Source organism: Homalodisca vitripennis, chromosome 2 (assembly GCF_021130785.1).
Source record: "Homalodisca vitripennis isolate AUS2020 chromosome 2, UT_GWSS_2.1, whole genome shotgun sequence".
NCBI classification, from domain to species: domain Eukaryota; kingdom Metazoa; phylum Arthropoda; class Insecta; order Hemiptera; family Cicadellidae; genus Homalodisca; species Homalodisca vitripennis.
The window spans coordinates 9,853,753-9,997,931 of NC_060208.1; the positions used below are offsets into that span (position 1 = coordinate 9,853,753).

At 34.8% G+C, this 144,179-nt stretch overlaps 1 protein-coding gene and 1 long non-coding RNA gene across 2 annotated transcripts; one reads left to right on the plus strand and one right to left on the minus strand.

The window, feature by feature from the left end:
• Positions 1-6,378: 6,378 nt before the first annotated feature.
• Positions 6,379-79,678, minus strand: LOC124353529. The gene is made up of 4 exons (XM_046803408.1): positions 79,540-79,678; positions 15,681-17,715; positions 14,127-14,353; positions 6,379-9,392 (listed from the first exon to the last, which is right to left on the minus strand). The coding sequence occupies exons 1-4, from the start codon at positions 79,566-79,568 to the stop codon at positions 9,125-9,127; spliced, it is 2,559 nt and encodes an 852-aa protein (XP_046659364.1). The 5' UTR covers positions 79,569-79,678; the 3' UTR covers positions 6,379-9,124.
• A 23,542-nt stretch (positions 79,679-103,220) lies between these two features.
• On the plus strand, positions 103,221-131,959 carry LOC124353531. The gene is made up of 3 exons (XR_006921606.1): positions 103,221-103,859; positions 126,990-127,183; positions 130,505-131,959. It is a non-coding gene; the product is annotated as an uncharacterized LOC124353531 (long non-coding RNA).
• Positions 131,960-144,179: the final 12,220 nt, after the last annotated feature.

A 144,179-nucleotide genomic window follows, 5' to 3' on the forward strand; every position in this document is an offset into this window, starting at 1 on the left:
AAAGCTCTAGTCGCCAGCGCATGATTTTGTCGTTTTTAATTCTGCTAGAATGTTTTTGGTCAAAAATAAATGACAAAGCTTTTTGATCAGTTAAGAGAATAAATTGTCTCCCTAACAAAAAATGTCTCCATTTCTTAATAGATTCTACGATGGCCTGTGCTTCTCTTTCTACTGTTGAGTGTTGTTTTTCACTTCCAGACAAAGTCCTAGAAAAGAAGGCAACAGGACGTCCATTTTGGCTTAGTGTAGCAGCTATTGCAACTCCTGAAGCATCAGTTTCGACTATCAATTGATTTTCCGGTTCAACAGTCACAAGAAATGATCTTTCTATATCCTTCTTAATGTTTTGAAAATCACTAGCGGCAATGGAGGTTGGTTCAATAGGAAAATTCTTACAGCTTACCAAACTTCTAATTTTGTCAGAAAACCTTGGTATCCATTTGGAGTAGTATGATAACAATCCAAGTGTTCGTTTAAGAGAAGCAGCATCATGAGGCAGAGGCATGTCCAAAAGTGGTTGTAATCTCTCTGGGTCGGGACGTATAGTTCTATTTTTGATTTGATAACCAAGGATAGATATAGTATCTTGAGCAAATTTACATTTCTTCAGGTTCAATGTTAGATTGTATTTCTTAGCCACAGCCATAAACTTTTCTAAATTTTTATCATGATCTTGTTTACCCATTCCTCCTATTGTAACATCATCAATATATGCGAAAGTACCTTCGAGTCCTTCTTCTGAAATAATCTTATTTATAGTCCTTTGGAAAGCGGACACGCCGTTGGTTACTCCAAAAGGAATGCGTTTGAACTGATACAATTGCCCATTAGCTTCAAAAGCGGTAAGTTGTTTTTCATGCTCTGGAATTGGTATCTGATGATAAGCACTAGACAAATCCAATGAACTGAAAGTATCAAATTTAGCAATTTTTAACACAAGTGATTCGATATCGGGCAAAGGATAAGCATCCAATAATGTAAATTTATTTACTGTCTGAGAATAATCTATTACAAGTCGTTTCTTGTGGTTTTCATTTTTGGTAATGAGCACTTGAGCTCGCCATGGAGAAACACTTTCCTCGATAACACCATCTTTCAGAAGAGACTGTATTTCACATTGTATAAATTTTTCATCTTCCCCAAAAAACCGCCTTGTCTTAGTCACAACAGGTCGACAATCTTTAGTCATGTGCTGAAATAATGATGGTGGTTCCACATTAGCACAGGCAACGTTACAAACAGAGAAAGATGATCTTGGTCCCCCAAAGTCTACAGTAACATTTGTATGTAGTTTCATGATATCATGTCCTATCAGTACATCAGTACATAACCTTTCAATTACAAGCATTTTGATTTGTTTGTAAGCATTGTCTTGTACATACAGATCTACCCTAACATACCCTTTAATTGGTGAAACGAGTGACGTAGATGCCATCGACACCTGTTTGACTTCTGGAAATGTTTTTAAGGTTGTTAGCCTTTACAAAACTACTATCAATAAAACTATCAGAACTTCCAGTATCAACTAAAAACTTAGCAGAAATTCCGTTTACATTTCCGGATACAATTGCTTTAGATAATACTTTGGGTGTTACTGCTGAAGTTATTATGGGACATGTTGTTAAAGAGGCTGAATTTATCTTACCATTTTTAAGATTCTTAGATAAACAAACTCTGAGAAAATGACCAGTTTTCGAGCAACCTTTACAAATAGCATCTTTTGCAGGGCAGTCATCTCTTGAAATATGTCTTGCTCTTCCACAAAAATAACATTTCTGTCGGAGTCTGTGTGCTGATACAGCAGCAGCAGTAGAATAGTCTTCCTGAGTTTTTAGTTTGTCTGAAGGAATCTTTAAATTACTACTCGTATCAACGTAGTGACAATATGATTGAGGTACACCTGAAGTCATGGAATAAGCGTCCGCATGTTTCTGAGCTGACTCTAAGGAACGAGCTATTTCTTCAACTTTTTCCAAGGTTAAAACGTTATGTTCCAGAATACGTTGTCTGATTCGAGAAGAATTTAAACCACTAATAAAGGCATCTCTGATAGACTCATCACTATAGGTTTTAGCATCGACATTTACGAAATCACACTCCTTACTAAGAGATTTAAGCGTTTGCAAATAGTGATTTATTGATTCTCCTTCTTGTTGTTTATGATTAGCAAGCAAGTGTCTAGCAAAAAGTACATTTTTCTTAGGTATGAATAATGTTTCTAAAGTTTGTATAGCATTGTTGTAATCTTTACACTCACTGATAAATTCATAGTTTTCATAGGTTAGAAAGTTCACTAGTACTCCAAGTTTCTTATCTTCTTTAACTTCAGCATTTTCTATGAATGTATTGAACGTTTGAAACCAATGTTTCCATTGTTTAGAAGCATTTGTTGTTTCAGGGCTGCATGCAAATTTCTCAGGTTTCAGTAGTTTTTCCATTACAGAGTATTGAAGTTAGTATAGCAAAAATGTTGATTAAATTGTAATGAAACTAAGAAAACCTTTTTACAAACTAAGGCTTTAATCAACAAAATTCAACTAGATAACCTTAAATATTCAATGTATAAACTCAATCAGAATGTATAACAATTACTTAATATCTTCTTTAAATTAACATGTGATCTAGTTATGTTTACATGGAGTAAATTATATAACAGTGTGATTAACAGTGTCAAAAGCTTTGGAATAGTCAAACTGTACTAGCACAGTGCACTGCCTTTGGTCCATGGTTTCAGTGCAGAAACTATAGGGAGAACCCTGGTGAATTCCTTTCCAACAAACCATTTGAGATGGCACAGAACCGTTATATTTAACCTTAATAGCCCTTGTAATAATCAACAAGGTTACAGAGTTGGTAATGTTAGGATGGATTCAAATATGATGTAATCTTTTCATCAATACGTTTAAAATTATATTGTCATTTCTGTATGTTGATAAAACCTTCTGTTATGACTTTGATTGAATAAAAGAGATTTAGATATCAGTTTCAAATAATAAAGGTAAATATCTAAACATTATTCTTTTCGGAATCCAAATAGAGTTGAAGGAAAGAAGTTATTTTCATCCCACCACCATTTTAATCTGTAAACATTATTTCAAAAGCGTTCTATACTTGATAATAAGACTATTGGTTGATGAGAATCTGTTGCAAAGGAGTCTGTTTTGTTTCAGATTTCAGACAATAATTATGTATCCTCTCAAGCATTAGGAATTAATAATGTCGGAGAAAAAAATAATCAAGAATAATACATTAAGTAGGAAAGCAATGGGTTAGTGTTATAATTCGATTATGAGCTTTATGAAAATCTACATAAAACTTATTGTTTTATGATTGTTTTTTGAATAGTTATACAATCATGAACCTTTACTAGGAGGTATATTTCGTGTAATGAGATTACTGATTTCAAAACTTCTTCTATTTTAAATGGATTATTTAAAAATTTGTACTTGTCGTTCGGGGTGACAATAGAATAAAATAATCTGTATTCTCTTGCTCTGTATTAAGTGGGTAAAAGAGGAGCAACTTCTTATACAAAATCCTAATAACACTTTAAACAATTGTTCAAATTAGAACATTTACTTTGAAATTTAAAACTGTAATTATTTTTGTCTTGACTTGGGACCATAATTGACGAAGCCCAACTCGAGGGGTTGGAGACTTTTGTTTTGTATCTGTCTGTCTACACGAAGTCTCGAGAACAAACAGGCCTAAAATCTTGAAATTTTGCGTAAAATTCATTACAATACTATACGAGGAGCATTGAGTTCGATGATGGTGCATAACCCTACTTGAAGATTGGCTGACTGTTAGTAAACATTCTTACATTGGTAACCATGATTGCAACGAGAAAATCTTAGAATAAATAGTATGAACTTTTAACACGTGATATTTCATAGATTGGTTGGTAAGACAAAAGTCTTACCATACAAATACAAATGTAGCAAAAGCTACATTCTATCAGGTACATCGATATCCATTGATATAAGTTTATATTAATAATATACAACATAGGTTCGATGATAGTACATACATGTCTCTTCATGTGATTTGGCTAGGCGTTAGCAAATCCTATAACTAGGATATGTCTAGAGAAAGACATACTTCTTCTTGTATTCTGTGTAGAGAAGTTATTACAAAAAATCAGTTGCTTTGTTTACAGTTGTGTTTATGCCTTTTAGTGGTGAAAAATGTTTTATTGTAGTTAAATGATAATAATGTATGGTTTAAAGATTCCCGTATTACAAGAATAAGGGTTATTTATCCGCAATTTGCTTGGAGCATGAAGATGGAAATACTGAATTTTGAGCAGCAGAGGAAAGTATAGTATCATTGGATGCTTTGATAAGTAGTTGTTATGGTAATGTTAGGGATCACTTACTATCTTAAACTAATCTAATAGACCATACACGTTTTTTGAGAATAAATCCCAATTTGCTTTCGTGAATAATCATCAAGGCTGACTTCGTTTGTAATTACAATATGAAAATTATAATTAAAAAAAAAAAAAAAAAAAAAAACAAGTACATGGTGTGCATAAATATATAAAGTCGTCAATAATACGTTAATTTTGCCGTAGAATAATTATTGTTTTAATACAATGTATTAGATATATTCAATATCTTTATACGCCTGACCAAAAACAGTGATCGTTTCTTAAATCTTCCAATTATTGACTTTAAGTACTACATTTGTTAAAATCGACGTAATTCAACAGCCTCATCTGAGTAGCAGACTGAAAGCTACAGGCAGAGTGATCAGCTCCTAGAGAAGCATACAGGTAACAGTGTTTATCACAAACATCTCACCTTTATCTTACTTACACTCATTAGTTTAGAAGGCATCCTAGTTGAGAGATTAGTTACTGTTTGGCGAAGATTAGGAGCGCAGTTTTTGGACGCCTCCAGTTAATGGAATCTTTTTTCACAACCGGAAATTAGGGTTTCCTAGCAAATTGAGTCAGAGTGTCGGGAGTATAACACTTTATCCTGGATAAGACCCACATAAATTTCTTTGATCATTTGGGAGCTCATCCTGTAGGAAAGACTATAATAGTGGTTGCCTTGTCGCGCTCGAGGAGAGTGGTGACGTAATCGGTACTTTGGGATTATACCGACCACACCCAGACATGAATCGTTATTTGACATTTTGCTTCTACTGATTACTAGATTAGCGTAAAACAATATTTCGTCAATATAAAACAGGAATTGCCTTATCGCAAACCCCTCCCCATCCTCAGATAGAGGTCAAAGTCGAGCGGTCTAGTAGATAACGCCAAACACAAAAATTCAACAAAAACAAACATTACCAAACTAAAACTAAACTCTTTATTGAAAAAACACTCAAAACTTGTTTTTATTCTTGATCACATTCCGCCACCCAAAATGCGAGTGCCTCCGGCCATCAGCGCGGGCTTCGGCAGGTGCTGCCCCGCGCTGATGTCAACGAAAGAAAAACATCACTCGAGATAGTACCTATCAGTAAAATATCAAATTCTAGAGGGGCTGATCAGGAATATAAATTGAATTGTAATGGAAAGGGAATTATGTACCGTGCAAATCATGTGATGCCGCGCGGCCTGCCGTAATCGGGATTCTCGAGAAAGATAAGATAACAGCGACAACAATACCGATCACAATACCTGGAAATACTTGTAAGTTTGTAATTTTGTAATTGCAGAGTTGTTTTTTCGTGCTATCATGTTTGTTTCTATAAATTTATATTTTTGTGTTCTTCATACTGGTGTGGTCGGTATAATCCCAAAGTACCACGTAATCATCTCATTGGGATCAGTTGACAGCCTGCTTGATATTCCTCCAATGATGATCGAGTCAACCGGTGATGGTTGAAATGAATACTGACAGTTCCCTGGGCCCAACTTAGGATACACGGATGCCGTGTGAGGCTGAGGTCTGGGTCTCTTTTTGCTCCGCGTGTACTGCAAGACTGATCAGGTTGTTGGTGATCGAGCGTGTTCCTTATTAATGAGTTCACCAAATCAACGAAGCTCAAGTCACCTACATTCTATCATTAAGGTTTTCCTGTTCAAAACGTATTGAAAATTGTCAACACAGTTAAAATCTTCGAAGACTTGAATTCTGTTACAAATATTTAACACGTTTGAACAGGAGCTTTGATGACGGTAATGGCACTACCGGCGTAAACGGTAAAGGATGTCTCATTTTACCAAGCGAAGTTAGGGCTTAGAAACCCTCTCTAACATTTAACCTGGGATATCAACGGCTTAAAAACTTCCGAACCATAACCAATGGCCGGGAAGGTGGAAATGCCTCAGAGTTCAGATCTTTTATAGTCGTCATAGTGGACGATCCAGTTAATAGGCTAGGAATTTACAGGAGTTGAATGATTATTAGAGACGTATAATAATAAAAGCTATATTTTAACAACAATATTAGAAACAGAAACATGATCGTCTAAAGTTTGCACAACACATTTTGGTGTCTAAACAGGCAGTGAGCTCGGCGAACAAGGATTAGCCCATTTTATTAAACATTATGTTAATGGGAGACATTGATAAAATTATAATCTATGGAATGACTTGATAGTGAATAGTATCATCACCATTGTACATTCTGGGGAAGTTGTCAAAACTAAAGATTTCCTTGAGAAGAAGTCAAGAAGCACTTTGATGGGAGTGTCCACATGTTTTGTTCAAATTTCTGATCAAAACTCCATTTATGCCACTGCTATCCCTATTTATACTTAAAGACTCACAGTTAGACAATTTTGCTTGCGTATGAGGTACACTACAAAAAGTACGAGGCAAGACATATATTTTAAAGAAAAGTCTATGTTTTGTTGTACGCTGTAAAAGAAAACAAACCAGACAGAAACTTGGCTCTCTATCGCTTCGTATTCTGTGAAACGAGTTTGAGATTTGACTGTATTTTTAAGAGTAGAAATATGTTGGAATTGTTTGTTCACTGGAATCTGACATTTTCTTTAATTAAAAATAAAATTTAAAGAAAGATTTGTGTTTTTGAACAGGTTGTGTAAGTTTGTGGTTATTCTGCTTTTTGCATGTGACGGTTTGAACTGACCGTATCTTATCTATTTCGCCAAAGGAGCAAAATTATTAAAGTTTATTTCAACTTCATATTTCGTACTTTTTGATCTCACAACATTTTTAAACACATTATAGTTAGACAATAAGTGTCTGTAAGAATATTTATCAATTTAATTAAGAGTAAAATATTTGACAATAGATGTTTTAGCACGAATTGTACCCATATATATTGTTCTAACATGCGACTACTGTTGGTTTTTTTTATAAAGATTGCACCTCTGCATGACCTTAGTGTTTTACTGCATGCGCTCGCCAGATAGCATGCTACCACCTGTATCACATAAATAAATGTGGACAGAGCGATAGCAAAATTGCATTCCTTTTCTCTTTGTAAATATTAGTCTAATAATATTCAAATCTGATTTATAATCTCAACATAATTTAGTTTACGATAAAATTATACCATTTCATACAAATAAGGCTTACTACGAGAACAGTATCTAAATTACCAATAAATAAACAACCTATAATTAATAAACATTACAAATTTTCAACATTCCTTAAAAGTAAATTGATATTCTAACAAGATTTTAAACTTATAACAATATTATGATAACAGCTAGTGATTATGATAACTTCAGACATAGACACAAACAAAAGCCTCAACATTAAATATTCTATTTTCACATTGCTCTATATCTACACTTTACAATCTAGTATTGTCTACTTTGCTAACTGAGAAGTACATCAGTTTAAGAGGCTACAATAGAAAGCTACTTATAAAATTCATCCATTACGTATAAATGCGTTCAGCAAACCAGCGAGCAAAGCTGTTAATATTTTTGGTCCACAGTTCCAAAACTACGTCGAACCGCAGCAAAAAATCGTTGTGGAATGACTTTTAATGTCTTTTTTAAGAAACTTTTTATAAAGTGGACAAAAAGTGGATGAGAGAGGAAACAAAAACAGCGTTCAGTCGTGGTGAAGGGGTTAATGATTAGGATTTTTGGTAAATATATAACTCATCATACATCGTGTTTAATATTACTTTAGAAGCACTGAAGGAAGACTTCTTCCATACTAGGAATATAGTTAGCCATTCGAGAATTCTGAGTAGTCGTTTATTATGTATTGATTTCTTTTACTTTCTTTATCAAAAGATGTCCTTAAAAAATGGACGTCATACTCTTTCCAGCTTCGTCGAGCCCCGTTCCATATCAATATATACATCGAGGTTTCTTTAATATTACTTTATAAAAGTTAAAAATAATAATTTCAAGTTAGTAGCTTCAGATTGTTGGATAATGAAAGAGATATCGCTTCCATTATCAGTTGTCTCTGTCCATCCTCAGACACCGCGGGCTTATCTTATTAAAAAGATATGAGGAAGGATTAGTAAAGAACTGTATTGTGTAAAATACAGGACATAATTCCGAAAAGCCTTCGGATCTCTAAAAGGCAAGTCCAACCTTGTGCTACAAGATTTATAGAAATCTCGTTTTAGAGAGAGAGAGAGAGAGAGTTTGAACAGTTCAAAGTTTTCTGAAGGACGAGGAGCTCTTCTTATTGGAAACATCAATTTTCTATTATTTACACCTGATGATGGCATCTTCGATGTCGAAAGGCCTCGTGTTAAAATATAAACAATTATTCGAGAATTGTGAGTTTTCTTTTGTAAAATAACAGAAAACATTTGATATTTTAAAAAATTAATCAGATATACTTTATTTGGAATGTTTTTAGATCAGGATTTTTTTGACTTTTTATGTTGTTATCGGACCATATTGGGCAAAACTGACGCAGCCATCAATAATTGCCCAATAATTGTTGTAATTCTTGGTTTGCTGTGAGTTTAATCGACAATCATAGCTGTATGTTAGATTCAAATCGTGTCCATTACAAAAATTAGTATTTTGTTACCAAACAAAGTTTATAGGCATTTTAAGAATGGTTTAAATCAATTCCTTTTGTTAATATTGTGCCCACTTGAAAAGTGAAAAGTCTTGCACTTGAGCAAGGGTTAATTTTACAATATTAGGTTGTGACTTGGAAAGACTAGACCGATGCAGGCTGAATCCTCTATAGGGCTCGGCCGAATGACTACTTGTGTGCCTTGGCGTTGTCAGCCCATGAAGGTACCCACTTCTCGGCTGCTTGGCTGTTTTCGGCCCTTGCCATCCACCGACTCTGAGTAAGAGGATCGGCCGAGGATGTCGTGTTGTTGTTAGGGTCCTTCAAAACCACGAAGGCCCGGTTATCGTCCACATTTTCCACAGTGAGACGGTAAGGAGGCGCTTGGGTAGAGGATTCTGTCGTCGATGTTTCGCTCGTAGTGTCCTCTGCTTTGGCTCGACGCGTTGCCGCCGATCTGCAAAGTAATCAGCGAATTAGTTCATGTTACAGGTCACCAGTTGGGTGAAAGATTTATTCGAGCCGAAAAGAAATCTTGCGGCTGTTGCAGAAGCGATAAGTCCGGAGGCCACTGAACGATCAGATCTAGGCCATGATTTTTATCTTATCGATTGAACGTAAGATAAGATGAGATAAGATTAGATAAGATGAGATGGGATAAGATAAGATATTTATTGACCATTAAGACATTACCAAAATTACAATAGGTGTCATCAACAATTATAAAAATACTAATCCTACAAACAGAAGTGGTAAACAGTTCATAAAATCCAAAAAAGAAGCAGACAACAAAATTAACAGTGTTTTGGCCCCTTGGAAATCCTCATTGTTCAAGTAATGTTATAAAATGTTAAACTACAATATAAAGTAACAACAAAATTTCAAATAACAATAACCAATAAGACAATAACAAATATAAAATTTTGAAAGTTATAACAAAGAAACAATTTAAATTAACAAGAATAGAGGCTTTAGATAAAAAAAAACAAATTTGGTAAGAAAGAGCAGATAGCAAATAACTAAAACGAAGTGTTAAAATTAGAAACACGCTTATTAAATTAAAACACCAATTTCTCATTCAAGACATTCGCTTTAGCATGGCGACGGTTACGTAAATACCTTTCTACAATGATTCATATCGTGGCAAGATTAACTGATACGTTATCAACGCAGAATGGTAAACATCGTGATATAGTCGATTTGTTTGCAGTAGTTCCAGAAGTGTGATAACTTACACATTTCTTAGCTTTCAGTAATTTCCATGTATGACAGTTTCCAGTCTGAAAAAAGCCGAGAAATTACTATATTATGCACTAGCAGTTACTCGCTGCTTCGCACCCAATTTCGTAACTGTTGCACCTGTATGTGCATTTCTGGATCGAGTGAATTATATTTCCTACGGCAATGTTGAGTTTGCCTTCTTGAAGAAAATGTGTTACAAACTGTACATTTATGGTCGTTGTAATTTACTCCGACCTTTGTATTTTTTGTTTCATAATTTATTTCTATTTGTTTCCCGATCAAGAAAATATATATCACAGATCAGAGAAGCCTAATTCTATCAAAAGACAACTAAGATGGGTTTTATATCAGTCTTTAATTTATGGTGAAAGTTTTTTTAAAATATTTTAGAACATTTAGAGCTGGAGAGGTACATTAGTTCAAAAGAATAGTGCAGTGAAATTTAATCTAGCATAGCTCTCGCCGACTGCTTCAAAGGGAGTCTTCGGAGTCAAATTCTGACTATGCTTTAGAATATTTTCTAAGGTGGATTAGTACTCACCTGAAATATATAAATCGGTTTAAAAAATTATGGTTACTCTTTGACAATTTACAAATTTAAGTGAATTGAAAATAATAAATAAGTTTACATAGAACAGTTGATTACATTTTAAGGACTCGTTAAATTAATATTACACAACTTTAGAGACCAAGATGGGATTCTTCGTTGTTTTAAAGACGAGTGGGGCGTATTCTGAAGGAATTTTAGAAATAAGGCGGGCCTATATTCATCCCAGGAACCGCAAGCATGTCCATGTAAAATATTCAGTACTATCGGTTGAGTAGTTTTCACGTGAAAACAAAACAAACAGACAAAGACACCTTCGCATTTATAATATTATTAGGATAATTGCTAAGCCAACCCTTAGAGGTAATGAAGGTTGCCTCGAGCCAACCCTTAGAGGTAATGAAGGTTGCCTCGAGCCAACCCTTAGAGGTAATGAAGGTTGCCTCGAGCCAACCCTTAGAGGTAATGAAGGTTGCCTCGACCCTAAAAATAAAAAAGACAATCTATCAATTACAGTATTGTTATTACTTTATTCTTAAATGCATACGAGTATGCACTCTAAGTTGTTTTTTGTTATTTTTTAACTTCTATCTTGTTAATTGTCATTTAATACCGCATTCATATCTAAATCAGAATTTTTATTTAGTTTCTTACTGAAATATTCAAATAGGCTCGTCAATTTTATCACGTCTAAGAATACATAAATATTGTCTTTTGTTATACTATACCATTTCTGTTTTCCAATGTATTCTGCACGCTCACTATACTGAGCCAACATGCGAATATTAAGTTTAGCTGTATTTCACCTTCCACTTAGTGCAGCATCTGAAATGTTACAAATTGTACAGGTGATGAGACAATGAGAACATCTCTTCTTCTAGATTACACTGGAAGGCTGTTGGGTAAACCAGACAAAATTCCTTTGTAGCCTAGGCGTCTCTGATATTTAAAACGATGTTCTAAGATTTCGTTTTGAACATTTTCGTCGTCGAATGTTTTGGATCTTTCCAGACGGACGTGAACTCTAGATTCCAAGAGTTAAGATTGTATCAGTGTCAGTTGTTGCACTAAGCAGAAGGTAAAATGGAGCTAGAGCCAATATTCGCATTGAATCATCCATTTTTACTATAGCTAGGTTATGTACTTTGTTTGAAGTTTATTTTTGACGATAGAAGGATTGTGAAGGAAACAGGACTATTCCAGATATTTGCCATAGTTCAGTGAAACAAAAAAAAAATCAGTAACACTACGTTTCTAGATGTGCAATCTGGTCTCTTCTTCAGGTAAATAACTAACCTAAAACATAATTTCAGAAGATTAAAATAAACAAATCATACCAGACCGTTGTGACAAGCCTAAGTCAGGAATTACAACCACCTGTTGTGTTTCATTTTCACTAACTCTAAAACATGCACTTAATAAAAAAATAAACACAACACTAATCATTAAAACTAAATTACAGGATACAGGTCACAATACGTCTGCATTCGTCGACCAACCACCTACGACTGACCCGATGCCAATGGCAATTGGCGATCGTCACGGCAGAAACAAGATGGCGGCAATAGATTACCTATCTATATACACTGGATGGTGAATCGCCTTCATGAACGATACCGTTACTAATGAATTCCCTATAAATATAAACTTCATTCTCCAATTTTTCTATAGGTGCTCAAAGGATTTCCAGGGTCCTTTTCGGTTCAATATTCCTACAGAACTTGACAGAAGATATTAATTCCAACTTTTTTCATTAATTAAAAAATGTTTAAGCGTTTAATAACACTTAATCCTATTTACACTTTCAGAAAAACATATTTTAGAGCACATAATATATTTATAAAAGAAGCGAGCAATCAAGTATCGACTCTGTGGAAGACCTCGAAACAATCAATGGACAAGGCGACAGACGTTGCGTGTCGAATGAAACGATAAGTTACAATTTGATTTGATAATTTATAAGGCTTTTATTTTTATAACAAGCTTTCGACGTTCTTAACAACCGTTAATTGTGCACAAGTTACGCCCACACTAATTTGTCGATTGTGTTTCCTTAGATATGTCAGTATACACAGTGCCTTAACTGAACCACCATTAGTATGTCAAAACGACTTAATTTACTGGAAGATTGATTGAGATAGCTCTCTAGTGTACATTTTTCAGTAAATATTACAAGTTTGTAATTGGCATTATTTTATAGTTTTAAAACTTTGCCACTATTTATGAATATGGATGATCAATACCATATTTATTACGCTTTTTACGGAATACTTTATTGTCTTGCAAATTAAAACAGTTTTCTTATTGAAAGTTTTTGCTCAAATTACTCGTTTAGGGGAGTGTAATAGAATTTAAAATTTCCTACACAATGTTGCTAAAATATGTCCTAATCTAGGAGTTTTAAAAACGTTACTAGGCTATATAAGAACATATCAAGAGTAATAACCCTTAAAAATATTTTATATTCGAAATTGCAATATAATTTTGAAATTATAAATTCATATATTTAATGTTTACTGAAATGGAGGCGAAGACGCTCTTTAAACCTGCCTGTAAATTTAGTCGTTTTTCTCGTAGAAATAGTGTTCAATTAAAATGTACACTCTTTTCCAAAATTACTATCTTTTTTACAGATAATTTTATTTAAATGTATATTTACATTAATCAAATTTGTATACATGGCAATAGGCTAATTTTACTTTTCAATAATCATTCAATCACACAAATTACTTGCTCCGCCGGGACTCTAACCCAGATCTCTCACTTGACGGGTGAGTGTGCTACTACTACACCACAGAGCCCTTACTTTTTTCCAATCAATTATTTTGTATTTGGCCGTATCTGTCACACATGCATTTAAATTACCAAACTAACATATGATCGGAAGACCAAATACCTGTCAAACGACTTTAATATACATGGTCTTCCGATCTCCCTCTCTCCTTTCTCAGCAATAAATTATTTTCATGAAGTTAATCGCGAGAAATACATATTTTATAGTATTTTTACACATTCTAAATAAGTTAACTGGAATTTCTTTGCGACGGATCCTTCAGTTGATTCCTTCAAGTCTACAGCTCTTCCTGTACTGGGCAGGTTCTTGGTGATCAGCACAGACCTCGATCTGACCACCAAGAAGAGGGGGATAGAGCCTGATGGAGGGGGTAGTTTCTAAAAAAACTATTAGAAATTAAATGCCAAAGAAATATACCTACTCAGTATATTTGATCTATTTCCTGACCACGGACTTTTTGTAATTTCTTATATAGCGTTACGGTCTTAATAATGTACTGCCTCCTCGATTCTTGAATTTGAATCACAACATGTAATATACCAACATGGGAAAGATTTCCTTAAACTAATTTGAACCATTACAAGACTATGCTACCAAATCTACACCACCTTTTAGTCTTGGACTCGCCGAAGGTGACAGTCTTTCCCGGGGGAGGCGGTGAAGTTCCTGAGGTGACAGTCAGGACTCGGAAGGCCTGGCCAGGATCGGCGAACCTGGCACGGTACTCGGGCTCTGCCTTCATCTCGCCTTCCATCCGCAGGTTGGTAGGAGGTCGGCGAGAAGCGGCAGGGCGGGAACCGTCGTGCCGCACGAACTGCTCGTGCATCTCGCTGGCCTGAACAGAAGAGGGCGAGGCCACATCAGCATGTGAACTGGTCAGGGGCTGGCTTCAGCAAACGTGTTAGTCAAGGAGAAGAATTCATCAGCGTGTGAACCACGCGAAGAAGGTTTGCTTGGAGAGGCGGATAGTTAGAAACATGAGGGAGAGAGGACAACAGCGCTGAATAACAGTTGTTTGATGGGTAATAGTTTGGATGCTGAATGACAGCACATAAACGAGCATCAAACTTAAAACCATTAAATAAACGAAACTCATTGACAATTTGCACCCTTATAGTATCAGGACTGAGGAGACTCTGGAGACTATTATACAACTGTATGCTGTAAAACTGTATGTATAAGATATGGCCATTCAAAAATCTCGGAAATTACTTAGGAATTACTGAATGCTGTTGAAACACTTGCGCATGGGGTGGAGTGGCTATTTAAACACCTAGTACATGGGTTGAAATGCTATTGGAACACTTAAGGAATGGGTTACAATGTTATTGAAACACTTGAGCATGGGGTGGAGTAACTATTGAAACAAGATCAATAAAATCGAGTCCTGAAGTTGAAGGCTATAATTGATTCTTCTATAATATTCTATAATTGACAGCCCAGAGGATATCCAAAAACACTTTGTTGGTATTTAAGAGATTCCATTTATCTTATCATTTTGACTAAATTGAATGTAGTTTGTAATATTGTCCTCACGTTATTTGTTTTGACAAAAAACAAACTCAAGTATGAAAAAAATGTTTAGTAAACTTTTTGCCAATATTAAGGACTAAATTGGTTTTAAAAGTTTACTTCAACTGTTCAATTAAATTAATTGTTGACTTCAAAGTGTATTTTGAGTATTCAAATACATCGATACGAGTATAATGCCACATTTGTAACATTCTCGGGTTTCGATATTATTACTATGACTTCAACATTAACAGCTCATTTCCCTTAAGTGGATTCGCTAATAGCCGTAAACCTACAAACTATGAATAGTATAATTACAATTACATGCTCTTGGTACACTCTATCGATATTGATTGTAAAATAATTGTTACCTAAGTCCAAAAGGACTAGGAGACTACTAAATACGCCAATTCTTTAAAAATAAGGTTCAATGATATAAAAATTATCCAAGCGAGTAAAAAAAGAATGCATCTCCTAATAAATAATAATAAATTATATTTTAAAAGTTCTTGAAAGTATATTACGAATATAAGGGTTAAAACAATTGTACATGTGTGTGAAAATTGAATTATGAGTACAAATCTTGACATATTTGTCATATGAAATGAACTTAAAGTTACTTGTGAAAACTTTAAAAGAAGCAACCTCACCTTGGACATTTTGCCATCTGGGCGGTCCAGTTGTTCTCTTGGCTTATTCAGTACAGGACGTTCTCGTGGATAGTTGAGATATGAAGAACGATACTCAGGGTCAGAGTCTATTCTGCCCTCAAACCTCTTGATGACATCCTCAGGTCTCTGGATCACAGGTCGTGGGGTGTTCTCATTTTGGAAGTATTGAGAGCTCTCAGTGGTCGTTTCAATATTTCCTTCTGGCTTGAGATTCGTATTGGTTCTCTGGAGGACAGGGCGATCTCTCGGGAAGTCTTTATACTCAATACTCTTTTCAGTGGCTTTCTCCATTTCCCCTTCCGGTTTCAGGTGAGAATCGGTCCGGTATAAGTGGGGCCTTTCTCTCGGAAAGTTCGAATACTCAGCGCTCTCCGTCCTCGTCTCTATCTCTCCTTCAGGTCGCAAGTGAGCTTCTTGCTTCTTCACCCTAGGCCGTTCCCGAGGGAAGTCTACATATTCAGATCGCAACTCAGTTGTTTTTTCCATTTCTCCTTCAGGTCTAAGGTGTGCCTCCTGTCTCTTAACTACAGGACGTTCTCTAGGAAAATCCACGTATTCCGATCTCAGTTCAGTGGTTTTTGCAAAATCTCCTTCTTGCTTTAGGGTAGCCTTTTGCCTTTTCACTATCGGTCGCTCCCTTGGAAAATCCACAAACTCGGATTTCAGTTCTGTCGAATCCTGAAATTCACCTTCAGGCTTCAAGTGGGCGTCTTGTCTTTTAGCAATATGCCTTTCCCTGGGAAAATCTATGTATTCAGATTTTATTTCCGTGGCGTCTAAGAAATCGCCTTCAGGCTTTAAATGCGCGTCTTGTCGTTTGGCTATATGCCTCTCCCGAGGGAAATCCACAAATTCAGACTTAATTTCAGTCGCATCTAAGAAATCTCCTTCTGGCTTCAAATGAGCGTCGTGTCTCTTAGCTATATGTCTTTCTCTAGGGAAATCCACATATTCAGACTTCAACTCGGTCTTGTCAGAAAACTCTCCTTCAGGTTTCAAATGGGCTTCTTGTCTTTTTACCACTGGTCTTTCTCTAGGGAAGTCCACAAATTCAGACCGAAGCTCGGTAGTTTTACCAATTTCTCCTTCAGGTTTTAAATGTGCCTCTTGCCTTTTCGCTACGTACCGTTCCCTTGGATATTCAATGTACTTCTCCTTATACTCAGGTGAATACTCGTGATCTCCCTCCATATTGAGGTTACTAGGAGGTTTCGTCGGCTCTTGTCGGTGAGCATTTGCATACTTCACGTATTGGGAAGACTTCTCCGTAATGAGATCCATATCACCCTCGTGGACGATGAGATTTGCCTGTCTCCTGATGAGGTCGGTCCTGATACCGGCCGGTCTGACGACGTAGGACTCATTATTCTCCGTCGTCTTGTTGAAGTCTCCCTCCATATGAAGGCTGGTGGGTCTCCTCAACAGTTCTGGCCTCCTTCCTTCTTTTGGCACAAATTGTTCTTTTTGCTCTGAAAGCTTCACTAAAAACTCGCCCTCGGGATGAAGGTGCGTATCGGCCCTCAGTAGTTCTGCCCTTCGCGCCTCTAAGTACCTCACGTATTGGGCGTGGATCTCAGATATTCTTTGTATGTCGTCATCCCCCAGAACAGGAAATTGTCCCAGAGGTCGCTTCACCCTTGGCCGAGTTCTGGGGTAGTCGACGTACTTTTCCTTATACTCCGGGTTGAAGGCGAAGTCTCCCTCGAAGCGAAAGTAGTCCTGCCTCCTCTTGGCACGTTTGATACAACCCTCTAGTTCTGCCAACAGTTTCTCCCCTCGATGGTTCTTGAAGGCCCTCTTGTACTCGGTCTTGAGCACGGAGAAGGAGCCCGGCTCAGGGTGGAGGTTGTCGCAAGGTTTGGTGAAGTGTCGTCGCCTGAACTGCGCGAGCTGGTCGACCGTGAGACCTGGAGGGTAGTGAAGCCTCCAGTAGTGCTGCCTGTCCGGGATGGCTGAGGTCTTCCTCTGGCGAGGGCTCGGGCGGGGGGTGGTCTTCAGGCGGTACGGACCCCGGCTGGAACAGAGGATGGCAGGATGAAGATCTCTCTTTACTTACTGACACATTATAATAACATAGTTGTAAATCAATACGAAGCTAAAGACCACTTTTCGTTGACCTAAGCTTCAGCCTCAATTCTTTTTTAATTTCTTCTAAACTTTTAACTGATTCAAGTTTACTTGTATGATGCTAACAGAACAGGAGGAATAAAATTACTTCAGCATAGATGTACTTTAAAATATAGTAAAATATTAAACGAGGTGTAGAAAGTCTCTTTTTCAACCCCATATAAATTATTACCAGACGTTGCTTGATTTCCAAAATAACGAAATTTGTATTAACTATTCAAACTACAACTATAGTGCATACTACGTGTATTTATTAACAAACTTGTATTATTATACGGTGTGTTTAATAAGTATAAAATATATGATTAATCATCCTTTTATTCTTGGTACAAATTGTATAAGCCGTTATTCAATCATTTATATCTGTTAAGTATGTATTTTTCCACGGAGAAGGTTTATATGCTATGCCCATTGATGTAACTCTACACCTGGTGGCGCTGCAAGATATAAAAGTTTTCAAAGCGCCTGCATATTATACGCCAAACACCATTTGAAGGCGCTAAGTTATGATGTATATATTGTTTAAATATCTGGTTGAACTTGATGTTTGAGTGTTAGACCACTTTATAATAAAGTACATGTACGTGTACAATATATAGATTTTCCTGATCGTGACATCAAGGCAAACTCTACATCGGCGTTGGAAATATAATTCACTTGAACCAAAAGTACTCATACACGGGCAAAGCTTACGAAAAGCGTGTGAAGGCGCCGGACACAGCTAGTATTTTATAATACATCTAATAAACACATATACTGTACTTTATTTGGTTGGGGTCCCCTATGCGTAGAACCCAAACAGCCTAAGGTTAACCCTTGAACGTTATGAAAATTATTTATAAACTAAAATAAATGTATCTCACTGACTTGTTAATGAGCTTGTGTATATTTTTACATTTAAGTACTTAAATAATAAATGTGCAATATTTAACGAGTGTACATTTAAGAACTAGATTACAAAATATAGGTGAAGAGGTATTCTCATTATCTCATCATGTGCACAATTGAGTGCACTACGATGTTTTAGACACGATCTGTAAGCACGGTGAAGCAACCGAGTTTTTTTTTAAACATTGATTTAACGAGTGTTCTCTTTTAAGGACAAGAAACCGTGTTCAATGTTAATAGTGAAAGGAAACGAAAAACCTCCGAATTTGATACTAAGATTATTTTAAAAAATACTATACAATCTTTTATAACCTTATCGACAAAACTGATGACTACAGAAGAGTGACTAATTTTCAAGTATTCGTTAAGACCACAACAGAGCTGGCTACCAGTCGAAGGTGTTTTAAATGAAAGTGAGAGCGAAAAGAAAGTAGGCAGAAGATTGATAAGCAAATTATAAACTCTTTTCTCGCCTTCCTTTCGCATGAGTCATGCGACCGGTAATGGATACATTAAAACCCAACCTCCTCTCCTATCGACCGGATCCTCCATTAGACTGTGGTGTCGGTGTGATAGCCCTGCAACTGGGGTTGGAACGAGAACACATGTACGATATGAGTACATCTAGTCAGGTAGCCAACTGAACCTATACTATAATCATGGTGGCCACCATAACAAGTTAAACATATCTGGAAATACGCTGCCGTTCGTAATAAAAGGCTTAGTTCAAACGAATGTTGGAAGATTTCCCCCCAAATATTTTTAGGAGTGATTTCTTAAACTAAATTAAATCTGTAAAAAAGCTTATACAGTTCCTTGCATGGTTTTTTCGTAAATCATAATTAAGTTAGATTATGGTGATCGCTTCCAATTTTGTCATTCGACTGTATCTATAACTTGAGTACTACACCAAAAATACGTTAGATATTTATTTTACTTAATTACTTATTTTGCTTACATTATTGAGCTTGATTCAAGTAAAGATATAACAAGTCGGAAAATTTCTAAAATCTAACAACTAAAATATTTTTAGAAATAAATCATTGTTACAATAAGTAAACAACATTGCAAATCATAATAACAGCAAAAAAGGTTTTATAACATAAAATAGTAAACTTTTACTGTTGCCACATCAACAGAGTAATGATAAGTTCTAAATATCAGCTGTTACAAATTAGTAATTAATAACTCAGATTCACTGTATTAAACTACTGCCTGCGGGATTAATCCACATCGCTTTAGATATCTATATTTTAATTTAAGCTATGATCTCATCGTAATGTACACGTTGAAACAAAAATCGAAACATCATTACACAATTGCAGTTTTGAAACATTCGACCTCACAGTGGAGAGGAGCAATTTTCAGTTAACTGAAACTGCTAATAATAACATTTGTCTGTAAGTGCATAAAATAAGTCAGAGCTTTATCACGATTGGCTGAAGTTCAACCAACCACCGCCTGACTAAGATTAATATGGTTTCTTTGTCACAGGCTACCAGCTTTTTGATAATTTCAAGCTATCTTATTTGTTGAAATACAGAGTAACTTGAAATAGGTTCTTCAAGTATTTGGTGTGTCTCGATGGCCAACACAATTAAAGAACCTTAAGGAATGAATCTTCCTGCAAGGAGTTCATTGTTGTTGTTCGGTACACCCGTCGGATATTGAAATAAGGATATACAAAAGATGAGTTTTATTATTATCATGGGTATGTCAGTAAAATTATGTCACACCACAAAAAAAGAGTATTTTGCAAATCTGTTCTAAAATTAGGAATTATTGAACTTAGGTTGTTCATCTGGACCTTTTTGATTGGCTAAAGGAATTGCATTTGGGATAGTCTATTTGACTATTATGTATTAACACATTGCGTTATTAGTCTAGTTGAAATATGTTGACCTCAAAATTGGGGTTGATATAATTATACTTTATACATTCTTAATCAATTGTACAAGATAATTGTGCACTTTCCGAATTCCTCTAGGTTCCTAGCCATTTTCCACATAGTTTTTCAAAAACGCGAGCGAACTTTAAACCAGCAGGGCAAGTAGTGTGAATGACTGTGCGTGTGAGAGCAACAAGTGTTGGAGGGGCGAGAGGGGAAGTTACGATCCAGAACTGCGTGGTACCAACATTGATCCTCAGCCCTTCACCTCACAGTTCTCTGTGCTTTACACAAACAGAACGCCCCATTATTGGCCTGGAGTCGGCCCTAGTTCAGTGACCTACTTTACAATAGGGGGCGCTCAGCCTGAGAGCAACACTCGATACGATACCGGTCCGTTCCTCACTTTTCACTTTCACTTCACCTTTATTTCTCTGGATAAAATTGATTTATAGAAAGATTTCTTATAGATGAGCATACAAGCAGTTACTCAGGAGACAGACATTTGAGTTGTTGAAGTTTGTCCACGGCATTGTAAAGGTTGTTATGTCCGCTTGCCATTCACTTCAGAGAAATCCAGACACGCTGCAACAGAATATAATAGAGAATAGAGAAATCTTAATTCATTATTGATAACAGAGTATTTGTCATAAGATAAATTAATAGTGAAAAGAATAAATTGGTTACAAATGAAAATAGAATAAATTTAAACAAGAGGACAAAAATTAAAGGTCGAGGGTGCAATCGAATTCTTCCATACTGTAGATGGGCTCCTTCACCAGCCAATCTTGTAGTTATCTTTTCAGTGTCTTCGGGTTACAACTTTTAAGGTCTTCAGGAAGTTTGTTAAGAAGCTTGGCTCCAGCAAACGATAGCTTTTTAGTGTATAGAGTGGTTCTGTGGGCTGGTAGGTGATATGCCTGAGTTCTTCTAGTTTGATGAGTGTGCACATCCTCAATTTTCAACAAGTTTTGTTTTGAAGCATAAATAATGACCTCTATTATGTAGATTGACTTGGGTTTGATAGAAAAATAATTTATCATTGTCTGCAACCACTGCTTCAACAAAGGTCATCGAATACTCTTATCTGGATGCTGAGACCTCTCGAAAAAGCTCTGAGATCGGTCATGGGCATTAGCAAAACTCCTATCCTCTTTGCATCTTTTAATTTTCACTGCAGTCGGCTCAACAATTTCAGGAATCCAACAGCAATTTGTTATTCTCACTTGGATAACATTCGCATTAACGGGTGGTTGCCATAATTACAGCAAAACATGTGTTAAATAGAGAAACTAAGATATTGGTACTGCCATAAAATGAATTTTGGTGAAAATCCCAGCTCCAAGTGGAATTTCCAATTCCACGTGCGACTAGGCGAAACTCTTGAGGTCGGAGATGGTCTCTTTGTTAGTGAGAACAGGTGTGGCTGGATTATTTTAGGGGTGAAAAATTCAAGAATTAGGTTGAGAAGTTGCTTAATACTGTAAGAAGCCTTTACAATATTTTTAGTTTGTGGGTCTTGATAGTTACAATCTGATTTATGTCCAACATATAAATGTAATTTTTCAGGGTTCAGAGGTTGCCACTTTTCTGATTCAACTCTAGATAAAACCATTACGCTGAAATAATTTTAGAAGTTCTAAGTGGTAGTACATGTTCTGGAGAGTGACCCTAACAATTTTTACTTTATATGGTATTTAAGTTCAGGAACAGTCAGCTCGAATTACGAGCTGATGGCTGGTTGGTGGTTAAAACTTCCAATGCGTGTTTCCTACAAAGGGATGTCAACTCTGAGTTTTATTTTCATACTTTCCAATCTTATATTACCAGTTAATTTAAACATCAAAGAACTGAACGGTGGCAAGTCAGGAAAATCCTGTTTTCTTCACAATTCTTCCATCGTCAAAAACAAATTTCAAACAAAGAATCTGTAATAATTCTTGAACACGTTAAAACATAAAACATAAATTTACGACCATATGAAAACACAAGTCATAAGTCGAGAAATAAAAGTAGGTACTTGTAAACATGACCAAGAAAACTTTATAAATAATATACAGAAAATAAACTAAACAAAAAGGCCGCTTATCAAACAGCTGACAGCTAGACATCATATTGATCACAGATTTGTGCAGCTGTAAGAAATCATGACATATCTCCTCCCTCTCCACACACGTTTATAAGCAGGTGTGCATAGCTGATTTGGCCAATTTCGATTTAAGATTTCTTTAAGCCGATGTATCTCAAGATTATTATAAAAATTGTACTAACAATGTTTTGTCACGATGTAAACAGAGAAACTTAGAAGATATTCATGTATTGGTATTGATAGGTCTACGGCACGAATTCACTTTACAGACTTTATTTGCCAGGAAACATTAAAAAGACTCCATGGCATTGAAGCAATTATTACGAAATGTCAAGTACTGGAGAAAACCTGATTCCACACTTTAGTTTAATATCACCCTCGCACTCCCATCTTCAATTAGCAGATTCAAAGCAACCTGTACTGAAATCCACAGAACTTAAGATGAGCCTTTCCAGTTCTTTCAATACATGTGCTGGTTAATTATTGAATGCTCTGATGCTGGGGAAGATATAAGGAATAGTTTTAAGAAAAGTCAAATCCGATATAAAAATTTAACAAAATCACATCGATTTTACACTGTTAGGCTTATACAATAAAGTGAAAATATTAAAAAAGAAAGAAAATTGTCGTAAAGTATTACAATTATTTGATGTCACACTAACGAAATTTACAAGAACAGCCTAGTAGCAAACACAGATTTCAGAGTTTTCTCGTCGCGTGCGAAGACCTACAACAAAGAAAGCCCTTACATAAATAAAAAAGGTGTCCTTTACGTCCATACTAGATGACGGTATTTGTACGGCGGTACTGTTTGGTTGTATTTGTGGTACAATTGCACACCAAATCGTGATTTCACTTTTTAATGCGACGTAGTTAAACACTCATTTCCGGTATAAGTGTTATGATATCACTTAGACAAAGTGCCTGTCTCAACCACGGAGCCAAATTCCCGCGCAAGAAGTATTTTTTTTATTAATTGATGTCACGGTTTTAAAGCTAATTAGTTTGGGGTTGTTTTAGGCGGGTTCGTGGTCAAGGAGTTTGTGCTCAAGGAGTTCGTGGTCAAGGAGTACGTGATCAAGGAGTTCGTACTCAAGGAGTTTGTGCTCAAGGAGTTCGAAGTCAAGGAGTTTGTGCTAAAGGAGTTTGTGGTCAAGCATTCCGTGGTTACCAGCTTGCATGATCATCAAGCATACAATGGAGTCAAGAAAAGAGGGAGTATTTTATTAGGAAATATATTTTGGAACTTTGCGTTGATATTAAGGTCAGCGATTCGTCACAGACAAGTATCAGTTTGTGATATCACACAGTGTTACAATAAATCCTTATCAATGTTTATCTATTAGTATCCACCCCATTTTACTTCGGCGTATCCAAACTTCCAGAGGTCTGGCTGGATATCTTCAGAAATGTAAGTAATGTACGCAAGTCAGGGCACCTCCAGTGCTTTGCCAGGTTGTAACAGACTAGTTGCTAAAGCCGGCGGCCCAATCAACAGGACATGCTATATTTGGGGCGCTGATCACCAAACTTTCCCCTTCAACAGTAACTGAGCTAACTGCTGTAACTGGAGTGCGTCTGATAAGCGACCGGGTCTGTGGACACGCTAAGGGCCTAATTACGTACTGGGGGAGATTCCATCAGCAACAACAACAAAGTTAACACTGAACAGTCACTACTGTTCTTGTTAGGAACTGCACATGTTAACACGCCAACACAGGGCAGGGCGCACGAGAACAGCTTTGTGTGGTCGACTGTTTGGTTTTTGGATCATGCTTACTTATAACGCTTAATGAATTTTAAAAAAATAGCTGACTTCATAATTTTGTCTCGTTCTTATACAATCCTCTATCGAATTTGGGAATGCCGATGGTCGAGCAGTCTTTGGATCTAAAACGTAGGTTCAAATCCTGTTGGTGACCTTGTGTACTGGGTCGACTCCCCTGTAATCTGTTTGATAAGATCCCCGCACAGGTCAGTGGCCCTTGGAGACGGACAGATAAGGCCAGTTGAAAAAATCCTACGAAATGTTTGGTATTACGTGATTATTGGACAAATTATATTTTTTTATACTGGGGTTACAAGAAATTTAAAATAAATTACTGCTTGTGTGTTGTATCACTACTGTAAAATAAAATCCAGTTAGAAAACATTATAACACCATATTTATTAACATATTCCTTGGTCCTTAAAATTATTAAGGATGTAGTAAAAAATCTCCATAAATCAATAAAAAAACCTATTGTTAAAAATTTGTAAATCTGGAACCAGGTTTACAAAGTAAGTAGGGTTACATGAATGTTAAGATACTTCAGTATTTTTTTTTTTTTATTTCAGAGTTACAGTCAATTGGGGGTATGTAAGAGAAATGTAAGAGTAAGAGAGAAATGTCTGAATATAAGAAAAAGTTCTTTCAATAGCGCTACTACAACTTCATAATTAGGAACTTTAAATAGGAGTTTTTACCAAGGCTGTAACGAGACCAAAGAGAAAATATCTCAAGAAAAATTGTGATAAATTCGTATATTGACATGTTTTTAATCATTTGTAAGAAATAACATATTTGATTGAAAACATTTGAAAAAACCTTTGAAAAAGTTTAAAAATAAAATGTTACTTTGAAAATTATGTTTGGAATATATAAGAACATGTTTATATATGTATATAATATATAAGAATATATTATATATATAAGAATATATAATATATATATGTATTGTAACAAGATAAAAATGAATTAAAAATGTTGTTTGACAGGTATTTAGATTGCCGATCACATGCTAGTTTGATTATTTTTTAAACACACGTGACAGAACCGATCAAATACAAAAGAATTTAATCATTAAAAGGAAGGGCCCTTTGGGGGTGTGGTGGTGGTATACTCTCCTGGCAAGTGAGAGATCCGGGTTCAAGTTTCGGTGGAGCAAGTACTTCTTGTGATTAAGTCTCTATAAAGACACACACAAGGATTTCTACGTACACCAATTCAGCCCCACATCGGCCTCAAAACACAGCACCCGGCTCCAACATTGGCTCTTCCACAGTTTTATTTCGCTTTGATCTTGTTGCATTTATAACTCAAATGGATATTTATTAGGGAGTCTCCAATTTATCTGTAAACGTTTAAACACTTTGACAACGTCCACTGAATCACTGCCAGTTGTAAAGCTGCGTTGTAAATCTCGGCCAGGGCTGAAGGTGACAATAAAAAAGGATCTCCCACATTTCACAACACCGAAATAGCGCTAAAGTGTCCAGTCTAGTCAAGGCTAACCTAGACGGCCATTAGTGGCCGAGGTCAGGACCGCGGGAACACGCGACTGCCGCGTTACTCCTTATCTCAATCAGCTGACTGCACTTGACAAACATCTGATCCCTAATCGCCGCATAGGCAGGCTTTATACACCTCTTTAGGCAGGCGTTATACACCTCTTTAGGCAGGCTTTATACAATTATTTAGGCAGGCTTTATACAATTCTTTAGACAGGCTTTATACAATTCTTTAAACAGGCTTTGTACACCTCTTTAGGCAGGCTTTATACACCTCTTTAGGCAGGTTTTATACACCTCTTTAGGCAGGTTTTATACACCTCTTTAGGCAGGTTTTATACACCTCTTTAGGCGCTTTGGCTTTATACACCTCTTTAGGCAGGTTTTATACAACTCTTTAGGCAGGCTTTATACACCTCTTTAGGCAGGTTTTATACACCTCTTTAGGCAGGCTTTATACAACTCTTTAGGCAGGTTTTATACACCTCTTTAGGCAGGTTTTATACACCTCTTTAGGCAGGCTTTATACAACTCTTTAGACAGGCTTTATACACCTCTTTAGGCAGGTTTTATACACCTCTTTAGGCAGGCTTTATACAACTCTTTAGGCAGGCTTTATACAACTCTTTAGCCAGGCATTATACACCTCTTTAGGCAGGTTTTATACACCTCTTTAGGCAGGCTTTATACAACTCTTTAGGCAGGCTTTATACAACTCTCCCTCCAACTGTTGTTCATAAAAATTTTGATAAACACAACCCATTTATGATTGTTGTTCATCAAAATTTTGATGAACAAACATTCCCTTGCATAATCACTCATTACAGTATATTCCGGCAACGTATCGATTCGATTCATGCACCATTGGATTCGGGAAAAAAAAGCCTAAGGAATACTATAGTTTTATTCCTCTTTGTATCGTAGTTGCAACGTACCAAGTTCGTAGTTTGGAACGTAAAAGATGTGACCGCCATGTTGTCGATGCTGTCTGAGTTGTTGATGTGACGAGTCGTGTTTATCAGTAAGTTTTAGTAGGTTTATTTGTGTTTTAGTGTTGTGTTTAGTGTGTGGTGGATTGTTAAATATTGCAGTAGTGCAAATAAATATATTTTAGATTAAATAAATTTCTCGAAAATTTTTCGCAAAAGTTTTAAGTAATGACAAAATGAAACTTTTTTCGACTCTTAAAAAAAAAAGTTATGGAATTTATTTTACTACTGCTGTATAGTTTACTGCATTCTGAGTAATAAAATATGCAATATAACATGTATTGAAGTAAAACTGTATTAGTAAAACTTTTATTAGCAAACTCTTACATATACACCCTATTTTCACAATTTATGCGCATCGCTGCTTTTTGTTATATAGTGTTATTATAGTTTCATAAATTTGTATAATGCTTATGTGTTTCTGAAACTAGAATAAATTTGACACAAAATGGCAATTTAACTTTTATAGTTTTCTTACTATAACTTGGTTTGCTAGGTATGGTCCCCCCCCAAATTAAAAAAAAAAAAAATGTAAATTTTGAATTTCATGGAAAAAAATTTTTAGTCAACATTTTTTTAAGGCCAAATTTAAATACTAATATTATTATATGTTTAATTCTGAACAAAAAAATATATACTTCTATATATATATTACTTTTAATTTATATTTTTAATAATTTTTAAAAAAAAAACCCTTGCACGAGGCTCGAAAACATGCCGCCACTACAGGAAAAAATGACTGCCAGTTGGAGGGTTAGGCAGGCTTTATAAAACTCTTTAGGCAGGCTTTATACACCTCTTTATGCAGGTTCTAGGCCATATTGAGAGATTGTACAATCGAAGATTGTTTTAAAACATTTGTTGTGTGGTATCTAGAATTTTAATCAATAGTTACTATCAAATCGTGAGAAGTAATATAATAAAATAATGAAATAATAATTTATTTCCAATTATATTTTACATAGTTGTATACATACATAAGTCATCTGTAAATTTCCTGGCCACTTTTACAAGTATTGTGGCCAGGTGAAAAAAATGTGTAATGTAAATAAAAATTAAAAATGAAATTATGAGTCTAGCATTAAAATTATAGTTGAAAAAAAAATGTTTTCTGCAGCATCTGAAAAAATCCTAAACTAAAAAAACAGACTTATATTTATTTTTCTAAGCTTATAGAAAAACAGCTGTTATGATTATATAAAAATACAATTTAAATATTGTTGTTAACAATTTTTGTTTACCTAACAATATAACTATAAAAATTGTCAAATTAACAAATTTAATATACATTTATAGAAAAAAACACTTTAAGGAACAACGTACTATCTTATAATACTTTAACTAAGAATACTATTTAAAATCTATAATCTTGTCAGTAAAATATTAGGCTAGATTTAGTATAATGTTGAAGTACGGATGCATTCTATTTCTAAAAAAAATATTTTAGAGAGGTATGTCTCGAGAATACATAACTTTCCCCTAATATGTGTCCTTAAAAGAAGGTGTAAACCTAATAATGTAGAGACCAATCGGTACAATTTCGTTTCAAGGAGTCATATGGTTAAATTTACGGAGTTTTAAATTGTATATAATAATGTCTGTCATACGTCAAGTATATAGAATCATCAAATTGTGCACTTGTGGTACTTCTTTTACGTCAAACAGGAGGTAATAGATTATTATGTGCTGCATTTACAAGGAAAGGCAGTCTGAATTCTATATTGGTAGAATTATACTTATCGAACCACGTAAACAGGAGGTGTTAGGTCTTTAACACGGCAACCACATTACTGACATAGTAATCACAGAGATATTTCAGTCTGAGTTTTTAAATCCAAATTGGCCGTCAAATAGATTTCAGCTGTCAGAGTCCAAGCTCCTAGTGTTGGCCCCGATTTAGATCTCCCTTCACTAATTGGCTGATGCTCATAAATAGATTCCCTCGCTCGTCAGAGAACGTGACGAAAAGAAACTGACACGTTTTGGACAGAAGGGACTGATGGGAGGCGAGTAAACTTTATAAAGGTGAATTTGTTTCCTAAAATTATGGTGTACATTTCATCAGAAAATTGTTATAAAGTCATCATAAATAATTGAAATGTTACAAAGGTGTATTGATTTTTAAATATAGCATAGGCACTTTATGTATTTCAATACACCTGCAACTGTGAATTATACATTAAAAATTAAAATAGCATTTCTGCACACTCATTGAACGATGGCTCTTGATGTTATTGTGTTGTTGTGCTTTCGAAAGTTAAATACCGAAATGATGATTGGCGTGGTTGTTGTAGTAGGCACGCCTTTTCCCACAAATTCAGCATTTTGAAACGATGAATTATCTACTGGCAATCTATTACATTATTTATTCTTTATATGTGCAGAAGCTCTTAAATACCACGTTAAATAATATACAAAAAGGCTATTATCGAATATTGGAAAAACAGTCCACTCAAAACACAAGAAAGAAAAGTCACAACATGTAATTTATCTCATAACGATTTCTTGCTGCCTCATATTCATTCCAAAGAGTACGTGAAATGAGCTGACTAATTTCGTAGCTTATTAACTAAAAATAGATCAGATTAATCGTAATAAGCACGTGGAGGTACAAAGTTTAAGCTCTGTTTTAGATCAACTCGATTGGATTCCTTGATAATTAGTTTAATCAATTTCCCGCCCACGACTGCACGGGCGTTTCTAATAGTTGCTACAGGACCCGAGGGATGGCGCTAACATCGTTCTTCTGTAAATTGTTCACTCCTTATTACACGAGCAGTCATTCAGTATAGGTACATCAACTTAAAAATATAATTTAAATTGAAAAAAATATTTACTTTTGTCTACAACAACTACCAATCTGTAGTGCGTTTACCACGGTATTGAAACTGTTTGCAAATCCGTTTAAGATCAGTTGGCCAGGACATGTATTATATAGTCAAGAACTAGGATGAGATAATACTAAAAGAATTGTTTTGCGTTAGAAGTTAAATAAAATAAACAAACAAAGAAAATGCTTTAATTTTTGAGGACAGACTGCGTGTAGCCAATCATATTAAAAACACATTATTAATTCCCTCAATAAGATTAGAGGAGTTCCACAGGGGAGCTTCTTAGGACCTGTTTTGTTTACGATGTACAATTTGGATCTAACCAACCTTACAGTATTGCACATACCACGTGCATGGAGATGATTTAAACCTGTGTCACTTTTCAAACCCTAAATTGACAGAGTTGCCTTTTCTGACATCAATGACGACTTGTTCAGTATTACTAAGTGGAACATTTCAAACATGGCTTTAATACTGAATGTGAATGATTAGCTTACCGTAACTCTATGAATTTGCGAAAACAATTGAATTTAGAGAATTTGAAGAGTTATTATCTAGAGTATAGTGAAATGAATGCTGGATAACTCGCTGTTACTTGCAGATCACGTGACAACTGATCGTTGCGAACTCAGATTGAGAGGTATGCACATTGCACTTGTTCACAATTCTTATACCTGAATTATTACAATGCCTCATTTTGTCAGTAAATTGCTACTGTTATCTAGCCTGGTGTAACTGATTTTTCACATCTTCTCAATAATAACTATAGTTTTAGATATTATGTTTTAATTTTTTTTTAAGGCTAAGTTGTATAAACGGTTGAAGATAGTCTATATATATAAAATAACCACCTTCAGCTTGAATTGAAGGCCCAAGAGAAAGTATTATCTGCAGTAATCTATGCATATGATGTCAAATAATGTCAAGTTATGCATAATGTTTGTAGGCTACTTTTGTTAAGTTAGTTTATTTTAAAAACACATACAATGAATGTAAAACCGGTTATCTTATTAAATAATTATAACTAATAATTTACTTAATAATTATTAAATACTTATAACTAACAATTTACTCAATAATTATTACTAATAATTTACTTAATAATTATTAAATAATTATTTAAATAGTTATTAAATAATTTGGCTTAAATCGTCATATGAGGAGTATACGAGTATTGAAATGGAATGAAAAATTACTTTATTTGAGGCGGAGTTAGAGCCCTTAGTAATTTAAAGTAAATAAAATTATCAAATTTTGACTAACAGGCTACTTTTAATAATTAAAAGTCTGAAATGTGTAGATAAAGCATTAGTGGTTATTGTCCTGTCAAGATTGTTATCCACATTTAAATTGCATTGCACTTGTAAGCCAACAGCAAAATATATAAATTGCAATTCCATGTTTTAAATGAATTATTAAAACATTCTTTCCTAACTATTTGAATATAGATAAACAATCATATAAATTTCAAATACTAACCTTTTTTTTCTTACAACCCATGAAAGGCTTATTAGGCCTTGTTTTTGATACTCCAAAAAGCAAGCTGTAGGTCTGTAGTTGATTACCATCTCGTTATCCATAACAGAGACACAGCTTTGAATATATTAGCATAATGTTGTTTATACTGGCGTCAGGCACGGAACGTCTAGTTAACTGTATTGCAGGATTAAACATGCATTCAGGCGGACACGGACACAAAAATAATTCAGTCGTGTATTTGTTGTTTGTTCATCTCCTCAATTCCGACTTCAAAATTCCGAATTCATGAATTCTGACTTTATTTACAGAACAAACTCTTTAAATCAGTAACACTACGTTTCGAGATCTGCAATCTGATCTCTTCTTCAGGTAAAGAACTAAGGTTAGTTCTTTACCTGAAGAAGAGATCAGATTGCAGATCTCGAAACGTAGTGTTACTGATTTATTGTTTCACTGAACGATGGCAAATGTCCGGAAAATCCTGTTTCCTTCACAATCCTTCCATCGTCAAAAATAAACTTCAAACAAAGAAACTCTTTAACGTATACACCACTCTAGAGCTTCATATATTGTTACAATTGTGTATAGCAGTCTACAAGAAATTAGCATAAAAAGTATTCAGTGTTTTGTTTATGATTTCAGCTTTCGTAGGGAACTTTAATATTACTGCAAAATACGGGTCTTTTTCGTTTAAGGACCAGCACCTTACACACATACTATACCTGACTGACAGTGCATTTAATCGTTTTTTGTGTGTTATTAGTTCGTAGGGCAGTAGTCCAGGTACTACTTCTAGTATAAACTCGTCTTATCTTATCAGTGATAAACGCACGCCGCTCATCTTTTGCCTGTAATGAAACCTGCGTTAGTTCTGTGTGAGTTTTGTGTGTGTAAGCAGTCATGGGGATGTTCAGTTTAGCTAGAGAGGTTAGTTCTAAGAGTAGTGCAGGTTGATTTGTGTGATGCCATTTGGAGGGATATCAATTTGTACTGGCCTCCAGAACAATAAGTTTTGCTCTCAATTACTTCCATTTTCTCATGAGTGAGTTAATCACTTAGTTGAGTTCATCTTAGTTTTTCTTGTTCAATAAAGCGTGGTGAGTTGATCTGGGCTTGGACTTTGCAAGCTCGAGTTAATTTTTTTTTCTAAAAGAGCAAGCAGCGCATAGCGCTGCGCAGCGGGCAAGCATCGCGTGATCTGAGTTTTGAATAGGCAAGCTAGGGTCTTTTGTGCTGGCCCTTAAACGAAAAAGATCCCAAAATACTCTATAGAAAACGAGAAAAACATTAAATTAATACTGTTAGAGGTTATTTATTACCCCCTTTATAATAGTATCAACTATTTAATATTTGGGTTTAAAAATTATTTTTTTACATTTTACGCTTTATACAAACAAACCTTGAAAGAAAACAATTTCAATAGTTGTCTTTTCCGTTTAGGTATCACACAAAAAAATAAACCGATACAAGAAGTATGAAAGGGCCCGACAGAACCTTACGAAACTGATTTACGGAACTGACTGCAATTTTTGACTGTTTTGGATTCTGTCTTGGATTGGGGCAACTTTGCCTACCTTTGACCTTTTGCAACAAAATTAACTCCTTTCTTCCCAGGAGCAAGATGTTCTACTCTCGAATCAAAAAAGTATGTATACCAGAGTTTTGTTTTATATGTCTCACCTGAAATAAACAAGCTAAATTTTAATGTAACTCCAGTTATTGTAGCTCTAATGGGTACTTGTCGTTATTTTTCAAACTCGGGGATCTATACTTTTCGTTCCGAGAGCATTTCCAGCATTTGTCATGAATATTCCTTGGTTACATGTAACCTAATATGGTGTGGTTATACGACGTGTACAAGTATGGCATTCAATGTGTAAGTGTACATAGTACTACTACCAGTACCAAAGTTTAAAGAACTATAAGTTAAACTTTGATAGGTTTTATCATTAATGTAACCAATATCAATACCAATTATATCACATAGTCCTTTCTTCATGCAATGTAAAACTACTTAATATATGTTATGAATTAAGAACGTTAACACTTTCAAACAGTATTGTATCAAACTAGGACATTTAGTTGAGTACCAACCTGTTTTCCTGTATCGACTCTGACCATTGGTTGAGACGAGCAGAGCGTTGGTTCGTCGAAGGATCTGAGAAGGCAGTGAATGATGGCATTGCATCCTTACGATTTCAGAAAGGAATACTAGACATTTAGTATTCTTAAGTAATATTTGTCTCTATGCAAAATAACTACACTGAAATGAAAAATGTGCGTAATTGTCTGTAACCTAACCATTCGATATTTTGAATAAATCTTTGAAGGTAAAAGAATTATTGAAATCAACAATCTCAGAACAAAGTACACAGCCTTTCATTTTCACACTAAAAAAATAGAATCACGTACAGCAATTTGGTTCTTGAAATGACTGTTGTAAAAGAAAAACAATAATATGTCTATTTGACGTGACAAATCACACCACCGGTTGACCTGTCCTGACCTAACATAACCTCACTTTACTGCACGACATGTTGAGGTAAAATGAAACAGCTGAGCGGAGAGGTCAGCTGACCTTATTCACGAAGCTTGCAAATATTTACCAGCTGATCCGACAATGGGTGTCTCGTCACAACGAGGCCGGACTGCCCCACTGCCCAGGTTTGCCAACCCCTCGGTGATTTATGGGGGAAGGCCTGATTTTATCTGACATCATATTGGTGTTTTACAACTTTTACCTTGAAAATTATTGTTTACAGTTAGAATAAAATTTGTATTATTGAACACATTGAATGCTGCCTATATAAATGGTCAAACAATCTTGAATGTAAGAAAACTAATATTTACCAAGTAATTAATGTTTGGTAAACTGCATGATTTTAATTTTGCTCGCAACAAAAACTAAAAAAAAAATTGGATATTTAGGATAAACCGATGATAGAATGCTTCTGGTCACATGTATGAACAAATGTAAAACACACACACACACACACACACACACACACACTCTCTCTCTCTCTCTCTCCCCTCTCTCTCCCTCCCTTCCTCCCTCCCTCCCTCTCTCTCTCTCCCTCTCTCCCTCCCCCCCCTCTCTCTCTCTCTCTCTCTATATATATATATATATATATATATATATATATATATATATATATATATATAAATTGTGTAGGTAGGAAGTTATTGATGAATTCCTCAGGTATACTGTAGAAATAATAATTTAATCAACCCCCATTGTATATTATTCTAAATAAATCAAACTTTCATTTTACGGCAAATCCTCGGCGAGCGTTTGAATTCCATAAGAGGCTTGCTTGTAATTATTAAGGTCAGTAATCATGGCCGCCATACTTTTCTCACAAAGCACCTTTCTGGTAGTATTTTACACTTATATTAACTATTTCATTTAAACAAATAACCGAAAACCTCAAGCTCAGACCAATAAAAATAATTTTACCTACATAACCTATACTACAATTTCTCTTTTTTTGACAGTCTTGATACGACCATTAACGATTAACATGTCTTTCCTAACGGTTAAAGGCGCACTATCTTATCTTTATTTTATTTTGTTATTATTGCTGTCATTTTGCAAATTCTATCGATGTTTTTTCTAGAAAGTCTATTATTATTGTGGCTTTTAAAGCCTATTTAGTTGTTACATTTTCATAGCATATGGTTGTTAGGCATATACAGTTTTTAACTGTTATTTCTTTATATTTTATTTATTTATTCTTAATGCAGCAAATTATTTATTATATTTAGTTTATTATTATTATTATTATTTAGTGTTTGCTAGCTAAATCCCTCAATATTTATTCAAGGAGCAATCTGAATTGAACTTGTTTTATTGTATTTCAACCATATATGGTTTTGGCATTAATTTCTTGTTTCTGTTTTTCTAGTATTTATTGTATTTTTGAACTTTTTAACTCCACTATTTACAATGTTGTAGTTATTTTTGCATGTAGGGCCTATGCAATTGTTTTTCTAATGTCTGTATTTTGTTTATAAAAAATGGCGTATGCCGTTGGAAATAAATCAATACAGACTGTAATGACAGCTCTTGATAAGAAACAGAACATGATGATTTTTTGATCACGTGATTGGTTATCCCTGAGACGTGGCGATAGCCAGTGTACAGCTGATATAACGATTCGGCCACTCTTCTTACTTACATGCACGCTACTTCCGCCGGGGTTGCAAATGTCAAGGCTAAGAAAGGTGGTGGTGATTTATATACACTTAAATGGAACCGCTTTATACAGTATGGCATGCAACCCAATCGTCACGGGGCTATAAGAGGTGAAAACATATATTTAGTTAATAAATGTGTCCATTTATTTAAGCACGCGTCATTGTGCCAGTGCTCGCTGGAGCGCTGCATAGTGCAGACATAGGCTACCCACTGCGCATGCGCGTCTGCGTCGTGCGTGAATATTATTAGCGTTTGTGAAACTTCCTATGCTCTGTTTTACTACGTTGTTAAATTGAGAGCTGAGACCTAGAAACCTTCTACTTCATTACTGTCCGGTGCCAAGCCTCCGGATTGATTGTGTCACTATATAAAATGTATACTACTGTACATATTTGTTACATGTTATTTTGGCCACATGGCAAAGATTCTGTTCAGTTCTGTCTCAAAATATTCCTTAATAGTGGATTTGCTTCCGGCCATTTCTTTAGTCTTGCCCCGAAGTCCCTAAGGTGTATGTTTTCTTATGTCATGAGGCAAAGCATTGAACATGCGCAATGCCAATACTGGAAAAGAGGTATCCCTGCTCCCCTTCCTTTTTATTGCTACCAAATTGTTTCTGCCGTGACGATCGCCATTTGCTATTTGGCCTCTTGTCAGTCGTAGGTGGTTGGTCGACGAATGCACACGTATTGTGACCTATATTCTGTTGTTCAGTTTTTATGAGTAGTATTGTGTTTAGTTTTTTATTAAGTGCATGTTTTAGAGTTAGTGAAGTCGACACACAACATGGTGGTTGTTATTCCTGGCTTAGGCGTGTCACTAAGGTCTAGTCTGACTTGTTTATTTTAACCTAGTTTGTAATTATGTGTTAGGTTAGCTATTTACCTGAAAAAGAGATCAGATTGCAGATAAAATTTGTTCTATTTTGTAGATAGGAGTCTACAAGGAAGGTAGCTTATAGAAGTGACACTAAAATATTTGTTAATTCCAAAAAGTTACTGAACCGAACAACGATCGCCCTAACTGAAGTTAATTAACTTAACTCATAGGCATGTTTTCTATGAAATACCTTTATATCGCAAAAAAATTATTAGTTTATAACATTTGAGTGATTTTTGAGTTGAAACTGCGGTACGGTGTAATAGTTCGTAATTAATTAACTCTTTAAGAGACTAGAGATAACTCTTTAAGAGACTAGAGATAACTCTTTAAGAGACTAGAGATAACTCTTTAAGAGACTAGAGATTATGATAAAAACATAATAGAAACTATTTGATAAAATGAACTTATTTGGTTAAGAAACGCAGACACCGGCAACAATTTTCTGGTCGGAAATAATTATGAAATTCTTAAGTGTATCAACGAGAATATTCAAGTGTATGGCTGAATCCAAGTTGACTGTTCCCAGTGTATCCATCATCGAGCAGAAATGAGTTATGCAGATGATTGGCTGCGTGCAGATACTGCAACTACGCAAATAACCCCGCGTTGGCGCGGGCCGGCGTACACAAATCTGCTTCATAATCAACAGCTGGAGCAACAAACAACTGGGTAAACTGCAGCGGTAACAAGTCACAGGCATTTGGCTCGCATTAGATCCAATTTATACAATGTGACAGCACCTCAGTTTTTCATTCAGGCTTCTGCGGTCCCACTGCTGCGGTTCTGGACCGCACGACTACAACATGTCCCCATTTGCGGTTAGTGCTGCGGTGTTTGTCTCGACTTGGGTGGAGTGGAGCCAATAAATTTAATGCAACAAATTAGTTCAGTAACCTACATTTGCCTTTCTGAAATGAGTATATTGACTGACAACCTTTATGAAATGCAGTGGAAAATAAGTAGGTATCTGAATGTCTGAGAACAAAAAAAAAATTGAAAACTATTATAGCCAACTTCTCTGTATCATGGCGAAAACCTTTACCAGTTGCCACGATTTTTTTTCTTTTGAATTTGTCAAACTGAATGCAGTACTTTCAGAGGAATGTATTTAAATTTCGGAGTGTATTTAAACCAGTCGTCTAGTAATATCATTATTCTTAATTCAATCCCAGTTTTATTAAATGTATTCACAGAACATTACGAAAATTCTTCGTTTGATGTTTGTTTTTTACGATGGAAGGATTGTGAAAGAAACAGGATTTTTCCGGGCATTTGCCATTGTTCAGTGACAACACAATAAAATTTGGAAAGTGTCGACTTAAGTTTTGATAAATTGTTAAAGTAATGTGGTTAAGATTTCTAATTTAATTATCCACTGTTTTTGGCTTTTGATACAACGTAAGCTTAAATCTTAAAAACCATAATTTTAAAAAAAAAGTACATTTAAGGTAAATGCAACATTTTAACTCTTCGAAAATAATCACAGTACATGTAAATTTCCCTATAAAAGCAGTTGTTTAGTTTGTTGTTAGGTATTGATTTACCTGTTACTCTTAATGTTTGTGTTTTGACCATTGTATGTAATAAGGGATAATAATAAGGGAGTAATAAGGGATTTTGATAATCTCATATCTAGTGAATGCATGAATTTTTACAAATTTAATCATGCAACCAAATTTCCTCCTTAGGATTGAGACGCTTGCATGCCATAATTGGAAACTATAAATCAGACTTGCATTGAATTAAACTTTGAAAATTACGCCAGTAAATAAAAATTGCACAAATATGTAACCATTTCAATTATTAACACCTGACTTCCACGTGTGGCAAAAAAGCAAATACAAACTACCTGCTAAAAAGTGTAGGTTTTGTAGTGTAATGGTTAGGATGGTGAGTGAAAACAAATCTGACTTTCTGAGAAATTATCTTGAGCCCACTACTTGTTTTAACATGAGTTATATTAAAATTTAAATACTTCCATTTGATTCTTTGTATTATCTAGAAGACTAGATGTCTTTATTATTATACTGAAAGTACTGCTTTTATAACATCCCAGGAATATGACTTTCAATCAACCTGTAGGCAAAGACAGTCTTGCACAAGTAAATTAGATGAACTTTAATTACTGTCAGATCTTAAATCCCTCCATCAAAACTGATACTGTGAAAAAGCTACTTTCCTTCTTGCAGCCTAACTACGATCCATAGTCAATGCAGTTAACCGTCTCACTGGCGCTGATTCTTGGACAAAATTATTCCCAACGTGGTGTTGGTAATAAGTAAACGTACGAAAAAATTAAAGGGACCCTGTACAAACGGCTCATTGAAATGTAATACAGAATCCCTTCACTCTTATCAATAAGGAAGATTAAAGCAATATTAAGTCCATACCTGTTCATAATTTAAATATTACACAACTATGAATAGTATCGACGACGGTCGAATATACACACCTAGATCGAGGGTTGACATGGAACATCGATTCGGTTTGTGCAAAATTGTCTTCAGGCATTTATGTCTTCGAGCTCACTAGCCAAAATACTGCCCTAATCAAGTACTGATGACGGCGTATCATGGCCTGATTTATCCACACCTTCCCTATGGATTTGTTTTCTGGGAAACAATGTTCGCAAACAGACAATTTTTGAGAGCGTTTAAATTGCAAAAAGAAAGCGATTCGAATAATCGCAAAAATTAATTTTCAGAGAATATTTTCAGCAAACAAGCTTTCAAAAAATTGCAACTGTTGACTCTGCCGAATCTGTACATTTTACAAACAATTCTGTTCTGTAACTCAAGATGTGGCCTGATAAGGCCACATACATGAGTATGAGACTGGAGGCAGAAACAGCTACCGAACTGAAAGACACAGAACGGTTGCTTATGAGCACTTGCCCTCACAGGATGTGTTCATTTAATCAACAGATTGCCAGATTCCATCAAAATTGTCTCAACGCCCAAAGCGTTAAAAAATCAACTAAAACGCTTTTTTAGCGTCAAAGGCATTTTATAATGTCGGAGAATTTATGGCACACAACTGGAAGACCGATCATTTACAAGACTGACCCCGACGTTGGCAGTGGGTAGAATTGGCGTATGAATGAGACCAAAATGCAATAACTGTATGTCTGAATGGAAATTGTGGTATAAATGATCAATTATTTTAATTTAAATTCCTAGGCGTTTGATATACATGTTAACATGTTTTCGCAATAAAAGACTTGACGTGACTTGAAGTATGATTATACTTTTGGACGTCATAAAATGTAGGTACATTCGCCAACGCCAATATCCACAGTCCATGCAGTTTTGTCTTTCAGTATCGCGGTTTGTTACTTCCCTTCAAATGCATACTCAAATCATATTTTGGATTTCCACGGTTTCTACTCCCAATACAGTTTCGTTAGTATGATGCTACAGTTACAATATGATTTCTTGATTGTCAACGACCTCAAGAAAACCACCATTTCTTGTAAAGGCAACTATGTTATCAGGGACCTAGATAGTTTAATACAATGGTGCAGTATTATGGAAACAATATAATTTTTGAAGCTAAACCTAAAGTGAAAATGAGAGTAATTTCTTTTGTAGTAAACACAATTTCATGATATAAATATGGTTTTTTTTAAAAACAAACTTTTTACAATATTTGTTACAAAACTATACGTTACTTATTTTTTTGCATGTTTGCGGTTCCAGTTGAAGTTGTTACATTATTTGCGCTGTTCACTTCAGCCTTGTTGTTATTTATTATTGATATATTTATGGATTATATAATATTTATTTTTGTGTAGGCTACTTGAGTAAGTTTGTTGTTGTGGTTGTTATTTGTTGCACTATTGATAAAGATATATTTGTTGTTAAACCTTTTAATTTGTTATTGATTATGAAGTTTATAATTTTTGTGTACCTTGTTATATTTTTTACATCGTATAGTAACTATTTGTACACTATGTTATAACTGTTGTATATCACGTAATAACTGTCGTAAGGACATTATATAAATTTATAGGATAACTAGCGGTTTTCCCGCGGCTTTGCACGCTTTTCGTAAGCTTTGCCCGTGTATGTGAACTTCTGGATTAATTGAATTATATTTCCAACACCGGTGTAGAGTTTGCGTTGTTGCCACGATCAAGAAAATCTATTTATGTTTATAGCCATTGTTAACGTAACTGTACTTTGTTATATAGTGGTCTACTTTACACTCAAGCTTTAAGTTCAATCAGAAATGTATCTTAAAGACAAATATACATAATAACTTAGCGCCTTCAAATAGTGTTTGGCTATGTAATATACGTAACTGTCTCGTAATTGCAGTTTATAGTGTGCAGGCGCTTTGAAACCTTTTATCTTTTGCAGCGCCGCTTGGTGGTGAGTTACATCAATGGGCATAGCTTATAAACCTTCTCCGTGGAAAAATACGTATGCATACAAATTTTTATAATGGTCGGTCTAATACTTTGCGATTCTATAAAGGACATACACACAAACATTCATTTATATATATCAGAATGTTTTAAGTACGAAACTCTTTCTTTGAGTTGCATGGGAACTATAGAAAGATGTGTTATGTGTTTTTCCTGAATAAAGATGATTTTGACCTCTCCTACGTAAGCGGTGGCGGTATCCCACATTAGCTGATCAGAGATGACGTCGTGTTCCAATGAGGGCCATCTGCTTTCTTCCGCCTTTTCGACGACATTCCTGTAGCGGTCCTCCAACCTTTCGACCTTGCCTGTACAAAATAGGTATCATTACTAGCGAAGAGTTCACCGAATAGATGTTTGCCTTTCCGTATTTCCGATTCACCTGCCCGAGCAGGTCTTCTGTAAGGCAAACTTTGGCCGCCAGCGATGTTGCTAGTTCTCGATGTTGAGCATTCAGAGGTTAAAACTCAAGTTTTCTACCATCATCATATACATGTTTATCTAAAAAAACTACCAGATTGATTAATCACTACCAAAGCTAGCATAACGGCCAGCTCAGAGATTCTGATTAGGCTCTGAGAGCAACTTTGGAGATGCAATTGAAACATTGAAAAGCGTTTGAAAATTATATAAAGACATTGATCCTTCCACATACAATACGCTTCAATATTAAACAGGGCATAGAGATAACAAAGTCAATTTTCAATTGGCAAGAATTGCAAAACGTTGGAGGCGTTACTTTTTAAATCTATCGAGGAAAAGAAGATATACATGTGTTGCATTAGATTTGATCGTGTTTAACTGAAAGGATTTGTGTATGGGTGCCGATGGGAATTGGTTTGAGTTTGGAAATTCGATGTAATCACGTTAGTGGTTCTGAGTTGTGTGACAAATAACCCTTCATTTTGACATTTTTGTTACCCGTATATACTGAACGTGTTTATTAAAACAACGCATGTTTTATTACCACTGACATAAAACTGAGTTTGTTTCATATTAGTTAATTAGCCTAACTTGACGAATTAGTGACAATTGTTCCAGCACTACAGTCGCCAGCTCTGGTATGCTCGTATGTGGTGTCAGTGTAAGGCAATGCTGCAGCTCTAGTGTGTTTTTCTGCATCCAACATAACCTTTATTTCACCGATCTGAACTTCCTCTGGGTGAGTTACATAAGAAAACTTGTACCTATTAGTATCGCTGTAAAATGCACTCTAAGTAGTAGATGATTTTAAGGAGGAAACTAAACCAATGGCATTGACCATCTCTCCGGTCTTTTGCTGTCAATAACGTATAAAAAGTGAAAAAAAGAATTTCTAAATTTTTGTGAATTTTTTATCATTCATATAATATAATTTAGCCCAGTGACAGAAAAAACAGCCATAACAAAATTTTTTAGCGCGTCCATAAATAAACTACTTACTTTAATCGAAGGATAATTACATTATTTCTTAAATACCACACAATGTATTTTATAAAGTGCTTTTTAAAAGGAAACAAATCTTCCACTTATGTTAATATGGTATTAATGAAATATACTACAAAAGCGATAATCGTAAACATATTTGTTTTCTGTTAACGTTTAGAATATTGTAAAATATTTTTATGGGAACGATCCAAATCTTATACGTGAATAACCATGTGTTGAAAGAAAGAGCTCTAAAATTTAGTGAATGGAATATATAAGGTTATAAATTTAATGTATAGAGTTTTCGCGAAACCGAAAGGTCAGACGACTCAAAACGTAATTTATTTCTGTACTAAATTTCTTTTTTCAGTCACTTTTATAGTGCGTTATTGCAGCTTCATCAAAGTTATTTATGCAATGACTAAAACAAGTGTCATTTATTCTCAAAATCAAAATCTTAGTGTTCCATTTCAATTCTTTCATTCATGTTCTCGTAATATATTAAGTATATATTATATAATATTATATATCACAACGGTTAATTAAACATTGTTGCAGCAAAATATTTTTCACGTTTAAATTACAACCATTTTGTTGTGTAATATTAGCTTATAAAATTTGTTGTCAGCTCTAGGAAATTTGATCCGAAACCTCTAGTACCCAATTCTTTAAAGGTATATGGCAGTCCAATTGTCCACGTAGTTAAAAAAGTTTAAGGTTAACAAACCTGATTTTGAATTGTGTATCAAATCCGTTTTTGGTGAATTTTCAAACTCTATTGAAACTCGCATGTTAAAACTAATTTCATCATTATCAGTATTTCAGGCTGTATAAGATTTCAATAAATTGTTATCAATTAGTTAAGCTTTTACTGTGTCACTTAAATTTTAATTCAACATTAAAGCATTTATGTACTGACAAATACAAAGATGTATAAACATTTCCTTGATATATTATTCAAGAAATGAATGTGAATTAGAGATTTTGACAAAATAACTCAATTATCGTTCACCATTATCGTACCTGTGCAAAACGAACGCATTCACAAGGGACGAAAGTGCTTGACTGACCGCCGGGGCCGGGCGTTTGCAGCGGAAACGGAAGCTGTTTCTGGGAGATGTCGAGTAGGACTGCGCACCTGTAGGGCTGTCCCTTCACCTCGCAGGGCGGAGGACGAGAACTGATCGATTAGTCTATTGAGAAGTCATCGCCTTCGCCGAAGTAGGTGGGTCGGCCCGCTGTGTTGTCCTCATATTGTACTGTACGACCCCACACGCTATACGCCCACAAGGGTAGTTGTGCAAGAACACACACACACACACACACACACACACACACACACACACACACACACACACACACACACACACACACACACACACACACACACACACACACACACACACACACACACACACACACACACACACACACACACACACACACACACACACACAACGGTAGTGACCTAATTCGTGAAGTAATTGATTGATTGAGTCTTCCAATTAAATATAATCTGCTCGTAGTGTACCATGTACTTTGTCCGATCTATTGTTAAATTAATTTGTAATTAAGTTCTTTATTAGAATGGTTCTAGTGTAGAGTTTATGTTTGACTATGAGTTACTACTTTATTGAAATTGCTCCTACATAACATTCACCAACCCTTATCTACAAATTGTATATGTTAAAAATACAATGCTATATATACACAGTGTAACATGTACGGCAATTTACGATATTTTTAAAACAAAACATATTGTATCTTCTTTGATATAATAATAAATACATTATATTTTAAATTCAAAAAATGTAGATTATCCTACTTCAACGCTTCAACTAGCATTTTTGACAAGCTTGGAAGCTTTTTCTAAGAAAACTTTATTGTAATGGATATATTCAATTAAATAGACAAAGACGGATTGTTAATTGGATGTATAAGGGGATATTAGGATGTGTTAAAGGACTGATTGGGAAGGATTTGAGGGTGTAGAGTTAGAATTACACTCGATTTCTTGTTGTGTAGTTGTTTAATGGATGTTGACACTTCATAGCCTACTTACACTCACACTCATAATCCATACTGTTAATAGTCCTAAAAAGTAGGTACTTATTAAACCGTGTAGGCTTTTTTTGTGTAATGTTGTGTAATTTTGTGAGGTGTTGACATTTGATACTTACACTCACAATCCACAAAATTAATAATCCTGAACTAGTAGGTAATTATTAAGCCGTGTAGGCTTTGTTGTTTAGTTGTGTAATAGGTGTTGTCATTTGATACTTACACTCACAATCCACAAAATTAATAATCCTGAACTAGTAGGTAATTATTAAGCCGTGTAGGCTTTGTTGTTTAGTTGTGTAATAGGTGTTGTCATTTGATACTTACACTCACAATCCACAAAATTAATAATCCTGAACTAGTAGGTAATTATTAAGCCGTGTAGGCTTTGTTGTTTAGTTGTGTAATAGGTGTTGTCATTTGATACTTACACTCACAATCCACAAAATTAATAATCCTGAACTAGTAGGTAATTATTAAGCCGTGTAGGCTTTGTTGTTTAGTTGTGTAATAGGTGTTGTCATTTGATACTTACACTCACAATCCACAAAATTAATAATCCTGAACTAGTAGGTAATTATTAAGCCGTGTAGGCTTTGTTGTTTAGTTGTGTAATAGGTGTTGTCATTTGATACTTACACTCACAATCCACAAAATTAATAATCCTGAACTAGTAGGTAATTATTAAGCCGTGTAGGCTTTGTTGTTTAGTTGTGTAATAGGTGTTGTCATTTGATACTTACACTCACAATCCACAAAATTAATAATCCTGAACTAGTAGGTAATTATTAAGCCGTGTAGGCTTTGTTGTTTAGTTGTGTAATAGGTGTTGTCATTTGATACTTACACTCACAATCCACAAAATTAATAATCCTGAACAGTAGGTAATTATTAAGCCGTGTAGGCTTTGTTGTTTAGTTGTGTAATAGGTGTTGTCATTTGATACTTACACTCACAATCCACAAAATTAATAATCCTGAACAGTAGGTAATTATTAAGCCGTGTAGGCTTTGTTGTTTAGTTGTGTAATAGGTGTTGTCATTTGATACTTACACTCACAATCCACAAAATTAATAATCCTGAACTAGTAGGTAATTATTAAGCCGTGTAGGCTTTGTTGTTTAGTTGTGTAATAGGTGTTGTCATTTGATACTTACACTCACAATCCACAAAATTAATAATCCTGAACTAGTAGGTAATTATTAAGCCGTGTAGGCTTTGTTGTTTAGTTGTGTAATAGGTGTTGTCATTTGATACTTACACTCACAATCCACAAAATTAATAATCCTGAACTAGTAGGTAATTATTAAGCCGTGTAGGCTTTGTTGTTTAGTTGTGTAATAGGTGTTGTCATTTGATACTTACACTCACAATCCACAAAATTAATAATCCTGAACTAGTAGGTAATTATTAAGCCGTGTAGGCTTTGTTGTTTAGTTGTGTAATAGGTGTTGTCATTTGATACTTACACTCACAATCCACAAAATTAATAATCCTGAACTAGTAGGTAATTATTAAGCCGTGTAGGCTTTGTTGTTTAGTTGTGTAATAGGTGTTGTCATTTGATACTTACACTCACAATCCACAAAATTAATAATCCTGAACTAGTAGTAATTATTAAGCCGTGTAGGCTTTGTTGTTTAGTTGTGTAATAGGTGTTGTCATTTGATACTTACACTCACAATCCACAAAATTAATAATCCTGAACTAGTAGGTAATTATTAAGCCGTGTAGGCTTTGTTGTTTAGTTGTGTAATAGGTGTTGTCATTTGATACTTACACTCACAATCCACAAAATTAATAATCCTGAACTAGTAGGTAATTATTAAGCCGTGTAGGCTTTGTTGTTTAGTTGTGTAATAGGTGTTGTCATTTGATACTTACACTCACAATCCACAAAATTAATAATCCTGAACTAGTAGGTAATTATTAAGCCGTGTAGGCTTTGTTGTTTAGTTGTGTAATAGGTGTTGTCATTTGATATTTACACTCACAATCCACACTATTAATAATCCTGAACTAGTAGGTAATTATTAAGCCGTGTAGGCTTTGTTGTTTAGTTGTGTAATAGGTGTTGTCATTTGATACTTACACTCACAATCCACAAAATTAATAATCCTGAACAGTAGGTAATTATTAAGCCGTGTAGGCTTTGTTGTTTAGTTGTGTAATAGGTGTTGTCATTTGATACTTACACTCACAATCCACAAAATTAATAATCCTGAACAGTAGGTAATTATTAAGCCGTGTAGGCTTTGTTGTTTAGTTGTGTAATAGGTGTTGTCATTTGATACTTACACTCACAATCCATACAAAATTAATAATCCTGAACTAGTAGGTAATTATTAAGCCGTGTAGGCTTTGTTGTTTAGTTGTGTAATAGGTGTTGTCATTTGATACTTACACTCACAATCCACAAAATTAATAATCCTGAACAGTAGGTAATTATTAAGCCGTGTAGGCTTTGTTGTTTAGTTGTGTAATAGGTGTTGTCATTTGATACTTACACTCACAATCCACAAAATTAATAATCCTGAACAGTAGGTAATTATTAAGCCATGTATGCTTTGTTGTTTAGTTGTGTAATAGGTGTTGTCATTTGATACTTACACTCACAATCCACAAAATTAATAATCCTGAACAGTAGGTAATTATTAAGCCGTGTAGGCTTTGTTGTTTAGTTGTGTAATAGGTGTTGACATTTGACACTTACACTCACAATCCACAAAATTAATAATCCTGAACAGTAGGTAATTATTAAGCCGTGTATGCTTTGTTGTTTAGTTGTGTAATAGGTGTTGTCATTTGATACTTACACTCACAATCCACAAAATTAATAATCCTGAACAGTAGGTAATTATTAAGCCGTGTAGGCTTTGTTGTTTAGTTGTGTAATAGGTGTTGTCATTTGATACTTACACTCACAATCCACAAAATTAATAATCCTGAACTAGTAGGTAATTATTAAGCCGTGTAGGCTTTGTTGTTTAGTTGTGTAATAGGTGTTGTCATTTGATACTTACACTCACAATCCACACTATTAATAATCCTGAACTAGCAGGTATTAAGCCGTGTAGGCTTTGTTGTTTAGTTGTGTAATAGGTGTTGTCATTTGATACTTACACTCACAATCCACACTATTAATAATCCTAAAAAACAGGTACTTATTGAGCCGTTTACACTTTATACAAGCCAAGAACTTATTGAGAAATAAAAAGCGAAAGTCTGCAAAATGGTTCATAAAAACGTTAGGTGTCTACCAAAAGTTAGGTTTCGATTCCATTAGAGTAATCAAATTTTTGAAAACAAGTAATTAGAAGAAGCCTTTGAGGATTACTTATAATATATTGTGATTTATTGTTTGGAAAAAGAAGAATCAACTTTTTTTCCTCTCTTCTGTTTAGCTGTTTAGTTACGCATCAAATAACTTAAACAATTCAAACATAGGATGAACATGCCAGAGCTAAAGTTGGCAGTTCAAAGCCTGTAATCCAGCGCCGGTAAAGGTATAATTCCATTTTTTTACCGGGTGTGTTCATCGCCATGTGGTTGGAATGTTTACATTTTTGTATACTTAACCCTATATTTTACGCTTCATCACCTGAAGAACAGAGAAGATACGAATTTTCGAAACGTAGTATCCTCGTTGTTGTGAAGGCTATGGCAAATGTCTGAGGTCTTGTAATCCTTCAATCACTCATCCTCAATGTGAAATTCAAAACAAAAAAGTTTGAAGTGTTGTTGTAAAATAGATTATGTGTACTGGTATTTGTTAAACCTGTACTTGTATAATGAAACATTAAAGTGCATGGAGTAAATGATTCTCTTTCATCATCAGCCCATGCAAAATTAATCAGTTTTGCTTCACAGTATCAACAGTCCCGCGATTACCGATACAGCTGGGACGATTTATCGTCGGTTGGCACGCAACGTAACATCGCACCGCTCACCAAAACCAACGCTTGAGGGAAGTAAACTGAGTGTACTCATTACTAGATTAGAAGAGGCACTTTACCTAAATAATTGTGGTTCATAGCGAAGGAAAGATTATAGCAATCTTCCAACTGTAGTGTTCAAATAAAGTAACTGGTTAATTTATTGGATTGAAAATAGATTTAAGTTAAGTACATGTATCCTTTCTCATTTACATGATCCAAAAATTCTAAATAATAAAACATTGCTCATTTTAAAAGCCTCCTTCTCTTAAACTATAACAATGTTCCTTACACTCTTGGTGGGACATAAATTAAATCGATGAGTTAATTTTTAAAATTTTAGGATAAAACATAACAAACTTAACAATTCATTGCTTGAAGATTGTTGTTTGGGCGATGGAAGGATTGTGAAGAAAACAGGATTTTTTCGGACATTTGCCATCGTTCAGTGATGACAAAAAATCAATGTGTTTCTGATTTGCTGTATCACTGGACGATGGCAAATGTCCAGAAAATCCTGTTTCCTTAACAATCCAAGCTTCGATTGAACTATTTTTCATTAGAGTCCTGGATCGTGGAGGTTGCAAATTAGACTTTCCCCGTTGTGGAAAATAAAATCTTATCCTTTAGGTGAAAAATAGAGGTTTGAAAATATTTTATTTTTTTATCATCCACTGAGAGTTAATGAGCGAATTGGTAAGAAGAAATGTTTTGATGATGGGTATAAAAGAGAAGAAAAAGAAAAAGTAAGATGGGAATTCAAAAGAAAATAAAGTGAAGAAGACAAAGAAATTAAGAAGGTATATGAAAACTCATGACGTGGAAGTATAGGTTGAAGAAGGACGCTAGGGTGATGAAAAGGGAGAATAGAAGAAAAGAGATAAACCAGGGAAAGAGGCGGAGTTAGGGCTATTTAGCCCTCTCTACCACTCAACCTCAGTGAAGGAGAGTGAAGGAGAAGTGAAGGAGGAAAGAAAGACGCTAGGGGGATGAAAGGGGAGAATAAAAGAAAAGCGATAAATCAGGGAGAGTGAAGGGGTTTGGTAGATTTAACCAATCTATTTCGTTAATCTAAATTTGTTGCTTCAGCATAAGTTGATGATAAACTGGAGTTGCTGAAAGGTGACTCACTCTAAGCTATATTCGGTGCAGTCTGAGAACAGCAAACTCCTACATTGCGCCAGCAGCGAGAAACAAACAGCAAACAAACAAACAGAACTGACAAACAAACCGCGATTAATAGAGTAACGAGCGAACGTTTGTCCCTTATTGCCGTATGGTTCGCCAGATCGTTTATCCTTGGGCGGTTTGAAATAAACATGGTACGATAATAAGATTGACTACATCCAGGTAAATACGGAGAGCGTCCTTAACACACTTCAGGAAAAATTATTTAGGAATGTTTCCAAGAGTTGAAAACCCGCTGGAGTCGGTGTGTACTCGTAGAAGGAAACTTGAACTACTTTGAAGGAGATGCATCACAGTAGCATATAGTACCACCACCACTGTACCATTACAAGCCCATTCTCAAAACTTCCAATCACACCTCTTATTATGATATGGCAGTAAAAAATGTTGGGTAATCTTACGATATTTTGTGAGGTTTTGAAATACACTGAATTCTGAGCCGTCTTTGAAATTATTGAGCTTGGATAGTCAACAGACTGGAGGGAATCTCTAAGTTATTTCAACAGTGTTTAGGGGCATTTCATTGCGATTGTGAAAGCGGTAACTGTAAAACATTAACAGTAGTTGTGCGAACAAGTCTGGTTAACTTTGAACAAGTTTTTAGGAGCTATACCTCGTTATAACAGAATTTATATCTTACCTCTGACTATAGGGTGACAATTAAGTCTGGAACCTCTTTTTTAATTTTTAAATCACAATATTAAAAAATTCCAAAGTTCACACGTTCTTACTGGTGATAGTAACCCACACATCTACACAATTACCGACCGGATAATCCCCTAGGGGGACGGTCCACAAGGAGTCAGAAAAAATTCGTAAATAGCAGCATAGGTCAAGTTTGGTATCAAATTAAAGGTCTCGCTTAGCAGAGTACAATTCCGCAAACCGGATTTCAAAAGGTTGATTCATTCAGTAGTTATAGCTGTTTGAATTTTAAAACTATTGAACAATTAATTGTTAAATTATTAAGTATTACAAGTAAAAATCAATTTTTAAGTACCTGTGATCAAAGTAAGTGTTCAAAATGTTCCCCTCCCATCGCGTCTGGCAATGTCCTAGGCGGTTGTAAAAGCCATCTACTGCATTTTGAAGGTAGTCACGAGGAATATCTTGAGCTTCTTGGACTATGAGATTTCTTATAAGAATAAAATGGAATACAACTATAAATAAAGTTAACTATTCTAGCGCTACCTACGCATTACGGAACAGAATTAGCCGGACAACTTTAATCGAAAAAATGTCTGCCACACAATCCCCACATGGTCTGATTCCTCATGTCACCTGAGGAAACATCTTCACAGAGTCGGTATCCTTCTGGAGGACCCGCTCTGTAGAATGTGTGACGAGCAGGAGGAAACTGCTGAACACCTGCTCTTTGACTGCCCTCCAATAGCAAGGAAACGGTATGCCATCTTTGGTATTCTGGACAAGGGTGGTGAATTTCCCCAGGAGGACCTGATAGGTTGTTTTCGGCGGTTTGTAGAACTGCAGAAACCGTAGACTGGTCTGCCTCATGGTATGCTTCCGGGGTGTGCAAAAGGGCCCTTGATGCTTAAGTGCATGGCAATAGACCGCCCCATAGAAGAAGAAGAAGAAAAAGAAGAAGAAGAAGAGGAGGAGGAGGAGGAAGAAGAGGAAGACGAAGAAGAGAGAAGAAGAATGCCCAAATGGATCCAAGGTCACTCCTATTATAGACTGGACATGGTAAGTGTTATCGTATCAACAACTTGCTAAGAAATGTCGCATTTTACGTATTTTAAATTCTATCTTTGTTAAATTCACTGACCCTGTGTGAAGTAGCGTCTCAAGACTTCTTGGAAAGGAATCGGCAAACCTGCTGGCTCAAAAGCGAAGCAACAGTTCTTGATGGCTTGAATTGATACTATTAAATGGACTAATTCCTATCGGAAATGAGAGCGTCGTCTTGTTTCGTGGAGTTATTATTGTTGGCAGGAAATGTTCCAAAGTAAACAAGACACTGACACTGAACAACTGAGAATGAGCAGTGTTGCCACATCTCACTCGTTAAAAATACACAGAGGAATAACAGCGATACTATTTATAATTTGTATATATTTTCTGTATCGACGTTTATATATTTGATATACACTGATACGGTGTATTACTTAATTCACAAACAAATATTCCAACAATTATGAAATTTATTTTTGTGAAGTATTTCGTGTTCGAGGAACACATCATCAGACCCACACAGTTTTAAATAAAAGTGGTTAAAGTAATAATACAAACAATTTAAACTTAAATAAAAGTCACATGTCATTAAAAATACAAAGAAAGGAAAATTTTAAAGACCAGGGAGTATGTCTACTGTATATGTAAAAATTAATATTTAATGGCTACAAAACTGAAATGATTGACAACATGATAAAATAGAAAATTATTGAAAGAAATATTGTAGAACAACCATCAACCAAGCCTCATAAAAATAAAATTTCATAATTACTGGAGAGTTTGTTTATAAATTAAGTATTTGATTCCAATAACAAGAGGCTAGTAGAATGTGATATGTATTGTTAATTCAGAAATGGAAGTTTAATTATTACGATCAGAGTGTCCGGAAAGACCTAAGGTGGTATGTATGATATGAATTTATAACACGTCATTGTGGTAACATACCATACCATTATACTTAGGCATAAATTCTCCACATAAACAGAAATGTGGGCGTGGGGCCAAAGTAAATAGGCAGGAATCAAAGATTGCATCAGGTTACTGGAATACCCTTCTGCGCATCTAACAAGACTTTTTATAGACGAGACCTTCACGGAATCTGGGTCGAATGCTGTTTGGATGTTTAAAATACACATGCTATAAAATTACTTAATCTACGTTCACACGGTACAAAAATAAATTGTTATTGTTGTTTTGTAAGGTTTGGTTTAAATTAAATTATATTTATATTACGTTATGATGCGCTTTGAAGTGCGCAAATGGAATAAAAAACCTTCAACAAGTTCTTCAACTGACGGTATATAACGACATCGTAATTATTACTTTAACAGTTTAGTTTACAATAGAATTATCAGTATTATTTAAATGTTGTATTATTTCCAGTAATCGATCCTACGGTATTGGATGATGGGGAGAGGGTTGACGGAGAAAAACCTTGTAACATTGTAAAATGATATTTTATTATTTTTTTAATTGATATTTTAGGAAGATGCGATATTGTTACCAGTAAAAGTAGGTAAATATAAGCAAAGAAAATTAGGATGTTTGTCTAAATTCCTCATTAAACTTATACCTTACTAATTATACTAAATGGTTTTATATTAAACTGATTGAGCTATACAGAATTAAACATACAAGAAGAACAACAAATCAAAATTAATACAGTTTAACCAGTTTTATTTTATTGCCTCTCGCTTACAAGTATCTTGTGTATTGGAATAATTAAAAACTGAAAGTAGTTGACGTGAAACTAATTTTATAAAAACAAACTACAAAAATAGGTAAAACTAACCTAAATTAGAGCAGGTTCGTCAATTTTAAAAATAAACCACTTCCCCACAACAGAGAGGTATTTCCGGGACCAGTTTCACTCCAGACAATTGCCAGCTGTTTCAGTGGGCGTTAATGTTTATTACTCCATGGGGCCGCAGTTTACTCCTCGGTAGTGCTGCCACTCTTCCTCTATGGCCGGGCGATGCGGCTATAACCGCTATATCCGGATCCGGTGACGCGGTAAGCTCCGGGGACCGTGATGTACGGGGATCAGCGCCGGACCGAAATACTACGTGTTGACAAATAATGGCCGTGGAGTATCGCGACGTGACGTTCGTGACGTGTCCTACGCACTTTAGAGGCGACAACCCATACGCGTGTTTCTCCAGAGCGTTCACTGGAGGATCGGAGGAAGTTTATAAATATTAGTTTTAGTACGTTTACTAGACGAATTTTGAATAACTTTTTTTTATAAATACTCAAAAATTCCTTGTTTTGGGAGGTTTTTAAGCAGTAAAATATTTTACTTTCTCTTTACACATATTATATATGTGAGTAAGTATATTTTCCTGTTCATAAACTTTTAGTAAAACAGGAAACTGTCAAAAAATGAAAAACTCGACTTTTATTTCATTCTATGTTTTTTTTCGAGAATTGTGATTTGTAACACAGTAATATTTTAATACATATCTTCATTTTTTTTTAATGTTCAAACAGTAATTTTACGACTTACTTTTCCTCTTTTAAATATCATATACAGGGTGTTCAGTAAAAGTGTTCCAATACTTTTGGGTTTTAAAAATAAAATATTAACAAAATCCTTTACCCTTTTCAAAATGGTGAACGTTAGTCAGTTTTGAGTTATTTTGATGGAACAATTTAAACGTCCGCCATTTTAAAACGGATTAAAGGATTTTGTTAATATTTTATATTCAAAAAGGTCTACAAAAGGTTAATACTTATTTTAAGTTTCATAACTTTAAATTAATTGGTTTAAAGTATATAATTTTTGTCATAAAAACACACAGACAGATAGACTGTAAATTAAAAGTTTTAGGATATACGCTCATATGAACTTTTTTGCTCATTTTTATGTGTAGAAAAAATCCAAAAATGTTGGATCACTTTTATTGAACACCCTGTATAATGATAGTGTATAAATAAAGCATTCTGGTTTGTCACAATTGCTTCCATATGGTATTGTTGTTTTGGTGAGTTTGGTTATGTTTATGTTTACCTCAAACTTACGAGTAGTGTTTTTTGTTTGTGACTTTTAAAGCTGTGACATATGCCTAGAATAAAAAAATGGAATGAACTAGTTTAAAGGAAACAGATTTACTGCAGTGCCTGTGGCTACTGATGTTGGTTCAAATTCAGAAGATATTTCACCTTGTGAGTGTAGTCGAGCGTGTTGTAGTTAGTAACACATATACCGAAATAGAGTCTTAAATGCCAACAGAGCACCTTCAACATTTTCAAAGGAAAACGTAAAAGACATGCCAAAAAGGAGAAATAGAATAAGAAACAGCTGATGAGTATGGTGCTGGACTACGTTGGTGTGGTAACACTGTTTGCAGTTTTTTTTTAACTCGGGTACCTCTTACTATATATGTGTTTATATGTATACCGTACAATGTAACTAACGTTTTTGGTTGTAAGAGTTGGAAATTATTTTTTAAATATGTATGTATGTAAACAATTGAAATTGTTAGCGTTTTATATAAATGTATTTAAAATTGTTATTACTCAATTTAATTATAAATAAGTGAAAATTGTCCCAATACGTAAACAGTGGACGAAGTTGTACATCTATAAACCTATTTGTGTTTTTTCTCTAAGTGTACCTACACATTGCGTTTTTAACATTGGCAGTACAGGTCCCCTTTTCAAACATTTGTCTTGGGGCTGTCTTGTACATAACGTGAACTTTTCCGAGTGTATGGAAAATATGATTAAACGATTCTAAATTATTTTGTACATTTATATATATATATATATATATATATATATATATATATATATATATCTTAGATTCTTAACAAAATTATAATATTTTGTAAATTTAAATAATTTCAGTTTAAAATGATAAAATATTTTACCTCTGTTTATATTTTTAACACCCTTATAGAACAAGGAGACATATATTTTCCATACAATAATTATTACTGAAAATTGTTAATGTTATTTTTGTAATAGACAGTTAATAACATAACATTTTTCGTAAAACTTAAATTTTGATTATTTAAACCCCACAAAATATGAACATATGAGAGGAGTTTCATGACAATTTGACTGTTTATTATTAACATTAGGCTATACAGTTCGTTTTATTTTATAATATTTATAAAAGGGTATATCACCTTTTTGTTTTAAATCTCGTATAAAACGATCTGTATTATTCCACTGCACTAAACTCTCTTCGGAGAAACGACGGGAAACTCATCGTAAATTTTAAATCGCCCTAGTTTTCCTTTACAACAGAAATTATCGTTCACTGATAACACGCCCCTGGATTAACTAGAGGTTGCAAGACTTGATAAGATCATATGAAGAGAGGAAGGCTTACTGACCTTGCCGACAAGGGAGGTGCGGGTCGATGGGGTTGTGCACGAAACGGGGAGGATTTGGGGCAAAGATAAGAGGCGGCGTCGGGTGGCAAGGTTAATAGTGTCGTCTATCGTAGACGGTCAAGGGTAGAAGGTGCTTTGAAGGCATTGCACACAGAATTATATCTAGAGTCATTAATGCACAACTATTAACGAGCATGCCTTAAAGGATTTCATTAAGTCATAGTCTAGCCAAGATAAGGTCAAAATATCTAGTAGAGATTCTAACTAAGCATTTAGTTAGGTTGGTAGGGTTAAAAAGTACAATTCTAGATAATTCGTATTGTCAAACCCACGAAATAATGAAGCGTTTTCTTTCTTATGCGTCAAAGTAAGATTCTTTTTACGATGATGTAAATAGTCGTAATTCCTGAAAAGACGATGGTTCAAGAAAAAAAATCGTTTAATAAGTTAACTACAGTTTAAGATGACATTAATGAAAAACAAATAAACCAGAAGGGAGTCATATATCTATAGATATATAGGTATATTTTTACCAAATTAAAGAAGCTTTTCTCTTTTGGGACTCAAGCATTTCTTTGCATCAGTCGTTGAATTCCCTTTTTGAATTCTGGATTTTCTGCATTTCAACCCCACATCGACTATTAGCTTTAATTGATATGTTTTGGTATTGGAGATGGAGCTTATATTACTGTTGGTTATTTATTGCATCACTAACATTTTAATTACACAAACCAATACTTATTCTTAGATATTTTTACGAGAACTTTCAACAACAAGGTCTCACAAGCAGAAAGCACTTTATGTAGGTATTTACTCTTTTGAGGAGATGAAAACAATCTGTCTGTCTAAGTCTGTCACAAAATAAAAAGTGTAAGAATAAGGATTGGTTTGTATTATTTAATGTTTAGTTACATTACAAAATTTCGATCTTCTTAGAACCTTGAACAGAAAGGTTTACCGATAAGTTCAATTCTCAGTTATCCTGATCCTCGTTCTAATAACCATCACCTTCACGGGATAACTTGATCTTCTGAACAGAGAATTCCTCTGTGTTATTTATTTCGGTATCTGACTCTCTTAGTTCCTACTGAAAGTGTGCAAGTTCTCGTGATTCGTGATTCTTAGAACCTTGAACAGAAGGGTTTACCGATAAGTTCAATTCTCAGTTATCCTGATCCTCGTTCTAATAACCATCACCTTCATGGGATAACTTGATCTTCTGAACAGAGAATTCCTCTGTGTTGTTTATTTCTGTATCTGACTCTCTTAGTTCCTACTGAAAGTGTGCAAGTTCTCGTGATTCGTGATTCTTAGAACCTTGAACAGAAGGGTTTACCGATAAGTTCAATTCTCAGTTATCCTGATCCTCGTTCTAATAACCATCACCTTCATGGGATAACTTGATCTTCTGAACAGAGAATTCCTCTGTGTTGTTTATTTCGGTATCTGACTCTCTTAGTTCCTACTGAAAGTGTGCAAGTTCTCGTGATTCACGAGTTCTCAAAGCCTCTGGTCTCTAGTCCTACTAATAGAGGATGTGTTTTCTTTCTCTCGGACATTATCGTCCTAATCATCGGACGGCGTACTTAAAACGCTGAACCAATGCATTTCAAAATCTTTATTTATCAATGTTTGTGGATTATTACATTTTACTCTTTTGTCCGCAAACGTAATGTTCACTTAACAGGTCTGTCTCGGTTTAGAAGCAACACTTCTTTTCAGTGTTTGCACTCATAATTACTTATCTCGGATTGGACACCTTGCCTTCATTCTTTGCAATTAGTGCTGGACTTAAAGCGTTTTTATAGTTTAAAAAAATGTTGAGTTGTTCTCCACCAAGATCCGTTACAATAACAATTTCGAATTTCACAATCCGATAATGTCTGGTACACATGTGTAGTTTGCAAAATTAGGATTTATATTAATCTGGTTGTACCTACATTGTTCGGATCTTTCATTTTTCACCATCTTCAACTTTTTGTATCCAAACAAAAATGTTTTCCAACAATACAGCGTAAATATTGTACTTTAGTACTAATCTAAACAATAAAGGTAAGTAATAGGTATTTACTAATCTCAGATCATCCAAACGTCTTAGAATAAAGTACATCTGAACGGGTGACTTCCCATGTTTCACTGTTGTCACAGTGATATAACTGTTTAATGTGTAACTGACGTTTAGTTATGACTATAGTGTTGTAACAAGTGAAATAATGACGAAACTGTAAATGCCATATACGTAAACATATACCAGGAAAAGTACCAATGTTCAAAATGAGATACGATGTAACCATTTAAAATAGGAGATAAACACGATTTATCTCTTTGCTACACCATAGTGACAATGTTTCGCTACACCTTATTGGCCATGCTTCGCTACACCTTAATAACCATGTTTCCCTACACCTCATTGGCCATGTTTCGGTACACCTTAATGGCCATGTTTCGCTACACCTTAATAACCATGTTTCGCTACACCTTAATGGCCATGTTTCGATACACCTTAGTGACAACGTTTCACTGCACCTTATTGGCCATGTTTAGCTACACCTTATTGGCCATGTTTAGCTACACCTATTGGCCATGTTTAGCTACACCTTATTGGCCATGTTTAGCTACACCTTATTGGCCATGTTTAGCTACACCTTAGTGGCTATGTTTCATCTGTGAAATATTATATATTTTAGGACCCGACAGGGTATTTAAAAAATTGAGTTATTGTCTGGACGAGCGATAATTCTTAATAGAAAGGTCTTAGAGATTTGAAAATTGGCACACATAATAATTGTTTTGGCACAAGGAAGAACTGAGACAGTCAAAAAGTCAGGATTAAAGGTACAATTTTTAACATTCTTACATTCTTATAACCGGTAACCATGATGTCAACGAGAAAAACTCAGAATAAACAAATTTGTACACAAATTGAGTACAATAAGATGACATAATATGATATATTAAAACATATGATGAAATTATTTTATTAGATTAGTTGGGTAAGACTTTCGTTAGTTCTTCCAGGTCTTCTATTCTCCGTCGTATAGATTTAGATATCTCTGGTAACAATTACAAGTCTTTAAAATTAATTAACATTTTTAGGCTAGAACTTCCCCTAAATACTGCTTTTGTTATTATGCAGTAATTTCAATATATTTCTGACACAGTAACTCATGTTTTGGACGTTTTTCTCCTTAATGTATAGGTTCCATGTCATCTGATTACGATCACCATTTTGTTGGTTGAAGGACAGACTATCGCCACTATATTTTATTCTTCACTCTATGATTGCCACAAGGCACGGTAACGTAATCACCAAAGAGGTTTTCTTCTTCTTTGGCAAACATAATCTGCTAAGGTGTCTTGATACCGTTGACTTAGGGTTTATATGGATGTTGGGTTTAGTTCCTGTTAGCCTTGCAGCGTCTGGAATCTTATACTTTTACAGACTTGACGTCTGGAATCAGGAGCCAAGTTCGTCTGAAGAGATCGACAAAAATCAGCGACGAAGAAGCTCAAAAAAGGACAATCTACATCGTTTCAACATCAGTGAAATTTAGACTATAAAATAAAAAATATAATGTAATCCAGGTGAGTTGACATTCTCATTGTCTCATCAGGTGCACAGTTGAGTGCACTATGATGTTTTAGACACGATCTCCAAGCACGGTGGAGCAACCGAGTTTTCTACACATAACGTAGGCATGGTGAGAATGGTTGATTTAATATAAGTGTTCAGCCCTTCCTACAATGCCTATGTTAGGGTTTATAGTATTTGAAATTACGATCTATTTATCACGATTCAGGGATGCCGCAAGGCTCTATTAGGATTCTATTATTTTCTTGATATTTTTAAGCTATTTTAAATAACTGATATAATTATTATTCTATTTTCCTTATTTACAGTTCTTGTTATTGAACTACGATTTACACTAAAGTGCGATTTTTAAGAGAGTTTGAAATTGGCCACATGAGGTATGTGTCAGAAACTAGGGCCTCTAGTTTCGGTAACCTACAAAGGTGTCAAAACAAGAGTGTTGTCATGCACTGTATTAGTTAAATTTCGAAATAAATATGTAACAAAGGCTTGTTATTCTATTTAATCTGTGGTAGCTCGCTTTGTAAATTAGTTGTGGAACATGCAACAACATTGTTTTTATGAACTGCTTTAGAGAAATTTCTTAAAAAATATTTAATTACACAACAGCATTGTTGTCATGCACTGTATTATTAATATTTCATAAACACGATTCGATTACACAACAGCATTGTTGTCATGCACTGTATTAGTGAAATTTCATAAACACGATTCGATTACACAACAGCATTGTTGTCATGCACTGTATTAGTGAAATTTCATAAACACGATTCGATTACACAACAGCATTGTTGTCATGCACTGTATTAGTGAAATTTCATAAACACGATTCGATTACACAACAGCATTGTTGTCATGCACTGTATTAGTGAAATTTCATAAACACGATTCGATTACACAACATTATTGTTGTCATGCACTGTATTAGTGAAATTTCATAAACACGATTCGATTACACAACAGCATTGTTATCATGCACTGTATTAGTGAAATTTCATAAACACGATTCGATTACACAACATCATTGTTGTCATGCACTGTATTAGTGAAATTTCATAAACACGATTCGATTACACAACAGCATTGTTATCATGCACTGTATTAGTGAAATTTCATAAACACGATTCGATTACACAACAGCATTGTTATCATGCACTGTATTAGTGAAATTTCATAAACACGATTCGATTACACAACAGCATTGTTATCATGCACTGTATTAGTGAAATTTCATAAACACGATTCGATTACACAACAGCATTGTTGTCATGCACTGTATTATTAATATTTCATAAACACGATTCGATTACACAACAGCATTGTTATCATGCACTGTATTAGTGAAATTTCATAAACACGATTCGATTACACAACAGCATTGTTGTCATGCACTGTATTATTAATATTTCATAAACACGATTCGATTACACAACAGCATTGTTATCATGCACTGTATTAGTGAAATTTCATAAACACGATTCGATTACACAACAGCATTGTTGTCATGCACTGTATTATTAATATTTCATAAACACGATTCGATTACACAACAGCATTGTTATCATGCACTGTATTAGTGAAATTTCATAAACACGATTCGATTACACAACAGCATTGTTATCATGCACTGTATTAGTGAAATTTCATAAACACGATTCGATTACACAAAAGCATTGCAGCATTGTTGTCATGCACTGTATTAGTAAAATTTCATAAACACGATTCTATTACATAACAGCATTGTTGTCATGCACCGTATTAATGAAAGTTCACAAACACGATGAATACCTACGCGTAACAGTAAGGTAATTTAATTAAAGTATGGTATATATCTCAAGAGGTTAAAGATCATTAATATTTTCCACTGCGCTCTGATAGTGGAGTTTTATGCCCAATTTTCACGTAATTTTTATCGTTTTTGTGCTGAGTGAACTTTGTGGAGGGAACATAGATTTCAAAAGAAACGAATTAAGTAAAATCTCCAGAACTACTCGAAGAGGAGGGGTGACGACTGGCCACTATTTATTGTAGAATAAAACGGAAGATAGAAGAGCATGAAATGGCGTATAACAGTGAGAAGCGAAGCGAGCTGGGACTTGGCAGTGGGTGGCCCATTCATAAATAGGTCGAGGTAAAACTGGATTAAAAAATGTACGGTGAGTTTGAAAAATTATTTTAAATTCTATTTAGGGTGTACGAATATACTATGTGCAAATAAATGTTCTCTACACTAAACTTGCTTCATATATAACACTTAGGTAGGCTTCAAGTCTGTTTCTAATAATATTATTTGTATTTTGTCCTCTTTACACAAATCCATAACTCACAATTTTTCAAATACTAACCTCCGATTTGTGAACCATTAATTTAAAAAATAGAACATTTATATTCAATGGCACTTCCAAAAACCTTTTACCTGATCTTAAAAAAAAAAAAAAAAAAAAAAAAAAAAACTGCTATGGTAAAATTTTACAGGATTTATTTTAGCTTTAATGATGGACAAATCTCCCCTTTCTAAAATCTTCTTAAAATTTAGTTAAATATTTCTAAAATAATCACCATACCATTAAGTGATACAAATTAATATATTAAATTAGTATATTTCCCTCTTCTCATGATGAGGTTTTTTTAACCGAAATACATTGTGTAAAACTTTTATAATTTACTATTTTTTCGAACAGGATAAAAGCCTTATGAGATCACTTAGATATGAGTTCTATACTATTTTATTCTGACTGATCATAAGTTGAGGGTTTCTATTTAGAAACCTCTTATCAACACCTTCTTCATGGTGTCACGAGGTGCCAGTAACTCGTGCCGCATTAAATTAAATCACGAAGTAAAACAATCATCATCCTTCGTTTCTTACACTTATGTAAGGAGGGTAAGAAAGAAATCGATTTTGAATATTATGAAATACGTCTTAGAAAGAGGCTAGAGAGTAGGAAGAAAAGGAGAGCGTGACCCAAACAAATGTTCTTCTAATCTGGACTGTTAACTCTGGTTTTTCTTTTTCATGGACAGGTTCACTTAGAAGCACTGGTCAGAACTAGCTCTACAGTAACAGCTGCAACAATTCCATGAATAAACCAGAAACAAGGTCAACACCGGAAGTTCATGACGTCACTAAGTTTATGTTTCCGGTCCGTCCAAGTTAATGGGGCACTTAAGGATCGCTGCAGCCAAACCTCTAAAACCATACTTCCGTAAACCACAAGTAGACCCTTGTGTTGAGCTTGATTTTGTGGCTTGGATTGAACGCCAATGTCTTGTAGAACGTTAGGTTTTAACCTTCTATAAGGTATAGTTTTTGTGCAAAGTTGTGTATACAGCGATTTTTGGGCTCGGTTTGGTGTGGAGTATCGGCGACAAAAGGTTGAGTAGTAATTCAATTTTGAAACAGCCTCAAACGGAGAAATTACACAGCAAGTGTGATGCACATTTTGTTTAGGAGATAAATTTATAGATAGATAGATAAATTCCACAGGCGGCAATTTTTAATTTTTTTTTGTCTGGAAACAGAATATGCAGTGAAAAACACCAAACAAATATTTGTAGACTAGATAATACAGACAGCTCTCAGCTGAAATGGATAACATGTGAGTATAGCGGAATACTACTGCGTAGAATGATGGAACACTACTGCGTAGAATGATGGACCACTACTGCCTAGAACGATGGAACACTACTGCGTAGAACGATGGAACACTACTGCGTAGAATGATGGAACACTACTGCGTAGAACGATGGAACACTACTGCGTAGAATGATGGACCACTACTGCCTAGAATGATGGAACACTACTGCGTAGAATGATGGAACACTACTGCGTAGAATGATGGAACACTACTGCGTAGAATGATGGAACACTACTGCGTAGAATGATGGACCACATTACTGCGTAGAATGATGGAACCACTATTGCGTAGAACGATGGAACACTACTGCATAGAATGATGGACACTACTGCCTAGAACGATGGACCACTACTGCCTAGAACGATGGGACTACACTACTGCATAGAATGATGGAACACTACTGCGTAGAATGACGGAACACTACTGCGTAGAACGATGGAACACCAGTGCGTATAAAGATGGAACACTACTGAGTATAATGCTGGACCACTACTGCCTAGAACGATGGAACACTACTGCGTAGAATGATGGACCACTACTGCGTAGAATGATGGAACACTACTGCGTAGAATGATGGAACACTACTGCATATTTCACACTTCTACGCATCTCTCTAACAGAACTACTATTTTTACTTCGATCGCGACTAGTACTGAAGATTAATAAGATAAGGAATATCTCAGAAACTATAACTAAATCAAAATTTGAATAGTAAAAAAATCACAAAATACTTAAAATATTCACGCGCGCTCAAAAACATATAAAAGGGCCCTTGGGAAGTCTTTATTCTCTAGGTGAACGGACAAAAGAAAAAAAGAATCAAGACAGAACACCGAAATTGAAAGAATTATTGTGTTCCATTGTTTCTAATTGAATGAGTAGAGTATAAATCGATAATTGGCCTGCTACCACTATCGATATTGGTATCGCTGTCGTGATCGATGTTCCATTAGGCCATTTATAACAGGTGTCGCCTGGCACGATATAGGGTTAATGACCGAATCGAATGATGTCATCCACCTGTAGAAGCCAAAGGCAGGAAAAACTGTATTGCACGGTTTTTTTATTACGATAGTCGGGTACTTCCAAAACATCTGACCCCTCTCAAATAATTACGATGGGAATTTACAATTTATTTTAAACCCTTGCAAATTGCGTGTACTTTTTATTTTAATATTGAATGTTTATGTTTCTGAGACGTTTTTAAAATAATTTCTTTCTGAAACGACCTGTTTTCAGTAGGAGCACACAATGAGCGGATATTGCATACATTTATAATTTGTTTTTAAATAAGTTAAAACGGCTTACTACTACATAGTGCTATTGAAGATATTTATTTATCTTGCGTGATATGAATTGTTATAGCGGCGATTTTAATAAATAAAAAAGGAAGTAATTGGTGGTGCCACTAAAATAGTCAAAGAGCGGTATTCAAATTTAATTTAATATAAAACTAAAGCCATAGTTTTTATTAATTACTAATTCTTAGCACTGGAGAAATAAAAACTCATTAGCTGTCATGTGCTTAGAGATAAATAATAAAAAAAATCTTAATAGGGGTTAAAAACTGCATAGTTAATTGTACTGAAGAAGATTATGGAAACTTTACAATAAGGTATAACGTAAATATTTTTTTTATCACACTATCTATTCAAATTCGTATAGTAATTATCAACGAATTCAGAACCTTAATATATAACTACATTGCAATGACAGAGTTTTAATTACTTTTGATTAAAACACACGAGTGGAAGCGCGTATATTTATTCAGAAATACACCACACTCGATCCCACAGATTATTTACGATTATATCTACCCATTAGCACTAGTTATAGTAGTTATCTCCACTCGACTCCATAGCTCTAGGAGGCAGTGATATAGCGGGCTCCTCCCGCACTGCCTACAGACAGACACAAATCATCTCTTACATCTGCCACTGTTTGTCTTGGATACGAGTGCTTCTATTTCTGCCGCCTTTACTGGGCCGTCGATACCTCTCTATTAGTAGCCCGCCATCTCTCTCCCTCTCTCTCTCTCTCTCGCTCTGGGCAGTTGTTCGAGTACTGATCTAGGTAAAAATACCTGCTTAAGACTCCAGAATTGAAGAAGAGTGAGATAAGTGCAATGGATAGATCCAGTATAGCCTTGTTGCTGGCGAAGTTTGATTGTCACATTACGGTAAGTGTAAATTAATTAGTGAAGAACTAATAGCGACATTCTTTCGGTGCTGTGCCCCCACAGGGATGAGATTAGCGTCTCAGTTTGTCACTCCGGGGGTCGGGTTAGAATTCCGGTTTGGTCACGACTTTTTCACGCGCTGGCAAATCATTACGTGAGCAAAGCCAAACGTGGTGTACACTTTCGAGCTAGAGCTGAAAAAAGCTCGATTCAGATCACCATTAAAAAGTGGGATCATGATTGGTTTTTCGTTTCTGGGTGGCGTACACAGCGTACAGTAAACATACGTTATCGACGCATCTGTGGCTAGCTTTGTAGTTACTCAATGAGCACATTTATTCTCATCCTTGAATCTTCTTCTGTTATGTCAGGATTTCTTGAAATGAGATTTGTGAGAAAAAGTTGAATCCTGGTTGATCTGAAATACTCAGTACGCATTGGGCTGCATCGTATTGATAAGCCTAGTGCTCTTGCGAGATATCATTCCTAACTTCTAGCTGCCTGGCTGGGTAGTTCTTTGGCAATCCCAACTATAAATCTAGTGAAGAACTTCTGGAACATTTATTGGTAAGAATTTCCTAGCTTAATTCGAGGAAGACTATGCCTTTTCAAAACAATTATGAAACTTCTTTACTGTTGTTAGAAAGCTCTCTTCAATGCGCTTTATGCTTGGGATAGAAGCTGTAAAACATAGGAGGAACTCCTTAATTCTTGGCAGACAGATCATTTGGCAAACTTAGTCAGTGGTGTGGGTGACATTCATTATTAGTCCATCGACCTACTGACTTATTTTAATCTCACTTTTGCCACCACAACTTTTTGAACTTATCTGGCTATTCAGCAATATCCTACAAGGTAAGAAGTGCTCAACATCTTTTTTTCGGTCTTCTGGTTCCATTTTAAGCACATTTGAAACTATCGTACAGTTACATAAAGAGACTGAACTAAGAGGGATTCCATATAAAATTAATTTTTGACAAATCTTCCAAGTCAAAGTAATCCAGGTCATGTATATGTTGCTAGGCTATTAAAATTCAATTTTAGATGCCTAATTCAACTTGTTCGCCATCTAAAGATGACTCCATAACAGCCAGAGTTGGAAAGTTCAGACTAGAAATGGGAGGATCCTATTTCTCTAACACAAGTTCTATTCCTTAATTGAAGATACTGATATACGTATTTACTTGGAGTAATTTTCTACTAGACTGTCTAATATTGCTGATGTGTTTCATCCTTGCTTTACGTAGTACAAGTTATATAGTCCCTAATTAGAAAACAAATTGCTGGAACTGTAATAGACGTAACCGCATATTACAGTAGAGCTTAACGGGGTTCTAACCTGCTGAGATGACGGAAGGGTTAAAATGAATTACACACTTCTAAATAAAATCTCTAGAAGTGACTTCCGACCGAACTTGCGATCACCGATGATCGTGCTTGCCAAGGATCAATCACATTCGACTCTGTACACCATCGATTGTCTAAGCGATAACACTTGTGCCTTTAAGCATTGTCATGGACATAAGAATATCGATTGTGATAATAATTGTAATATTACAATGTCCAATTCCAAAATATAGCTTGCTACGTCGTGGGAAATAATTGTTCACCAAGTCAAGAGGATATCGTACATAGAATCTTCTGAGCCAACGAAAGCTCTTACTGATGATTGCCAAGATGCCTCCAAACACCCACAACCACGATGGTGTTTTAAGTTTTTTAATTAGTATGTCGGTACTATTAAAAAATATCAAATAAAATCATCAAATTTGACTAGAAACTTTTTTAATAAACAGATGAAGTAATTCTTGCAGACCAACTTCACATTAGCGCACCATCACAAAATCCATTACTATTGATATTAATCGTTAGTTTACAGAGATTTCAGGTTACTTTAAGAACTTTTACCTATTCAAATATGACTAGAAACTTTTGTGATATATAGATGACGTCATTCTTGCAGTCCAACTTCACATTAGCGCACCATCACAAAATCCATTACTATTGATATTAATCGTTAGTTTACAGAGATTTCAGGTTACTTTAAGAACTTTTACCCATTCAAATATGACTAGAAACTTTTGTGATATATAGATGACGTCATTCTTGCAGGCCAACTTCACATTAGCACACCATCACAAAATCTATTACTATTGATATTAATCGTTAGTTTACAGAGATTTGAGGTTACTTTAAGAACTTTTACCTATTCAAATATGACTAGAAAATTTTGTGATATATAGATGGCGTCATTCTTGCAGAATCATGAAGAATCAAGATCGACATTATACAAAATGTGTCGATGTTCTTCCCTTGATTGGTGTAGGTAATAATAGTGCAGTCATTGAAGCATTATTGGTCCGAATTTTTTTACTGTGAACCGAATTGCATAAAATTTTGGAATTAGGTTCATCTTACCCTTAACTTCAAAAGTGAAAATTATTTGAACTCCGCAACCACCTGGGGGTGGTTGCCACCCCTTCTCGGGAGTGAATTTACTTTTTTTCAAAATAACCCTCGGATATCGATAGAAGGCCTAATTTTAAGCAAAAAATCATCTATAACGTTTTTCGAAAAATCCAATACTTTTCTAGTTATTGGCAATTGAAAATTTGCAATTTTTTCACGTTTTTCATCGGTTTTTTGCAAATATCTCCAAAAAATATACGTTTTACCGAAAATTTTATAAAGAACACAATCGTAGCAGGTAAAAACAATGAACAATTTTGTTTTTTATAAAGTATTCTAAGTGCAATATTAAGCTAGATATTAAAAATCAAAGCCGTTTTTTATTTTTGTCTGAAATTTAATCGATGTGGTCAATGCTATTCTAGCGGCGAGCAGATGCATTTTAGGCATTCTAATAAAAAAGGGTTTTGTAGTGCTTGAAATAAGCTTTAAAATGAGCACTATTAAAAGTCTTTTTGCACGTAAAATAAGTGAGCTGTATTGCAAATAAGAGGAGCATCTAATGTTTTTTCTTTTAAATCAATGGGTTTCATAAGTGCCATTTCCACCAAAATTAAAACTAATCGTATTCCGCCTAGAACTAACTTTATTATGAAGAGTTTGATAGATTTTATCAGTTTGGGTGCTTCAGGATACATATTTTTCAAAAAAATGTCACGATTAAAAAAATTTTTAAATTAAAAAGAAAACCAACTTTTTTCATAATATCTCCAAAATGACGACATATACGTATAAAAGTGTAGGAATGAAAAATTTAGGTATTTTTCTGACAAAACAATTTGGGTTTTTTGTTTTTTCTGTCAAAGAAAAATTGACGGAGATATGATTGTTTAAAGAGCGCGTGGCAGTGCAATCACAGCCTCTCTTAAGCACTTTAACCCTTTACTGTTTGAGAAAAAGGTTTTTTTTTTACTACATATTGCAATTGGATGTTGTAGCTCCCTTAATTACCTTTACAATGGTTTTTTTATAAAATTGTGATAGCATGAAAATTGAAGGAGTTATGGTCAAAAAAACTTATCATATTTTATTCTACTTAGTAACTGAAAATTTCGGACTATGAATATTTGGAGCAATGTGAAAGTACGCAGTATAATAGAGACCCAAAACTATTGTAATGTGTATATATTATACATAATATGGCTCATATATTTCGGAAATGTAGGCATGAATACATACCAACTTTCTTATATGTATATATAACACATTTGAGTGAATTTTGTATAATTTGTAAATATTTTATCCAATAAATGGCAATTTTTTACTCTAAAATTAAACTATTTTTTAAATAATATGTAATCATATATATTTACTGTTTTAATTTAGGGGTAGTTTTAAGGGTAGAAAATCTTAAGAATATGATAATCATTTTCGAGAGTGTGGGAATAATATTAAAATCCTTTTCATTTTATCAAAAAAAATTTTAACAATTTTTTTATCAAGGGGTAGGTTTCAAGGGTTGAAAGGGGGTTTAAAAATTTGATAATTATTATAGAAAATATAAAATATTACTAACTCTATACTTACATCTTTTTATATCATACCAAAGTATTTTTTTGTGATTTTTTCGATTTAGGGGTTTGTTTGCAAGGGTTGTTAAGATGTTCAAGGGGTTGAAAATGATTTTAATATGAGGTAACTGTGTTAGAAAAAACTTTAAAAATTTCACCACTTACTATTAAACATGTTTTTCTAGCGATAAAATGGCTCAATGTCGATTTTTCCATTAAGGGGTTGTTTACACCCCTTAAAAATAATAGGCGGAGTTCAGATCATTTTCACTTTTGAAGTTAAGTGTAAGATGAGCCTAATTCCAAAATTTCATGCAAATCGGTTCACAGTAAAAAAATTCGGAGGTAAGACCGTATTTTTCGCTTCAATGACTGCACTATAAATTAGTTATATAACTCATCAGTTAAAAGATGTATTAGTTTGGAATGCCTTTTCCTGGTGCCTAGCATTGTTTATACCTTTTCAAATATGTTGTTATTGCAACGAAGAAAATGTTCAATGACGTAGTAAATTAGTGTAGTGAAATCAAATTTTCCAAAAATGTTTTTGTTTCTCGTGTAATTTTAAACATAATTGACATCGATTGATTTTAACAAAACCTGTTCCAAACAACTCAAACATTTAAAGTGATGCGTGGGAAATAAAACAAAATCTTAGTTAATTCTTATACAAAAGTAAAAAAAACAACCAGAAACCACATTTACTCTGTAAACTGCTTTTGCAAGTGCTTTCAGCAGAGTAAAGTGACATTTTGTACAAGTGTTTCTACGTCTAGACGCATTCTTAAGAGAAAACTACTTGTGCTTTCTGACAGTCAGCACTTTCCTGTCACAGCTCTCTTTATTATCATCACAACAAATCATATTTATTAAACATTTTTCATGTCTTAAAATAATTTAGAAATAAAACAAGATTAATCCACACCAAGTGTTGCGTAACAGGCTCGCTGAGGCTGAATCGGAACATTTTCAAGTCTATACTAGATACATGTGTCACTATATCACATGTTAAAATGTAAAATGACAGCATTCAGTTTATTTAAAAATTTGTTTATTCTACAATTTTCTTATTGTCATCATGATTGCCCATAAGACCAATATAAATGTTCACTAACGTTCAGTCAAATTCTATTTACCGAGATGCACCATCATCAAACTCGATATTGTCCGTATGGAAATGAAGCTTGATGCAAAATTTCAAGCTTACATAGGTTAATTCGTTCTCGAAAAACCGTTCGGAAAAACAAAAAGACAGGAGGAAATGTTTCCAGCCCCTCGAGTGATAGCCTTCGCTAATGCTCAGCCAGTAAAAACGTATCCAAAATCTTTTTGTGTTGTATATTTTTTAAATTGCAGAGTTCCTTTCTTTCTGTAAATCTGCAAGAGATAAATGACATTGGAAACTGTTGTAAATCCTAATGACGTCATTGTTATAGATCGAGTGCAGGTGATTCATACTCATTTGTTATCAGGCGAGACAGGTGATTGATTTTATTGTGACAATAGATGCAGTGGCGTAGCGAAGGGGGGGTGTCGAGGGGGTACGGACCCCCCCCCCGAAATTTTAAAACATTAAAAAATGAAGCATGGAGCAGGAGAAAAAAGGAGAGTTATCATTACTCTTGTCTACAAACACTAAATTGATTGATTTAATTGATTAAAGTAACCGTTGTTAAAAATATAATTGTCCTTTCGTTTAACTCATAAAGTATCAAACGATGCTTTTGGGCTCGGCCTTTCGGATAGTGTAGTGTAATCACGGTATTTCTATAGGGCGGGGTCACGTGACGTCGCAAAGTAACCTGAACCGTAACACGGCGAACAGTTTAAATTAGCGACCACTTCGTTCAAATTCGTCTTGGGGACGTAAAATGACCGCTTAGAATTAAGTTACGACGTTGATTTTAGATGTCATTAAACTGTAGACGTGTATATAATTATCGAAAAAAATATAAAAAATCACTTTTGGTCGGAAAATACACTTGAAAAACTCTACTGATTAGAACTTCAACTAATTTGGACTTCAGTGATTGAGGTAAACGTGGTGTTTTCGGTTGAGTTAGGACGACGATTTTTGTTATTATTAAACTGTACTCAACTGTACCTATATAATTATCGAGAAAAAAATCACTTTCGGTCGGCAAATACCGAAGAAAAGCTCTCTACAGATTCAAGTTTTGACGTAAATGACCGCTTTGGATTTCACTGGTTGAGTGGATTTTGAGTGTCATTAAACTGTAGACGTGTACTATAATTATCGAATAAAATATAAAAAAACTTTTGGTCGGAAAATACACTTGAAAAACTCTACTGATTAGAACTTCAACTAATTTGGACTTCAGTGATTGAGGTAAACGTGGTGTTTTCGGTTGAGCTAGAACGACGATTTTTGTTATTATTAAACTGTACACTGTACCTATATAAATCGAGAAAAAATTCACTTTCCGGACGGAAAATACCGAAGAAAAGCTCTCTACAGATTCAAGTTTTGACGATTTTGGATTTCACTGGTTGAGTGGTTGAGGTAAAAGTGGTACTTAGAATTATGTTAGGACGTTGATTTTAGGTATTAATTCAACGCCGACTAATACCTATATAATTGAATTATACGCTTGAGTGAAGTTCTGTTTTGTTCTTCTTCTTTCTTATCCAGTAAATGCAACATCACATTGGTGCCTTCTACTCGGCCAGAATCGAACTTCGTAAAGTTTCTGTAGCTATACAAGAAAATTTGTGGTACTAGAGTTGCTGTGAGAGTTGAATTTGCCTATTACATCTTTCCACTTTCTATAATGCGTAGTTACTAAAGCTCCATATTTTTGGTATTTACCTTTTACCAGTGAACTAATTGGCAAATAACACACAAAATGTCCCCCGGATCCCCGGTTTCGGACCCCCCCCCGAACGAAATTTCTGGATACGCTACTGAATAGATGTTTAGCCATTGTGTACTATTTCTTACATCCTCTGTATGCTCAACGTTGTCTTGTTTTGAAGTTGCAACACAAGTTGTAAATAGTTCAATTGACCAAGATTACTTCACAAAAGTAATATGTTTTATCATATCTTAGTAGACTATGATTATATTGCACAAATCTGTGTACACGAACTGAATGTTTGCGTAAATCTTATAATACGGACTACAAAAGTCAACTAGCGCACAATTAAAGTTTTCTTTAGAGCTAAACGCAAAATATGGTATTATTTTATTTCAAGTTACGGTTGGTAATGTTAGGGCTAAGAAGCCCTCTCTAACACTTAACCTGGGGACCAACGGCTTAAAGGTGACTTCCGAACCACCACCAATGGTCGGGCAGGCGGACTGCTTGCAAGGACAGGATCGCTCAGCGGTCACCCATCCAAGCAGCAACCACGCTCGACGTCACTTGATTCGGTTATCTTGCGATAACCGCCGTGCCCACTACACTGCGCCATAATTAATCATCTGGTTTCAGTATCAAGAAGGAATACTATTGGTTGAAAGTTTGTTCGCACCAAGTTAAATGAAAGTTAAAAATTATCGACCCATAGGATCAACAAAAGATATTGATCGATTGGGCGAAACCGTCAGGGAAAATATACCCGCACACTGACTCTTTAGGAGGGTATTATCTTGGACTAATATTAGTTGAAAAAAATAGTTTCTCTAATACACAATGTTTGTTCACAATGTCAGATTCTCTGACATCAGAAAATGTTCAACATAGAGAATTCAATCAAACTTGAACAAGGCGATATTTGGGGTCATCCCTAGGATAACACCGGTCTACATTGGAGACTCGCCAGATGTAGAATTAAATATGGTACATTAGAAAGAGATGGAAAGAAAGAAAATCCACCCAGCGATTCCTAAACAATAGGTTAAATGTTTGTCGTGCCGCTGGGCGCATGGTGATCGCAATGAAAACAAACACATAACGGACGGAGAGAGATGGAGCTATGTGGGATTGTTGCTACATACCGAGCGCTGGAGAAATAAGCAAGCTATATCCGCCTCGGAGCCTTGCATCACTCACTGTAAATATAAAATGTATCGGGATCATGAGGGATTGCAGCTGTAGAGGCTGGGCTTGCAGCCAACTATGTAGCCGCCCGCGTCTTGCAGCTAGATAAGGTGTTCTCTGTGTCTGCCGAATATTGTAATGACTGATCGATTTAAGGTGCAATGATGTAGTGTTGAAGAAATATAAATCATGCAACCTCGAAAAAGCATAGCGGCGAGTTAAACCATAAACTTCTTGCATGAGAATACCCTTTCAGCAGAAAATGTATATAGTGTTTCACTTTGAGGAAAAGTTTGCACCAAATTATGTATTCGTAAAAGTTACGGATAAACGATTTTAAATCAGTTGGGTTTTAAGGATATAGGCTACGTCACAATATTAAATATTATTATATTAAGAGTAAACGCGAAATGCCTTGCAACAAACAAAAAAAAAAACAGCTTCTATAATTTTAGGTTTCAAACAATTTTCTAAGGACGAGATTTTAGATTGAATTTTTTGGAGGTTATCTTGAACGGTGTATCCATAAAACGTTAGTTCTTAGTTAGAATGGGTTTGATGATTTACTGACAAGCAAGCCTTACAATCCTGCGAGTTGAATAGGATATGTAAAGAATTGTAAATGTTCCAAATTTTCTGAATAAAAATCGTTTGAACTTAAACTTGAAAATCTTTGAGGGAACCAGTAGAATCTTGACATCTTGAGTCTTTTTTTGTAACTTACAAAAACGAGTTAAAATTTTTACCAAGAATAACTCCGAAATAAAAAAATCAGATAAATATCGGCATAAATCTCAAATTTAATTTCAATTGCTTTTGAAATGGTTCTTAGCATAAGATGTTTAAAGAAAAATAGACCGATACATCTTATGATTGTAATATTGTGTTAGCAGTTTTTCGATTCGGCGTGAGCCAGAAAACTTAGAAGCCAAGGCACCTACCTAAGGATTGAGATACCACTATAGGATGCGACTACAATATGTGACAGAGTAATAATATGACTGATCTTGAGATGATCAAATTTGTGTTAATCCTTGAGCACTGCAGAGTGGCACCAGCTCTCTGAAATATACAGGTGTCTCGTAACTCTCTGGAAAAAGGTGTATCGCGTTATTGCTCAGGTCAAACAAATATATTTCACCATATAAACATGGGTCTCCGATGCTAAGTTTCCCATTTGTCTGTCGGTTTGTGTTTTTTATTTAAAAAAAATTAATATCTTCTTAAAATTTTCAAAATTCTAATAATAATTACTTTACACAAAATTTGGTCTCAAATTTTTATGATAACAATGCCAGTTACTGAAAAATAAGTGCTGAAATTAATCTTTAGCATTTTCAAGATGGCGGCCATTACAAACTTTTAAAAATTGGAATATCTTAATAACCTGCAATGTTTTCTAAAGAAAAACTATAAGAATAAAAGGTTTTATAGGATTTTAACACAGATCCGATGGCACCAAAATCATTTAAATCGAAAAATAAATAGCTGATTTAGGGCAGATATTTACTGTGACAACGGTCCGCATAAAATGACAAAAAATGATAAAACCTTTAAAAACTGTTATTCTTGTAATTCTTGAGAACAATTGCAGGTTCTTAAGGTATTCAAAGTTTAAAAGTTTTAATGGCCGCCGCGCCGTTTTGAAAATATTAAAGACAATTTCATGATATATTCTTCAGTAACTGGCCTTGTTATCATAAACATTTGAGCCAAATTTTGGGTAAAATTTAATGTATTAGTTTTAAGATATTATATTTTTATAAAAAAATACATACAGACAGATAGATGGGAAAGCATCCGATGGGGAGCATCAGAGACCCATGTTCATATGGTGAAATATGTTAATCTTGATCTGAGCAATAACGTGGTATACCTTTGTCCAGAGAGTAACGGGACACCTTGTACATATGTCTAACAAAAATTGAAGATCCCTCCACAGATTTGCGACTAATCCAAGATATCCTTTTGTTACCGCAGATACAATTTTCTCGCGAAAATCAAGATCTAAACATTTTCTACGATAGGAATGTAAAGAGGTGTCACTTATGGGATCTTTTGTGAAACATGCCAAGTCATAAGTCATTCTGTCCGTCATCTATCTTTCAGAAAACGACAGCCAACGTTGCACTTACGCAACGAGTGAAGTAGGGGACAGGTCTATATTGCGGAGGTGTAAGGTTTCCACCACAGAATCGTCTTAGTATCAGGCCTACTCACGTCTGGGTGTTTCCTGTAGCGATTATACATATGGACTTGCTGTATTGTTCATTTGCGAATCACTTGCTTATGATCGGTCAGCTCTACCAATCTACGGAGTAAACACTTTTCCATCTCCTCATTAGCTCCAACAATTCTCGATGAATGCTAAATCACTTCTGATAGTACCTAAAGCTTTAAAAAAATAGCGTGGGGTACGAACACGTTTTTATGAGGAATCGAAGAAACAGTTTCAAACCTCATTTGTAAGTCAGTGTTAATTTCTTATGGATAACAACGATGTTCTAATAGATTTTAAATTTTCAGATGGTTATAAAAAAGCCGGAGCTGAATGAAGAAGAATCGTAAATATAGATCAAAAATACACTTTTATCTGTATAAACATACTCAACTTGCTCTGATTGCTCTCTACTTCTAAACATTTTTTTCCAGATATCCTCTCAATAATCTAAATGCAAAGCTATTCCGTGTACTAGTAGTGAAGGTGTAGAAATAAAAAAACCGTAAAAGCCATTCAACTTTCAGCCGTGTCCTTAATATCTGGATTAGTAAGTTCTTTATAATCCTGCATGTTATCCTCAAACTGGGAAATGGCCAATAACTCAATAATTGTAGAATCAATTCATATATTTATCCTTAATGAATCTAGGTTGTGTTTTAAAGCACATAAAATGGTTTCAGAGACACATTATTTTGCAGTTGCAGGACTTATTTAGTTCAAAACCCCTTCAGATAGGAGCAAGCTAATTTACACGAGCAAACAAACTTGAAATCAATTCATGCAATAAGGACCAGTTCTCGTTTTAAAATCCCGTAACTCTGTAAGTTACTCCAAAGCAGCTAGAGTTTTTTAAATCTCTATGTTGCCTGGATAATTTAAAGACCGAACCCTCGTAACGTTTACCGCACACATGTAACAGTGTATAGATTACTTGTTTAACTTGCAAACCTTTGAACCAAGTGACTAAATAAGTTAAACAAAAGTTTCAACTAAATAGAGGGATATCATCATCTTCACTTCAATTCAATTCATCTTCATCATTAAAACCAGAAAATTTTCCAAAGACCGTTCTTTACTTCGTTGGTACTACATTGCCGGAATGTAGAAGCTTTATAGAACTCTTCTTTCTTTATTTTAATCCCGCTTAATGAAGCGTCTGAAATCTCAAGCAGACGAAGAAGCTCAAAACGAACTTTTTACATCGTTTCGATATCAGAGAAACCTAGACTACAAAGTCAAGTGAAATCTAGATGAAGAAATGTTCTCATTGTCTCATCAGGTGCACAATTGAGTGCACTACGATGATTTAGACACGATCCCAAAGTAATATTCACATTTAATCAACCACGCCCACCATACCAACGGTATGTGGAGAAAACTCGGTTGCTCCACCATGCTTTGGGATAGTTTGTGACTCGTTTTGAACTCCTTCGTCACCGACTTGTTTTGAATCTCTTCAGATTCCGAGAGTCAAGTCTGTGATGACGTCAGATTCCAGACGCTGCACTAAGCAGAAGGTGTAAGGAACTGAGCTGAACATTCATGCTGAATCAACCCTTCCCTTCATACCGACGTTATTAAGTGAATTAAATTGTCTCTGTACTTTACAAACGAACTGATCTTTAATCATAATGTCTTTGAACACAGTTGTAAATTTTTCGATATTCAGTTTGATGTTTGGATGCCATAGCGTTAAAAAATATCTGGCCAATCTTTTTCAACATTTACATAGACGAAGCTATTGTATTTAACATGAATTAGACATCTTAGTTTTCTTGTGATTAAAATGTCAAATCGAAATAATGGTAGACGTGGATGTTAGCAAGCTTTTGACTGATTAGAAACCGATGCATTCTTTTCTTGAAGGCATCTCGTTGTTAAAAACTTTCAGTCACAAATAAAAACTTTCAGGAGAACGTTTTTTGTCTATAGCGTTACATACTACATTCTAAAGAAGTTTTAAAAACTACTAAGATAAATTCGTTTATTAAAATTGTTGAACCCAATTTCTGACTACAGGGCGAAATTTTGCATCAGCGTATAATAAGATGTTGAAGAAGAGTCACAAAATGGGAATGACCTATCTAAAGTTATGAAGTAGACTACTCTGAAGTTTGATGTAAAAATTGATTATGGCTGAGATACCACAGTTAGCAGCGCCAGTGATATTGTTTAACAGGGCCATTTTTATCAAGCGCGCATTGTTTTGGATTGTGCATCTCTGCAGTATCACTTTCTTATCTTATCGATACCGGTTAAACATCCACTCAACAATGTTAAAAATAGACGGGCTTGTCATTCTATCTTTCTATTCTCTATAATATCAGTACTGAACAACAAGTCTTTGGTGCGTGTCACAAAAACAATTGGCTGTAATGTTTTAGCTGAGTGACGTATTAACAAGTGATTTCTTGGTAGTGAAGTTTCGTTGTGACGTATTGGTTTATTGTGAAGTGGGAAAATGTACAGCTCCATGGTTATTTGAAAACCACCCGCCTTAGTATTCCTTCGTAAGACAGGTGATAGAAATGATGTTGACTTTGCAATTAGCAGTGCAAGTTGCATGGATGAATGTGAATAAGTTCCATTGAGTGTTGTGCAAAAGTTTCCTCTTTGAAACAATCACAGGTGGACATGCTTGAATCATGTTATATATTAAGCATATTAAGTACAGCAATTTCAGGTGAGTTTATTTTTTATACTACAGTAGTAATAAACTTGAGACGATTAGGACTGCAGCAAAGTGGTCTATTATAACCGGAACAGACAGTCCCCGTCGCAGTCAGGCAATACACTACACCTTGAAACGATCTTATATGATAATAACCCCACGTAAGGATTAACAACTAAAGCGTTTTTTTTTGTTTAAATGTGGTTTGTGTTATGTAAGTGCAAATAAGACAGAATGTGGTGGGTTACAGGTATTAAAAACTGAATTAAAACCTTTTGAAGATTTTGAATTTTGGCTGAGAAAACCAATTTCTATACATAGTAGCCTATAATTCATTATGACTTGGTTATTGAAGTAGTTTTATAATAGCATTTCCAATATTTGCATTAGTATAAAATGTTAAACTAGTAGTCGACCCATATATAGTCGGCCTAATATGATGAAACTTTGTCACCTACATTGTATAACATTTTCTATTTGATTTTGTACAAACTGTTGAGTATTCATTCGAAATTAAAAAAAAAAATATTAAAGATTCTCAACTGTTAATATTTTATGTTATATCGTAAACCATTAGGAAAAGCGGAGTATTTCATCACATATGTGTAACTTTTTCTAGAGGGTAGTTTTGATCAAATCCTGTGTTTTGCAGCGTACACACAGGGTTGCCCATACCTTTTACGGGCCTCATAGGTATTAGAATCCAGCCCCTTCCTGAACTAAAACTACTATGAATTACACATATACTTTTATTATTATATATTTGTAGTTAAACATCAATAGATAGAAAATATTTTTAAAAACTATGTGAATATAGGATGCCATGTATCCTAAAATATTTTGGTTTAAAAAATTGTTCATAATAATATAAGTTCCCACAAAACGTCTTCTAAGAAAGCATTTTGTCTTAAGGCATGTCTTTAGTAAAAGTGAAAAAATAGAGTATACACATTTTGAATGGTTAATCAATCAATATTGTGTTTTTTATCCTTACGTTTGAAAAAAATGCATATTTCTTATGAATGTACGGTTCAAAACTGATCGTAAAAATACCAATTCTTTTACTTATCATACTGACACTATCAGCATTATAAGCGATTATAATATTAATATTCATTGTTAGGGCTATAAACAAATGTAGGACGTTCCGAACTTAGTTACATTAATTGTTATCTTTTTAACAAAAATTTCTCATAAGATACCGTAAACTTTTTTTGTATTATTAGACAAATTAAAATTTTATAATAGAGGTATTCAAAATACAAAGGCAAATTGTGTAAATATTTTAAGGCGCATATACGACTTCATATAATAACCCATTGTACAGATAAAATTCTATTTTAAGAAGGAATCAAAATATCTTTTCTCTTTTAAGCTAATCGCGTGACTTGTATATACAGCATTTATTTGTCAACAACATCGGAGTTGGGTATGGCGGTCCAGTGGTACCAACATAACACAGGTAGCAGTTGACACGACAATAGTGCCAACCTAAACAAAGCAGTTTACTACTTGCCACCGGTATGCGTAAGATGGCACGCGACTCGACATCGGTTGGTACTATCGATAGCCATAGAATCGAACACAATATTAATTGTCACGTGACACACATACATGACTGGCGAAATCTAAGCTAAGCAGACGATAAAACTAAAGTAGTAAGTGAAAAAGGATTGTTTTACTTGCAAGTAAATTTTAGGTAAAAAATCTATGAGATTTACACATTTAAAACACATCTGCTTCAATGTTAATCGCTTATGATTATCTAACTATCGATAGTTATGTATCGATTGTCTGCTAATCAGGAGTCGAAATTAACGATATCCTATATCAGGTTTAGTGAAAGAATTGACTCACTTGCTCTGGGTCTTAGTCGCCGCGGTCATGTTGCCATTCCCCAATGAACACGCTGTAGAACGCCGTTCCGATCTACTCGGCAGCCCGCTCTACACTGACGCGCTGCAGGTCACGTCATCTGAGATCACGGCGGCGCTGCCACTGCCTTACCAACCTCAGGGCTTCTTGGGCTAAAACAAGCCAAACTGCGACTCAGTTTCCTCAAGGTCTGGGTCTGGTCATGTAGTTAGAGTCATTTTATATTTGTTTCCGAATTCAGAAACATTTGAAGGATATTAAATCATTGATAAGACCCTAAAATTTTTAGTAAAATCCTATATATTATATTACAGAACTTATAATAAAAATACCCTATAAAGTAATAAACAATATTATAAATGATTATCACATCATCATTATTAATTATTATAGCATTATATTTCTTTTAATTGAAATATTATTTTCATGTTTGAAAATAAAATTACTTACAACTATTGTTATGCTCTGCAAATATTGTTTTCATTTTATATATGCGTAAGAGATAACTTTCTGTATCTCATACAAGTAGAAATCGTATCTTCTTACAATACTTAGGCTAACAGTTATATAATATTGAATTCCAAATTTGAGTCAAAATTTAATTGAAACTATAATAGAAAGACAATACGGCTAGTTTGAATTTGATAAAACTCAGTATGTATGTGTGCAATTTATGAATACTTACGGAAACTATTATCTTTATTTTGTAAAAAAATAAATAAAAAAGAATTAAATCTCGACATATTAGCTAAAGAAGTTGAAGTTCTAATAATTTATTTTGAAAATTAAAACCACTAAGGTGGTCTAACAAATTACACAAATTATACCTACAACTTTACTATACATACGTCGTTTTTAAATCGATTAAGGGCCACACATTCCAAACATTAATTCTTAATTGTAAACCAGAAATACAATGTTTTTACAAACTTACAAGACTTTGATCTAGTAAAAACGAATTGATCCACGGACCAAACAAGATATTCCATTGGTCCTTTAGTAATGAAGCTGCAAGATAGGCCAGAAATGTAAACCTGCAAAGGGAAAGGTTGGGTGTCATATTTGACACTTGGAAATGTTTTGCCAGAAATCATCACAAACACAATTTATTATTTGAAATCTGAACACAAAAGCGCAGTCCTAGAGGATCAATCAGTGAGGGGAAAAACATTGGAATCACATCGCTCCCGACTAATTTATAGCTCCTATATAAATTTATGATAAGGGGTTTCGTAAAGAGCCACAAATGAAACAGCACCTCTTGTGATATACTCGAGTCGTAAATCAGTAAATGATAAGAAGCCCGGGAGCTCCAAGATCTGGAGAGGTTGTAAATTCAAGATGTCCTAAATGTACTGGGTCACGTGGTCTGACTGGCCTCCGAGCAATCAAGGCTTTGATTACGTCACAGATAAAACACATCGGGGGCTTCGCCCCTCACGTGAACATTCCTCCTTATATAGAGAAAGTATTTTTGTGATGGACTGAGACACTGGATGGTTTATTAGGTATAAAATACCCTCCAAAACAGGAGCTGGGGAATTTTTCTCCGGGAACATATACCTCATAAATGTAGTCTAGCTTAAAACAAACTACTAAGTGTAATTTCAACATTTATCTTTTAAAATTTCGTGAGGGGCGCTTAAGACCCCCGAGTCCCCTTATATAGGCTTCGCCCCTGTCACTTACGTATGCTGCGCAATTACCTCTGGATATGTTCGCATTAAAAGACACGCCAAAGTTGTGAGGCACTTTTTGTGTTACTAATATTTAATGGGCTTTGAAGTCATTAGTTTTATCAAAATCAAGCCCGAACTTCAATTTTGCCCTACGAGAACAATCAATGTTCAAGACATATTATATGTCCTTATTTTTAATCGTAGATTTATGGAAGTGTCTAATTTTAAAGATCGTATTAATACACACCCAAAGCCTTAATAGTTTTCTTTTAAAATTCTTAAATATACTTTCTGAATATATATATATATATATATATATATATATATATATCCATTCATAAAATTTGTATAAATGGCAATAGCCGAATTTAATTTATTTCAATAAACATTGAATCGCAAAAAGTACTTGCTCTGCCGGGACTCGAACCCGGATCTCTCACTTGCCGGGTGAATGTGCTACCATTACACCACAAAGCCCTCACTTTTTACGATTAATTTTTTTTTTTTTTTTTTTTTTTTTTTTTTTTTTTTTTTTTTTTTTTTTGCCGTTGTCACTTGCCGGGTGAATGTGCTACCATTACACCGGGTTCGAGTCCCGGCAGAGCAAGTACTTTTTGCGATTCAATGTTTATTGAAATAAATTATATATATATATATATATATATATATATATATATATATATATATACGATGAAGTACAAAGATCGAGATTTCTTTTCAGAGTAATCGATACAAATATCGAACTAAATATCGATTGGACTCGTATTACTCATCTGTTTAAAATGAGATGATTCCACGATGATTCTTTGATCACAAATAAGGGCGTAATAGATTTTGGGATTTAACATTAGTTTATGGGGTTAAAAAACGGCCACCAGTGTAGCTCCTGGCCATTAGACAAGGCTGCATATAGCCCGATATCTCCTACCATTTGGAATTTATGTGTGTGTACTTTGGCAATATATATATTTGTAATCCACAGACTTTTATCATAGAAAAATCCCTAGGAATCATAGTAATGTAATTCTATCTTAGAGACATGCCAAATTGTTACCTAACTAGCTCCTTTTACCTGTTCTAGAATATATAATACATAATAAGTTTAATCGTAAAATAATTATAGGAAAGCAATTATTACACACCACATGATACATACAATCCCGTAGCTATGGTGGGAAGGGTTGATTCAGTTTAAATGTTGAGTTTAGCTCCATTTCACCTTCCTTTTATTGCTGTCTTAGACTTGACTCCTGGAATCTGGAGTCATGTTCGTCTGAAGAGATACGAAGAAAATCGGTTACGAAAAAGCTTAAAGCGAACATTTACACAGTTTTTTTGTCGCCGCCTTTTCTCGGGAATCACATGACTCCAGATTCCAGGAGTCAAGTCTGAGGCAGTGTCAGATACCAGAGGCTGCAATAAAGGGAAGGTGAACTGGAGCTAAACTCAACATTAAAAATAATACAGTTATTTTATTCAGACCCCTTTTATTTATCCGAATATTTATTTAGACCGCATCAGTACACACAAAATGTTTATATGCCTTATAATCACAGCGAGGGATAATTATTATTACACTTTGTGAATATAAGTTTACAAGTAAGAAGACGATCAAACTTTGTTTAAAGAAACACTAAGCATATTTTACGAAGGGTGGGTCCGACATAACCTTCCTAAGATAACAGTCTGTCAGACTTCTGTCTGGGCGGAAGTCTTGATAGGAAGGTTCTGAAGATTTGAAACTTCAAAGGGATGAATTACAAAACTGAATTGCCACAATGAGTAAAAATAGTCTTAAAATTATATTTTAAATCGAAATTGGTCATAAAATAAGTAGTGTTCCATTACAAAACAGTGGAAAATGGTGTAGTAAAATTTATTTTCAAAGTAAACCAATAAGTAAAGACGGCCTCAGGTTGAAGTTAATTATCAGGGTTACGTTTAAAACATACAAATACAAACCACATTAAAAAACGCACTCTGTAAATGAGAGTCTTAAAAACACCCAATTCGTCAAAATACCAATGCTACGCCTCATTCATAATTTGATTTTTTGTCAATGAAGATCACGCTCTGTCAATTAACATTGTTGTAATGCTGGGGTCGGGACGAGATCAAAGAACTGAATTGGCAAGTGACTTACAATGGCATTCCTGGGCGTTGATGGAACTCCGCTGTGACGGCGGGCTTGAATGAGTGTTGTGCGATGTGATCAAGCCCATTGTTGTCTCTGTACAATTTGTTTCCTTCCCAGAGTCCCTTTGGCTTCTAATCGTTTAGTGGTCCTCGAAACTGGGACTTTTGGAATTCGCAGGTCATGATGGGTTTTTAGGAATCGTAAAGTAGGCTAAATAGTCAACGAGTTGTCTGTTGGAATTTACGTTATATATTTGATTGTATTAGTTACACTTACACAAGAGGTAACTCATCCAATGCTGTAAATTGAGGTGCCAAAATGAGATTTCGGACTGACCTCTGTGAACTGAAAGTAGAGGTGAGACTGTATTTCAGTAGTCAGTACTTTGTAACGGTTACTTTTCTCCAGTATCTGTAACGGTTACTGAGCACCGAAAATACTGATGACAGATACTTTATATGTAGTACTCGTTATGGTTACAATAAACAGATATTGTCTTGTACTGATTACTTTACTGGTCCTGAAGTACTCATATCCCCAATTATACCGAATACTGAAGTACTGATCTGTAGCTGACAAATACAAAATAAATACCGCGATCGTAACGCTCCAACTGGGAAATATTTACACTTCACAATGTAAATCACTCACTCACCAACCACGATGTCAGTGTGATATTCTTGAAGTAGTAATTGAATGTATTGTTTTTAAAGAAAACTAAACGGTTTACATAATACATTGGTTTAAAGGTGTATAATTATGTAAACTATAATTAGATACTTTATGTATTTACTTCAAATGAGAGCTTATTTAATTTTTTCATAGTACAAAACTGTGTTAATGCACCAAAAATGCACCAAAGAAAATTAAGATTACTTATAAACTGGAATTTTATTTTCATAACCTTAAAGAATACCCAGTGTAACAGCCCATTGGAAACTTTTCATAAAATTTTTAAAATAATATATTATGTTTATACACAATTGCAATGTACTTTTAAATACTATTAATTACATCAACGTATTTACAAAACTGTGAGTTTATTAAGGAAAATATTTATATAAGTATTTTAAGCGTTACAAGTATGGAAATACTGATTTCAAGTATTCAGTATTTAAAGCGTTACAAGTACTAGTATTTAAAACGTTACCAGTACGGAAATAGCTTACTGACTTCAAGTATCCGGTATTTGTACTCAGTACCACCGAGTGTCGGTATCAGAAGAAACGGTTACAGGTATGTACTGATTTAGCCCATCTCTAACTGAAAGGCTCAGGTAGTAAATATTTGAACGGTAAAAATCAAAACCTGTGGCGCAGCCCTAGCGTCAGATCTCAGAACTAGCCGCCTGGATCTCAGCATATCTCGTCCTTAAGGATGACTTATCTACTGTGTGACTAACATAATCGATGGTTATATTTAACGATTGTGGCCACCAAACTTAAACCAGTGCTATGGCGCTGTCCTCTTCTAAACCATGTGGTAGACAAACTTTGTTGTACTTGCCCACACAGCATTATTCTATTCTCAGGAAAGTCCAACCAGAATTACAATAAACACTAAATAAACAATGGTTGCGTTTTAATTGATATTCTGCAAATCTAAAAAGAATTCTAAATGTTATCTCAAACTGAGATGTTCATGTAGTGATAGTTTTAATGTCTATTCAAAACATCATAAAATATGACGTTTTCATATTTTCCTTCTTGCTATATCCATCAAAAGTCAGTCAACCATTACTATTCCAAATAAACACAAAAACACTGAACGATCATAATATAGTTGCTGGGTGTACTATAGCCTTCAGTTATGTACAAATTAGTTACATAAAATTGAATTAAATTTAAATTCATAATAAAATTATTTAGTATTTAACTACGAGTATTTAACATTTTAAATGTTCAGAGAAAACTGAAAACACAACGTAGAACAACTAAAATGGCGTGAGTCGATAGCCAGTGAACAAGGACGACTAGTGCGCATGCGCGGAAGACCGATTGCAGCGCTACGGCGGCAGTAAAATGAAACGGTACTTACTTTATGAACATGCCTCGTATTGAAGTACCGGCTGTCGTGCCATTCATGATAAATTCTTTATAATATTTAATTAAATCCATATTGTTTCAGAATTAAAAAATGTCACTTTGTTAAAATTCCAAGCCATCTTATCGTTCGTTGATGACTGTTATGCGATTTAGGTTATGTCATCGAGGTTACTCAATTTTAATGATAGTGAATTATATCAGTGGATTAGTTAATTCTAGTATTCCACAAAGATCATAATTGGAACCACTTCTCTTTTTCTTGTATTACTAGAAATGTTGATTTGGTATGTTTACTTTGTTTATAATATACTTTGTTAAATACAGGGAGAAAAAAACTTGAATGTAGAAAAACAACCGACCAATTCAGATTGTCTTATCCGTACAAATGACATAATGTAGTCGGTATTCTGGCAATTAAACGCCTCTGACTTTCCAGGGGATAGACCTTGCATCAATAAGGGGATTGTGTGACAGAAACTTTATTCCGTTCTTAAAAGTATGTATAGTGTTACTGTACTAAATCTTTTGCTCAGTTGTAACCAGTTTTAATCTTTCCGTAATTATATTAGTACTCTGTAATATAATCACTGATACACTAATTGCAACAGATTTTAATATTGGATACAACGTTTTCTCTTAGACTGATAATAAATCAAAATCAAAACTACGGTGTGCCATGGATCGGTATGTTATTAACCATTGTCGAGCACTTGACATTCCAGTTGATAGTGTTAACAAACTAACCCTACACCTACACAATTCTCCTCTAGTCTATCTACAGACGAGGTAAAAGTTCATAACCAGCTGTTCTACACAGACCGGCTGCTACTCCATTATGACGTCACACTCAGCTGTTTGTTATTTCCGTCTCGGTTCCAGAGGAGAGATGATGCAAGTCATCACTCACCGCCAATCTTCGAGGTTTTCATATTTTTAGCGGATTCCTCTCGCAGACGGATACAGATCTATTTGGGTAACTGAAGGGTTTGTCGAGCGCTTGCCCAACACCGGTGTCGCGTGTGTTGGAGAAATCATACACGTGTTGATTGAACTGATGTGGCCCTTGATTGCTCGTTATGCCGGAATTGATTGTACTCGTGGAGATAATGGCAAAAGTTGCCTCTTTTTATGATCATCTGAGTTTTTGAAGACCAAGTCCAGATGAAAAATATTTCGTGTTCCTTATATGTTACTTTTTCTTCGTTGCTAAACCACGTGTCACGTGACTTGTTACTCTTGTTGTTTCCCTCTATGCAGAAACACCTAACTGAAGAAAGTCCATCCAAAAATGTTGACAGTTTATGATTGGAAATTGTTGATACAATGGAAGCGTACAGGCTTTTACTTTACTACATTAAATTGTACAGATTGTGAATATTTAAATGTGTTTTCACAGCAGATCGAAACCCATAACAGAATGTAATTAACGTAAGACTTACCTTATAGACAGACTGGACTGAACTTTGACCTTTTGATCCCAAAATCAACAGAGTACTTCGATCTAGAACTTTATGTACCCAGTTTAAAATGTCCAGGATCGTCTATCTAGAACTTTCACGCATACGGACAGAAAGACGGTCTGCTCTTTGACCTATTGGGAACAGTCAATTTGTATCCGTAAAAATGGACCATATTAGATATGAATATCCATATGAAGCATAGTAGCAATCAGTAGTATAAATCAAATGTGTTTTAAAGCTTTTGGGAGTAACTTGATGTTTTCTGTTCCTTCTCCTCATAGTTTAAATAAAAGCCGAGTGTAGTGAAACCACTTTATCTTGAAACTTTCTAAAAAACCAAGCTGTTATAGCCTACCTATACCACGAGCTCATTTGTTAGATACACACAATACACATCCAAGCACTTTTGTGTCGTGTCAAGTGTTTTAGAACATTTATAGAATATAAAAAATGAAATACTCAAAGGTATGAGAATTGCCTTCAGAAAATAAATAAAATTATCGAAAAAAGTAAAAATCGTTTGGATACATATCACTTATACCCATAAATTGAAAAAAATCTCTAAAAATCGTTTGGATACATATCACTTATACCCATAAATTAAAACATCCTAACCTAATAAACCTAACCTAACGCTAACACTAACCTAAACCTAACCTAAACTAAACTAACCTAACCTAACCTAACCTAACCTAAACTAACCTAACCTAACCTAACCTAACCTAACCTAACCTAACCTAACCTAACCTAGCCTAAACTAAACTAAACTAAACTAACCCGACCCAACCCACCCAACCCAACCTAACCTAATAATAACAACCATGTGGTTGCGATGTGGTAATCGCAATACATGCTGTATTAATGGATTTATGTGCAGGAATTACTTACTTATTACTTACTACAGAATTACTTACTTACTTGGCTATTAAATTGTTACTTATCAGATCTATTAATATTTGGCGCTGCCCTCACTTTATTCCTTTGTCAATCGTTACTTTTAACTGGTCCATCACCAGACCTTTTACGACCCTTTTATACTGTTATTAAATTTTAAAAAAAAGCATCTTCATGTTTTAATACAATTGTAAAACACGTTTTGTCTATTACTCTGAGTTTCTAGGGAACAATCCATTCCCCAAAAATTTCCAAACTTTTGGCCAAGACGTGTTGACCATTGAATTGACTAAAATAATCAGTAAAAGTAACTATAATAATAGTTATTTTGTCAGGCTTCTTACATTATACATTTTCATTACTGCATTTCTATAATAAATACCAGGTATGAGCACGCCAAACCACGTGTTGCGTAACATGCTACGTTAAGGTTGCACGCAATATATCAAGTCTATACCTGATTTCATTCTCGAGATGTCCTGCCTGCTGTCATATAGAAAGACAGAAAAGATATTTTTACGTCATCCTGGTAAACAACCTTCAATTTTGTCAACCTACTGAGTCGTAGGTTTAATGACGCTCAGCCAAACTCCATGGTTGGACATAAAACTTACTGTCGTCTATGTATAAATAAAGTTTCATGCAAAATTATAAATATACAAATTATATATTTTTTAAGAAATCTTGATACACGATACATTACAATTTTTGTTTGTTAAGTTAGGTTTCATTGTGTTTAAATAATAAACACTTCGGTCAACTAAGATCACAATGCAAGATGCGCTGAAGTAATATATTTTCTTTGTTTAAAGATTGTTATCCAAGTGTCCTACTGTAGTATGTGCTAGTGTGATGTGTGATGTTTATCCTTGTACTTATGATTTGTGCTCGGGACTTGCATCCTGTGCAGAGGACTGGACTCCAAGCAGCTTTTGAGTATGTTTGAATCCTTTTCTTTCCCTTCTTTACTTCTTTCTGTTTGTTACTTTTGTATGTATTAATACCTCCCCCACCTGACGTAGAGGATAGATTCCAATCCTCGAAACGTTGTGTTATACCCTTTTATAACATATAACGATGGCAAATGTCCGAAATCCTGTTATAAAATCACCAACTTTTAACATTGACCTTCCACTCTACTATTTTTTTCTTTATACTGTATGAATAAGGTACACGTGTTAAAATGGCATATGGTAAAATTTCACACGTTTGGACTCAGCTTGTTTACAAATATATTTATTCTGCAATTTTCTCGTTGCCATTATGGTAACCCATAACATCAATGTAAAAATATTTTCTAATGCTCAGCCAAATCACGTGGAGTAACACCATTATTGAACTCAGGTTGCATATACAGAAATGAAGCGTAGTGCGGCCAAAGTGAAGCCAAATATGTGGATAGACAGACAGAAGTAAAATTTTCCAGACCCTTATTATTCTTAACCAGTGATTATCTCGAGTATAGCTCTGTTTTATACTGTGAATTCATGTCCAACGAACGTTTACTTTACTGTTTTATACATCCCAACGACGAGAATAATTTAGTTAATTGTTAAATAGTTCGTAAATGTAGAAGATGACACTCACGCCCCTGCTTCTACTGCAAAGTCTGCAATGGAGATGTTTGCATTGCGATAACAAAGGCGCCAGCTCAGTGATAGTGTGTGATTATGATAATGTTGCCTTGTTCCATGGAAATGACGGCGTCCATATTTCCTAACCTCACTTGTTGACTGGTCTTCTCTCATGAATATTCTGAAATATCTGCGAATCCAATTAAAGATCTCGTTTAGTCCAGTATCCAGCTTTGCTAAATTGTCTGCGTGCAATCCAGAGTAACTCTGGCATTTCATTGTATAAACTTTCAAAACATAGAATCGTTTTTAAGAATTTCTAAAATAAGGCAGCCAAAAAACCATGAAACGGAAATACTTCCTTTGTACCCAGCATGCAAATTATTCGTGAAGTGGTCAAAATATTGTCCTCACTTTAGGAGGTTATGTATGGCAGCTGTGGTTCTGGAATTTTAAATATATCCCAACAGCCAGAATCAAAACACACCAACTTCGTTATCAAATTCGAATTCTTTGCATATTTCTGTATATCGTAAAGAATTAAGAAGATTCTTGAAAATATTCAAGACAATTACACATGCAATAATATTTTTGTGGACCGATAATCGTTCTGATAATTATGTCTTAATAGTTTTTATTAATCACTAACTTACATACAATTTGAGTATAGATGAATATGCTTTGTTACTGGTCGAGGACGTATAACACAAATATAAAGCGCAGGGGTTTCGCTAAATTTACTTCAAAACGTGTCCTGTTACTATCTTTTTAAGCATTGCCAGATAAAAATTACGTATAATCTTTACTTTTAAAACAGTATAAAAACGTTATAACTATTTAAGCAATGCTTTTTATACGCCGCTTGTTCGACGCACTTGGTATAAAATTAAACAAGGTCGACAAGAGAAAGGAATACATTGAGTTAATATTTTACAAAACCGCCTTTAGTCTGTTTTAATGTCAAAATCTAAGAGCAGGAGCGTGTAGTTGCCAAGTTGTCCGCTGGGATCGCTGCACTCTGCCTTCTCATGCATCATCGCAGGGAGCAAAAATAGCCGCAACCTGAACCGCGCACATTTTTATACTTCCGGTTAGCGGTTGGCAAGCCTGCGTCACCATTCACTAATCAAGGTGATGGTGGCACACCTGTTGGCCGTGATGTCAGCGCCCACTGCAGTTGATTGTTTGTTGGTGACGGCGTTTCCGGAGTTAATAGTACACTAAATTGAACACTGATGAGTGATTTATGATTCCAGAAACTTCTCAGAAATGCAGCTGTTTTATTTATTTTCTTTAAATTTAGAAAGATTTGTTACCAATGTTATCATACATTTTAGGTAGATGCAACATTAGATGATTGAGGTGAGGCAAATGAGATGGTTGGAAACCTTAAAAGTTCGTAAATATAACCATACTATCTCGCTATTAAATAGAATCGCGATTACAGTTTATCGACATGGGCATGTGATCGAAGTACAATGAATGGAAGAGAATAAATATGACACACAGATACTGCACAAGATCTATAGACTCTTTCACGTGTTTCACCCACGATAGTTGATTGTGATTTTAGCAAGTAGGCTATCCATAAGTTTTTTCATCACCAATCACGGTAGTAGCCTATAAATGTCCGTTCTTAGAGTAACAAATTCAAATAAATTATAAAATAAAATTTGAGATTCACAACCACATAAACATCGTAGAAGCCTGTGTTATCTATAATGTTCTAAATGCAATGAACCAAAGAAGAATTCTGTGTATATGGATATATGTTTGGTTATTCAACAATTAAATTTTTACAGTATATATTTGTAACTTCCACTAGCAGTTAACTTTACAATGGTAAAATTCATTCCAAATTTCTTTAAAGGGTCTTTTTGATAGCAATTTTAATTTTTTTGAGTTCCCATATACTTGTAAAAAGAGTAGGGGCCTTAAGTGTAATTCTTGACGTAAAGTATTCATAAAACAGATAGGAAACAGTAATGAAGCAGTGGTGAGGCCAGGAGATTTTATTTACATAATTATTTGTTCTGTAATGCCAATTCATCGTTGTGGTAAATAATGGTTCAAAATGCTCTTAGGTAAACACTATTATTTTGCGTTTAATCCAAAAGTGAGGATTCTCGAATTAAACAGTGTGGAAATTAACTTTTACAGTCTGATAATAATCGGAAATACAAGTTACGTTTAAAAAAGAGAGGAAAGGTCGTTCATATTTAAAGCCCTCCTCGTAGTTCATTGGCTTCTTCTTCTATTAGCTGTTGCATTTCTGTTCGAAATATAATTATTTTCCATTATGTGCAGGTTTTGTTGTAACAGCGATAAGGCAAAGGTTTTCATTTGAAGTTTTCCGGCTACGTGCAAACCAGTGACACCAACCTTTTCTTCTGTGGCTAGACTTTACCTCCATGATTTTGCTTTTTATTTTCTCATCTCTTTCTATCTGGACTTTCTCTTCTCTCTCTATGAATTGGGGTTACAATTTTCCATTCTATTTAGACCTCTTCCAGAGGATGGCACTACTCAAATCCCTCCATTCTTTTAGGCAAATTCTATTCTTTTTCTTGGAAACTACTTTGCAAATGCGAGTGTTGATATTAAAAATACACTGAGCCTTTGTTGAAATTCTTGTACTATTATGACACTATATATCTTCGCTCAAAGTTATAATTTATTATATATACGATATGTAAATGTTGAATTTACCTCCAGTTGTTTTTTTTTTTTTTTTTTTTTTTTTTTTTTTTTTTTTTTTTTTAATTAAAAAGGAGAAGGCGATCCCCTTTTAAGCCTTATTCTGCCCGTCCTCATGGGCCACTGGCCTGTGCGAGGATCTTATCAAACAGAATAAGGGGGAGAGACGATACAGTACAAGGTCAATGGTACTGATAAAAAGTGCAAGGGTCACAGACACCCCACCATCCTCTTAGTGCAGCATTTGAAATCTTATGATGTTGCAGACTATTGCAATTGTGACGAGAAAATGAGAATACCTCTTCACCTAGATTGCACTATACTTTGTAGTCTGGGTGTCTGATGTCGAAACAATGCGGTGGGTTCGTTTTGAGCGTCTTCGTTCTTCGTCACGGACTGTTTTTTTATCCCTTCAGACGAACATAACTCCAAATTTCAGGAGTCAAGTCTGCTACAGCATCAGATCTCAGATGCTGCACGTAAGAGAAGGTGAACTGGAGCTAAATTCAACATTCACATCGAATCAGCCCTTCCCCCATAGCTGCTTCAGGTGTATATAAGATATGTTCGACTCTGTTATAATAGCTTTCTCCTACGAAACATATTTTGTTCCAGACACAATTTGAGTTGCATCCAGTAGTGTAACATGAAATCTGTGTCTTCAAATATACAAGAAATCTTTTGTGGTGCAAATGATTGTCACACTGTCTGTGATGTGCTGCTCTCTTCCCCGAAACCGACACGACAATGCTGTCAGATGTCACATCGCTAAGTGAGCAGGAGACTGCCAAGCAACAAGAGATGTGAGGGGGATAAGGCGGGAATAGAAGACTCTGAAGGGTCAAAGTCCTTGCCTAATAACACCAAAGGAACTACGGAAGAAACTAGATTCAAGCGATTGTCAGATGTAAGGTATTTCGTCGTGTGGATACAATGTTATTATAGAATAACTCTTAAGAAGTGTGCTGCAATATCTCAAGCTGTGATTCGACTGAGATATCAACTAATAAATCAGCAGGCGAAGACAAACTAGCAAAATTAAGAATGTTGTCCTTATCGTTTAACTTAAAAATTATAGTAATAAAAACCTATATAAATGTTACAGCTATTTCAAAGTTTTACATTATAATTTAGTATAATTTAACAACTCTTCTTAATCTTATTTTTGAAATTTAAATTTAATTCTACTGTGACTTATATATCTATTAAATGTATTGATTATAGATGTTTCCCTCTAAAATGAATTATTAAAACCTGAGTGTGGATTAAAGTCTTGGCTGGACTTCAGTTTACTGTTGACTTTGTTTTATAACCTTTTATAAGTCACCTTTTTATACGAAGCAATGCATATACGAGTACACGGTTATGAATGTATTTTTAAACTCCTTGTTTATCTTGAAACATTAAAGTTTACACAACAGTTGAAGTAAGAAATGTTTTGTGAATAATCTGATAATTCTAAAACCCTTTTCTATTTCGGTCTACAGTTCTATTTTCCAATGGATAAAAACTCTCTACACACTCATGAAAAGTTCTTCGGGATAACAACCCTGGTTTGTACACTAACCCCTCAAAACATAAATAAAGGCTGTTCAAGGTAACAACCCTAATTCTATGATATTGACCTCTCCGCATCTCTTTGAAAGGTTTTTCACAACAGTCCTGAAGTTTGGACACTAAACTCTATGTGTCCATGAAATTCCAACAAATGTTCTTTGGGCTGCACCCAATGTTTTGTGAATAATCTGATAATTCTAAAACCCTTTTCTATTTCGGTCTACAGTTCTATTTTCCAATGGATAAAAACTCTCTACACACTCATGAAAAGTTCTTCGGGATAACAATCCTGGTTTGTACACTAACCCCTCAAAACATAAATAAAGGCTGTTCAAGGTAACAACCCTAATTCTATGATATTGACCTCTCCGCATCTCTTTGAAAGGTTTTTCACAACAGTCCTGAAGTTTGGACACTAAACTCTATGTGTCCATGAAATTCCAACAAATGTTCTTTGGGCTGCACCTCTGATTCTTGACTAGTTACTTCTCCACAACTTCAAAAATATTTTTGGACTGTACCTCTCATGTTTGGTAGTTACTTCTCCACAACTTCATAAATGTTCTTTGGCAGCAGCTATGATGCTTGGTAGCTATGATCCACTACTTCATAACATGTTTATGAGGAAAACATTCCTGATACTTGAATACTAAACTCTTTAAACGCCCATAAAAAGTTCTTCAGAGTAACAGCCCGTATACTCACTCTAACTAATACCTGGATGTCATCGCTTCCACCAGCCCAATGTCACATCCAGTTCATTTGGGGAACAACAGTGTACTCGTATAATATTATAATTTACACTGCTGAAAAGCGCAAACATGAATCCATGGCAAAATATACGAGCTAATATTGATCTACCAGGAATTTGAAAAATGGTTCTTCTATACCAACGGTATATCAAATCAACATACTTTAGATACAAATTTTACCTTATAATTTTGATTTTGGTAAAAATTTAGAATACCCATGTAAGTAAATCCTAAGACTAACAAAAATACCAAATTTAAAGTTTTAGAAACAACCCGCTTTCGAAATAAGGTTATTTAAAGTTTCCAAAAACCTCCTCAAAGAGACACGAACAGATGTTTTGGAAATTGCTCTAGGACCTTTCCTAGAGAGCTGGAAGAGGTATTGTCTCGCAGCATTTGTTATGCTCTTTCCAATGATTATCACTCATGATGATGGAAAAATGTAATTTCTCCCTGTATGTTTGCATGGCATCTCAAAAATGAACTGCCCTAGTGCAGTAAAAACAGTATCATATTAAATTTAACAATCAATACCCTGAGAAAGATATAAGCATCAAGCTGACAAAGATTTCCCATTACAATAGTTTTTAAATAGGATTAAATTTGAAAAAAATGTCTTTTGGGTCTTATACCATTTTCAACAAAAGTTTATGTTATCCCAGTTTATGTGTCACCGGATTTATTTTTGTTGTAAGAGAATGTTCTACATGTAGGAGTGTGTTGATGTGACATGGAATGACACCTAAGTATTCTTTTCAAAATATCGATCCAGTGCCTGAATTTGAAAAATTATGAAAAATTCTTTTGTCAATTCCCATGCGAAAAAACATTTGAATATATCCAGCGAACCCTGTAGAAGTGAATGTTCTTGAGACACAATCAGCGTCGTATATCCATATTCTTATCAGTATAAAAGTCTGATTCTTCCTCTTTTTAAGAAACGGAATGACTAAACCGTTTGCACTGCGTTATGCAATGAATGAATCTTGCACAACTACTGTAGTCATGCAAGTTTACCTAGATACGCTAAGCGAATAGACTCTTTATGCGAAAACGTGATGTTTCTAAAATTCTGAGATACAAATTACAATAATAATGAATATCACGAAAATACTGTGGTGAACAATATAATATCACTTTGATGGTTGAGATTTTCTAAGTTGAACTACCACTATCTTTGTTTAGGTATGTAGTATGTGACTCGTTATAATAATTATATTACTTTTCATTTTGCATTTTAATTCAAGTGTTCCACACACATCCATGATAAATCATGTTTATGACTTGAATGACTCTTTAGAAATAAGGTCTTTCCTCACATTATCTTCGATATAAAGTCTCTACAAAGCTTTAATCTGAAATCGGGAAACTGTTAAGTAACGATAAAATACTGGAATGAAATTTTTAGCAATGCCTAGTGAGAGCCAAGATTCTGAATAACTGGAGATCTTTTGTGTGATGAATCCATTGAAAGCCCGAAAGTTTCTACAAATTTTCACTCAATACGATGATGAAATAAAAAAATGTCTTCATTATAGGCGAAGATAGGGCTATAAAGTCCTCTCTACCACTTAAGCTCATAAAAAATGCAACTAACATATTTACACTGATAACTAAAAATAAATCCATTTTTTTAAAATTATTTATGAAATTAACCTTTGCTTTAAAAAACAAGCGTCAATAATTAATGTAACTCTATACATATTTATATGATTATTACAAGACACACTCGCTTTCATTCAATTTGCATTCCAATGGCCCAAGTACCATACCCTAAGCCGCCAACCCCTATACCCCTGAGCCCCAGCATCAAGCCCTGACCTCCGTCTCGAAGCGAGTGCGGTTATCGATGTTAGGACTGAATTCCTTAAACCAACATAAAGTTAGTGAGCAATAAAAAAGTGTTACATTTTTAAGAAATGTGCATCCCAAGATTTTCAACTTACCAGATTTTTGTTATTGTAATTTAGAATAAACTGGGAAAGTAGGATTTTTATGCACTTCTTTCACTCGCTTTTATCCAATAAATGCAGCATCATTGCGGAGTATTAACCACGGCCTGACACTGTTATCACATGTAAATATTATCAGGTCTGCAGTGCCATTCCTATACTGTTCACATGAGCGCTCCAATTTGTTAGTTGTTCACGATACTATATATATATATATATATATATATATATATATATATATATATATATATATATATACATATATATATATATATTATTTTTAGTAAATTACTGTACAAATAAAATAAAGTGTTTTTAAAACATTAGCACTATATTTCGGTGAAAACCGTATTCAGGTGCATAAATTGTATAAAATATATATATATATATATATATATATATATATATATATATATGTACATATAACGTTATATCATATTAACAATTAAAACTAAATGAAATAGTTATGGTTTCTGAAATTAAAGCTTAAAATATTATTTGTGCTTATACAAACTTAAATTCATTTATCCACAAAGTGCTTCAACACATGTAGACAATGTTCAAAATGTGATTTTCATGGCATGGTACAAGCATAAAAAGAAATGTTCAGTATACATAATTTATTTTTACCATTAATTTTTTTAAATACACTAAAAACCAGTGTTTATGTCACGAAAATTGCACGCTGCCAAAGTCCTCTTATCGCACTGTTACCATTTAATAATCGATGGTAACCAAAGAAGTTATATTTTGAAGACAATTTACAATTTGAAGCGAAGTGGCTATGAACAAGTTAACACAATTGTTGGTTTTGGAGACACTTAATATAGGTATATTCCTTACTGAAATGACATACCTGATGAAAAATAGATGCCATTAACTAGATCCACCGTTTCGGTGATCTCTAGGGATGGAAAAGTACTGCGAAAGTGTGAAGTAGTCAAATTTTCTAACACCTTTAAAAACAGACTTTCCAATAAAGTTAGAATCCTTTACTCTGTGGCATGGTAATTATTTACAAAGACTAACGACCGGAATGTTTCCAGGTGTCAGTTTGAAATCCCAAGAAACTGTCTAGATGACGTTATCAAAAGCTGATTTTCTGATAAAATCGTTAAGTGAACAGTGACAAAGTGATGACAGAATGGTATGTATTTTCGAATATAAAATATACACGGACTCATCGATAACGTGTCTCAATATTTTGTATCAATCGAAGTGATGAAAGAGGATATTTTAATGGAAAACGAATTAAAGAATGTCTTATTCTATCAGGCGAAGTTAGGGACCATCGGCTGAAGATGACTTCCGAACCACCACCAATGGCCGAGCAGGCGAACCGCTTGCAAGGACAGGATCGTTCAGCGGTCACCCATCCAAGCAGCAGCCACGCTCGACATTGCTTGATCCGGTTATCTCGCGAAAGCCGCTGTGTCAGTAAACCGCGCCATTGGCACACGCAATATGTAAGTTTTTAAAAATATCATTATATTTTTGCTTTTTTTAATGAAAATGAAAACATTTCAAGCAAGTCGTGACAAAATTGACAGAATCGTAAGTTAAATATATTGATTTTCAAATTACTAATTTTACTTTATTCTAGAGCTGAGGTTACATCTACAATAGAGATTTCTCTTCTATTTATCTCTAAGTACAGTACCTATATCGGGAAATATATCTCTTAATGTATCAGTAATTAGAACAATCAGTCAATATCTTATTTCCAGAAGTTTTTGCTAATGATTGCGACAGTGTTGTAAACATGTAATGCATGCATAGGTAAATTTGTAGGTTGAGCATAAGCGAAGTCCATGGCTGAGCGATATATCGAGAACTAATTGTTAAGCTATGGACTTAAAGGTTGGATAAAACTTCATTCTATATAGGCAAGATCAATGTCCCTTCAATGGATGTATCTTATCTGGCCGAAATGCCGTCAAGGTACTTCTTCTGCCTCCAAACCATGGGAGAGGGTCCGGGGAAACAACAGCTTTCCTGACACGATAACAGGTATATAATATAATCTCTTTACGTTAGGGGGAAACTTTCGAACAATGGGATGAACTATGTTCCACAAGGATGTCGTTGACATAACGCACACAGCCTCGAAACGCGACACGTGATCTGGCGTCTATATTGTAAATTTATTACACAAATTCATTGTTCTTATTGCGAGCCAAAGAATCATGTATTTTGGTACTTTGGTATTATACGGATGCTACTCTGTCCCTATCTATCACGTGTTATTACGCGATATAAGTAGGTTTAGATTAGGTTATCATAAATATGTCACTAGTAGTACCAAAGTTAAAGTTAACCTTTACAAGTACTCTCGTGATCTGAGCTTGAACTTGGGTACTATCTTCAGGGATATTTTTCTTTTTTTCACAAGAATTACAGGGTGGCCCGAAGCTGATGTCCAGGGACATTTTCGATCGGTACTTACCCGACCTCAGATCACACGCTAGATCGTCAGACGTGATCTAACGTCGGAAAAGTGCAGATCGGAAATGGCCCTGGCCATCATCAATAGGAAAATAAATTTCATTAATTATAATTATGTGTATTATTTGCCAGTGGGAGCTTCGGTGGGGCGCCACTCCGCACTTCTTGTGAAGGAAGAAAACCATCCCTCGTGATACTACCCAAGTTCAAGCTCTGATCACGAGGTAAAGATCACGTAAAGGTTATCTTTTCTGTTTACAACACGAACGATCCTCCGTTTAATACCAAAGTACTTTTTTTAGCAAGGAGTTGAAAACTTGGCAATGAGGTTACCCTGTCTCCTGCAGATGGTTAGGTGGACTGATACACCCTCCCCCCCCCACCGACTCGCATGTACCTCCATGGACGTCTCACAGCGAAGACGGGTACCGGTTTGCTCAGTGATAAGAAGTGTTTATCTTGCACAAGGCTGTCATATGACAAGACACTATCAGTTTATGGGGGCTGTAAACCGAGCTTGATAGCGGCAGAGCGGTCCAAGGCACGGTGAGTACAACTCTTCTGCTCCAGAGAAACTCTCTGCTCTAGCTATTCATGCAATTATTGCTTTTGTTGGTTAAATGAGTAAAAGGGACCCTACTCTAATACCTGATAGTATTGGACCCACTGTACCGATCTAAGGTTGCGCCTATCAATTTTGGTAGTTTAAGTTAAAACCCAAAATATATGCATATTGTATTTAAGTTCAGAATAATTGACTAACAACTTTATTTTCTCCAGCAATAATAATAATCACACCTAGAATACGTTATTTTTGTTTTAGTGTGCCAAAATATTTAATTTTAAAAGTATTTCTTCTGGTACTCTAAAGCCCTGAGTTTGCAAACTGAATAAATGATTCAAAGGATATATAAGCGTCTATATATATTTTCAAAATGAGATAGATCCCAGAATTTTCGGCAAATTGGATTAAAAGAAGGAAAATTATTTACAGTCTAAAATTGTTCTTATGAACAAAATTCAAGATGGCGGTTTAGTAGCCGAAGATTTTTCAATTTGATTATTTATCATTCGAGAATTTTCAGTCATTCTGACTATTACCGAAGTCTTTTTTGTTAACACCGTGTCAAAGAATTGCTAACACAATTAAATTTTTGAGATATTCCTACTTCGCTGTAAAGCGCCATCTTAAATCAAACACATTTTAAACCTGAACCGTTTTGTGTTTCTCATTTATCCACAACGTGGCCAAAATATCATAAGATTTCAATTCTGTAAAGAACTTTTTGACCGGAGCGAACAGGAAAACTTAGATAGTTGCCATTACATTGACGCGTAAGCCTAAGAACAAGGTAGAGAAAACGTTAGATCACGTGTCACATTCTTATGCCACACGTGGCCATGGGCGGATCCTCGACGAGGATCATGGCGAGATGAGGGTCATACACCATCATTGAACTCGATTTGTTTCTATGTATAAATATAGAGTTCTGCAACATTTCAAGTATATAGCTTTATCTGTTTCCGAGATATCCTGTGGACAGATAGACAAACAGAAGAACCATTTTATCAGCCTCCTGATCGATAGATCGGCTGTCTTGGTTTTATAATGTTAAATAATTAAAGTTCATGTAACTTAAAAATCCTATCAGGTGTCACCAATTAAAATATTACTGGAAATGTTCTCCTAAAATCTAAGAATATTAAAAATTAAACTCTAAATATCTTGTATCAAAGTAAATTATTAGAATTTTTAAGATCATACAATAATTTAAAGTAGAAAAATGTTTCGAGCAATAACAATATTTTACAGCTATATTATTAACTAATCATCTTCCAGATATGCTAGTTTTCTAAACGAATTGATCGGCATAATTGTATTTTTTTTTTACTTATGTATTTAAATATTTTAGTGTTGTGTAGTATACTTTAATGCATTTCAAGCAAATTGTTTTTTGGATGGTCTGGAGCAAAAATCGCGTATCATATTCTTTAGGCTAAGATCAGACAACTAGATTTTAGTGTGATAACATGCAATGATTAAATCCGGATTCGAACTCGTGTCTGTGGTAATAAAATGAGAACCTCAGCTCCAAGGAAGGCGAGGCTGATGTGAATAGAAAATAATAAATCAACTAACAAGTTAAAACGTACGTGTCACCGCACAGCTTTGCAACTTTGAATCTTCAAAGTCAGAAATCGCCGTCTACCAATGGCGCAGTGTAGCGGGTACGGTGGTTATCGCAAGATAACCGTGCCAAGCAACGTCGAGCGTGGCTGCTGCTTGGGTGGGTGACCGCTGAGCGATCCTGTCCTTGCAAGCAGCCCGCCTGCCCGACCATTGGTGGTGGTTCGGAAGTCATCTTCAGCCGTTAGTCTGTGTTAGACAGTTTAGGTTTTCTTTTATATGAATAATAACAGAAAATAATACCTGGTAAAATAAGACACTCTTTAGATTTTCATCGATATATTAAAAGGGCAGCCTCTACCAATATTATTCGAGACCCTTCTATTTTGCCGAAATAAGAGGTGAAGATCCTTAAATTCCACGTTCTTATGATAATATCTCGCACTAATTAATTTAATAATTATGAACTTGTCCACTTTCGAGCTCTGTTATAACGCAGTCACGGTGTTTCGATAGTCAAACATTAATAATAGGTCACCCTTTTTTTACGGATCGCGTCAGCGTTTTTAAGTATTCTTTTCAATGTCATACTTCTCTACATTTACCATAGCTGGAGCGCCGAATAGAGGTGTAAACCATTGATACACTATACGCGTATGTTCACATTCGTTATATAGAGAATATATTTTACTCGTTTACAATATAGGGATTGTGTACACATATACAGGGTATTCACAAAAGGGTGTCACACACTTCTGTGGGTGATAGTATTCTTCATTTCAAGCAAACAATTTCCTATACATACAGCTCGAAAAATGTGTCGTTCAGCCGCTGACCACCACTTTTTTTTATTAAAAAATTAATATCTCTAGAAATATTCAAGTTAATAAAACCTAATTTAGCACATTTAACAAAATGACGTCTATTTAAAAATAGTTGGTATGTTGTAAAATTTTGTTCTAACTTATGTAAAACAGCTGATGCCTATGAAAAGACAAAACGTTTGTTGCTCCCGGCTTGTGCAAGCGTACCTTTTAAAGTGGCCGTGTTCGCTTATACATTGACGGATTTCGTTGAAACTATCGTTGAGTATCGTTGGAATTATAATGAAATTGATCAAATAGTTGGTTTGTAGTGCATATTGTATAACTATATAGGGTTTCTTTACATTTGTTTTTAAATATTCTCAATAGATGTGTTTTGTTAATATTAAAGAAAATAAGATCATTATTGTTCTATATTTTCCTCTTGTGTTTTTTTTTTTTTTTAAACCAATGTGCCAAATTAGGGTTTCTTAGCTTAAATATTTTAAAGTTATTAATTATTTTATAAAAAATAAAAATGGCGGCCAGCTGCTAAAAGACACATTTTTTGGCTTATATGTAAAGCCAAATGAGTTTTTTGCTTGAAATGAAGAATACTATCACCCACACAAGTTTGTGACACCCTTTTGTGAACACCCTGTGTACCATTACCTTATCTCTTATCACTAAAACACTGGTCTCGCTGCACTATCAGCCCTCGAAAAATTCTAGAGCATCTAGTGTATGCCACCTAGCAAATGCTGTGTTCCAGAAATGCAGGGTATAACTTTGCTCTAGAAAATTGAAATTGAATTTTAAACCTATAAAAAATAATTGCATTTAATTGTGCCGTCAGTCTTCTGAGCTGAATTCAAAACAAGATAACAGATTTAGTAAGTAAGTTCGAACATAGTCAAGGATCCGAGAACCAACGACAATTATTTTTTTCAAACTGTGTTTTCCATAGCTTAGATGCACTTAAAACGACCGCCAGACACATACGTCATAGTTATATCATCGTCAGACAACTACATAAAGAGACTGTACGTCATCACTTTGAGGGTCTGTATGTAGTTAGCTGACGCTGATGTAACATCTCTTTACAAGTCTGACGGTCTGTTTAAGGTGTCACGTTGGAAAAATATGATCTGAGGAAAAAAACAATCATTTTTTATATTTTTAACCCTTTGAATACCATCTTTGTTAGGAAAATGTTCTATATCGTTTTCAATAAACACGAGGTTGGGTGCTTATACAATGCAAATTGGCTCTCGGCTACTGGTTTATCGTCAGATATTTTCAACTAACAAACACAAATATATTTTTAAACTTTTTCAGTTTGGATGTTGCAATTTTTAATTTTTGATATTTTCATAGGAAACTGTTCTCTATCGTTTTCAATAAACACGAGGTTGGGTGCTTATAAAATGCAATGGCTCCAGGCTCCTAGTCTATCTTTAAATACTTTTAACTGACAAACAAAACTATTTTTTTTTTTCAGTTTAGATGTGGACATTTTTTATTTTTTTTATGTTTTAATAGGAAAATTTCCCTATCGATTTCAAGAAACACGAGGTTGTGTGCTTTCTGTGTAAATCGGCTCTCGGCTACTGATCTATCGTTAGAAACTTTTAACTGTAAAACAGAACAATATATTTAAAAACTTTTTCAGTTTATATGTTGCAATTCTCTATTTTTTATGTTTTGATAAGAAAATTTTCCTATCGATTTTAAGAAACACGGGGTTGTGTGCTTATTCAATGCATATTTGCTCTGGGCTCCTGGTCTGTCTTTAGATACTTTCAACTAATAAACAAAACTCTTTTTTCCAGTTTGGGTGTTGCAATTTTTTGAATGTTTTGAAGACATTTTGGTTTTTTTTATTTTGACGGCCATAGCTGCGACTCCCGGCACCCCGCCCCCTAAGACGTGGAGGTGAATGGCCACCGACGGGCCACCGACCACCTGGTGGGGTTAATTCGGGCTCATTGAGATCTTCTGATCGCCCAGAGTCCATGGGGCGGCAAATTGCGCTGCGCATGCGCTCGGGCCGCACGGAAAATAGCTCGGGGACGCGATCTCTCCCTGACACGTCTTCTGGCTCAGTCGCCCTCGCCGCCCGACCCACTCTCTTTTTTGTGCTATTTCTCGACCGGTACTTTCACACCTCGTGCGGTCGGTGAGTATCAACTTTTTTCATTTCGGTAAGTTTTCACTTTTTGTTTCGTTAACGCCTTTAGTGTGGTACTTCATTTGTTCGTCTACAACAGTTTCTACCTTTATTTGAAAAAATAGGGCGAATTTTGTTTGGTATTAATTGTTCTTTATCGTAAACAAAAATGTTTCATTTTCCAGTAGTATAGTGGCGACAATCTTGCTTGGGAGATTTTGGACCTATCGCTTTCTAAATACGAATTGTGGTTTTGCTCAGTAACATGATTAGGCTAAAAGACAGTGTCAAATTGCGTTGCACGTAATTGAATAATTACCTAGATGTAGTGTATAAACGGGCTATTTTAATTATGTGACTTTTCTAATATTTTAATATAGTTTTGTGTTTTATTCTAACTAGTATAAAATACCGTGTTGCCTATTAAAAAATTAGGACAACTTCTAAATTAATACCAAAGGAAAAGTAAATTACGCTCTAACTTTGCGCTTAAACTATGTACACTTAAAATAAATAAAACGTGCATTATTCTAGTATTAAACTTTTACTTCTACGCTTGAATATGTACTGGGTAAAAGTTAAGGTTGCTCTTAGAGCTACTACGTTTCATGTCAAAACGTAGAATATCACTTTTAAAACGACTGCAAAATAAGTTAACACTTCAAAAATCAATGTTTGTACAGTACATTTGAATCTTAAATTGTAGTAAAGGCTTTTTGGAGCTTTAGGAGTTTGCAAGAAAGCCAGACCTCGTGTACGGACTTTATTATCTACCTAGTAAATTTAATTCCTATTACAACATGATAATACTTTTATTGTAGGCAACCCAACGACGGAATGTAACAAACAGAGCATATCGCTTGTGACGTCATAGCGGAAATCTTGTATTCACACTTTGTTAGTTCCAACACTGACTGCATTAGGCAAAATAGGTATACGGCTTACAAACATATAGCACAAGAAATTTTAATGGGATAAGAGAGGGACAGTAATATTTTGTAACACTACAAAAAATGTAAATCCTTAGGGTATATCGTGTATAAATTAATTGACTCAGCTCCATAGTTACAATTATATACAAGTCACAGATACCCCAATCTGAGAGTAAGCTCGGAACACTTTTCTGACTTGATACTTTATCAATCAATAATTAATCATAAAAATGTATCCAGCCGTGTGCCCTTTTTGTTCTCTTAGGGTAAGAAGCTGAGAAATTGCACTTAGTCCTAAAAGGACTTTTGCGCTGCTTCCGGAGTGACAGGATATTCTGGTAGGAGAAGATTTGGGGGATAGGGGCCGCCTCATGTCAAGATTCATGAGGAAGGATATTAGACACAGTTGTCTCCTTAGATGAAGGCGAGGCCAGTTCTGAAGCAGCCTCTTCAGTCAAATCAGTTATCACGCCCTTATGGCTAGGTTAGCAATAGCCCTTAATACTTTGGGACCCCTCAAACTCCAACAGTCATCCCCCACAGTAGACTACACCTACCGATCTACCCTTGCAACTCAACATCTCGACATTTGCGGTTAGTGGTATGTCGCTCCAGGAGTATGTTTTTAACCACTTTATTTCTGACATAAATGTATAATTTAATTTCAAAACAATCTTGTAAACTAAACTCAATTTAAATTATAAAGTACTTAAAATAATTAATTCTCAAAATCAACATATATAATCAATGTATATACTTAGTGAATTTCGAGGTTCATTATTTTAAATATAATTCTAAAAGTGGGGATCATTAATATTGTATAAATTAGTGACCTCACTTTGATATCATTACAATGTTATAAAATGCTGTTTCCCTCGATATCATTCAGTACAATCAGTTGAATATGTTACGCGTAATGGCGGAACAACCAAACTCACTTTCGCATTTATAGGCTAATATTAATTAGGGTGAATATAAGTGAAATACGCCTTAAGAAAATACTAGTTTTGCAGCATCAGTGAGTGATATAGTACCTATTAATTTAGAGTAGCGGTTTTATTTTCAAGAAAGTGTAGACATCTTGTAATCTGAGCGACTTTTACTAGGTTCAAGTTTTAGCATTACTTATTTACTTACTAACTTACTTATGTAAGTTTTACAACTTACTTACTACGTTATATATCACACCTTGTGTACGCTATTTAGTGAACTGCCATAACAATCTAAAATTGTTACCAAAATATCTTAAAATATTCGTAGTATTGTCTTTCTTAAAATCACAAAAGGCAGCCTATATAAATATATTAAGAGATCCTCCCATTAACAAACCACGGTTTATTCTATCATGGCCACCTTTATGGATTTAACTTCCTTAATTATAAAATAATGTTTAACAAATTTTCCTCCATTCCTGACAAGGATCTGGTGAACCGATGTAGAATAATACTTCAAAATTGTCAAAGATTCCAACGTTAATATGCGTTAATGCGTACTTTCTTATTTATACAGTGATATATAAATTTGTATATAATAATAACATAAATTGTTGAATAAGATGAATGCAATAAGCATGCGGTTAACAGTAAATTGGCAATACATGTCATAAGCATAACAACTCTACATTAGTAAAAATTAATAATAAATACATCAAACATCTGTTTACATTCTAAAAACTCAACTCTGTGTTTATGATTTTCCCTGTAATAGTTGTTTCCTTTCCCGTTGATTCATGGAAGGGGTCATATTATTAATTCCACATTTGAAGACTAATAGTATAATTAGTAATAAAAGCAAACTCTAACCATTAGTTTCAAACATTTTATTAGACTGAATACTATTATTATACTACACGAGTTTCAGCATTATGCCATATTCACATTGCACAAATAATCTCTTTGAAAAATTAATAAATATTAACTCAATTAACTCATTGGAACATTTGGATCGCATGTTAAATTTGTATTTGAGCAATAGAGTTGTAATGTTAATAATTTCTTTCAACACAATGTTTGAATTTCCTCAATAAGTTTTATAAAGATAACCCAAAAAGACCTTCTTAAATCATTATCTCTAAACATGGTTGGAAACACAAGCATACCATACTCGATACTCGATTACAAGTAGAATATAAAACATACCAATTAACAATAACATAAATAAATAGACCTATAAAGGTTTTACTATAACAAAAATTATTACCAAACAAGGAATAATACATTAAAAATATTTGGAAACAAAATAAAGAAAAATCATAAATTAATGCTTGCAGTTAGTGTGACAATCGTGGAGTTGAGATTTGGAGATTATTAGAAGTTTTAAAGAATACTTACAAGCATTGTAATCAAATACTAGCATGCCTGCAATCTGCAATCAAATTAAATTTCTATTCGACAACCGCAAAACTCTTTAAATTGAAAGTAATTGAGTAAAATGAAGTACAAAGAATGTTCTTCATTAACACGATGGCACAATTACTTAACTCGTAGTCCTCAACACATTCTGGATCTCAACTTAAAAAAAGATACATCCATCTCTTGAGAAAATAATCATTAAATAGGAAAATTTGTTTAGGATTAAAAATGAGTCGCTATGGTATAAAACTACCCTGCGTTTGTAAAGTTGGATGTGTGCATATTTTTATTGCTTTAGTTAAACGAGTCAATTGTACCCCACGTGGAAGACGAAAGACGCGTCATGTACAATTTAATAAGTTTATATAACCAATGGTAAAGTTCAAGTTTTTATTGACGATGGAAAGTTTGAAAGGATAACAGGATTTCGGACATTTGCCATCGTTATAGGTTATAAAAGGTATAACACAACGTTTCGAGGATTGGAATCTATACTCTTCGTCAGGTCATTTTTGTATGTATTAATACCACCCCCACCTGACGAAGAAGATAGATTCTCACATATATCTCTCAAGTTTGTAAAGTATAGTGAATTAGCAAAAGTATCCATCCCTATAAATTTTTATACTTTTTCACACATACAAACTCCAAATTACATCAGTCCAAATTAAACATGGATTGCTAATTAGTCTGATACCAGTATTATTACAATACCTTTGTTCAGTTACGGTTCCAAATTTAAAATTAAGTAATGAAATAGTCAAACAGTCACATGAAATAGCGTTTATTAGTGGAGTACCACAAGGATCAGTATTGGGCTCTTTACTTTTCCTCTCTATATCAATGGCATTATTTAGACTATCCTGGAGATAGAAAGTAAAAACTCCAAATTACATCAGTCCAAATTAAACATGGATTGCTAATTAGTCTGATACCAAGTAGTAATACAATACCTCTGTTCAGTTACGGTTACAAATTTTAAAATTAAGTAATGAAATAGTCAAACAGTCAAATAATGTAATAGCGTTTATTAGTAGAGTACCACAATGATCAGTATTGGGCTCTTTAATTTTTCTCTCTACAATGACATTATTTTGCTGATACACAACTGTCATAAGGATAGCAACAAATCAGAGGCTGATTCCTTTATAAAAACGAGTATCTGACAATTATCTTAAATTGAATCTAGAAAAAACAAATATCGTCTGCACCCAAATAAATATAAACATCTTTCAAGCTGCTCACGATCACCCGATCTCTGTATTGATGAAACACAACATAGTGCCGCGCACTCGGTTAAATTTTTGCGACAGAAGTTGCATATTTGGACATGAGTGAGCATTTAGTACTGCATCTAGGTTAGCTAAACGCCTTTTTTCTTGCACAACAAGAGTATGTGTGATACGAGTCGACATTAGTAAGGATACTCAGAATTTTATGTTACAATTTGTATTCACAATTTTTTATCTGTTTTAGACAATTTGATACTAAAATAACAAACACATTTTAAGTTTTGGCTTAGATTTCAAAATGTTTAAGTCCTTACATTATTCGTCAATAATTGATATGTTTTGTGTTTTTATTACTTTTTAGAATATATCTCAAGTTGCTTATATCTTTTTTAAATATATCTCAAACCGCTCAATGATAACAGCGTCAAATGTTCCTTGAGATTTAGTAATATTAAATTAAACGTAAGTGTGTCATGGATGGGATAAAAGAAAAATAAATAATACATCATTTTTAATAATGACAATAGTTAAAAAAGTTGATTAACTAAATTACTCTTATATAACCTCATATTAAAGTTCAGTCATAGTCTTAAGAAAAAGGATTAAAAATTTGATTTGTGAAAGCCAAATAGAAATCATACGTTATTAAGGTTGTCTATATTTTAGCAGTGCAAACAGAGTTTCTTGTTATAGTTTCTAAGTAGGTCATTATTTTCTATTATTTTTATTCTAATTACTATTATTTAAACTCAAAATGCCCTAACAAATTCAATTATACAGAAACTAATTGTAGACACACTGATTTATGTCGAACAAAATTGCTTCGGAAATTACGGTTTTCTAAGATGTTAATTAAATCGGCTACCCAAATTTTGTGTGGACAGACGGATAAGAGCTCTTTCAGAAATTCCTGGAGGAATGTTTTGGAGTAATATGGAAATAAATACACATTGCATTTTGTGATAGTGGTATTTTTTAATATATTATTCCTAAATACACCCATTCTTCCCGTGACAGGCTTCGAGAAGTAAAGAAGATGGCGACTTCTACTAATTATCTCCGCTTATGCGCATGTTGGAGCGCCGAGGGAATTTAATTTCTGGTGTCACAGTTGTGTTTTTATTGTTGTCCTAATCTAGAAAATATATACAAACTTAGGTCATAGGAGCCTATTTTGGTAAAATGTGTTGATTCCGGCCCTTGAAATCAACTTCCAGTCTAACAGCCAGAGTAATAAATCCCATCTTATTTTAGGTGTAAAATATCTCCGTTCTCTCAGTTCTTGATCTAATAAACTCCCAAAAACATACAGAAAAAATTTGCTTCGATCAGCCAGAAAATCCAAGGAAAACAACATTTTTCCTAAAGAGAAATGTAAAAGTAACATCTTCAGAAAACATATTCACAATGTCTGATTGTGTTCAAATCCGACTGGTGTGTTTTCTTTAATTTTTTTTTAATTAACAATTATATCTCTGTTGAAAAAAGAATTGACTAGGAATACATATCAAATGTAAAGGAAATCATTTACATTTTGAGAATGTTCGATTTTATGAGAAATGTATATGTAATTATAATGTTTTTTTTAGTTTACTATATGCAGTTTCGTGTGGTGGGAAGCGTAACAAATTTGGAATCAATAGTTTGTCCATAGAAACAGTTTTTATGATTAATTTTCTAACATAATCCATTTTTTCCATACTAAATTAAAATCACCACCTTCAAAACTCAATCTGGATAAAATAAATAGTTATTTCCATAACACTACCAATTATTGCAAATCTGATCTTACAAACGTGCTGCTTAGGTTATGTTTACATTTATTTAGATGTAAAAGGTTCAATAGTCAGTTTTTCAGTGTTCAATTTTAATTTCAGTAACAGCTGATTTAAATAACAGTTGTTCGAATACCATCAAATTATGGGCCGTTTAGTTTGCATATATGTAATAGGAAACTTTCCATAAAATGGTTATTTCTTAACCGATTTTTACAAATGAAGTATTTTTGGAAAGGAAAAATGACTTAAAACCTGCTTTTTCTTATAAATTTTTTGATAAAAACAGTGGTTTATTAGATATTCCATAAACAAAAGTTAAATGGCAGCCATTTTGAAAATATAAAACTTATTTTAAAAATTTTTTCTGATATAATAACTTTTAAAATGAACCCGTTTCGCAAGTTTTTTTTTAACAGTTTTAAAGATCACAACGAATATAAAATTGTTTTAATAAATAAACAAAATGGCGTATAGTTTGATATACAAAGTGGAAAAATTATTCTTCATTTTTAACTGAGAATCACACAAAAGAATATGATTGCATAGCCACCCAATCTTTATGTTACACCCGTAGTCACATTGATATCGATTAATAGTTCTTATTCGATGAATCTATGATTATACTAATCATAACTAATCGATATAAAAACCGGATCCGCTCATTGTACTCTGCCTGACACTTGTAAATGGCGCTCAGACCACTGTTGTAAGATTTTGAATCAAAATAAACATCGCATAAACATGGTTCTCTCTTGAATTTTTGCTATGAATCCCGCGAATCGCGAATTTCGCACCAATTGTTTGAGTAATCAGCTGATATTTGCCGCCAAGTGGAGGCGGTGTGATGGTGGTTCCCGCCAACGCGCGCACTTCGGTGCCAGAGCGAGCTTGACAGATTCACTACTCTCCAGAAATACGTGGCCACAAAACTGCGGCTCCCGACTCGAACGCTCTTTATTTTATTTTCAACCCCGAGTCCCCAGATCTCAGACCGCCTTGAACAGTTTCGGTGTACCCTTCTACCAGTCAACGCCGCCTTCGAGAGAAACAACCGAATGCTAAAGTAAGTAATTTATTTATGATTTTTAACATCGCGTTTGGTACCTTTGGGGGTCCAACTCTCGTTGAATGGAAAATGGAAACAATAGAAACGGTCTTTGTTCAATTTTTTGGCTCAATAGTATTAATTTTGAATGAAAATTTGACTTAAAATACATCCTAAAATTATTACAACTTAAAAATATGCTTTGTGGTAGTTTTACAAGTCAGCGATTCGTAATTTGTAAAAGTAAAGTAGAAGATGTCTTATTTTACCAGGCGAAGTTAGAGCTAAAAAAGCCCTCTCTAACACTTAAGCTCGGGACCAACGGCTTAAAGGCGATTTCCGAACCACCACCAATGGCCAGACGGTCTGCTTGCAAGGACAAGATTGCTTAGCGGTCACTCATCCCAAGCAGCAGCCACGCTCGACGATGCTTGATCTGGTTATCTTGCGATAACCGTTGTACCCTAGCGGTACAGCGCTCCACAGCGCCATTGGTATTAATGAAACGTTGAACCTTTATTATGGAATTCGGTAGCGCTGACGAGATACTGTTTACTCAGTAATTATTTGCCCAGAACTAGAGAGTTCTGGACAAAGAGTTCTAACATTGGCGTGAGTAGGGAACTCTCTTAACCGGTCCTAGTTATTAATTTCGGTGGGACGTCTCTATTTGGATCGTCTTTTGACCTGTAGCTACTAGTTAGTTAATTTCAAGAATATGGATGCAGTTTACCATGGACTCTGTCTCTTGTCCGTAACAAATGGGCTAACTTTTGATGGGACTGGAGAAATTTTTATTTGTCTGTGTGTCCGAATGATATATCGAGAACGAATTGACCTATCGACTTGAATTTGCACGATGTTTTTATTTTTTTTCTGTATGCAACATCGAGGCGACGATGGTGCATATTATTCCATGAAATGAAAAATGAAATGAAATATTTCTTTATTTGAGGCGAAATTAGGGCCTCATGGCCCTTTCTTACATTTAACCTCATATACAAACTAGAACAAAATATTTTCATTTCTAAATAATAATAAAACTAAATATTGTATTGTAAACATTTTCAATATGAACAAAAAGTACAACTTTATTTAAGAATATAAAATAACAAATGTATAACGATAAAAAGGTATATAAACATATTTATAATCACAAACTCACACGCAAAATAATAACATGTACTTGTATATTAATGCATATAATAAACACAACTCAAACCACTCACACATCTCACACTCTACTCATGCCAGTGCAACTGCAGCGAAGAGACCTATGCCGACCCCGCCCCAACCTTCCGCCCCAGATAGTGCTCTCTCAGCGACGCCACGAACCGAGGACGACTCTCCAAGAATGTTATACTACGAAGAAGGGAATTCCACAGACGACATGCCGTTACTACAAAAGACTTGTCATATACAGCAGTTCTGTGCAACGGCATGCGGAGCACAGACGAACCAGAGCGAGTTCTATCCACACCACTTTGAGAGACAAATTGGAAATCGTTTAAGAAATAATTTGGAAAGCCAGAATTTAAAATTGAATGGACCAATGTTAAGATTTTTATTGATCTGAGGTCATTCAACTTCAAAATCTTTGAATTAATATAATAGGGTGTTGTATGCTCATCTCTCCTGAGATCAAATGCATATCTCATACAATAATTTTGGGTTCTCTGGAGTTTTTCACCCAAAGCCACAGTCATGTCGTTCATCACACTGTTTACAGTAAGAAAAGTGAGGTAGTATGAGTACTTTAACCAACAACAGTTTTATGTGAAGTAGCAAAAACCTCTGCAGTTTTTTTCAGTGAATGCATTGATGCAAAAACTTTCTTACAGGTCTCTGTCACTGCATCAGTCCAGCTAAGAGTACAGTTTATTGTCAGCCCTAAGTTCCTAACTTTATCGTAATAAGGTAGTACAGTTCCATTCACAGTAACGTTACGTATAGATGTAAAATCGATCCATGGTATTAGTCGGGGCGTCATTGCGAACATTGTTATATTGGTCTTTAAAGCTATCTCCAATATTTGACATGATTTCCTATCATCATACAGGGTTAAGTATTGGAATACACCGCAACCCCGAAGCTTATAAAAATACATGGAATGAATCATATAAACGTTTCCTGTAAATGCACCAGTTTTGGCAGGTGATGAAGGCGGTTTGAAATGATACCTTTAACTCAAACCTTGAGACGACAGCATGCATAAGAAAGGATGAAGGCACAAACAAATGAAGTTGAACTTCGATTATTCAATGAAGAGGGAATCCTTTAATTGCATGAAGGTGGGGTTACCGCACTGGGATTCTGATTAAGAGTACCATGGCGCACGGTGTCTTCTATTGCTACAAGTACTACTGGCTACTGAGTATTAAATTATATTCTTGTTTGACAAATTTTGACGAGAGCGTTGTTAAACGACGTGCCGGTTGTATAAAACGTGGCGGTGCGGTGAAACCATCACAATACACGCTTCTTATAATATTACGTGGCTGGGTTAGTTATGAATTCCGTTAGTCTAAATTGAGATTTCTCAGTCACAGAGCCATGTTCCTCGAGCTTTGTCCGCAAGTATTTAATTTTGGTTACTAAAATAGTCACTAATCCAAAAATGTTATGTAAATTTGTAAATTGAATATATGGTATTTAAGATATAAGAAATTAAAAAAACTTATTTCTATCTGTTCTTTGATTTATTTATGTTTCCAAGTATTTATATGTGCACGTCAATGGTCGCAGTGTAGCGGGTACAACGGTTATCGCAAGATCACAAGATCGCGTGGCTGCTGCTTGAATGGGTGACTGCTGAGTGATCCTGTCCTTGCAAGCAGTCCGCCTACCCGGCCATTGGTGGTGGTTCGGAAGTCACCTTTAAGCCGCTGGTCCCCAGGTTAAGTGGTAGAGAGAGCTTCTTAGCCCTAACTTTCGCCTGGTAAAATAAGACATCTTTACTTCTTTTTATTTCTTTTATTTATCATTAATAAATATTTCGACTGAAAGCTAATTAGTTTACGGTACTTTTAGTGGAGTTCATGGTGACAACTTTTTCTGTAGCCAATACCTTTTGTGGAGCCAACATTTTATAATCTCACCTCTGGTTTATTCTGGTGGAAGGCAAGCCACACCATAGGACGCCTAGTGATACAGCGAAGGATTAAGAAATGTCCTGAAAAATAGTTTTTTATTTTGAAATTATTGAGGAACTTAACGAATCAAAGGAGAATCAAAGGTCCTTACAAAGATTTGTAGCACAGACAAATGGAAATGGTGACTTTTCACATTTTAATCCCAAAACCAAACAATGCCTTAATTGGGCCAAGATAGACGTATGCACCAAATAACACGTCCTCTAGGACCTTTCTATCGAGTGTTATCCCACAGACTAACTAGCCTGCCTTTGACCTTTTAATGCCAAAACCAAACAATGCCTTATTAGGCCAAGATAGACGTAAATGCACCAAATATCACGTCCTCTAGGACCTTTCTATCGAGTGTTATCCCACAGACTAACTAGCTGCCTTTGACCTTTTTACTCCCAAAAATCAATAGGATTCTTTCTTGGACTAAGGGAAACCTTTATATACCAAATTACAACACCCTGGAACGTTTCTAGAGTTGTCGAACAGAAGGAGAACGACACAGTTTTGAACAAGATCCTGTCAGATCCTTGACAATAATCCTTTTACGCATTGCGTACGCCCTTCCCCCATCAAAATTTCTCTACTGAGTGCAATAAGTAGTATGTTGTTAGTTAGTGTCTTCTCGGCGTCCCGATGTTTTTGGTGTTCTCTCCTGTCGGTTATTTTCGGATGCGCGTTTAAATCGTCTCGCACCAGAAGTACCCACGCGATCGAAGCAAATTACACGACGATCTTTTCATGAATATCTCAGAGCTAAAAGAAGACTTGGATTTAGAGTCGCTCCGGTCGACCCCACCTGAGATCGCTTCCAAAGACCCCGCCGCCGAGTGCCCCCAGAGGTCTGGTATGCCTCTGCGATGTTTTGTATACATTTGACGTCAGCGAGGGTTATATTTGACCCGGCCCGGCATTCCACGCGCGTCACCGGCTATAATCGGGCCGAATATGAGAAGTACATCCTCGCCTCTGATCCTCTCAGGGCGCAATCAACCGAGGCCTGGAGCTCTAGAGCCCGTACCTGTTTGGGTTGGAACCGCTCCAAATGGGATAAACCATACGGATTAGGAATAGGGTTACATCGCGTTCTAATACTTCACCTTTATATGTGTTTTCTACAACTTCCTCCAAATCTGCGGATAAACGCGCTTACATCAGCTGATTTATCCAAACGTTCCGTAAATAAAACCTTTCTTTATTCTTCACTTTCGCCCATCTGTGCCTATTAAGTTAAATGCAAGGCAACCGCACCAATATAATAAATAAAAATCTAAATAATCAAAGATGATAATAAATTAGGACATATATAGTATTATTGAAATATATAATGTATGTATATTTATATAGTGGTAATACACTCACCCGGCAAGTCATCTGGGTTCGAGTCCCGGCAGAGCAAGTGCTTTATATAATATATATATATATATATATATATATATATATATATATATATGATAAAAGCGGTGATATTAAAAAGGAAAACATTCCAGTAACCCCTAATTTTTACAGGAAACAATAAAAACTCCATAACAACCTTAGCTTAGCATTAAGAGTAAAATGAACAATTACAAATTCTGTTTATTACATTTAATTAATATTTTTGTGTAAATACTTTTTTAATATAACCAATAGTTTTTAGCCTGAGAGACAAATAAAACTGATGGAATATTTTCCTTTTTTATCTCAACACAGGAAGAAGGTGGAAAAACTATTAAAACCCTCAGCTTTTATCAAATCAAATAGTTTTAACTGTCCTCAAAATAGAAAATTGCAATAATTACTTAGAAACAAAGGAGTACAATGTAAAATGTTGCTTTTAGGCTTGGATTTTCAGTAGCGTATTTTAGTCATCACCGTCTTCTTGGTTATCAGTAGTTGAAGGCCACTCCAATATGTTCTCATAAAAAAGTCTATATGATCTGGCACATAATGTAATATTTTAGATACATCATTAAGTTTAGCCCAACTACCTTAACACATGGAACTTTTTCCGTTATAGGCTCTTTCACTTGGAATGGATAACTTCACCACCTTTGTAAAGTTTGAAATACTATCACTGTTCAATCCATAATGAATCGACGTGCAGTCACGTATCCCCTTTTTGCTGCAGAAAAAAGTAAGATGGCTGTATGTACTGACTTTGAATGGTTCCTTAGTTTCTTACACTTTGACAGGTTTTTTTGAAATATTCAGGCCACCACTGGTTAAAATCAAGTATGTCAAGATTTTTACACTTTTTACTATGAACTGTAGGCTCCAGTTTTTTTTGCACTTTGTATCATTTTGTTGTATTGCTCAGGGGAATAAACTCTGTCATGGCGACGAATTACCCTCTTGGATGGACCCCAAAATCCCGGTCACAAGGTAAAAACTGTGCCCTCCTAGTTGGGAAAAAACTTGAATTTCATGAAACCGCTTCATAAGAAAGTTTAATGAATTAAAAAATACCTAACCACTGTTTGGTTACGATTATTGGCCCTGGCATGCATCACTAAACACATAAAGAGTTTTTACTTGTTCATTAACACTGTTTTTGATGTAAGTCATTCAATAAGGAACACACATCCGTTAGCACCTTTTTTTGCAACTCCTTCATGGTATGTATACATTGTCATCCACTTAAGCTGTGGACACAAAACACATAAATGCCATAATTTTTCGGAGATAAAACATCTCCTGCACAGGCATGCAAGGTAAAGGGAGTGGTTTTGTATAAAAATCAAAACACACTGCATGAACATCATCCCTATTTTTGCAAATTTCAGTGATATCTTCAATGTTTTTGTAAAATTTACATGCTCTCCTTTATTATGGATCATTAACTCCACTGCAGATGTTTTCTTTGCACTATCAGTCAGATTTGTAGATTTAATTTTTAGTATTAAGATTTTCGCTGGTAGAACACACATCAACTTGTGGCCTACCGATAATCGGTATTTCCATATATTTTCTTTTGTAGTAATTAAGGAAGTATTCCATATTTAATTGTTTTGCTAAGATCAATGTATTTTTCAATGAACATATCAATGCATAATTTTGCATTGTAAGGCCAGCCTCTAGGTAAGTTACTTCGATGGATGAGTAATGAGAGGTTTTTTTTTTGGAATATGATTCGATATGCTCATTCAAACTTAATTAAAACTTCATTTGGAATTTTTGAATGATTACCATGTCTACCTCTCATATCCATAGCTGCTCTCCTTTGGTTAAAATAGATGTCAAAAACGAAAAACAACCTTGCTAGTTACTGCATGTAAGCTTAAGTAAGCTTACGGCACACTTCAAACTTTTTACCATCAACTACGGTGTTATATTTAAAAGATGAGGAAAGCTGTTTTGAATGTGGACAATAGATCTGTGCCTTTGAACATCACAGCGGTCAATCAAACCTATCAAATACGTGTCCCGTTCATATTTAGGCCTACCACTGTAAACCGTAATAACTATTTTAAGTTTTTTGTTCCTCAGTAAAATTAGAGGTACATTTGTTCCTACAGTCACATTCAGGACCTTAGTCTTTTGTTCAACTAATACTCCAGAAGTTGCTACAAACTCTTCTCCTTTTCAGCCTAGCAACTTTCATTTTAACTTACAGCATTTCCTACGCCTCTCCCTTTTCTTAGCAGGGCTTTCTTTCAATTATTCTGATGCTTCAGACATAGTTTTGATCATCAAAATTGATACATAGAACAATTTAACTTACAGTGGTAATAGCACAATTACTGAAAACGTAAATAGTGTTAAATACTCTCATAAACCTTACAACTTTAACTACTTACAGGTTAGTGTATTAGCAATAATAAACCAATATTACACACAATGCACTCTATGGCCAAACAACGAACTACTCCTCACTGAGGTTAAAAAGGAAAAACATTCCTGGAATGTTTTCTTTCTTAACAGTCTACGAATCAAATGGGTTGCCATGGCTACTAAATATAAAGGAATGTTTTCATTTATTTATCTCATTAGAGCATTTAGGTCTGAAAAACAAAATGGCTATTTCAACTCAATTTGTCAAAAAACTGGAATGTTTTCCTTTTTAATCTCACCGCTTCATATATATATATAAATAATATATATAGCATCCATATATATATATATATATATATATAAACTGATAAAACAGGTTAGAATAAAAATGCCATTAAGACAATATCTAAAAGGAATTTGAAATAATGTTGCTTTAACATTCAAAACATTTTGAGGCCAGTAAAGGACAACTCTGTATAAATTGGGTGGATTAATTGAAACTGCTCGAAATTGTGGATGCCACAGCCTTTTTATCTTTTCTTTCATGATTATTGACTGAGCGCTAGCGAAGGCCTATTATCTGATTAGCTGGAAAATTTCATTTCTGCTTGTCTGCCTGTAATCTCTGTAAACGAAACTGATCTATGAGTATTTTAGATGTTGCACGAAGCTTTATTTATATAGAGGCACGCTGACTTTTGATAATGGTAACGTGTCACTACTCCATGTGAATTAGGCTGAAGCGTTAGCGAACATTATTACATTTGCTGGCTAAATTGATGGCAAAGGGGTATAGCGGAATAAATAAATTTATATGAAGCACATTTATATGAGAATTTCAACATGGTGACATATTAACACGTGTAGCCCAACTACCCCAACACATACAACAAAATCTTTTGTTTGACTTGGAATGTAGACTTCTATTTTGTAATTTATATACTGCTAAGAAACTTAATGAATTTAAAATGAGAATGTATGATGTGGCAAGATATCTCGAGGACGATTCCATCTGTAGACTCTTTATTTTTGTAAGTTTATATACTGCTAATAAACTTAATGAATAAAATGAGAATGTATGATGTGGCAAGTTATCTCGAGGATGATTCCATCTGTAGACTCTTTATTTTGTATTTATATACTGCTAAGAAACTTAATGAATAAAATGAGAATGTATGATGTGGCAAGGTATCTCGAGGATGATTCCATCTGTAGACTCTTTATTTTGTAATTTATATACTGGCTAATAAACTTAATGAATAAAATGAGAATGTATGATTGGCAAGTTATCTCGAGGATGATTCCATCTGTAGAACTTCTTTATTTTGTATTATATACTGCTAAGAAACTTAATGAATAAAATGAGAATGTTTCCATGTGGAATGTATCCATCTGTAGACTCCTTTATTTTGCACGAAACTTTAATTTTATGTAGATAAGAATAAGTTCCATGTTAGTGCATGTCCAATTATAACATTTGGCAGATCGTCATCGAAGCCTACCACACAGTATGCTGACAGTTTGTCGTTTCTGATTCAAATGGATGTTAAGAATTCTTCTCTATGGTTGCCTTCTGTCCGAAGTACATCTCGGGAATCAAATAGCTATAGGCTTAAAAATGTGCTTGCAACCTCAGCGAAGTATACGTTGTGTCACGTGACGTGGTCTACTTCTACCTTGTAAGATTAAATACGCGAAATAATAATAGTAAACCGGTAGTTCCAAATGTTATTTCACGTAAAACAGTATGCTCTTCTTAGAATATATATTTTTTTTTATATGTTTATATATTATTCTAATATTTTTTCATTCATAAAAAAATTGACAGATTTTACGTAGATATTATACATACTGTCCTAAATTTAAGAACATACTATTTCAACAAAATCCATAATATATTTAGCCACATTATACATAATAAAAATGTGTGTGTTTTGTTCTCTTTATATAATTTGGTTTTATAAATTTTTTAGTGTGACACTTATTTTAGTGTACAAACAGCTACATGACGTTTCTACTGATTGGTTTCTATTAACTTGATATAAGATCACGATTTCAAATTAAAATATTCTGGCATTTTGTTGTTAATTATTAGTAGACTGTTAGTAATAATATTTGGACCGTTCCTTGCCTAATTGTTACACATGAAAACAATTTTAATTACAATGTTATACAAATTGACACCAAAGTGCGTATATTTTCACGTATTCTATACATCAAATCAGCACATGTATTATAAAACGCAATTTAACAATCTTACTAAGTTACTGTTATCGAGTCTTATTTGTTAAAATCCAGATTTATTAAGGAAATTGCACGGGCCTTTACATTCTATTCCGCCGCCTAACGTCACCCACGCATTTAAGCAATGGCAGCCATATTTTTGGAAGCTTTAACATTTTTTATCAAATCTATGTGAAGAGTCGTAAAAGGATACAAATGTAAAACACACACACCACACACACACAGTTTAAGAAGAATCTACTAACAGATATATCGATTAAATAAAAGCACCCAGTTTCATTCTAAATACGTGTACAAATTATCCTATCCAAATGTAACTTTAGGCAACTACTAGGTAAACGGTTCGAAATAAACATGCCATCACCTTCGGTCAAATATTTTTAGTTCAAATTTGTTTCAACTTAGTTTAACAAATAAATACTGGTTAATAAGTCGTAAGGAAAAACATAAATATAGTATGTATAAGCAAACTCACTACAACCTAACAAAGCAAGGTATTATATGTTGGAGAAACGAGATTTAAAAAACACAAATATATTCTGTGTTTTTTAAGTTTTTTTGCTAAAGAACTCTGATAAAAAAATTAAGAGTATGTTCTTTAAACCTTTTTGAGAAAGCTCTCTTACTTAAAAAATACTTGTATAAAATTAAAATTTGTAAATATTCTGAAACTTACTGAAGGAATTTATTCATAAGTTGTATCAGAGTGATTGTCAGATAAATGTTTTTGCAAGTCAATTAAAACATCATGTTTAATAGTTTGTGCTTCTATTTCAATACAATCCAGGAATGGTGTTCATCACAGGCGTTCGACAGGCAATATTGTTTGCAGCTTATTTACTGCATCGTAAGCTTTTTGTAGGGAAATAATTTTATGAGATTTTACAATTTCTTACTTATTTATTGTACGTGTTTATCACGACACAGTCTAGTAACGATTTAATTAATCGTAAATTAATATTTATATTGAAAAGCCAAGTCTAGAATAGATTTCCATAAAATGAGAACATGCTGTAAGGACAAGAATCGCTCGTATATTATGATACATATTACGGTGGTAATATATGAAAGAATTATATTATAGAATCATATTACTCTGGTTTATTTGATTGTATTGAGAATTTGGTTGTTTAAATTTTGTTCCATCAAATTTTTTTTACATCATAAATTTCCTGTTTGATGTTTTCAAATAATTATTTAACGTTTTCCATTCATGAATAACGCACTTTTTAAAAGTAATATTGCTCTACGACCAATTAGAAAATTCCTTAATGCATATTTTAACGTAAGTAAAAGGTTTTTGTGGAATTTTATAAGGCAAATTCCAAAATTCTGTAACTTTTGAGCAGTTTTGTACATGAGTAATATTTATATTCTTCATAAATTTTGCGAAACACAGTCTGTAATGTTTTTTTTTATAATGATTTTTAAGATCCCCAATTATTGTTGCTAAAAATAAGCATAGTAACCTGTTAGTAGAATATGTTTTTCACGAAAATCCTGTGCTCTTCTTAGAATATATATTTTCTAGGTCTAATCTTGTGCAGTACTATTTTTATATGATTTTTAAAACTTTTTTGATCTAATTATAATATTTATTTTCTAATCTTATGTTAATTTTTCAACATTTCTTATTAACAAGAATGGAATATTGTTAATTTTGATTAGTTCTAAACGCTTCCATTATACTAATTGTGCAAAACTAGATTTTATTCATCTCGTATTTTTTAGATGAACTTTCGATATTTATTTTAGTCTGAGTCCAAATATTCTTTATATGATTAACCTAGTTTAAAACCTATTTTTATGAACAATGGTGTACACCTCTTTGCTTAATCTTGTGTGGACTTCATCCACCGACCGTTGGAGTGTGGAAAAAGCAGTTAAATTAACATGTCATGTGTATCATTTGGCATATAGCTGTATGTTTGTTTAAAATTCATATACCCCGTGAAGAGTCGTGTACAGCATTGTATTTTACACGATCAGCCTATTCGCTTATTAGAAGCTAATGTAGTAGTGTAATCAAAGTATAACATAATTAATTACACATTGGTGTCTATTTAATCAAAATTCAATACCTGAATTTGTTATGTACAACTAACATTATTTTCATACACACGCCGGCAAATACAAAAAATTTCTCAAAAGTATTAAGTAGTTTTTAGAATCTGAAGAAAATCGAGCGATGTTTTATTGTTTTAAATAAACTTAAATTGCTATGCAAATCACATACATCTTTACACAGGAACAGTAAAACCTAACAAGCAAGGTATTGCAAAATTGTATTGAGAAATTGTTATGAATTAAAATCTGTTGCTATCATGTTTGCTTTCGTGAAATTTTGCGTTAAAAATGTAAAATTTTCCATCATTTTTTAATCATAAAAATACTTCTTTTTAGGAATGTTTTTTTTAATCAAAATCAGTTTTAGATATTATGTGTGTATACTCAATATCTAATTCAAAACTTTTTTGTAATATGTGAGTAGATTGTTTTGCAGTGGTTGATTATGGAATCTTTAACAACTACAATTCGTTGCCATACATATTTCACAATTTGTTAGATTTTAGTTGAAAAGAGTTTTGATTGTTGCTAATTAATCTTCATTCTGTACGTGCCACATGATTATAGTAGTTAATATTTGTTAATTTTTAGATTATTTATTGTATGTTAGTATTGCTTCTGATTATTTATTTTATATAATTGATCTGTTGCTCTACATACTATAAATTGTAACTTGAATCATTTCTAAGTGATTTTATAATCTTCTCAATGTAATTTTTTTCAGCTTTAAAATCTCTTTATTATTTAATTTTTCTTGTTATTATATTTTATTGTATTGTTACTCAAACAATCTTTGGTTATTTTTGTTGATTTTATCTCTTAATTAAGTTGTATGAATATAAATATTATCTATTAACTTTCGTTAACATGTATGTAAATATGTGCATTAATGTTCCGACTGTTGATAATTGAAATAAAGTAAAAATTAGGAGTCTTGCTAATTATTTGTTTATTTGTATATGAGAAGTCATAGAAAATAAGATTAATCCTTGTCTGAATGATATTTTGGAGTTTCATACTTTATGAAGAAAGGAGATTACAGATCTCGAAATGTTATGTTTATGGTTTTTATAACGTTTAACGATTATTCTAGAATTATTTTAAAATCCTTATAAGATACTCAATTCCACCTATATTTGTCATACTTATATGTGTTTGAGTTCTATGAAATATTCAATTGAAAAATCGGTTTTACTATTAACCAAAAGTACATCCTTCCAGATTCGAAGATGAAAAACATTTGTCAGCTTGGAATTCTAAAAACGCCAAAATGAAAAGGTCCAGCACACTTCTAAGATACCATCTACAGTGTTACCAAATTTGCAGCTTGAAACAACTTCGTCTTCGGATTCCTATGGGTTTGTCTTTTTCCGCTTTGCTGCCGCAGGTTTATAACTCTCGCCAGCAAAGTGAAAGAGGCCGATACACAGGATGTTTTACCTCCGATCCACTATCTCCATGTTGTGTACATACATTTAGTTAATTTGTTGTAAGATCTAACTCCTTGTGACAATGTTGAGATTAGCTTCCAGTTTACCTCCGGATCCACTATCTCCATGTTGTGTACATACATTTAGTTAATTTGTTGTAAGATCTAACTCCTTGTGAATGTTGAGATTAGCTCCAGTTTACCAATCCTCCGATCCACAATCTACATGTTGTGTACATACATTTAGTTAATTTGTTGTAAGATCTAACTCCTTGTGAATGTTTGAGATTAGCTCCAGTTTACCTCCGATCTACTATCTCCATGTTGTGTACATACATTTAGTTAATTTGTTGTAAGATCTAGCTCCTTGTGAATGTTGAGATTAGCTCCAGTTTACCTCCGATCCACTACCTCCATGTTGTGTACATACATTTAGTTAATTTTGTTGTAAGATCTAGCTCCTTGTGAATGTTGAGATTAGCTCCAGTTTACCTCCGATCCACTACCTCCATGTTGTGTACATACATTTAGTTAATTTGTTGTAAGATCTAGCTCCTTGTGAATGTTGAGATAGCTCCAGTTTACCTCCGATCCACTATCTCCATGTTGTGTACATACATTTAGAAGTTAATTTGTTGTAAGATCTAGCTCCTTGTGAAATGTTGAGATTAGCTCCAGTTTTACCTCCGAGATCCACTATCTCCATGTTGTGTACATACATTTTAGTTAATTTGTTGTAAGATCTAACTTCCTTGTGAATGTTGAGATTAGCTCCAGTTTAACCTCCGATCTACTATCTCCATGATTGTGTACATACATTTAGTTAATTTGTTGTAAGATTCAGCTCCTTGTGAATGTTGAGATTAGCTCCAGTATTACCTCCGATCTACTATCTCCATGTTGTGTACATACATTTAGTTAATTTGGTTGTAAGATCTAGCTCCATGTGAATGTTGAGATTAGCTCCAGTTTAACCCTTCCTCTTAGTGCCGAATGTAGAATCTGACGTTGTCACAGACTTATTTCTGGAATCTGGATCCAGTCGTCTGAAGAGATCCAACAACATTCGGCGATGAAGAATCTCTAAATGAACTCTTATAACGTCGTTGTGACTTCGGAGGACACATAGGTACTACAAAAAAGAGTGTAATCTAGGTGAAGAGATGAGACACCTGATTAGACAATGAGAATACATTGAATCAGCCCTTCCCACCATTAGCTACATCATGTGTAAACAAACGTGCTTAAATTAAAAGTTTTATTTAACTTAAAACATTTATTTAAAATGTTGAGAAATGTAGATCAAGTGTGTAAATTTGATTTGGAGAACGTATTTGTCTAGATTTAAATATTTTATGTATACTCTCTTAACATGTTAACACTAATTAAGAATACATTAATTTATTATTTACATTAAATAAAACTTACAATTACATTAAATACTTGGTTATGTATTACCATTGTAAAAACGCGTGACGTACTCGCATACATACAGGCACAATAGTTTATGTAAGAACGACATATTATGAGTCTACGTGTATGTAAATGAGTCTCTTCCTAGTTTGTATACCTTATAGCGAAACTTATAGAATGATTTTTAATGAAAATATCAAATGCTCAAGTTAAAATAACTAAGAAATACCATATAAAGTATAGTTCTAGTTTTATCGTCTGGCTGTCTCTTTTGGATGTTAGGCAAAACATTATTCTGTTTTCTTGCTGTAAATGAGGTACTAAATACAATAAATGACATTGATCTACTAATTTCGGATTTTAAAGATAATAAATAGCCAAAGAATACAAGTATAAAATAATTGAATTTATTATGTATGGAAATAAAATTGTTATTGAAGCAATAAAAAATTGTGTAATCCTACTAATGTAGACGATTTTTTTTAAAGTGGTATTTGGTTAAAAAAATTAAAAGATTCCATATAGTTAGTTTGATAAATTTACCTGTATATATTTATACCCTGTATATTTCAGTTACAGATCAGTTTGACAAGATTTTGTATTATTGCATTTGATATAACTTAAAGCTTCTAGAAGTAGATATAGAATTCATTGAAATCTACATATTGTTATAGTTAAATTCTGTAAATTTGAAATGTAAAAGTAAGGTTTTTCTTTGTTAAATTAACCCAGTGGGGTCCTGGATACTCACATAATGTGTAGTTTTTTATTCTGATTTGGATATGCCATAAAGTGTGCTTCATATAATTCAATATCCCTTCTATGTCTAATGACCCCCCAAGTCTACACGCACTGTGTTCATGTGAAGAACGTTTCTCTCTGTGAGGTAGGATTTTATATTTCCAAACAACGAATACTCTACAACCGTATCTAAAACATTTGCCGGTGGCAGTTCCACAAAATCGCCTTCTCTTGTGCTGGTGAGAACGTGTGATTGTGCTCTTGACTTCAAGACTTGCATCCTGTGCAGTGACAACGCCTGGACTGGACTCCAAGCAGTTTTCGTGTACGTTTGATCCCTTTTCTTTCTCTTCTTTTATTCTTTTTTATGTACTAATCATCCTCTCATCTAACGAAGAGGATAGATTTCAATCCTAGAAACGGTGTGTTATATACAGGGTGTCCAGTAACTCTCTGGACAAAGGTATTACCACCTTATTGCTGAGGTCAATACAAACATATTTCACCATATGAACATTGGTCTCCGATGCTTAGTTTTCCATCTGTTTGTCTAATATGTGTTTTTTATAAAAAAATAATATCTTGAAAAGCAATAAATTAAATTATAACCAAATTTGACTCAAATGTTTATGATAACAAGGCCAGTTGCTGAAAATAATATAATGAAATTATCTATATTATTTTCAAAGTGGCGGTCATTAAAAGTTTTAAACTTTGATTGTCTTTAAAACTGGCATTTTTTCTCAACAAATTGCAAAACTAACAAGTTTAAAAAAGGTTTTATCACAAATCTAATGACACAAAAAGTATTTAAATCGAATAATAAATAACTGGTTTAGAGCAGATTTACTATGACAAGGACATGGCCCACATTGAGAGCTGCCGTTTATTCAATTTTTGTATTGTTGGCTATTCGCTGAGAACCTCAATATATTGTTTAATAAAAAATACTGGAAATGTGTTCTGATTAATGTCCACATACAAGTGTGGGATATTGTTGATGCGTTTTAGTGATGCAGCCAAGTGAGCGGAGCTGGTACCCCGCCAAGTGCCCGCAGGTAGACAGAGCGCGGCAGACTTTCACTGACATCTCACTCACCTTCGCTCTGCTACATCACCTGTGTTCGCCCTCCATTGTCTCTGGTGGTGAGGTGGTTGGGCGCAGATTGTTCATCTTGTTTTAGATTCATGAATCACTCATTATGGTAGGTCTATTAGTTGCCTAGATTAAGCGTTTCATGAACTACGTAAATATTTATATAATGTAAATCAAAAATATCCGGCCCTAGTAGGACCAAAAAAACTTATTTGATTTAAGAAAAATTACTTATACTGTACTTTACAAAAGTAAGCACATAAGCTTATGCCTTATATTTAATGATATATATAGTATATGATCATGCAAGGATTGTACAATGGACTGATTTTCCGGACTAATTTGTCACTTCGTCACGACAAAGTGTTAAATCAGTAACCATCTAGATTTTATCTCCCTTAAATTAGTGTGAAACTTCAAACACCTACGAGCTTATTTTTAGTAGTAGAATTGTTGCAGGCAGCTTATTTTAAATATATGATAAATACGCAAACAAACGTGTTTTAGTTGTTTTAAAATATTTCATTGTTACTCAAAAATAATTTAAAACCCTTTATAATTCGTCCTTTAATTATATAAACAGTAACACTTTACAATAAAAACTAAGAAGAAATAGTTTAGATGCTAGTTTAATCATATATCTAAAATGAGACTCTCTATTGTATAACTCTCCTACCAAAAAAGAGAATCTCCCTACAAACAATTGAGACTCTCTCATAAATCTCCTACCATAAATGAGACTCTGTATAAAGTCTCCTGCTAACAAAATGAGAATCTCCTTACAAAAAATGAGACTCTCTCATAAATCTCCTACCATAAATGAGACTCTGTAATAAGTCTCCTACTAAAAACTCAAGGTCATTTTACAACAACCGGCTTGACTAGAAAGTAAGGACCAAACTGAAACTTTGCCTCTAAGGGCTCTACTGAAAGGCTTAACCGGGAAATTTTAGGTAGCAATTATTATATTTCAAATAGTCCAAAACGGTATTACGATTCTTAAAAACTTCTCCGTGATAAACCCCTTCACACTTTTCAAAGTCTAAGATAATATATGTATATACAGAGTGTCCCACGAAGAGGTTTAAACGTTTGATTTCATATGCCCATTTATGCACCGAAACATTTTCAATCCACACAATTAATTAAAGTAGGGTTTAAAAATATTCTGTGAAAATTAAAGCTTCCTAACAATTGTAAAAAAAGGTTTATATATTGAAAAGTTGACAAATTTTTATTCCTTTAAAAATTCATTCTTTAATTATTGCCGTGAACAGTTGGTTAATAACGCTCATTGTTGAAAACAGCTGTTTGACTGAAGATTATTGCTTTTGCTATAAAAGCATAATCTAACCTCCTCCATTACAGTTTTACTGATATTGAAGTTTGAGAAAATGTCTTTAATGTTGAAACAAAAAGTGAGGTGTTGTGAGTGGGGCCATTTGTTTTTTGGCAACATTACAGAAACAATTAGACAATTTCAGGTTGCCTACCAGGAGTTGAACCATCTAGCAATCCAACAATAACTAAGAGGAAAGATCTTTTGTTAGAAACTGGAAGTGTCGTAAAAAGTACCCAAGTGGAATCAAAGAAGGAAAGAGAAGTACTAGTATGCGCATCAATGCTCCGCTCCAGGTAAACCGAAATCGGTCGCTGTGTGATGGATTACAGTTCGAATAATTATTGACTGTATTGTAGGTTTTTAATAGGCTAAGGTCCTGAATTTTCTAAATGAAATGCTTTAATTTCTCTAGAATATACAATAAATAATTTTACTAAACCAAAAATACTGTTTTCAAATATAGTTTTTCAAAATGCCACCACTTTGTTTCAACAATTGCTAGAGAGCTGAAATTTTCACAGAATATTTTTAAAATCTATTTAATGAATTCTGTAGAGTTTAAGTAATATAAAAATCAAACGTTTACACCTCTTCGTGGGACACCGGTAATACATAGATATATTACATATTACTGTAAATCAACTACCTCTCCTTTTCAAAATTGTAAGCTGATAGAGTCGGGTCAAGAAAACTATAAGCCCATCCTGAACTTCTGGCTAGGGTTTAATAAGCTTGACGGTTCAAGTGGGCTTGAAGGTGTTTATAAATTATCGGAGGTATTTTTGTTGTTATATTAATTAGTAGATCGTTGTTATGATGGAGGCTTGCGAGCTTGGCAACTGCTCACTATTGTTGTGGACAAAGAGCGTAATTTGTCACAAGTCACAGTATCACACTTGAACACTAATTGAGTGCTTACTGTCAATTGAAATATGCAACAAGTGAAACTTTAAAGTCTTAAGTTTCTTTTTAAATCATAGAACACATAAAGAACGGTAAAAAAATCGCACAAATCTTTGATAATTACATATTGTATTTGCACGTGCAATAACGTTTTCAGATTGAGGTTATAAAAAAGCCGACGTCCCTCCCTGTCCAGTAAACTGCATGCCTAAAGGCGGTGAGGGGAGAATTTCGGCTGTAATTGTTTTTTTCTTGGATTGTGATTCATATCACTGATTACAATTGCAAGTAACTTCTGAATGTTTCGATGTAGAACATGTTTATATAGAAAATATAGGTTGGTTTTCGTGTATGTGGTTTAAGTTTTTAATCTTTTTTTAAAGAAAAAAGTTGATTTTTTAGAAAAAAAATTATACTTGCAGGCCTGATGTACCACCCACTAAAAATATTATTCTTTGTTTGAATTTTTCTTTGACAATGGAAGGATTGTGAAGAAAACAGGATTTTCCGGACATTTGCCATCGCTCAGTGATACAAAAAAACAGTAACGCTACGTTTCGAGATCTGCAATCTGATCTCTTCTTTAGGTAACTAACTAACCTAGGTATGATTTGTTTATTTTAACCTAATTTGTAATTATGTGTTAGGTTAGTTATTTATCTATTGAAGAGATCAGATTGCAGAACTCGAAACGGAAATTATATTCGTTTTGTAGGTGATTTAAAATTAACAATCATGTTATACATATTAAATAATAGTAATAAGTATTACAGCCAATAGGACTCTACTAGTAACTTTTTTCTTAGCAGAGCCTAACTTATTGTATAATTTTACGGAAATAAAACCAATTCAGTTCAACTCTCTACATGAGCTTCCCTAAATAACATGTAATCAGTTTTGTATGTGCATGCTATTTCATATAAGTTTTTTGAATGTGCTGTACTCTTTATGTAAAATTTACTCACAATCAATAATAATCTATTTTTTTATCTTTTTAATTTTATATAAAAGCACAAGTTCAATTAAAATCTTGTAAGGTAACCTGGTGTAAGCTTAAGACCATATAAGACCAGCGTGTCTTCATTAGTAATCACTTGAATTATATTTCATTTATTTATTATTGTGTAATAAATCAGCTAAGGATTTAACTGATCTAATATTTGCTATGAGTACGGTATGTTCTAGGTTCTTGGAAAGCGCTTGGCTTGTCAACTGAGGGATCATATGACTGTACAACGCAGTTAGAAAACTGAGTACTGAAATCATACATCGCAGTCAGCCAACTGAGTACTGGAATGATATGACTGTGCACATCGCTGTCAGCCAACTGAGTACTGGGATCATATGACTGTGTAAATCGTTTCAGCCAACTGAGTACTGATATCTTACATCGCAGTCAGCCAACTGAGTACTGGAATGATATGACTGTGCACTTCGCTGTCAGCCAACTGAGTACTGGGAACATGTGACTGTGTACATCGTTTCAGCCAACTGAGTAACTGATATCTTATCGCATAGCCAACTGAGTACTGATATCATACATCGCAGTCAGCCAACTGAGTACTGATATCATACATCGCAGTCAGCCAACTGAGTACTGTGATCATCATACATCGCAGTCAGCCAACTGAGTACTGATATCATACATCGCAGTCAGCCAACTGAGTACTGTGATCATATGACTGTGTACATCGTTTCAGCCAACTGAGTACTGATATCATATGACTGTGTACATCGCTGTCAGCCAACTTAGTACTGGGATCATATGACTGTGTACATCGTTTCAGCCAACTGAGTACTGATATCATACATCGCAGTCAGCCAACTGAGTACTGTGATCATGTGACTGTGTACATCGTTTCAGCCAACTGAGTACTGATATCATACATTGCAGTCAGCCAACTGAGTACTGGGATCATGTGACTGTGTACATCAACCCCCTCCCCCATCGAAAAAAAAACACTAGCGATACAGAAGTCATATTATAGTCACATTCGTCGCCACATAATGAGTTATGTGCTTAACCCTATGTATAAAGTATTTCTATGCCTGAGGAAGAGGGTAGATTCCAATCCTTGAAACGTAGTGTTCTTTTAACACAAAACGATGCCAAAATATCCCAAAATCCTGCTCCCTCTCCCCTTATACTCTGGAAATACTTTAATGAAGGTTTACGTTGCTTAAGTCGTGATTTTAGGTTTCTGCGTCTACACTATGTGAAAACATTAACACCGCCACTGCAATCTCGAGATACTTTGTTTAGCTGCGAAGAGCCAAGCCCAGTGAAAATATTTTGAAACTGGTTCAATCTGAAACTGGAATTATATCGAAGTCGGAATCTATGTTTCATCAAATACCCTACTATTGTATAAGAATAATACGAGAACCCCTAACATATCAAGAAAAGAACTAACTTCAGCAAAAAAGATAGTAAAGCTGTCGAAAACCTGTTAGACTGTGAAAAGAAGTTATAGCCTATTGGGCGAAAAACTGAAGAAACATTGGTAGGCCTAGTAGGACATTTTTGGTTGTTTTCTGAGATGTACTTAGCTCGGCTGTGTCATTTGGGATTTCACTAAAGACTTCTAGTCAAACCTGTGTATTTCCAGAATGTATTAAGAAATATGCACTAAACCCAGATAGTGGCGTTTTATTCTTTTCCTAGCGCCCTCCCAAAAAACTTTAATACAAAGAGTTTTTTATCTATTTGAAACCCTGATACGAAACCCATCTCTTTGTAGGTCTCTCTAAAAATTCTGATATCAAATGAAGGAACATCTTCCAGACCACTGGTGCTTTGCCCCCCCCCCCTCCTTATACAGGTTGTTATCTGCGTGCAATTAGGTCAAGGCTTATCTAGAAAGTAAGGTGGAATGTTTAGTCAGTGTCATGATGGCTTCCTCTTCGGCTCATGATGCCAGGATTGTTTTGTGTATTTAGGTTCGTAACGTATTTACTATAACTTACTGTAGACTTATACCTATAACTCGCCTTCGGCTCGCTGGGGGCTACGCCCCCAGGCCCCCAAAGTAAACGCTTGCAAATTCGGGGATAAGCGGAATTCGGTGACTGGTTAAGTCCGGACATTAAGTAAATGACAAGGGATTTAAAAATTGACCTTTTTCATAGATTTTTTTCCGGATTCGTAAAAACTTTTGACTTTGAGGGCATTTTGCGGTTAAACCGTTAGAGATACGACAAAAAGTGACTGGACCTTTCTTGTTGGAAATTTAATTTTGTCTTTCGATTGTGCCCTCAGATCTGATCTACGACCTATGGTTTAGCCAGAAATGAGCTCGGGAGAAAAGTCTGCACGGGTCAGCTATCTTGAATTGTTTATTATAAACATAATAAAAACCGACCTCAAGGCAGTATTTTAAGTCGAACAGGGGTTTAATATCACCAGGAGACTATCTAGTCAAGGCGAGAAATTCCCTGGGTGGGTGATTAATGTTAAGGAGGTTAAGACAAGAGGGGGTTTAATTTCGTCAGGATATTGTCTGGTCATATGAACAAATTCCCAGGGGGGTTAACGTTACCGGGGGATAAGTCTCCAGGGGGTTATCTGGTCATACCAGGATCTTCCCAGGGGGGGGGTTAAGAGATTTGGTGACTGGTAAAATTCGGACATGAGGTCATGGCAGGAAATTCCCTGGGGGGGTTTAATGTTACCAGGGGGGTTGACACATCAGGGGGTTGAATGTACAGGAGGTTATCAGGTCATACCAGGAAATCCCCGGGGGGGGGGTTAATATTACCGGGGGTTAATGACACACTTGGGCCTTTTTTAGAGGGTATTGTGTCTGTGAACATAATAAATATTCCTCTGTCCCTATCTACTATTGACGCTTAGCTAACGCTCAGCCAACTCCCGAAGTCACTGAACCTTTTCTGTAGATCACGTGATTTCCTAAATCCCGTTTAAAATTTGTTTTGAGTTACGACCAACCGTTTAGCCGCTATCAAGCCCGGAATGTAAATTTTTAGGCGAAAATGTCCAATATTTTCACTTAATCGCGTTTTGCGGTCAAACTAAGGGAAATATAGTAAAAAGTCACTGGACCTTTTTTGTAGGTCATCTTATTTCCTAAATAAAACGTTAGTCTTATTTTGACCTCCGACCAATGGTTTCGCCGCTATCGACCCCAAAAACAAAAGTTTCGCGTAAAAGTTACAACAAAATTGTACATAATCACGTTTTTTCGGCCAAACCAATCGAGATAGGGCAAAAGATTACTGGACCTTTTCTGTAGATCGCGCAATTTGCTAATTTGATGGGTCAATCAGATTTGAGCTACGATCAACGGTTCGGCCGCTATCGGGCTTGAAACATTATTTTTATCGAAAAAATCTCTGGAATTTCAAATGTTCGAGCGTTTTGTCGCTTAACCATGGAAGATAGAGCAAAAAGTCATTAGACCTTTTTTGTAGTTCACTTCATTCCTGACTATGAATTTTCCGTCAGATCCGAGCTAGCTCCAACGGTTCGCCCGCTATCGGGCTTACAAAAAATGCCTGCAGGGGTGAAGAATGCGCGATTTTTTGGGAATTTTTTTGAGGGGTTGAAAATGAAAAATTCTCACTTTTCGGGATTTTCCTGGTGGTTACACGTGGAAAGCTATCTGTGTACCAAATTTCAAGTCTCTAACTCATCTGGAAGTAGGTTAGAATTAGTATACGTGAGTGAGTGAGTCAGTCAGTCAGTCAGTTACACATGCGGTTGTATATATATTAGACTACATTTATATTTATGTATGATCACTAATGCAACAACGGAACTCCACTAAAATTGGTAGAGACGTTCTGTAAACCCAACACACAACTAACAATCCAGTTCTTTGTTGAAGTCAGTGTGGTAGAAAACCAATTCTAAAACCATCGTTCTGTATGCCTTCCAACTCAATGGGTTTTTAACAAAAATTACGTAGATATTATAAAACAAAATGTTAACCTACGGTAGTTCTTGACCACATTTGTAGCCAAAAAAGTAGAATATTAAAAATGTATTTTCTACACTGCAATGTAAACTACTTATGTTAGATAAGTTTCAATTAATTGTATGGGGTTAATCAAAACGGGCTTGCACATTTTTTATAACCTAGGATAATTATTGAGCGCTCTTTGAATGCAGAAGAGAGTCTCCAGGACTAAAACTACTTTACACGTTTTATAGATGAAATGTATTTTAATACAATTTTCAATGAACGTTTCATGGAAAAAATACTAGCCGAGTAAGGTTCATGAGTACCTTTGAAACGAAGGAGAGATTCCCTAGGGACAAAACAAATATCTAATCTATTATATTGGATACCCTACAAATCCATGAAAAAACTAGCAGTTCAATTCTGCGGAATAAACGTTAAACCTGGTTACACAACACGTGTTGAGCTAAGTGAATGGAATTATAAGGACCATAATTGCATCCGCACAACGAACTAACACATAAGGGTGTGGACCAATATTGGTATGGGCGTTGAACTGTAAGGCTTTTAATCATAAATAGTACAGTGTTCCTTGGTATGAAGCCAAAGAAGCAGGCCTTCAACAAAGATCGTTCCCTTAGAACTGCCATGGAAAGAGTTTTAAATTCATGGATTTCGACAAAAATAATACAAATTTGTATATGAGATTTTATTACTAAGTACGATTATTTACAAAAAATATGGTTTTTATTTTGGTAAAGGTATATTTGTAAAGAACAGAGCTCAGAAGCAGAAAACATTTTCCACACAAATTTCCAGAAAGTCTTAAAAATGAATGAATTACGCTAGAAAATTGGCATGATATTTCATTTGAATATAATTTTCCTAGTATAAATAAAAGGGTAGAATTCCAAGGTATATACCGTTCTTCTTCCAACTATCCTGGTGTTCTTGATGCACGGTTTTAAACAAAATAGGTATGAACATAATACGGGGCCAAAAGTGAATGTAAGAAGGTTAATGTTTAGTTTATATGAAAGGTCTAGAACTTCCGGGGACGAGCAATACTCGTCACAACTGGCATGTACGTCTTATACACTAATACTAGTGAGCCCATTTTTGGAATAAAAGTTTGTGCAGGAGATAAGTGGCTGTGATGAGTAAAAAACTACCACGGGGGGGGGGGGTGTGGACACACTGGATAGTGTAGGAAGTATATACTATCCTTCAAAATAGGAGCTCGGGGAATCTTCCCCAGGAAATGTTTGAGCTTTAAGAAAAGCTCCAAAAAAAGGGTTCAAGCTTTAAAAAAAACAACTACTGGGTGCAATTTTAATGTTTGCCTTTCAACATTTTGGGGAGCTTGAGCCTCCTGGGCCCACACAGGGTGATTCGGGTAGTGTTACCGGCACTTTCTGAGCTTATTGTACTATAAAACGTAATTAAAAAAGTTCATATAAACATAGGTCCGAAATGCTTTGTTACTGAGTATCGGCCAACAAAAACATTCATCCACAATTTAGTACCCGAGATTAAATTAACCTTTGCTGGGAGTTTGGGAAGAGGGATTTAGATACGAATACAGTTTTTTCTAATGGTTTTTGACATGATAAATTAAATAGAATTTGTTCCATAGCTGTATCTTTGTTATTGCAAAACACAAAAAAGAGCATTCGAAAAACTATTTTTATGTTTAACGTGCAATTAATTTGTTAAATAGGTAACAAAAACATACATTTTTACAGAGAAACTTATAGTAACAGCAATCGAGCTATTATGTTTTAAATTTTAAAATTTAGTGTATTTCAAACTCAATTTAATTTACCAGTATAGTTTGTTTTTAAATTGCGGAATTAACTAAACGTTTATTCCACTGCAAAATGTATATTTCTTGCACGGTAAGGTGTTGGTAGTACAATTTTATTTTAAAAGCTATTACTTCATTGTAAGTGCCTTTTTGTACATAAGTTTCTTTAGTATAAACAAAAAATCGTTTTTCGAATGCTCTTTTTTGTGTTTTACATAGTACATCTTAAACTGTTGGCTATTACTCAGTAACAAAGAACCGAATCACCCTGTATACGCCTATGATGTGGCACTTAAGGGATTGTGATGATAGATAGAAATTTCAATGAACAAGCGGCAGTCCTTGTAGTTTGAATGCTCCCAGAGGCAGGAATTTCCAACAGGCTAGGAGCTCTCCCAAACCAGGAACACCAATAGACCGAGAACTCCCAGAATACGATTTCTACTATAGGTTAGCAGCTCTCATGGGGTGACAGCTTCTTGATTTGGAAGCTTCCAGAGGCCGGAAGCTATTACGTGAGTAAGATGTAAAAAAAGTACGAAACAACACATCACCACAGGCCAGTAATTCCCATGGACTAGAATGTATCTTGTATCGTACATTTCTAAAGACTGGAAGTTTCCGGAAGCCTACATGTTGAAAGCTTTGAGAAAACGCTCAAAACCCTGAAGCTAGCTTATATCGGGCTGTGAATTCTCAGAGGTTGAGATTCCTCTTAGGAGAATCTCATGAACTCAAAAAAGCTGGGATTCCACAAGATCCAAAGCAAGCTTTTAACCAACTAACTACATCCTTTCGAATTTCCCTGGCGAACTCTTGTGAGGTCCGCCCACATGTCAACTTCTGTGATGACTCCGCTGCTTCTTTCAAGAGAATGGTCACGGGGTTTCTGAAAGACTCGTCGGTCTAGAAACATTATCATACATGATTTACCTGAAAGCAGTAGTAAAAACGTTAGCTGTAAGAGTTGAGCACGACAATCAGCTTATTGCCGTCTTGATAAGCAAATTTGGTGCTAGCAAGGATATGACTTTTAAGTCTTTCCGTATAGGAAAACCATCTGCTGTAAAGCCCAGACCTTTGAAAGTAGCATTAAATAGTTGCAATGATGTCACCGACTTTGCCAAACACTTTGATCAATCTTCATTAGACGGCCTGGATTCTCGTCTCTCTGGAATTAGTTTCTCCCGGGACAGAACCCCTCAGGAAAGAAAGCATCTCTCTAATCTTAGGGCTGAGTTGAGGAGAAGAGAGGACGCTGGTGAGATTGGTCTCACAATCAAGTATACTCTCGGCATTCCTAAGATAGTCAAACAGAGTCCAAAAAACTAGCTAACTCTCGGATATCTCATCTCACGGTATATTACCAAAATGTTAATGGTCTCCGTACCAAATTAAATGACCTCTGTAAAAGCAGCAGCTACATGCATCTATGATATACTGGTTTTCACAGAGACAAACTTAAATTCTGATATTCATAGCTCCGAATTGGGTCTTGAAGATTTTAATGTGTATCGCCACGACAGATCTTCTCATACTAGTTATAAAGAAAGTGGAGGTGGGGTTCTAGTGGCCACTAGGACATATCTGGGATCTAATGTTATACATACTTCTGTAGAAGATATTGAATGCATCTTTTTGTCTGTTAAGGCCAATAAGTTAGATTTACCTATACTGATTGGAGGAGTCTATATTCCACCACAACAGCCGCTGTCACCTACACCCGCTACTGCAATGCAGTCGATGAAGTTTTCTCAGATGGTACTACTTTTTTGCCACAGTTTGTTTGCTGGGGGGACTTCAACTTGCCGGATGTGGATTGGGCTCGAATTGATCCTCTCGCTTCTAATGGAGCTGCTTCCTATATTATTGAAATGGCAGCCACTTATAGTTTAAACCCAGATAAATGCTGTGCTCAATCTGCGCGGGGTGTTGTTGGATCTCATATTTGGCTCTGACCCCTCTGTTTTGGTTACTGCTGCCCTTGATCATCTATTGCCTATTGAACCTGCTCACCCGGATATTTGTTGTGAAATACCTTCTCCCCAAATGACTGTCGATGACCAACGTGTAGTCTACAATTTTATTAAATGTAATGTGGGTGAAATTGCTCGAAGATTGCATTATTTACTTGGAACTGTTCAATATGACCTGCCTGATGTTTCTGATTTTCTTCAATGATCTGTTGGACAAGATTCGGAGTATTGTGATCGAAAAACACACCTACTAGGAAGGTTGGAAAATCAAGGTTTCCCATTTGGTTCACGGCCGAGTTGAAGAGGATGACAATTCTTAAGAAGACTGCTCACAAGCGATACAAGGTCACTAATCGACTTTCAGATTACGAGGAATTTAGGCATGTCCGCGCTCTCTGCAGGGACCTCAGCTCTGAATGTTATAGGGGTTATATTGCACATGTAAATGGTTCAATTCCCAGGAACATTAAGTCCTTTTGGAGCTTTGTCAATGGAACTTTGGGAAGTCATCGGACATCATCTGACTCATATACCCTTGGAGATCGTATGGCTTCAACTCCAATTACAGTTTGTGATCTTTTTGCCGACCATTTTTCTTCCGTATACTCTGCTTCAAATGTGACTGTTCCACCATATAGTTTTGATCTACATACAAATTTATCTTCTTGTGTGTTTGAAGTTGATGAAGTTAAACGAAAGCTTGATTTACTGGATCCCTACAAGGGTACTGGCCCTGATGATATACCTCCTCTAATTCTCAAGAGATGCAGTGATATTCTTGCTCCCCAGCTAACCGTTATCTTTAATAAGTTTCTACTCGAAGGTGTTTTTCCGCATAGACTCAAGTCCAGCTTTGTGGTTCCTATACACAAGTCCTCAAATATTGAGGATGTCCGAAACTACCGCCCAGTTGTCATACAGCCTGCACTTGGGAAGCTGTTTGAATCACTTGTACTGGATCGCATTGGATTTTCCTTTCGCCACATTCTTACATCTGCGCAGCATGGTTTTGCAGCCGGAAGATCAACTACTACTAACCTTGCATTGTATGAAAGCTTTATCATCGCAGCTTTTGGAGATGGAATGCAGGTTGACACCGGTTATATTGACTTCTCCAAGGGCGTTCGACACTGTGAGTCATCCGCATCTTCTCGCCAAAACTTAACGCTTAGGTATCACTGGCAATCTTCTACAATGGTTTCAATCATACCTGGCAGACCGTAGTCTTTCTGTGAAGTTTTTTGGGTGCCACTTCTCGGCCTTTTTATGCTACATCGGGGGTGCCTCAGGGATCTCATTTGGGCCCATTCTTGTTTACTGTATTTCTCAATGACTTGGTGGATGTTATCAACGTAAGATGCTTACTTTTCGCTGATGATATTAAGGTTTTTTGTCCTATTTCATCCATTGAGGATTGCCATCTGTTACAACGTAACTTTAAGAGAATCGAAGAGTGGTGTCTACTCAACGGAATGAGACTGAATGCCGAGAGGTGTTGCTATTGTAACATTTCACAGGAAACTCCAAGCCTTTGATGTTTGATTACTGTCTAAGCAACACTACACTTTGCCGTAAGTCTTACATTAGAGACCTTGGAATTGGGTTGTCTTCGGACCTAAGCCCTGAATTACACATAGACATAATCACCAGGAAGGCTGCTAAGATGTTGGGGTTTGTCATAAGGACTTCTAGAAGCGGTCTTAGTGTTGAGGCGATGAAGATAGCATACACAGCGCTAGTTAGATCTGTGTTGGAGTACGGCTGTGTTGTGTGGTGTCCCTACCAACTTGGACATATTCAGCGACTCCAGAGCATACAAGATCGCTTTGTTAGGATAATTGGTACCAAGCTGGGATACAACTACTGTGAAGTTCCCTTGGAGTTGGTAGCGGATCAATTGGGGCTGGCTCCATTATATGCGAGAAGGAGACTGCATGACCTGGTGTTTCTACAGAAGATCCTCACTGGAGATGTCGATTGCTCGGAGTTACTCCACCTCATCAATCTCAGAGTACCTGGTAGAACTCGGTCTCTGGACATCTTCTGTGTACAGCATTGCTCCACCAACTATGAATTTCACAGTGTCAATCCCCAGATTACACCGGCTTGGTAACCTAATCTGCCATCACCACGACTTTTTTTGCAATAGTGTGTCATCGCTGAAAAGGATATTCTTTATTATTGGGCTACACTATGTAAGCATTATCTGATACTGGATAGTTAGAGCATTGTTATACCAGTTCGTTTTATAGCTCTTTTGTATTTTATTGTTGAATTGTACTAGTTTACTGTATTTGTTGATTATTGCCCTACTATATTTCGTAAATAGTTATTGCACCTTGCCGATATTGCAGTTATTTTCAATGTGTTTTTCTATGTAGATATTATTGTTATTTATTACTTAATATATTTTATTTTGTATATAAAACTGTATATTTTAGATATTAATGGCATGTACTGGTTGCATGTTGTTGGTTGTTGTATTAATTTGTTTTATGGTATATGAATCTATACAGACTGCTCGTGTATGAACTAGTCATAATGAATCAAATGTATTGCATGTCTGTCAGTTTTGTTTATTTATGCCTAGTAGCTTATTCTGTTTAGCATATTGTATTTGGCATATTGTATTGTTTGCATGTAGCCTACATAATTTTCTTGGCTTTCTCTCCTGTTGCATGAGTATGATTCACTTAAGATGAAGTTTTGTTTTTGTTTTGATTGTATATAATGCCATCTTGTGGAACATGATCTATTATTATATTACTTGTAAAAATGGTGACAACCGTGTATATATAAATAAATAAATAAAAGAACTGGTTTAGTACAGCGCCTAACTAAAATTTGCTGTTATTGGCGCCAGATTCTTATTGTTGTCAACGTATGCAGATTAATGTTATTGATAATTTACTAATAGTTTTTACTATTGTTATTAATTAATGTTACTGTTTTATTGCAATTTGTTGACATCATATTTTGTGATCTTATTCAATTTGGATTAATAAACATTATTATTTAACACTTTGGCTTCCAAGACTGCCAATGTCTGATAACGTCACAAAAGACTACTGTAACCTTCGTAGCGAATGTGCTATAGTTTTATTATTGATGGTGCTTAATTGTTAGATTCCTATTTATAAATTGTCACTACTATCGTTGTCATGTTAGTGACAAACTTGAATTGCCATTATTTTTATTTTTTGTACATTGCTCTTATTAGTGCTTCCTAAAATTAATGTAATTCTGATTAATAACGTGCAATGTTATCAAACCAAGTTTAGTATTTTTATAACTGCGTGTGTTAAAGAAATTACCGTTAGAAGAAATTAATAATTTGTTAAAGCTCGGAGGTACGGTATTAAGAAACTGCCTAAAAATAGAAAACTTATTTTCCAAGACACCGAAGTTTCCAGGGACAGGTGGTTCTCACGAGTTAGAAACTCCGGACATCGGAATTTCTGTGAGAAAGAGTACTCCTAAAGGTCGAGAATGACCTGTCTTTACGAACTTCTAGAGATCGGGAGCCCATAAGCTCCTAGAACCCTGAAGATAGATGCGACCGTAAGCATTCCAAAGACAAGTAATCCCAGTAGAGGAATGTCTAAAAATCCAGAAGTACACAAAAATCAAATAGTTAAAGAGCCTAAGAGGTTCATCAGTTTCAATTTGAATTTGAACTAGATTGAATCTTCTAGAAGAATGGTGGGTACTCCTAGGTGCCAGGTAGTTCCATATGTTGGAGGCTCCTTAGTGAGTGAAAACTTTAGTGGACGTGTCAAGGCGAAATCAGTTAGATTCAAACTCGGGAACCTTCCTAGATATCCAAAGAGGCAAATGCAATCAGAGGCCAGATGCTTTCAGGTTTTTCATATACTGGGGGTTTCATCCCTCCTAAGTGAACCTGTAGTTATTTACCTGAAGAAGAGATCAGATCGCAGATCTCGAAACGTAAATTGTTTAACTTTCGATGGTGTCTAAACTCTCAAGCTCAATATTTATTATCAAGAGATTGCAGTATAATTTGAATATTGAAATAAAACAATGTGGCAATCGATTCTTTCAATTACGGATACGATTTGCCTGTCCATTAAGTCGTGCTTTGACAACTTAACCAATAACACCAGTTGGCAAATGGAGTGTGGAGAGTGTAATTTGAAACAGTGCAGATTCAGTGTTAGTTGGCTGCGTGAAGAGATGGGACAGAAACCTCATACGTTGCCAGGTGAGGAGATTTGTGCTGTTGCCAGAATCCACAACAGTCGCTCTCTGTGAGAAATCCGAGTGTCCAGTTTAAACTGAAGGCAACCTATGCCACACAATGTATATGAAACTCGAGTCTGTATATTCATTACGCTCTCAACCGATCTACGATTTACCATTCGTCACCCCCCCCCCTTCCAAAATTCTCTTCAAACTAATTCGGAATTTTGAAGATGGAGCTTGTATTCGCTACTATTATCTTAATTACATTAAAACATATAACCCCATATTTAAAACTTTTATTTTTGTGAGGCTTTTCGATAGAAAGGCTATCTTCGTCAGACATCACAAAAACAGAAGATGTATTAAATCAAGAAGATGGACCAATACAAAATTAAATATTACTTTCACGAAGGTTACAAAAATAACATTCAAAATGTATATAGTACAATTCCAGTAATGATTTAATTTTATTTACACACTACGCCACACAGGACAAATTAATATTAAAATGATATATGTTTAACTATTATAAAAAATCAAATTTAATTTTTGTATTTACTTTTGTGATGTGTCTGACGAAGATAGCCTTGCTATCGAAAGGCCTCACAAAAATAACAGTTTTAAATATTGGTTTATGTGTTTGAATGTAATTAAGTTAATTCGGAATTATTACGATTGTTCATTTAAAGCGTTTCTATTACAATTGCTCTTATTTCGTTTATTTAGTCGTAAAGAGGATCACCTTCATTGCAGTTTTAAAAGTTAATTTAAAAGACTTTACCCAACTCATGAGATGGAAAGCTAGTGGGCCCCAAAAATGGCAACGATTATACCCAATATGTTTTTACTACGAAACATCTCAATACAAATCAAAAGACACATTAACGGAAGTATGAGCTGCTGCTGCAAAAGCAAACATCCAACTTGATGCAGGACGAAATATCGCGTAAAAACAACTCACATAGACGGAGGTACGAACAGCCAATGCATAAGCAAATATCCAACTCAGTGCGGGAGGAAATATCGCGACACAAACAACTAACATAGACGGAGGTACGAACAATCGCCTCACAAGCAAATATCCAACTCAATGCGGGACGAAATATCGCGACATAAGCAACTAACATAGACGGAGGTACGAACGACCACCTCACAATTAAATATCCAACTTAATGCGGGACGAAATATCGCGACACAAACAACTAACATAGACGGAGGTACGAACAATCGCCTCACAAGCAAATATCCAACTCAATGCGGGACGAAATATCGCGATAAAAAACAACTAACATAGACGGAGGAACGAACAATCGCCTCACAAGCAAATATCCAACTCAATGCGGGACGAAATATCGCGACACAAACAACTAACATAGACGGAGGTACGAGCAATCGCCTCACAAGCAAATATCCAACTCAATGCGGGACGAAATATCGCGACACAAACAACCAACATAGACGGAGGTACGAACAATCGCCTCACAAGCAAATATCCAACTCGATGCGGGACGAAATATCGCGACACAAACAACTAACATAGACGGAGGTACGAACAATCGCCTCACAAGCAAATATCCAACTCGATGCGGGACGAAATATCGCGACACAAACAACTAACATAGACGGAGGTACGAACAATCGCCTCACAAGCAAATATCCAACTCAATGCGGGACGAAATATCGCGATACAAACAACTAACATAGACGGAGGAACGAACAATCGCCTCACAAGCAAATATCCAACTCAATGCGGGACGAAATATCGCGACACAAACAACTAACATAGACGGAGGTACGAACAATCGCCTCACAAGCAAATATCCAACTCAATGCGGGACGAAATATCGCGACACAAACAACTAACATAGACGGAGGTACGAACAATCGCCTCACAAGCAAATATCCAACTCAATGCGGGACGAAATATCGCGACACAAACAACTAACATAGAC

Excerpts from the sequence above, each read along its gene's own strand:
- LOC124353529 (XM_046803408.1), bottom strand. The coding sequence starts at position 79,568 with ATGACCGCGGCGACTAAGACCCAGAGCAA. Across the intron at positions 14,354-15,680 it reads CAGATGGCAAAATGTCCAAG|GCCAGCGAGATGCACGAGCA; the intron begins GTGAGGTTGCTT and ends TCTTCTGTTCAG. Across the intron at positions 9,393-14,126 it reads GGCGAGTCCAAGACTAAAAG|ATCGGCGGCAACGCGTCGAG; the intron begins GTGGTGTAGATT and ends ATTACTTTGCAG.